A 121,896-nucleotide genomic window follows, 5' to 3' on the forward strand; every position below is an offset into this window, starting at 1 on the left:
ATTCCAAAGGGACCCTGGTTTTTTAAAGAAAAAAAGTTTACACAGAAACACTGTACCCATATGGATTCACTTTTGTTTGTTTTTTAAATGTGTTTTATGACAACGTTTTGGGATTTTTATATTGTACTGCTATGACAATTATTCACCTTTGACGTGTGAATTTTCACTTAATCTAGGGTCAGGCACAGGGGATGTTGACATGTACCATTGCCTTTGTTGTCACAAAGCAAGCAAGCACATGGCAGTGAATCATCCTGGATTAAAGGGTGGGGATTGTTTTGTAAAAGATCGTGTTAGAAAGGTCTTTTTTTAAATGATAAATGTTTTTTTGTATAGGAACATACTTTACCTAGGGTGTACATAGACATACCTCTTCCTCATTGTGCCAGCAGCACAAATCATTACAAGTTTGCACGTTGATATTCCATACTGGACTGGACTGTACTGGACTGTACTGGACTGTACTTGAGGTAAAACTGTTTTTTTAAATGTTGTAATAAGCAGCCAAATGAATCGGGTCCCTGAGTACTGCAGGTTCTGCACACTCGCAGTGTGTCTCAGCCCCTCCGGAGTTAATAACCACACACCGTTTGTTATGGAGCATCTTAGCTGTTCTATGAGGTACTAATCAGAATCATATTACCCCTGGGCACCATCTTTGTCATGCAAGTGTTATACTACAGCATGTAGCATACAGCATGTTTGAGCTTGTTCCTGTCATATACACCACACATATTATTATGATCTGGTATAATATGATCAAAGTACAGATAAGTCCTGGCTCTCACTTCTTGGCGTCCGTATGTGATCATCAATAGCAAGGCTGTGATTAGGTACTATAGTTCTAGAAAACAGTGTACTGTGACTGATTTGAGTAAGTGCTTCCAAATACTAGGTGTACTATTTTGTACAGTTTTCCCAATAATCTGTTGATTATTCTTCCCATCACTAAAGATTCTTCCCAGAACCCAATATCTTTTTGTTTAGTTTAGTTATACAGGGGGAACCTGTGTTCTGCTCCTCTGTCAGCTAGCAGGACCGGCACCCACACCCTCATGTACAGGTCATTCCATTCTGGGTCATCACTGGTCATCACACCAACGCCCTAGCAGCTATTACTGTCAAACTATAAACCAGAGACTGTAGCAGAAGGCTACAGTGGTTACCGGGCAGAGGCCGGGCTTGTAAATAACACGCACGTTGATATACTGTAGTTTTGAGAAAACAGCAGAGGGTGCTATATCATTGTACAATATATGAGTGCAACAATCAACCAAGTCTTGAACAGACAATAATAGAACTGGGATAACATTCTCATGTGTCTTGGTGTTTTTGTAATTTAAATTGTGACTTTCTGTTTTCTCTGCAAAGCCCTTTATTATTGACAACGCATACTGTACCAAACTCTTTCATATCGGCTCAACCTAGAGTAATTATATTGACATGGATATTAAGAAAAACAGTGATATTGCACTGTATGTCAGAGAATTGAACTTGCAACTTCTTCTTATTCCTGTGAATATTTATTTTATTCAGTAAGAAAGAAACCTTGACTAATATCTGAACATTTCAAGTATCTTAACTTGTTTTTATACTGTACCATGACCAGGGAGCCTGTGTGAAGAACAAACCTTGAGTTCAGGTGCAGGTATAGATAGTCTAGACAGTTGAATAACCAGAATACCATGTGTTTTTGCTGCTGTCAACTTCTCAACTTCTCAGAAGTCAATCTTCTCTGTGTGGGTGCCATTTTAAACAGATAAAACCAAAATGGATGCTCTCAAAATGTGACCTCAAGTCCACATTGCTGTGCCCTCTCTCTATATACGGTATACAAGCACATTTGCTTTGATTTTTGTTTTTTTTGTTTTGATGTGTAAAATAACGTCATCCTTCTAATAAACTAATATCCTTCCGTATGTTGGTCCTCATGCTGGTCTGTATATTTGTCCCATGTTAGAACTGCACTATTGCTCACCTCTTTATATTAAGACAGTATTCTGTCCACAGTCTCTCACTCTCACTGATATCTGTTCAAACACACTAGTTCTCACACACTCCTCTGCTCCATCCCTACCACTGTGAACGCTTTTAGCTATGTTTCTGCATAAATGTACAAAATTACTGTATCCCTGTGAATGATGTTACATTTTGATTATTTGTAATACTGTTATTGGTCTATTTTGTAAAATAAATAAAAAATTAAAAAGCACAAAAGAAAGAAAAATAATATCTAGCCTACAAGGCACGTAGTGACTGTCTTCAATAAAATAATTGGTTTAAATTCTGTCTCTGAGCCATTTTGTCACACCAAATGTTAGGCTAACACAGACGGTTTTCAGACTAAATACCTAGATTAAAATGATTCACTCTAATCTTCACTCACTTCTTCTCATTGTGGGAAATTTGTCTCAGACTGTCATGTCAACATTAAACACAGGGGGGAAATAGAGACCACCTCAAGAAAGTTGTCAGCTGTGACTTGACAAGTTGAATGTTTTCAAAAGATAAATGTAAGCTTCATCAATATTCAACAGTCATACACTTGCACTTCTGTTCAACCCACTGGGATGTATGAGGGGGTTGACTCTGGCTCTGGAGGTAGAGCAGGTCGTCCAATGATTGTAGGGTTGGCGGTGAATCCGAGCTCCTCCTGTCCACATGTTGAAGTGTCCTTGGGCAAAGACACTGAATCCCAAATTGCTCCCAACGAGCAGGCTAGCGCCTTGCATGTCAACTGTCACCATTGGTGTGTGAATATGTGTGTGTGAAAGGGTGAATGAGAGCCCATTTGAATGATCATTCAATTCATTTGAAAGAGATATTTAGACACATTTAGATGCAAAATGTAGATCAATATTTTGATACTGATAGATGCAAAATGTCTTGAAAACTGGTATTTGTTTTCACACATAGGTGCGGCTAGTCTAAATAAACAATACTGTGTGAGCATATCCTGAGATACAGATCCTGTAATGTAACAGCTGTCAGTATAATCTTTCTCTACTAGATTACTGTCCTTCCCCATTTTCCCTCCCTGGTGAACGAGCAGGCAGTTATTCATGCTGTGTAATCTGGATCAGAGTGGTGAGTTTGATTTCTCAGAGCTGCACCAGGTCTTCCACATCCTAATGTCAAATTCACCAACACCACACCTTTCTCATCACTCCTTCATTGCTGTGTCTTCATCCATTTACTAATCTGCCTGTTTGTCATTTATCCAGCAGCGTGTGTGTGTGTGTGTGTGTGTGTGTGTGTGTGTGTGTATGTGTGTGTGTGTGTGTGTGTGTGTGCGTGTGTGTGTATGTGTGTGTCTGTGTGTGTGTGTGTGTGTGTGTATGTGTGTGTTTGTGTGTGTTTATGTGTGTGTGTGTGTGTATGTGTGTGACTGTGTGTGTGTGTGTGTGTATGTGTGTGTGTGTGTGTGTGTGACTGTGTGTGTGTGTGTGTGTGTGTGTGTGTGTGTGTGTGTTTGTGTGTGTGTGTGTTCGTGCGTGCATGCGTGCGTGCGTGTGTGCAATTGTGTGTGTGTGCGCGTGCCTGCATGCGTGGGTATGTGTATGTGTGTCTGTGTGCCGTAGCTGTCACATTGTGATTAGATGGTTGGGGAGAAGGAGCAAGGGCAGACCTGTCTATATCCACCTCTGTTTCAACCACAGAATGAGTTTCACTACGGACCTCTGATGTAGCATTACTGCACATGTTCCACTGAAGCTGGATGTACCTGACACGTTTGAAATGTGGAATTACAAAATGTTTAATACGCTCGAACGCTAGGTTTTCAAATAAGATTGTATTTAACAACAGTCATACAATGTTGACTTTGGTCTGGTATCATGTGAGGGTGACTGACATGCCAGCCAGCCATGTTCCAGTTCTGCAATTAGCAGGTGTGGAGTTTGTGGACTCTGGCAATTCATGGAAGCGCACACATACACGCACACACACACACACACAAACACACACACACATACACGCACACACGCACACACACACACACACACACACACACACACACACACACACACACACACACACCCAAACAAACACACACACAAACACATTTTATCTCAGGTTTCCCTCACCTGTCAACCCCTTTAAGAGAGAGTCAGTGTGTGTGTTGTGTGTGTGTGTGTGTGTGTGTGTGTGTGTGTGTTGTGTGTGTGTGTGTGTGTGTGTGTGTGTGTGTGTGTGTGTGTGTGTGTGTAACCTTGCATAGTGGCACGCCACTATCCCCCCAGCTCCTGTCCTTGACTGGCACCCTGACCTGGCGCAGTGCCAGCGGGCTGCCAGGCCGACTCACACAACAGCTGAGCCCCACTTTCTTGAATGCTTGCGACACTACACTACTAGTAGGAAACTGGCAGAAAAGTGAGATGGCATTTGTGCAAAGTGGGGTGACATTCGAGGCATTTGTTCCTGTGCCCGTTGCTCTCTCCGCGTCACCAGTTGTCTGTTTACCTGGGATGTCAAACACCAGGCAGCGATTGACATTCATAATTTATTTACATATGAACTTCAACCGGTGGGATTTAACATTTGTCTCTTCCATCTCACTGTCAGTTGTCCCCACAGGGAATCAATGAAAAACAACAAGACTGATGACATTTACTTCAGTTACAGCTAATATTTTATAATGCAAGGAAACATTGAGAATGTAAATGCAGTACATTTTGTACATAAACATTGCTGATATGTATGTACATACAGCATATATACATAATCATATTAATATAAACCTGTACCTATACACACATACAAGACATATATTCCCAGTATGTGAATACTAACAGCATATGATATTCAGTCATTTGGATAATACTCTCAATAGCTTAATATCCCTTCACTATATGCAGCCTAATCTAGGAGAAACCTGTCATTCAGTCTCTTGATTGGGTCGCCCTTCTACCGTGGCAAGCTGTCAAGAGGAGGGTTTTTCTTAACATGACACTTCCAGGACATTCGTCTGTGCCCGGGCAAGCCACACGTTCACAGTAGATGTTTAGAGCCTGTTGTCATGGCGACAGAGCTGGGATAACAACGCCCCTCCCCACCACGTTTCCCCGTCCGTCGAATATGGAACCCGGGAGAGGGGGTAGAGCAGACGGAGGAGACGCTTGTGATTCCCGGGGACTCGCGGACAACGCTTTCTCCCAGGATCCGGTGACGTCATCGCATCGCACGTGCGTGGGGAATCTAATGTGTGCTTTGATAACCGAGACAGAGGCACCCACCGTCTCCTCTGACGCCCTTCAGAGGAGAGCGAGACGAATGCCTACGCTGCTGTCAGTGCTGCTTTCAGCTGGAAAACTCTGCGTGCTTCTCTTCTAGGTCACGCATGCAGGCGCAGACGGCCAGCCAGCCTCATTAACTGTCTAACACAGGGTTAATGAGGCAGAGAGCAATGACTCTGTAAGACTACAACCTCCCCCTGCCTCCTGGCACGTTACCTACCTCTGCCCTCTTCCCTGTGTCTGGTTCACTAGCTTCTATTTACCTCTATGTTAATCCTCTGCCCCCCCCCCACCCCCCGCCTCCCCCCAGCCCCGTCTCTCTCTCTCTTCTCTCTCTCTCTCTCTCTCACTCCCTCTCTCAGTTACTCCTCCCCTTATTCCCTCAAAGCCAGCAGGCTGCTATTCGATCCAGACCGCTTGCTACATGATCTCCTGGAAAACGCCGTTCCGTGTGTCTGTCGCTTCTCGACGGACGGCCTTTCGTAGATCACATTCCGCGAGAAGGAAAGATGCCAGCGCCGGGACATTGACAGCTCCTCTGCTTCTTCCTCTCCTCCCCCCTCCCATTCCTAGACCCCCGCCCACCCCTTGACCCCCACCCCCCATTCCCGCCTCTCCCCGGGACCTGCTGACCGGTCTTCTTACCCCCTCTCCCCCAACCTAAACATCCCTGCTCTCCCTCTCACATCTCCTCCTCTTGACAATGTTACCATGCATTAACTGGCTCCAGCCTTTTCTTGCCTTGCTGTCCTCCACCTTGCTCGCGTGCGGCCAGAGCTGCCCACCCAGCTGCCTGTGTCCGGACCACCACACGGTGGACTGCACCGGTCAGGGTCTCACCCGCCTCCCGGGCTCCATCCCGCTGGACGTCCGGCGCCTCCTGCTCTCCGACAACTGGATCCCCTGGATCCCCTCCGACTTCCTGGTTCTGTACAGCGACCTGGTCTACCTGGACCTGAGGAACAACACCCTGAGCGGCCTGGAGCCCGGCACTCTCAGCACCTCCTCCAGACTGGTCTTCCTGGACCTGAGCAGCAACAACCTGACTGAGATCCCCTCTGGGACCTTCGGGGAGTCCCGGAGCCTCATCAAACTGCGCCTGGGCGACAACCCCTACCTGAGCATGGTGGGCACGGACGCCTTCCAGGGCCTGACCTCCCTCAGGGAGCTGGAGCTGGAGCGGAGCGGCCTGACCGGCCTGGACGTGGGGGTGCTGAGGCACCTGCCCTCCCTGAGGGTGCTGCGCCTGGAGGGAAACCCCTGGGTCTGCAACTGTCACTTTGGCAAACTCTTTGTGTGGCTGACAGAGAACCAGCACAAGCTTCCGACAGGTAAGCTATAAACAGCTTAAATTGCATCATTTGCAATCTTTCTGCCATGCCACGACACAGAAAAACATCTCTTTTGTAATAATAGCCAGCAAGTCGCTGGTTTCTGATTTGAAGTCTCAAAACTGTTAAACCATTTATTCCAAGAGGTTGTAGAACTGAAGTCTGAAAGTCGTATCAAACATACATTTCTAATCGATTGTCGGAATGAAACGACAATGTCATTTATTTACCAAAAGAGTAAACCGCCATCATAGAGAAATTCATATGCAGCTTGTTGCTCTTGGGAACAGGAGAACTCTAATGTTGACACTGATTGGAGGAAACCACCCTAAGGCATCTTAATCCAGTAGGTCTGTATTTTGCAGAAGGAGACAAGGAGGATTATGATTGTGTTCTGAACACTTCCAACACCCATTTGCCCCCCATTTGCTTGTGCCTCTGAATAATGAATGAAACGTCTGGTTTGAGAATGGACTCTGATGGTTAATGTGTTCGTCATCACTATAGATACAGTACTGTTAATGAGGCCTGATGTTTGCTGCCTCACAATATCCATAATTGCATTACTAGAATGAAGGAGCATTTTGAAGTGCATTGCATTTTGAATATTTCATTCCGATGTGTATTTATTGTACACAAACACAACATGCCTATATTGAATATTTGCTTACGAATCAAAGCATGCAAACAGTACAGGGTTCTTCAGTGGGGATATTGCAACAAAGATACCAGGGTAAAATCAAAGTCGTGACACATGCATTGGTGACAAAATTACAGGTGCCATCACACAGTCATTCTGGTTCTAATCGCACCGCATAACAGTGAAATAAGCACTGCTGTACTCTGTCAGCGTTACCTTCCAGTGCTCGCTGTTTGCAGAGCAGACAGGTCAGTAAATATTCTCCAGAGCTCATGTGTCACATTGAATCTAAGTGGTGTCACAATGGTGAGTGCCAGGAACAAGGGTGAATGCCTCGGTTTAGCTGCACAGAAGTCTCCCAAGGACCATTTCTACGCCTTCCTACAGAAATATGACAAATATAATTAAATTGAAAATGTTATCTTTGCATAAGAACCTATTTTTGTGTAAATGATTAGACAGAGTGGAAACTGCCCTGAAGGAGCAATGTCACTTGAACAAATGAAAACAAATGATGATGATGATGATGATGATGATGATGATGATGATGATTATTATTATTATTATTATAATTATTGTTTTGCATTTTACTCCTACCATCTATTACCTCTATGATTCTCTATACAATATATAATATCACCATATCGTACTAAAATATTGCACTTATTAAAGCAACAATTTTACTCTACAGATCTGGCAAGTCAGTTTTTGCACCGGATTTGAATATCTGCTCTGTTCACTCAATCACACATGAGCATTCACAGGGAAGTTAAGTTACTGTGGAAACAGGGTTAGAGCAAAAGCCCTACTTGTATCACACCAACACCTCACCCTCGGCGTGCACGCCGCACACACCCATCCTTGGGTTCTTCCAAATGTAAGAGGTGGAAAAAAAAAAAATCCTCAAATGCCAGGAAACAGACCTAATATCATAAACTGTGGACGTCCAATTATGTGTTACATTACAATATTATATGTCTGCTTACCTTCTAATACGGTATGTGCTGCAGGTCCCTGCAATGTGGATCAGTAATATACCTTACCTACAGTTTGTCTATAGCAGATCCTTGTGCCCTTTCCAGGCGATTGTTTTCTAGGCTAGCCATGTGAACGGCACACGGATCCGTTAAAGCTTTCTGACATGCAGGAGTCTCCAGGCAGACGTACTGGTCCCCAACACCCTGGGGAACAACTGGTTGCACACTATGATAATCTTATCATTTTCTCTTGGTGACTGACTGAAGCTAGATTGTATTATGGGCTACACACTGGAGGGAAAATGGAGATTTGATGGACTCCAATTCCAGTTTGATTGCTCCATTAATACTCCCATAGGAGAATCAGAACTGATAGCTATTAGTTACCGGATTGGATAAGAGCCATGTTTTTTCAGCAGACTGAGGCGAAAACAATGCAGCTCCCAGCATGGGCTTCAAAGACAGCACTTAGACTGGCTTCTAGGGTTTCCTCATATAATGTCGGTCTGAAACTATCCCTTTTCATTTCAGAGATTAAATTACTAGCGATGATCAGATCAATTGACTGAATTTGATTATTGAAGCTATACCCATGATACTGTAACTAGTATAGTAGCTCTTTTTGATCCCCCTACTGTACTGCCTGATTGCTTGGGTGTAGTATAGAATGAGAAACCAGAAATTGATATTCAAGTCCAAACAGTCTCTCTGTGGGTGTTTGTGGATGTTGTTGGGTTGACCTACTGTACACTGCGTATCTCAAGAATAGAGACAAATTCAAGCAAACCAAGTCAGGACTCCAGCTACTGTACACCAGCCATAATGTTTACACAGTGTCTTTGTTTCAAATACTGTTTTTAACTGCTACAGACTGTGCAAACAGCTCTGATAATCCTGTGAGGGACCTCTGTTGTAGTATAGTAGTAGTGTTTTAGTACAAATCCTTTCTCTCGTTTTACTTCAACTTTAGGCCAAACGGGGAAGATCAATTCTTCTTACTTCAACTTTACTTTGTAAATAAATAGTAGTTTCTGATGATATTTCAGCATGGTGTTTTAGATAAACGTGTGAATGACTGAAAGAGATAGCTGCACACTGTAAACACGTCTGTGCTGTCTGCGGTGGTGTTGATTCAGGAATGTACAACAGGCTTCTTCTGTATTATTTATGTCTACAGCAGGAAACATGACAGAATGTCAGTGACACTTGTCTACCCCCACAGACAGCCAGACACCATATCCCTTGACTGAAACAGACACGTTCACACATACACACACACATACAAACGCACAAATTGTTACAAAACGCGGCATATTTTTTAGACCATTTTAAGACTGACAATCAGACATCTGACAAAACCCCTTGTGTGCTGATATTTCCCTCTGCATTTTGGTATTCTGGGTCCCTACACACACTCAGATGCTGGCTGGTAGAAAGAGGAACGAGAGAGAGAGAGAGAGAGAGAGAGAGAGACAGTGTGTGTGTATCTGGATGAGCTTGTCATGGAGCAAGGAAATCCATGTGACTGTCCCTTCACATGCGGAAAACCCCTTCTGGACTGACAGTGACTCAGTGCACACACACACACACACACACACAAACACAGACACGCACACACACACACACACACACACACACGCACACGTACACACACACACACACACACACGCACATGTACACACAGATACTGTACAGTATACAAAGTTGATAGTGATGCTTACTGACTGCTGGCCACAGCAAAGCTACAAAACAGTCAGGATGGAACATCAGCTCCTGAAACTGCCTTTTAATTTGCTTTTTTGCAGGATGAGGAGGATGTGCTGTCTATCTTTAATTGTGGTTAGCAACTAAAAGATTATTTGTTGTTGAAAATGGAAAATGTCATGTCACAATAAACAATTTGACCATAACATTTCCTCCTCATGATAATTGCTACAATACAGACTGCATGCTCTGTGCACACGTGTTCACTTTGCAAATTAAAACAATAAGTCAGCAACATAACACCACCATTTCCAAATAAAGACAACAAAAATACTATAATGCTACAGTTCCTAAACTTCCTGAAAGCTTTCAAAACCCAAAAGTGTTTCACATAATGTAATTTCTGTCAGCAAATACATACGCTAACAACTGTATATGTGATTTGTTTGAGGGAAAGCTGTGGTAGCAGCATGTCTGTGTGGTAGTATGGTACAGTAGTATGGAAGTATGGTAGTATGGTAGCTAGCAGAGGGAGAGCTGGTAGGAGCAGCATGTCTGTGTGGTAGTATTGTAGTGTGGTAGTATGGTAGTGTGGTAGTATGGTAGTGTGGTAGTATGGTAGTGTGGTAGTATGGTAGTATGGTACAGTAGCTACTGTTACCAGAGGGAGAGCTGGTAGGAGCAGCATCAATCAATCAATCAAAGCTGTATTTGTATAACGCATTTCATACCCAGAGGCAACACAATGTGCTTTACAGAGAACAAGGAAGGTGGGCATAGGTCTCACCCCTACATATTCCAGAGGGAAACAAAAAAACAGTATCACCCGGGGGGCAGATAAGTGAGCTGTAAAAATTCTTCCCTGGCCCCTCTCAACAAGGCGATCGAGCAAGCTCCTGGAGTATGTTTGTCTACCGGCTAAGAACATTTATAAAGCAATAAATTACATTAAATTACATTTTCAGAGTAAGAGAGGCTAAAAACATCATAGGAGAGACATGGCAAATACTGGTGTGTGTTTGCCTTGGCCCAGGCCTAAAGCCGGAAGTGGGCTGGTGTATGTCTGTGTGTACGTGTGTGTGTGTTAACTAAATGCTACGACATCCACAGCAGACACAGGGGTATCTATCGGACTCAGGGTAGTCTGCTGGTGACAGTGGGGCATCCACTGGAGTCATAAAAGCAAAACAGGCAACCTGGAGCAAGGTCCTGGAATATATTTGTCTAACGGCTAAGAACATTTATAGAGCAATAAATTACATTAAAAACATTTTCAGAGCAAGAAAGGCTAAGAGCATCAGGTCCAGGCCTAAGCCGGATGTGGACTGATGTGTGTCTGTGTGTACGTGTGTACACACAGCATGTCTGTGTGGTAGTATTGTAGTGTGGTAGTATGGTAGTATGGTAGCTACTATTACCAGTGGGAGAGCTGGTAGGAGCTGCATGTCTGTGTGGTAGTATGGTAGTATGGTAAAGTGGTGGTATGTTTGTATGGTAAGGCAAGGCAAGGCAAGTTTATTTGTATAGCACATTTCAGCAACAAGGCAATTCAAAGTGCTTTACATGAGGCATTAAAAGCATCAAGACAAAGTGCAACACATAAAAGGTCATATGAAACGAAAAGCAAAAAAGGACATTTACAACTAAATTCAGGAAAAATAAAATACAGAAATAAAAGTTACAGTGCAGTGTATGAATGAATAATTATTTGATTTAATAAAAAGCAGCGGCAAAAAGAAAAGTCTTCTGTCTTGATTTAAAAGAACTGAGAGTTGCAGCAGACCTGCAGTTTTCTGGAAGTTTGTTCCAGATATGTGGAGCATAACAACTGAACGCTGCTTCTCCATGTTTTGTTTTAACTCTGGGGACAGAGAGCAGGTCTGTGCCAGACGACCTGAGAGGTCAGATGGTTCATAACGTAACAGCAGATCAGAAATATATTTTGGCCCTAAACCATTCAGTGCTTTATAAGCCAACAGCAGTATTTTAAAGTCAATTCTTTGACAGACAGGAAGCCAGTGTAAGGACCTCAGAACTGGAGTGATGTGATCCACTTTCTTGGTCTTAGTGAGGACTCGAGCAGCAGCGTTCTGAATCCGCTGCAGCTGTCTGATAGATTTTTTAGAGAGACCTGTAAACACACCGTTAGAGTAGTTGAGTCTACTGAAGATAAACGCACGGACAAGTTTTTCCAGATCCTGTTGAGACATAAATCCTTTAATCCTTTATATATTTTTCAGGTGATAGTAGGCTGTAATTGTCTTAATGTGACTGTTGAAATTCAGCTCTGAGTCCATGACTACACCGAGATTTATGGCTTCATTTGTGGTTTTTAGCATTACTGATTGGAGCTGAGCGATGACTTTTAATCGTTCTTCTTTGGCTCCAAAGACAATTACTTTAGTTTTATTTTTGTTTAGTTGAAGAAAGTTCTGGCACATCCAAACGTTGATTTGTTCAATGCACTTACTCAGCGCTTGTATGTGTATCGATTATAGTCCCCTGGAGATATGGTGATATAAATTTGTGTGTCGTCTGCATAGCTATGGTAGCATATTTTGTTTTCCATAATTTGAGCTAGTGGGAGCATGTAAATGTTGAACAGAAGAGGCCCCAGAATGGAACCTTGGGGAATTCCACAGGTCATTTTTGTCTTCTCAGATTTGTAATTGCCTATAGACACAAAGTAGCCACTGTCCTTCAAGTAAGATTCAAACCAGTCTAGCACTGTGCCAGAAATTCCCAGCCAGTTTTCCAGCCGGCCTAGTAATATGTTGTGGTCAACCATGTCGAATGCAGTGCTGAGAGCCAGTAATGCTAAGACTGAAATTCTGCCATTGTCTGTGTCATTGAAGACCTTGGTAGTATGGTAGTATGGGAGTGTGGTAGTATAGTAGTACAGTATGGTACCAGAGGGAGAGCTGGAAGGAGCAGCATGTCTGTGTGGTAGTATGGCAGTATGGTAGTGTGGTGGTATGGTTGTATGGTAGTATGGTAGTATGGGAGTGTGGTAGTATAGTAGTACAGTATGGTAGCTACTATTACCAGTGGGAGAGCAGGTAGGAGCAGCATTTCTGTGTGGTAGTATGGTAGTATGGTACAGTAGTATGGTATGGTAGTACTTTATGGTGCAGAAGTACTACCACAATCCTCCCTCTTAAGCATGTATTATATATTTAGTTTGCTATTCTTGCACTTTGCATTCAGCACTACTAGAAATGTAGCAGGCAGGACGTTCCTATTGTGTATTCACACTTCAGAAGAGAAAAAAGGGTCTGCTCTATTTGTGCATGTGCAGAGAAAAGCTGATTAGCATAAGTGGCCCCAGATAATTTAAATACTTACATTTATGAAAAGTAAATTTCACAAGAAATTAAAAAGATTAATGTTCTCCCTGCTCATGTCCTGCTACATTCGTACAATATATATATATATATATATATATATATATATATATATAGATAGATTTAGGCCCATCATATTTTTCTTTGGTCTAAAAAGTAAGCATTTATTTGAAAGTATGTAATGAATTGAAATATAAAATATCAGTGATTAAAATTGTTAATATGAAAAGAAGTGACAAAGTGACACAAAGCAAAAATGAATTATGGCAACCGCACCCCGGTGGGGATCTTGTACATGTGTGCCAGAAGCACATAAAACGTACAGGGGTCAATCTAAAGTCCCCCCCCCCCTCCTCCCTCAGCACTGCCGGGTGGAGGACAATGACACCAGACATTACTGACATCATAACCTGTTTTGTTTTCTGTCAGGTATGGAGGGGATGGAGTGCTCGCTCCCGTTGGACGGACAGCGAGTGTCGCTGAGCCTGCTCTCAGAGGAGAGTTTCCAGGAGTGCCGGGGCGTCCTGACCCTCAGGGACTACCTCATCGTCATCTTTTCCGGCATCGCCGTCTCGGTGGTGGCCATCGTGGCCAGCTTCTTCCTGGCTTCCACGGTCCACTGCTTCCAGCGCCTCAGCAAGGGCGGGAAGGCGGACGAGGAGGAGGGGAACGACTGAGAGAGAGGGAGGGAGAATGTGATTGGACAAAGTTGTGTGTCACAGCAGACCACTCCCCCGATAGGCCACTCCTACTGTAGGAGGGCCGGTGTGAGGGCAGTGAACAGAGCAAGGCAGAGAGAGAGGGAGACTGGGAGAACAAGAGATTAGAATTTATTTTAAAAATAAATAAATAAATAAATAAATAAATAAATAAATAAATAAATAAATAAATAAATAAATAAATAAATAAATAAATAAATAAATGAATGAATGAATGAATGAATGAATGAATAAATAAATAAATAAATAAATAAATAAATAAATAAATAAATAAATAAATAAATAAATAAATAAATAAATAAATAAATAAATAAATAAATAAATAAATAAATAAATAAATAAATAAATAAATAAATAAATAAGAATAATAAGAATAAGAATAAGAATAAGAATAATAAATAAATAAAAGGAGAGCCAGAGCCAAAAATCTCTTCCCATGTAAAATCCCCACAATGGTGGCAGCTTCCAGCAGGCCAGGAAGGAGGGTTTGGCTGTGGCTGAAGTCATGTTAGGAACATTCATTTTAAATGAGACTAATGAATGATGCAAAGGTGTTGTGACCACTGAAAGTGTAGATTTCATTTTCAAACTGTCTCCTAAACTTTTGAGTTTCCTCTGCATTGTTCTTAATGGTAGTTTTACCTACAATAGTTTGGGCTTGATTCAAGTGTAACATGAGATATCACCATACCATACTCCATACTGTGTAACCTACTTACGAAAGAACTGGACAATTTAAGCACAGCTTGCTGAGAAATATGACTGTATCACTGTATTTAAGTTCATTTTTTGCTGAAAATGTGTAGCTGCTAAAATATACCACAGATTATGACCCACAGGTGCAGAAGTTAGATATCAATCTATGTATTTTATGTGGACCAATGCCTTCCACAGTTTCATATTTATCTTTTTTACATACAGCATTTTGTCATCTTTTTCAAGAAATGACATGGTCACTCTTAGTTTGGGGATAGTAACAGCTATGGAACATCGTATGCGAGCATCTTATGTGGTAACAAGGCTACGTTACAACATGGTTATCACTCTCAGATGATTGGGCCTCACAGGTCTCTGATGACTGGAATCATTGATGACTGATCCTGCTAATGATTTGGTACGGGACAGCTGATTAGCTGATTAGCTGATTCCAGATCAGTTCATTGGGGACACTTCACCTCAGTGCTCACAATGTAGGAACTACAGTAGGTGATGGCAGATCTAGGTCAATTATGGATGTTGTTTGGTTCAGTGAAGCATTGGTTATGAGACCATAAGAGCAGAACCTTCATATTACAGCTGTTTGAAGACATGGACTCCAAAAGGTTGTGTAATTCTTGTTAATAAGTAAAAGTCAGTGACATTTGGGAACCAATTCATCTCGAGACCCAAACATATTTTAAAGGGCGTTATCTTTGTCATGATGCAGCTTACCATGGCTGAGCATTAAACCATGTGTAAGAGGAGTAGGAGGAAATATCAAGAGGTACAATAAGCAAACGCTGCTCTGACAAAAATGCTAATAGTTTCATTTCATTTCAAATGACATCTAAATGTATATTTTCCTTTAAATGCATATGTTGGGCTAAAGCAAATCAGAGGTCATACCATTTTGAAAAGACCATCATTATTACTATGAGAATTACTCAAAATTACATCTCTTTTGGTAATATTTTTAATACACATGCCATTCTTTAACATTCCTGTGGCATCATAATAGAAACGTATAGTAGTTTCTCCATTGATCTGTAGATAACAGATTCTGCTTTTATTCTGTCTCTATTTCCATCGGGCCCCATACAGTATGTGACCAAAACAGTGCCCTTTACGCTTGATCCACAATGTCTGTTTCTTTGGTCTAGTAATCACAGCCCCCCCTACAGCTGGCATTCCTATCACATGCTAGGGTGCTGCAAGGTTTTTCAGGACTATCTATTATTCAGCACATGGTCACTGGGTTTGCTTGCCAGTATACAGGATATAAACTTGCCAGGATACAGGATATAAACTGATCAAATAAATAAGAATGAAGATTAACACAAAACTTTCTTCTGTAACACCAAAATTAATGTTTAACACTGAAAGAGTTGAACCACTTATTGGAAGATGTCTGGAATAACAGTAGTGGGCTTAATTCTTTTCATTAAGTTGTACTCCAAAAAGTGCTTTATACCTTGCAACATTTCCTAACAACGGCGGGTCAGAGGTTGACAGTACAGAGCGGTGGAGCAATGATTAGAGTTGTGTTATGGTTGGTTTTAACGCTAGCGTGTGGTAGTTGATCACAGCTGTGTGATGAATGAATCCGTGTGCCTGAGACCTGAGGATGTACGTTCCAAGGGCTCCTCAGGAGGCTAACGTTTCAGCAGCCATGGGAACCTGTGTGGTGGAGAGACAGGAATGTAATGTGGACTCAGAAGGGCTGGCTCTAATGAGCCCCGGAGGAGGATGTGAGCTGAGGAAGGGTAGGCCCTCGTCCTGCCACCTCATCCTGTGTGAGCCAGAAAACAGTATGGAGGGATGAGAGCAGGGAGAAAAGTAGGGTGGGTGTTGGAAGCAGACACAGTCACTAAGAGCTCTCAGATTTGCCACTGGTCTCTCTGTATATATTTGTTCTTCTTCCCCTCCATCCTTCACAGCCTCTTTCTCCCCTACCTCTCTCTTCCGTTCTCCCTTTTATTTAGGTATGGCCCTCTCAATGCCCCCCTCTCTAACTCTGACGGCCCTCTCAATGCCCCCCTCTCTAACTCTGACGGCCCTCTCAATGCCCCCCTCTCTAACTCTGACGGCCCTCTCAATACCCCCCTCACTAACTCTGACGGCCCTCTCAATGCCCCCCTCTCTAACTCTGACGGCCCTCTCAATGCCCCCCTCTCTAACTCTCGATGGCCCTCTCAATGCCCCCCTCTCTAACTCTGTCTCCCACACGTTTTCTACCCCTCTGTCTCTCTGCAATTGAGTCCTTCACATTGCCTCCAAAGTGATCTCCTTTATCATATACAGGAAGCTGCTGAATCACACAAAAACACCTTTTTAAGGTATCCAATTATTCCAGTTGAAGCCTTATTTAATGTTGGAACACTTCTTTATTGTAACATACATTTTCATTTAGTTTCAGTGTGCAGTCAGTAACAATAGTCTCTTGTTATTTACCGAGCATAGCTTGTGCACTTTATATGTTCTTTCTGTAATGCTGTAAATATGTCTAAAATATTATTGTATTTGTGTAATTAAAGATGCTTAATCCAATTACATATTGATTAGAAAGCAATTACCCATAATGTAATTACTTGCTGATGCAATGTTTTTTCCCCACAGCATTACCATACTGTAGGAGCATCTTATTAAAAAAAAAAGAGCAAACTTTCTCATAGAAAAACAAGACCATGAACAATCTAGTGTGTGACAGTACTGACTTTCCTTGCAGGTGTAGCCTAATCAAAGGCCTGGGTACATTTGAAGAGAGAATATAATTATACGCAATCACGGAGTAGCACAATATAAATTATTTCTTTGCGGTCGACATTGGGGACTGGGGTGACATGAGGTTCAGGACACCGTGTAACATATACCTTGACAAGGTTGAGTGTCCGAACATAGATTGATCAGCAGTAGGCCAACATTCCGGCGTGCCAGCTTCTACCTAAAGGAACTCTGTTCCCTTGGTGCCCAACCTACATGACCTTCTTTCCTATACCTGGCTCTTGTTTCAGTAATTGATGCTCCTCAGTGTCATTTTACCCCACTTAAAACACTGTGATTAGCCAGCAACATGTTATATAAATGTATGTTGTGTTGAGAAGGAGCTGTTATCAACTGTAAGAGATGGGAACCCCCAAGGCTGTAGGCGTCTGTCGCACTGAGCTACAGTACTGTAAGTGGGTCAAGTGCCAAACTAGTCCCAGCCCCTAGTCCCATCCCAGCCCCTAGTCCCAGCCCTTAGTCCCATCCCAGCCCCTAGTCCCAGCCCAGCCTCTAGTCCCAGCCCAGCCCCTAGTCCCAGCCCCTAGTCCCATCCCAGCCCCTAGTCCCAGCCCCTAGTCCCATCCCAGCCCCTAGTCCCAGCTCAGCCCCTAGTCCCAGCCCAGCCCCTAGTCCCAGCCCCTAGTCCCAGCCCAGTCCCTAGTCCCAGCCCCTAGTCCCATCTCAGCCCCTAGTCCCATCTCAGCCCCTAGTCCTAGCCCCTAGTCCCAGCCCCTAGTCCCAGCCCAGCCCCTAGTCCAAGCCCCTAGTCCTAGCCAAGCCCCTAGTCCCAGCCCAGCCCCTAGTCCCAGCCCAGCCCCTAGTCCCAGCCCCTAGTCCTAGCCAAGCCCCTAGTCCCAGTCCAGCCCCTAGTCCCAGCCCAGCCCCTAGTCCCAGCCCAGTCTCTAGACCCAGCCCAGCCCCTAGTCCCAGCCCAGCCCCTAGTCCCATCCCCTAGTCCCAGCACAGCCCCTAGTCCAAGCCCATAGTCCAAGCCCAGACCCTAGTCCCATCCCCTAGTCCCAGCACAGCCCCTAGTCCCAGCCCAGTCTCTAGTCCCAGCCCAGCCCCTAGTCCCAGCCCCTAGTCCCAGCCCAGCCCCTAGTCCCAGCCCCTAGTCTCAGCCCAGCCCCTAGTCCCAGCCAAGCCCCTAGTCCCAGCCCCTAGTCCCAGCCCCTAGTGCCAGCCCAGTACTGTGTCCAGATGTTGCTGGTAGTGGATCTGGATTCTGGAACAGATGGCCATCTTCGTCACCGTGGGTCTGCCTTGGATTATGTGTGCGGGTGGCACGACATGACCAGGCTATGGGTGGGGGTGGGGGTGATGGTAGTGTGGTTGGAGATTTACATCTGTCGGGATTATTGTTACTGTGGGGGTAGGAAGGAGGGTGGGACTAGGGGTGTAGGAATAGTTACACTGTGTGTACTATAACCGGTTCTGAAATGTGTGCAGGAGCAAGGAGAAGTGTGTTTGTGTGAGTGTGGGAAATGTGCGCAGCATTGTACAGTACACATGTGTGTGTGTGTGTGTGTGTGTGTATGTGTGTGTGTGTATGCGTAGTACGCGAGAGTGAGCCCTCCCCACACCCAGATTTTGTCTGGCCGATTAGATCTGTGAGGTCTGGATGTATTATAATCTGAGTTACCAAGTGTTCTCAGTAAATTTAGTAGATCTGATGAACCCTCTGGATCATCCCAGTCCAGTAATTACACAGGGGGCTTTGAAAACACACTGTCACCGGAAAGGCTGTCATTAATAGATGGTGGAGAAGATATAAACGGATTAAGAGGATAGAGAGTGTTATCAAGGGAATGTAATGGTAGGTATTAGTCCCCACTTAAAAGATGAATGACTCTTATGGGTGCTGAGGGATTAGTTGTCCCACCTGGTCATAGAGCTTTGCATGTAGATACACAGATATATGCAGATGTATACATAGATAGATGTATAGATAGATAGATAGATAGATAGATAGATAGATAGATAGATAGATAGATAGATAGATAGATAGATAGATAGATAGATAGATAGATAGATAGATAGATAGATAGATAGATAGATAGATAGATAGATAGATAGATAGATAGATAGATAGATAGATAGATAGATAGATAGATAGATAGATAGATAGATAGATAGATAGATAGATAGATAGATGGATGGATGGATGGATGGATGGATGGATAGATGTCAAAGTCAACTTTATTTACTAGTGTTCACACAAGTAAATGTAGCACACAGTGCTGTACTGAATAAATAGAAACAGTTAAAATAGTAGATAAAAATAAGAATGAGATAAGAAATGAAAATAGGACGGATCATATCTGGTAAAAGAGAGGAGACAGTAAAAGTGCCAGTGGATCTCAGGGACCTACAGTACTTGGTGTATACTCTACTGTAAAAGCATGCCTGACATGTATTCAGGTATATACTGTAAAAGCATGCCTGACATGTATTCAGGTGCATGACTATGGAGAGCTTTATAAACTAATAAAAGAATCTTAATCCAGGTGAAACTGTTTTTTTTGCTTCCCTCTGGAATATGTAGGGGTGGGACCTATGAATGTGTATGAAATGCACTATATAAATAAAGTTTGATTTGATTTGATTTAAAATCTATTGTAAAACTGAGTGATAACCAATGTAGCGATTGTAAGACAGGTGTGGCTTGTCCCCTCCTTCTGGTCTTAGAGAGGACACATGCTGCAGCATTTTGTATAATTTGGAGTTGACTAATAGCTTTCTTTGGTAGACCAGATAGGACAGCGTTACAGTAATCCAACCTGCTACTGATAAAAGCATGTATTTTCTTTCAGTGTCGGCCTGGGAGAGAAAAGGTTTCACCTTAGCAATGTTTCTCAGGTGATAAAAAGATATCCTTTTCAGATTCTTAATATAGGCCTCAAAATTAAGATTTAAATCCATTATGACACCTACAGTAGGTCCCTGACTTGGTATTTGGTGTTCAGTGTCATTGTTTTTAAGTGCCCAGGTAGTCTCTCCCTTTCAACATTATCACCAATGATCAACACATCTGTTTTGTCCTGGTTTAACTGAAGGAAATTCTGTGACATCCATGAACAGCCACCATAGCTACAGATGCTCTTAGCTGCAGGACCATCTCCTTTGATGATTTTACCTGCTTTGAATACCACGCTATTGTCCTAAAATGCCAGGCCCCAGTTCTGGCAGTAACCGTGTATAGGCCTCCCAAACAATGCCCTGCCTTCTCTACAGAATTTTCTAAACTCCTGTCCATCATCCATACAAATTATGATAAGATTATTATCATTGGAGATTTCAACTTACACGTGGATACTGAGGCGGACTCGAAAGCCAGGGACTTTATCAACCTCCTGAACTGCATGGATTTTACCCAACATATCACCGAGCCAACCCACAACCCTTGATCTAGTGATTACTAAGGGCCTGACTATCACTGTCTCCTCTATTAGTGACCTCGCTCTCTCTGACCATTTCTGTATCTTCTTCATTGCATTGCAAGTCAAAAGTAGTACTGAGCACTTTATCAAGAAACGTTATCTTACCTCTGCAGTAGCCGATAGTTTTAGAGAAATAATGATCCCAAACAATTTATCAACTCCAGAAGTGGGACCGTCAGGCACTATTGAAGACTTAGCAATCACCTTTAACACCAGAGTAAGGGCAGCCTTGGATTCTGTAGCACCTATTATACTGAAAAGGATCACAGCCAACCATAAAGCTCCATTGCGAAATGAGAAAACAAATTAACTAAAGAGAACCTGCAGAAGATCTGAGCGTATATGGAGAAAGACCAAGCTACAGGTCCACCATGATATTCTCAAAGAACATCTTCTGCCTTTAATAAGTCAATAAGAAATGCAAGGAAAGACCACTACTCAAAATTGATATCTATCAACCGATATAATTCAAGAGTGCTATTCTCAACAATTGATAGCCTAATAAATCCTGCTGTAAAAACACCAGATAACCTGCTCTCTACCTCCAAATGTGAGGAATTTGCAGCTTACTTCAGAGATAAGATTATGAATATTAGGAGGAATATCACCCAGGAAAGGCCATGCGTCCTGTTCACAGATCCTCTTCCTCCATGTAATGGACATATGAGCTTGTTTACACTGGTGGACACAGAAATGTTGAGAAAAGTAGTATCGAAACTCAAATCCTCCACATGCCTGCTGGATCCCATCCCCACTGATTTTTTCTAAACTATTTTTGACTCTGTGTCCTATGACATTTTATCCATTGTTAATGACTCCCTATCTACAGGTGTCTTCCCACTAATACTTAAAACTGCTTTGGTGAGACGTGTGCTGTAGAAAAACAACTTAGGCACTTCAGTTCTTAGCAATATCCAACTTTCCCTGTTTGAGTAAAATTCTGGAAAAGATTGTTTTCAAACAGATTAATGATTTCCACAAGTTCTACCCTTGACCTTTTCCAGTTCGGCTTTCACGTCCATCATAGCACAGAGACAGCATTAGTCAAAGTTGTAAATGACCTCAGAACTAATGCTGACTCCAAAGAGCTCTCTGTTCTCGTCCTCCTGGACTTGAGTGCAGCCTTTGATACTGTAGATCATGCGATCCTCATCAAAAGACTGGAGAAGTGGGTTGGCCTCTCCAGTCCGGTCCTTAATTGGCTTAGGACCTATCTAGCCGGTCGTGATTTCTTCATTGCCCTCGGTGACCATAGCTCAGGAAAGATCCCTATGACCTGTGGGGTGCCCCAAGGATCAATCCTAGGACCTCTACTCTTCAGCCTGTACATGCTGCCCCTTGGCGGTGTCATCAGGAGGCACAACATTAGCTACCATAGCTACTGTACGCAGATGATACCTAACTCTATATTTCTGTAACAGTAACTACAGCTTGATTGACTGCCTTGTTAAGTGTATTATGTATATAAATGTATGTATGTCACATAATTTCCTCCAGCTACATCAAGACAAAACAGAAGTACTGATCATTGGTGAAAAAGCTGAAAGAGAGAAACTATTTGCACATTTAAAAACTCTGGCAATTGACACCAAATGCCAGGCTAAAAACCTAGGTGTCATACTTGACTCAGATCTTAATTTCGAAAACCGCATCAAGAATAGTACAAAGACATCTTTTTACCACTTAAGAAACATTGCCATGGTGCAACCGTTTCTCTCTCAGGCTGACACTGAAAGACTAATGCATGCTTTCATCACAAGCAGGCTGGACTACTGCAATGCTTTACTATCAGGCCTACCAAAGAAAGCAATCTCTAAACTACAAATGATACAGAATGCTGCAGCACGAGTCCTCACTAAGACTAGATGGAGGGCACACATCACACCAGCCTTAAAATGACTACACTGGTTACCTGTCAATTCTAGAATAGACTTTAAAATACTATTATACAGATCCACCACCAACCTAACTCGGCTCACAAGAGCCGTTGCAAATAGGGACTTTGTGATTATACCTTTAGAAAAACCTCTTTCAGTCAAAATGTTTTATCTTAAGGGGTAATCAATCTGGAACAGCCCCCCCTTAATCATAAGGCTCAGGGATTGCTCCACTCTTGCCACCTTTAAGGGGCATCTAAAGGTGTGGCTTAGAGCCAACCAAAAATGTGAACACTTCTAACTGCATGCCATTTTTCTATGTTCTATATATTGTACTGTGTCTGTGTTTTATATATGTTTAACTGCCTCTGTACCTCTTGTAACTTGTTTTGTAACATCAACCTGCCTAATGGACTCCAGATGGAAACTAGCCTCCGGGCTACAATCTGGCATATTTACATGTATTGTACATGTTCATCAATATGCACTGTCCTGATTGAAATAAACTAAACTAAACTAAACTATTATTAGTCTATAAATCTCTCCACAGTCACGCACCTGAATACATTTCAGACATGCTTGTTAGGTACATGCCCAACAGACCACTCAGGTCCTCAAGTACTGAACTCCTTACAGTTCCAAAAGCCAGGACCAAGAAACACGGAGAGGCAGCTTTCAGTTTCTATGCCCTCAACCTCTGAAACACATTGCCAGAGTACCTAAGGAGGGCCGAAACAATGGAAATCTTCAAGCGAGATCTCAAGACGCATCTTTTCAGCCTAGCCTACAATCACTAGCCAGGACCTAGAGACACAGAAAGGCAGCCTTCAACCTCCCTGTGAATCCTCTGTATACATTGGTGTATATCCTATTATGCACTGTATGTATATATAGATGTGTATACAGAAGCTGGTTGCCCTGAAACAGGCATTGTTGACTTTGGTTGTATTTTATTATTGTCCTTATTAAGCTCTGCGTTGTGTTTTGATTTCAATAAAAGACGACCCCAAATCTCACAGAATACCACACATTCCAGTGTCTCCTTTCTCAGGTGTGTTGAATGAATCGCTCCAACACGGGATTTGTGCCTCAAGCAAAAGCGGTTTATTCCAGAATGTTTAACATACAAAAGATGATGGCATATAGTCTAATGCACAGATGACCTGTCTGTATGCTGTCTGAACTCAAATCAAAGCACATGCAAACTGAACAGTGGTTTTGACCCTTAGAGAGGGGGGGGGGGTGCCACACTTCCTTCTAGACAAAACTGTCTCTCCCTTCTCGAAATACGGCCTTGCAACAAAGATAGGCTGAAACGCCGGGCGCCCCAGTATCTAAACAGTTGGTGTTTTTCCACCAGATAAGAGAATGTCACCCTTGGACTAGGTAGCATGTAAATCTGTCGAGATGGAGACATGTCCCTTGCCTAGAACCCCCCCTGGGTATCATAGTGCCCCCCCTGGAGTGACCTCCTGTTCCAGGAACCCTCGGACGGTCACACAGGAGCCACATACACAAATTTAGAACCAGCTTACACAGTGTTAAGATTGACATTTCTTGATAACGGCCAGTTTCATCCATTTTCATCAGCATGTTCTGTTCAAATATCTGTGTTGCTTTTATGGCTCTATGTGCTACTAACCCTGTTCTGCCTTCCCTCTCCCTAGTGCCTCTCTCTCTCCCTCCTACCTTCTAACCTGGTCCAGTGGATGCCCCACTGTCACCAGCAGACCACCCTGAGTCCGATAGATACCCCCATGTCAGCTGTGGATGTTGTAGCATTTAGTTAACACACACACACGTACACACAGACATACATACACCAGTCCACTTCCACACACACACACACACACACACACACACACACACACACACACACACACACACACACACATACACACAGACATACACCAGTCCACTTCTGGCTTAGGCTTGGACCTGGGCCCACTCCCCCTTCCCCTCACCCTAACCTGGGTCCGTATCCTTTTCCTACCCCCACCCTACCCCCGACCCCTCCTCTACCTGGCCCCAGGCACACTCACACACACACAGACATACACCAGTCCTGGGCTCAGATCCCCTCACCCTAACCCGGATCCGTATGCTTTTCCTACCCCCTCCCTACCCTAACCCCTGCCTCTATCTGGGCCCAGGCACATTCACACTCACACACAGACATACACCAGTGTTTGCCATGTCTCTCCTATGATGTTTTTAGCCCTTCTTACTCTGGAAAATGTAATTGAATGTAATTTATTGCTTTATAAATGTTCTTAGCCGTTAGACAAACATACTCCAGGAGCTTGCTCGATCGCCTCTTTGAGAAGGGTCAAAGAAGAATTTTTACAGCTCACTTTTCTGGCCCCTGGGTGATACTGTTTTTTTGCTTCCCTCTGGAATATGTAGGGGTGGGTCGTATGCCCACCTCCCTTGTTGTCTGTAAAGTGCATTGTGTTGCCTCTGGGTATGAAATGCTCTATACAAATAAAGCTTTGATTTGATTTGATGCATTTATATCAGCAATGCATTCTATCAAGTGATCAACTGAGCTGTAGTGAACAGGTGTCACAGTCAGAAATATAGAGCTGGGTATCATCTGCATAGCTACAGTACAGTATGGTAGCTAATATTGTGCCTCCTAATGATGTCCTGTAGGGGTAGCATACAGACTGAAAAGTAAGTGCCCTAGATAGATAGATAGATAGATAGATAGATAGATAGATAGATAGATAGATAGATAGATAGATAGATAGATAGATAGATAGAAATTCCTGTGTTGCAGCTATACAGTGTTAAGGTTGGGTGGTGGAGATAGGACCCCAACGCAGACGGAAGGCAGGCAAAGACAGGTTCAAAAAGTTTAATTCAAAAATACAAAAGAAAAACCGAGGAATAATAAGAGCAACACTCTAGCATAGACAATGAAGTGACAGAGAACAAAGTAAACAGCAGGGCAGATATACTGTGTGAGAACAATCAAGGAACAACGTACAGGTGTGCAACAAGACATAATGAGACACATGGAGGGATTCCAACAAGACACCAACACAAGGACAGAAGGAACTAGGACACAAGGGAAGGGAACAGGGAACAAGGCTGGGACTGGGAATGGGACTGGGCAGGAAACTAGGGGAAACTAGAGGGTGGAGCTAGAGGGGACTAGATAACTAAGAGGGGACTGAGGGCACTAGAACTAGGGACTGAGAACTAGAGAGGGGAGTTTAGAAACACAAGAAGGGGGCTAGAAGGGAAGAGCTAGAGGGACAGGAGTGGAGAGGGACTGGAGTGACGTGGGACTCGTGAGGGACAGGTGTCTAGAGCTGGGGCTGGGAGGACACAAACCAACATAGAAGACAAGACAACGAACACAAGACCAAACACACAAGGAGGCAAAGCAAAACCTAGTGACAATGTGATCAAAGTGTACAAAGGTCTCTGGGGGGAGTGCAGGGGCAGTCACTGGGAGGGGAGGTGCTCAGGGTTCAGGAGGGCACAGGAGCACAGGGTCAAGTGTCTAAGCCGGAAAAAGGGGCTCAGGGCAAACCGGGGTTCCGGGACAGGGGCAAGGGTCTGGACCGGGACCAGGGGGTGAGCTGGGGGGAAAAAGGGCTTAAAGAGTTCAGGGGCAGGGATGAGCGTCCGGGGGCACTGGAGCTCAGGGTCCAGGGGTAAGGGTCCAGGCCGTGAGCAGGGGGAAATGGCCAGGACCATAACACATAAGCACAGTAAAATGTAGTAATCACATATAATTTAATAAGCACTGTACATCTATGGCTAGTATAATCTACTTCCTAGCCCTATAAATACCCACAACTCCCTGTCATGTTCACTCTGTTTGCCATGCTGACTAATTAGAAGGCAACAGTGCAGGTAAACACCCACCCACTCCAAATTCTTCTTTGGACATGTCCAAGTCCTCTTACATTAACATCACACCACACAAACACGTCTGTTCATAGCAATAGTTTGCAAGGCATTTGAGTATTCTGACCTCCATCTCATGCATGTTCTGTCTCAGCATGCAACAAGGCCACATTTTAAATACATTTGAATACCTAATCATAATTTGATTTGGTGGTTAGGATGAGGAGGTGGAATCTTCCTTTCATAATGTCCAGCAGTGTGGTAGCCTACAGTAGGCCTAGCTGACTGTAAGACATTGGTAGACTACTTGACAATAATATTATGTAACCCATACTTTCACTATGCCCAGGTGGCATTAACCCGGGAGTTTCACCAGCTACTGCACATTTCACTTGGTTACACATACACCTTTTCCCCCAGTTCCCATGAACTATCGTAGTACGTTTGCCTCTTGTCTAGTGGTCTGATGTGCCGTGACTCCAGAACCCCTCATATGACACAACATAACATATAACATATAACTTGCTGGAACTGGACAACAGCAATGTAGGGAAGGGTACATATGTACCCTTCCCTACATTGCTGTTGTCCAGTTCCAGCAAGTTACTGGACGAATGCGCCTCCCTGTGGTACAACAAGGCCATGGCTCTAGCTCCATTGTGGAACTTGTGCAAAACACTGCTGCGGTGACTGCTTCTTGGTGGTGTTAGAGTCCAGTCACGATTGTAACACTCTTTGTATCACCCTCCACGGTGGTAAACAAAGAAGGAGAACAAAACCAGAGGTTACCGTCAAAAGAACCTCATGTACAGTATCGTGCTGCATGGCTTCCGAACAGTAGATGTCCCCATCGGCTCGCGGATGATTGTTTGTTTTGTTTTTGTCACGTGACAGGAAGGTACTGTTGGAAGTTCTGCGGTTCCAGGAAGTAGCGTTAGTGCGTTACACACATTTGTTTTGTTTTTTTCACGTCCGCGATACTGACTTGTAACTATGGATGCAGTCTGGGGAACAAATTAACAACATGTATATCGGCCCATCTACCTTACTTTACTGAGAAACATTTTGGTTGAAAGTTTTCTTCAAGTCAGCACCGTTGACATACTCTAGGTAAGTAAAGAGCCTGGGTAAGGACTACAGACGCTCGCGTGACTTCTGCTGTCAGATCGAATGTTATTGCTGTGTTTGGTAACGTTACTACGTCGTTAGCTATCTACGTAGCGTTAGCTTGCTAGTTTGCAAACTAGTTAGGCTAGTCGGCAACACGACTGTGGGCTCCTTGCGTTGTAGCTAGCTAACTATCGTGACAGTGTTGTGGTGTGTGTATTATGTCAGGTGAGTTGTCACTTCTTTGTGTTCCTTGATGTTGGGGATTGTCCCAGTTTAGTTGCTAGCTAGCTGGCTAGGTAGGAGAACTGTCATTGTCTGTCTGTCCTCCCAGTCACATGCCTGCCATTGACATTGTCGACTGCAAACGACGTGCTCGCAGCTTGCTAGTGCTACTACTGTAGCTATAGCCACCTATATACGTTGATTGAAAAAACGGATACCGTCTACGTTAGCTAGCTTGTATATGTAACGTTAGGACTTTGTTATTTTAGTTGGCAAGGTAAGGTAGCTAGCTAACGTTACGCTTACACGCAAATTTTTGTGCTAGCCTGTATATATACTAGCTAACCGAATCAACATCATAACATTGGCCTTGGTGGTGCCTGCCTATAGGTGTAAAAGTTAGCTGTGAGAATTAGTACCTAACTGTTAATGTAAAACAGCGAACGATGAAAGGCTATAGTATGTTCTACTAGCTAGCTAGTAAACCCTATGAATGGGAGTGCACGACAAATGAAATATCACTGTATCCTGATTCACTTGATTGACACATTGCTGTAAAAGCATCTGCTCTTTTCACTAGATGTTGTGTGTTTGTTTCTTTTTTTAGACCCTCATTATCTATCTGAGGCTGTCACAACACAACAGCAGAAGAAGTTTTCATCCAAGATTCGCTCCCACACCTTCCCAAAACTCCTCCCTACTCCCCATCCCTCCTGATCCCTCAGCATGTTGGAAGGACTTGTCGCCTGGGTACTCAACACATACCTAGGAAAATATGTGAGCAATCTCAATACAGACCAGCTGTCCATCGCCCTGTTGAAAGGTACTGTGTGCTTTTGTCTTTGTTTCTGTCTTTGTTGTGTGCCTAACTTCCATGTCTGTCTAAAATGGTTTTATCTTTCTCAACTTTTGTGTGGAGTTCCACCTGTAATTCCTATCCCTGCTTTGCAGTGAGTTCACATTCTTTCTCTGTGTTCCCTAGGGGCAGTGGAGTTGGAGAACCTCCCACTGAGGAAGGATGCCCTCCGGGAGTTTGATCTGCCCTTTGAGGTTAAAGCTGGTGAGGAATTTGTTCTATTCATGTTTTCAAGACTACTCTCTACGTTCTTTCCCAAGAGGAATGTCAGCCTGAATCAGGATTTTCTTGTTTGGTGACTGTACTAATGTACACTCGATCACTTGAACCAACGCCTGACAACACTTGAACAATTCAACACTGTGCCTATACAATAGTCAATATGACTCTTGCTTATACAATACAACAACAACTGACTCTGCACAACTGTATACGTGAATGTTATTTAATTGCACTGCCTATATCATGGACACAGACAGTCATCCATGATTAGATGGGATAAGTAGATGAGGATGATACTGATAGACTGCTAGACTGCGAATAGTCAATTCCCAGTTTGGGAACCTTTGTCTAGCTGCGTACCTAGGACTGGGATGAGGAACTGATTAGTGCTGATAAGATACTGTAAGGATCAAGCAATGACAAGAATTCCAGATTCACATTCAGATTTATTTCACTCTAGACCACAATTGTGGTGTGGAGTACAATTACATCAATCAGAAACATCAATGCAGTGGTATACAACCAGCAAAATGAATATACAACATAAGAACAAGAAAAACATAATTTGAAGAGGGGTAATACTGTACATCAATACTGAGAAAAGTGCCAAGATTATGTATTAACCTTTGATTGTTTGTTTGCAATAAAAGTATACATTTGACCATAGATGGATGGTTAACATAGAATTTGGGCAAATACTTTTTCCTGTTTGCAACAATGGTTGAGTTTTTACATTCAAAAAGTATGTGGAATCTCTTAAGAAGTCACCAGTACACAGGTCACAAAACCTTTTGTTCCTCTCTAGTCCTTTGTATCTTCCTATTATCTTTGGTATTCTATTGTTAGAGAGTCTAAGATTACATATAGCTTGACGAAACTTCACATTTTCACCAACTAAATACTTTTCAAACTTGAGGTCCTCCTTAATTTCACGGTGAAAATCACATGAAGACATACTCTGTAGCTCCCAGTGCTAATTCTGAAGGAATTGGTCTTTTAGCTTCTGCTCGACTATCATCTTAAGCCACTTAATATTGTACCAATGTACCTGCACAAGGTTATATATAGCAAATAAACTTTCTATTCTATTTTATTCTTTTATATTCTATTATATTCTAAGCATGCACCAAGATTTTTACCTACAGCATGTCATATTTGTCATATTGTTGTGGACTATTTAATTTAATTGATTCGTGGATTAAACTAAACCTTAAAGTCTAAACCCATTATTTTCCTCCAATAGGCTTCATTGGGAAGATCACACTCCAGATCCCCTTCTACCGACCCCACAGCGACCCCTGGGTTATCTCTATGTCCCAGCTCAACCTGATCATTGGTCCTGCGCAACCCCAGGAGTACGATGAAGAGAAGCAGATGGAGGGGGAGAGGGAGCGGAAGAAGCTGTTGCTCAAGGCTCTAGAAGCCAAGTGGAAGGTTGGGAAGAGTGTCTGACTGATTCTGTTGGAGTGATGGACTGTAATGTTGCTTGTTTGACAGTGTGCTGATGCCTGCTTTATGTTTGTCCACGATAGAGTGAGTGTGAACAGAGAGGAGAGTCCTACTGGTACTCAGTCACTGCCTCTATGGTCACTAGGATAGTGGAAAACATTGAGGTAAACAATCAATTTCCTCAGCAACACTCCATCACGCTATGCTTGTATTACACATATATAGTTGTATATTATGTATAGTTGTAGAATTAGACTGACATTTTCTGCCTGTGTTGTCTCTTTTAGCTTAAGATACAAGGCGTCCACTTAAGATTTGAGGATAACTTCTCCAACCCAGAGAAGCCGTTTTGCTTTGGTGTTTGTATAAACAATGTATCCGCTCAAAACTCATCCAAAGAACCAGTAAGTCGCCATGCCTGACACATTCCTAGCTGTCTCATGTATTGACTGCTGAAGCTTATGTACGTACCCCCTTGTTCCCAGACTCAGAAATTGTTACGTCAGAAGCAGCTGGAGATTGAAGAATTCAGTGTGTACTGGGACACAGAGTGCAGTATGCTGGGAGACCTCCCTACTAGTGAAATTCAGGTAACAGGCTCAGACACCAAAGCAGTCTCATTGGCTCGATTCGTGGATAGACCATGAAATTGCACGGTGACAAAATAAAAGCAAAAAAACCTCACTGCCCTTTGAACGTGCACCGTCTAGGAGGCCATGACCAAATGCATGCAGAGCCGTGAGCATCAGTACGTGTTCGAGCCGGTGTGCGCCTCTGTGCTGCTGAGGAGGAACGCCTCCAAGGAGCCTCTGAGGTCACGCCACACGCCCCGCATCGAGGGCCAGGTCCAGCTGGAGCCCATGTCCCTACGCCTGTCCCAGGTAACACCTCAGTCTGCCCCATGCTCACCCTGTCCTCACAGGTGTTGGTGAGTACTCTTCTAGTCTGTCACTGACCAGTCCAATAAAGCATTAATCCAGTCATTTAGTGTTAAATGGTAACCTGTGTGGGTTCTCTCAGGTCCAGTATCAGCAGATCATGGCCTTCCTCAAAGAGCTGGACCGCAGGGAGAGGGAGATGCTCTTTCGCAAGTGGAGGCCCAAAGTCCCAGTCCCTGGGAAGTAAGTCAGCATTTAACATCTATCTTTATTCCAAGTTATACAGCATACCCGGGCAGCACGGTGTTTCAGTGTTAGCACTGTCACCTCACAGCAAGAAGGTCCCGGGTTCGAATCCCGGTCGTTCCAGGTCCTTTCTGTGTGGAGTTTGCATGTTCTCCTGCGTGGGTTCCCTCCGGGTACTACGGCTTCCCCCACCATCATAAAGACATGCAATGTATACATGTGAATGAATGAATGATTGTTGGTGGTGGTCAGAGGGGCCGTAGGCGCTGATTGTCTGGCTGCTGTCAGTCTGCCCCAGGGCAGCTGTGGCTACAGATGTAGCTTACCACCACCGGTATGACTGTGTCTGAAGGAATACTGGACTCTGTAAACCGCTCTGGGTATCATGAAAGGCGCTATATAAATCCAATTCATAATCATAATACCTATGGTCATGGAAATAATGGAAAAGTAATGGAATTTGAAATGGAATTTTCCAGGCGTGTGAATGTTCTGAAACAGGATAAAATATCCCAAATGTTCTGGAAAAGTCATGGAAATTCTAAATGATCATGGTTCTAGCCCTTCATTTTGTTTCTAAGCTCATCATTTGTAATTCTTGTTTTAGTTGTAGCCTAGTCCACTTTATGCTCTCAATTCAACAAACATCAAGTTTACATTATTATAGTACCCATTACAATGTTATGAAAAAAATATTTTAGTTTTGTAAATCTATTGGTAAAAATGACTGGAAACCTATGGATACAGTAAATGGTAAAAGGACTGCACTTATATAGCGCTTTTCCACCTTAGCGGCACTCAAAGCGCTTTACAATGGCCTCTCATTCACCCATTCACACACACATTAACACACCAATGGTGGCAGCTGCCATGCAAGGCGCTAACCTGCTCATTGCTCGCTAACCTGCGCAATTTGGGGTTAGGTGTCTTGCTCAAGGACACTTTGACATGTGGACAGCTGGGATTCGAACCACTGACCCTTCGATTATTGAACGACCCGCTCTACAAACTGAGCTACAGCCGCCCCTAGTACATTATGCTTATGTGTATCTTTGTCTCTTTATCTATACTCTGTATACTGTGTGTGTGTGTGTGTGTGTGTGTGTGTGTGTGTGCGTGTGCGTGTGCGTGCATGTGTGCGCGCGCGCGCATGTGTCTGTGTGTGTGCGTGTGTGTTTGTATGTTTGTAGCTGCAGGCGGTGGTGGATGTTTGCAATCCAAGCCAACCTGAGTGAGATCAGAGAGCAGAGGCGAAGAAGGAACTGGGATTTTGCCCTGCGGCGGGCGCGGGATGCCCAGGTCTACACCAGCCTCTACTTCCAGAGGCTCAAGGGAGCGCCACTCACCCCACACGAAGAGGTACACATTGGGGGCACCTTGTTTTATGTTTCTCAACTGGTTGTAAATTGTCTGAACTTTTTTTGTGCTTTTGTCTAATGCTAACACACTACATTTAACTATGTGAAGTCCTTGGCTTACACTGTAGCCTATTGAATACTTAACTGTATGTTATTTCCTTTTGATCCAGTGTGAGTTGGATAGAGTGGAGGACGAACAGACATTGGAGGAGTTGCAGAGTCTAAGAGGAATTGTGCACGACTGCTTCCGCAAGCAGGAAGAGATCGCAGAGGCAAGCTAAGATGACTTACTCACTGTTGGAGATTAACAGGGCATTTGATTAACTACCATGAAGGTCTTTGTGGGTAGAAAATCCCTGCTTCATCCAGGACAAATGGACACAATACCTGACTGGACTTAAGCCTCAGGTCACCATTACAAATATATCATGTACTGTTGTCAATATAATGTACTGTGGTCAATAATGTCTTATATTGTAATTTTTAAAAATGCATTCCAGACCAACTTGAAAGGTGGACTCAGAGATGAAGGACAAGATATAATTAATTTAAAAAATCAAGTTTTAACCCTCCTCTCTTCCCAACCAGAGTGTGCGAGAGCCTATCTCTGACCCGCCACCCTGCTCCCCCGCCAGCTCCATCCCCAAGAGCGGGAGCTCAGGGATGATCCAGTACCTGCAGTCGTGGTTCCCTGGCTGGGGAGGCTGGTACGGAGACACCCAGGACCCAGCGAGGGGCGCTGATGAGCTACTACCAGACCCGGACACATGGGACATCCTTGGTGAGGGCCTCAGTCCAATAGCCTGCTTTAAAGTTTGTGTCTGAGCTTTGTACTGTATATACCTGTAATATTTTAATCAATAACAGAATAATCTAAATGTATCACCCTAACTATACATTACCACAAATTGTGCATGGTAAAAATGTGGTAAAAACATAGTGATGAAGGATCTGTGAGGTTTACCAACACTAAACAGCATGTCCCTCTGTTACCTTCACCAGCTGAGACAGAGGACCTGTTTGACCCCCTGGAGGACACTCAGACCCTGAACTGCTTCACCAGGAGAGACCATCTGTTTGCCAGGCTGGAGTTCTTACTGGAGAAAGGTGCAATCACCCTGTTCCACCAGGACAAGAGAGGAGGCACGCTCCAGGAGAGTGGGGTCATCCAGCTGGAGTTCTCAGGTAACAGTGGGGTAATTTTCATTCATTCAAACCTTTATTTAAACTCGAAAGGACACTGAGGTGCATGCACCTCATTTACAGCGTCACCGAGTGAACAATGCACACATCAAATAAGCATCACATCACACATCAAATAAAACAATTAAAACTCAAATCACCAAAGACAGAGATCATGTTTTTAAACTCTGTTGTGATTGAAGGGAGAACCTCCATCTTCAACCGAGTCTGAATGTCATTCCAAGACTTTGGAGCAGCATACGAGAACGCTGTCCTGCCAAGCTCTGTATTAGCTCGAGGGACCTTAAAAACAAGCCAGTTACTGGAACGAGTCTGATAGGAAAGAACATTCCAGTCCAGTAGGGCGGCAATATAAGGGGGTAGTCTACCAATAACTGCCTTAAAGATATACAGATACCAGTGATGGTCACGCCGAGCTGCTAGGGATGACCAACCAACTTTACTATACAGAATACAATGAGGAGTATCATACTTGTCTTCTGTAATAAATCTAAGTGCAGAGTGGTACACAGAGTCCAGATGTTTCAATGTAGAGGCTGCGGCGTGCTGATAAATTACGTCACCATAATCAAGAACAGATAAAAATATTGATTCAATAACCCTTTTTCTACAGAGCCGAGGGAAGTTAGATCGATTTCTATACAGAAAGCCAACCTTCTGGCGCAGCTTAGAGGCAAGATTCTCAACATGGTATTTAAAAGATAATTTTTCATCAATCCACAGGCCTAGATATTTATACTTTGACTCTCTCTATTTGAATACCATTTTTATCTGTAATTTATCATAATCAATATTTTTAGCCCTTGAAAATAACATAAACTTGGTTTTGCTAGCGTTGAGAACGAGTTTAAGATTAAAAAAGACCTCTTGCAATGCAATAAAGGAAAGCTGCAGCTTTTCAGTGGCTGACTGCACAGAATCTGCAGAACAACTGTATTGTCAGCATAAAGATGTGCTTGACATGACCCATTCAATGCAGATACAATATTGTTTATGTAGATTGTAAAAAGGACAGGACCCAGCACTGAACCCTGAGGGACTCCTTTGGTTAAGGACAGGAACTCAGACCGGGCATGACCAACTCTCACACATTGGCGCCTAGTTGATAGATAGTCCTGGAACCAGCTGAGGGCACCTTCATCTAGACCAATGCTAGCTAGTCTATTCAGTAGTAGTGAATGATCAACTGTGTCAAACGCTTTCGAAAGGTCTATAAATAGGGCTGCACACTGTTTTTTCTTATCTAAGGCCGAAGTAATATCATTCACAACCAAGGTAATCGCTGAGGTTGTACTATGCTGGGCTCTAAAGCCAGACTGATGAGGACTGAGCACTGAATTGATAGAGAGAAAGGATTTAAGTTGATTATTTACTAAAGTCTCAAGTACTTTTGCCAGGCAGGGTAACCTGGAGATAGGTCTATAATTATCCAACTTATCCTTATCACCTCCCTTATGTAGCGGAATCACCCTAGCAGATTTCCACTCAAGAAGGAACTTACCAGAGGCGACGGAGAGGTTGAAGATGTCAGTCAGTTGTTCAAAGATAACCGGAGCAGCTAACTTGATAAAGTAGGCCTCCAGATTATCTTCACCTGTGGAGCACTTAGGATCTATTGATTGTAGAGCATCATAAACCTCTTCAGGGGTAAATGGGAGAAAGGAGAAGTATGAGCGGGGTTTTGCACTGCAGACCAATAGAAAGTGCTTTAAGCACTTGTGAAAGCAGTTTTCTTTAATGTAATGCCCTAACAATGTATTTAAGTCTTTTGTTTTTATATACCAGGGTTTTTCCTGCATAGAGGATTTTTTGGCGCCCCCCAAAGAGATTTTAGCCAGAGCCAAAGGAAAATCACCAGTGCCAAAATGCTAAAAATTGAGAATAAAATAAAAAATAAAAATTGGGGGAAAAAATAGCAATTCAAATCCTTTCCAAATGTGTTTAATAGCTTGTTTCAAGCTCAGCCCATCCCTCTTTCTTGCATTGTCCATGGTTTGGACCACTAGTGTTCAAGATAATTAATAGACAGGCTATCAGTATCATAAACATTTTGTCTTCATATCCATTTTGTGTCATGTTGGGAGATTTCCTGTGATTGTGAAAAGTGAGCTCAGTCAGAACGACAGCAAAGAATATAGGCCTATATATGCTGGTAGGCTACTTGGCATAAAACTGAGGTGTCCCCAAAAAATTGCGCAAAAGCCCCCAAAGACCCATTCTGAGCCAGGAAAAACCCTGTATACTGTACAATGCAGCAGTAGTTTATTGTAACTGTTCTTTGTCAGGGGTGAAGGTTGGAGTGGAATCTCTCCCTCGTTCCGAGTCCTCCCTGCTGTCGGTCAAGCTGGGCGGGCTGTTCCTGAGAGACCTCACCACCCAGGGCTCCATCTTCCCTGTCCTGGTGTCCTCCAAACCGGTAACCAACAACAGGCCAGCTAGATGTAGATCCTGTACTGTAGATCCCACTACTGGGTCCAATGAGTAAAATACTGTGGTGTACATGTTGTACTATACCATTGATAGGATATACTGTATCAAAATGAAGCTTCAAGAGTAGTCATGCTGAAGCTAAATTGCTAAAAGCTGATCGATTAACTCCTCTTGCAGGACAAACTTGTTGTGGCTATAAATCAGCCTGTTGGGCATCCCAGCAGCACTGAAACAAACAGCTCTGGTGAGTCTCGCTCTACATGATTTCATGCAGTACCGCTGATATTTAAAACATTTTAGACACGATGAGACCTTTCAACATAAGTGAATTGGATATGGAGTTGTGAATTGAGCTGCAATTTACGGTGATGCTTGCTGTTTATTTGCCAGCCCCCAATCCTGAATCATCGGCACCACCTGTGTTTGAGATGATCTATGAGCGCAACCCTGTGAGGTGTAAGTTTGAGAGGAAACTGGAGGTACACACCAGCCCTCTCAACATCATCTACAACCCCCAAGCCATCAAGAAGGTGGCTGATTTCTTCTACAAAGGAAGAGTCCATACTTCGGGTGAGATTCGTCTAGAGTCATGCAGCAGTATACTGTCATGGTGTTTAGTTGATCAGTAGTCGTAAACTCAATTTCCTGGAAGCCTGGTGACTGTTCACTGTTGTGTGTTTTTTTTTAGCCAAGCAGCTGAATGACTCTCTAATGATGTTTGTTTCTCAGGCTTTGGGTATCAGTCTGAGCTGGAGTTGAAGGTGGCAGAAGCTGCCAGGAGGCAATACAACAAGCTAAAGATGCAGACAAAGGCGGAGATAAGGCAAACTATTGACCAGCTACTAGTTGGAGAGTTCATTGTAAGAGACATTAAATAGTTTTGGTGATCAAATATGAGGAAAATGCACTGATAATATATTTTATTTGTACTTGTATGATCTTTGACTGTTGTATTCATGGCATGGTAGGAGAACAGTAAGCGCTGGACCATGAAACTGGACATCTGTGCACCCCAGGTGATTTTCCCTGACGACTTCCAGTCCACGAACCCCATGTTAGTTGTGGTTGATCTGGGCCGGATTCTCCTCACTAACTCTCAAGGTAAATTACCTCATCTTGCTCAAAACCTTTGTCTGATATTACTTTTAAAAGATTTTCTGAGTATCCACTTCTAAACATGTAACCTGTTCTCTTTCTGAAGAGGACACAAAAGCCAAGTCCAAGACCGCTCAGCCGGAAGGAGAGGAGTTGAGCGACGATGAGTATCAGACTCCGCATGGCACGCCCCCCGAGTCCCCGTCCCCTGAAATGGAGACGATGTCCAAAGACCAGACCAAGAGCCCCGAACTACCCAGCCTCAAGTCCCCAGAGGTCGCCCAGGCCTACAGCAAAAACCTGTACGAAAAGTACTCCCTATCCTTCAAAGACCTGCAGATAATGGTAGGCCGCTACAAGGACAACTGGAAGCACCTACAGGAAAGTGAGGTGGGGCCTACGCATGTGGTAGAGAAGTTCAACGTGCTTCTGCAGCTGGAGCAGAGGCTGCGCTACACGTCAGATCCCCAGCTCCCCGGCGCTGTGCTCTCAGGCACACTACCAGACCTGAAGGTGCACATCAACCTGGAGAAGATGACCGCCCTCAAGAGCTGTCTGGCTAGGCTTAGCAGTCCTGCTGGTGGAGAGGAGGATGACGGTAAAGGCCAGAGCCTCAAATCCCCCGACCCCTTGACATTGCGCCATGAGAAGATCTTCCAAAGGGAAGACAGCCAGTGGAAGCTCCAGGGCTCGGCCAGGAACTTGACCCAGAGCGTGATGACCCTGGAGCAGCACACACGGGAGGTCCTGGTGGAGTCGCGTCTCCTCCTTGCCGAGTTCAACATTAACTACATGCAGCTGGGCGTGGAGAGCGACGGACGCTACATCTCTGTCCTCAAGGTCTTTGGCACCAATGCCCACTTTGTGAAGCGGCCATACGACGCCGAGGTTTCTTTAACCGTCCATGGCCTCTTGCTGGTGGACACGTTACAGACTTACGGCTCGGACTTTGACCTCCTGGTGGCGTCTCACAAACACCTCAGTTTTGACGTGCCTACAGGCAGCCTTCGTGAAAGCCAGCCCTCCTCTCCCACCTCACCCGAGGCAAGGTCACCCGAACACCCATCCTTCCATCGAGGGTCTCCCTCTGGGATGGTCTTTGACAGACTCTCTCCCTTCAGCTCCTTCCTCAGGGACCAGGAAGCGCTCATCAAGCTGGAGTACCAGTTTGTCAGCTCTGACTGCCCCTCCATGAACTTGGACAGCTCCCTTCAGGTCACTACCATGCAGGTCAACAACCTGGACATCATCGTCAACCCTGAGACCATGGTGGAACTCCTCAAGTTCCTACAGAAGTCTTTCCCCAAAGAAGAAACCACCTGCACCCCATCGACCCAGAAGCCCTCGCCATTGCCTACAGGTGCGGGTCAGGAGGAGAGCTACCAGTCCACCTATGATCAGAACAAAGAGCTGACGGTGGAGATCCATCGGCTCAACCTGCTGCTCCTCCGTACCGTGGCCACAGGGACCATTCTTGGCGGGGAGAAGAAAGGCATGAAGATCGCTACGGCCAGCATCAACAGCACCAAGGTCAATGTGTCCATGGGAAGCCGGCTGGACATCAACGGTTCGCTCGGGTCCATACAGTTGGTGGACCTTACTCAGGAAGGAGGGAGGAGTCAGTTTGTGGTCAGCATCGGGAATGTGGAGGAAGACTCTTCAGCGGGAGGAGTGGCCTTCTTCGCAGATGCTGGAAGCGCCCCTTCAGAGGCGCTGAACTTCCGCCTACTAGAGAGGTCCCACGGAGAATGCTCCTTACAGCTTCAAATGGCATCCTTACACTACAACCACTCGGCCAAGTTCCTGAAGGAGCTCAGTCTGTCGGCGAACGAGGTGGAGGATAACTTCCGCTACATGCTGAAAACGGCTGCCACCAAAGTGTCAACAGTGCTGGCCACCAAGACCGCAGAGTACAGCGGGATGGTTTCTTTGTTTGAGACGCCCTCCAGGAGAACCCGAAATCAGAGCCAAAGTAACTGGAACTATCCATTTGATGACGAAGAAGATCTCACTGTAGAAGAGGAACAGCCCTCCGTAGACTCCTTCATGGTGAAACTTATACTGAATGTCAGCATCGAGTCACCTGTAGTGTCCATTCCTCGCAAACCCGGTCACCCCGAACTTCTGGTTGGGCATCTGGGAAGCATAACAATCCAGAACTTTGTTACCGGGCAGGATTCGAAAGGAGAGAGGTTACAGGTGTTGGTGAAGGATATCCGGTTTTACTCGCTTAATACAAGTCAACTTGTGTTACGGAAGGCACCCAGAAGTGACGGCGTTCCCATGTCACCTGCTCATAATGGCAGCATTAATCAGGATGAGCCACAGTTTACTCGTCATGACTTCTTTGAATCTCTGAGCCGTGGAAAAGGTGAGTGTTAATGTTTAGAGAAATTAGTTGAATTGTCTTTTAAAGTTTGTACAATTAATAATATGATGACTCACATTCTCTCCACAGCCTTTCACATTCTCAAAGACACCACCATTCAGTTCACCATGGAGAAAGTCTCCATTGATGAGGACACTGAGTTCTCCTTTCTTACCACGGACGAGCCCTATCAAAGCACAGGATTACTCAGAGTAGAGGGAAAATTTGTTAATCCTGTCCAGGTATACTCATACTTTTCTGTACCTCATGTTCTGACCAGCAAAAGCTCTGGCTAGCTCTAGCTTTTCTTGGATTGATATCCTTGTCGAGAGAAGCCGTTAAGCCTTATCAATAAGATTACAGATGCTGTATGATAGTGAATGGAAATGCTACTAGTATGAGTATGTTGATATTTCACTTTTGTTATCCACAGGTCTGCCTGGCCAAGCCTGTGTATGAGCAGGTCTTACAGACATTGGACAACCTCTCTCTCATCGAGGACCAGCGAGTGACCCCCGACCAGCCTCCAACTCCCCCGCCCCCCACACCGTCCTCCACCAAACCCCACCGCTTCCCAGACCCCCAGGGGGGACTCTTCGCCCGGGACCCACCCCACATTAACCTATCCTACGCCTCACTGTCCAGTTCCCTCGCATCCCCCAAGCCCCTCCTAGCCCACAGCCCCCCACTCCAGCCACCCTCGTTCACCCAGGTTCGAGCCATCTTCCGTATGGCGGAGCTCCAGGTTCAGCTCAGCGCCGACCTCACCCAGGGCTCCCAGGGGCTGGTCAGCTTGCGTTTTCAAGACCTGGAGGGTGACTTCACCAAAGATCACCCCCACTCCCTGTCTGTCCGGCTGACGCTGCGCTCCCTGCTGATGGAGGATCTCCTCGAGCAGAACCCGGAGTCCAAGTACAAACACCTGATGGTGTCTCGCGGTGCCCCCAAACCCTCCACCTTCAGCCCCAAGGAGTATCTGTCGCAGAGCTGCCCGTCCTCCTCCAACGCCGTGTACCCCGACATGCCCCGCTCTCTGCCCGCTCACATGGAGGAGGCCCAGAATGTCTTCCAGCTGTACCAGAGGCACCCTAGCACTCCGTCCAGCCGCAAGAGCAAGAAAGACCCGGCCTGCCCGAGCACCCCTCCGCCCTCCCCCAACCGCCATACCCCCTCCCCGCAGCCCGCCCCGGACTTTGACGACTCGCTGGTGCACATTAACGTGCTGCTGGTGGACCGGCGCCACCCGGAGTTCAATACCCGCTACGGCAGCATAGGGCGAAGCGTGGACGTGGACTTCAACTGCCTGGACGTGCTGATCACGCTGCAGACCTGGGTGGTCATCCTGGACTTCTTTGGCATCGGCTCCACTGCCAACAACCACGCGGTCAGGGTGCCCACCATGTTGCCCCCGGTCATGCCCGGGCATCCTCTATACAAACCTGGACCTCATGACCTGGGAGCCATGTACCCAGATATGGTGGAGGAGGAGGAGGAGGTGGCTGATGTGGTCAACACCAAGCTGGATCTGAAGGTACTGTACTTGCGACAGCACTGAATGATTTTAGGTTCTGTATTAAGTCGATCAGTGGACCAGAAAATGCTGATGCATGCACTAAATTCAGAAATGTAAATAAACAAAATTGGAGTCAGTGTCATATAAAATATATTCAATTTATATGTATGTATAAACTAACTCCATTGTTTCATCCTCAGGTCCATGCCCTGTCTCTTGTGCTGAACAAGAAGACCAACGAACTTGCTAAAGCTAGTGTGTCCAAACTGTCTGCTCACCTTGAAATGCTTGGTTAGTATCAACTCGAAGGTCTGTGTGCTTTAATACCTACAGGAATTGACTCTTTTGTCTGCTAAAGACACGTGTGCAAAAATGATTCTTTCAGACGGTGACCTGGCGTTGCAAGGCAGTCTGGGTAGCTTGTCCCTGAGTGACCTGACCCCGCATGGCGACCTCTACAGGGAGCGCTTCACCACACGCGGCGGAGAGGCTCTCGTTTTCAACATCCACAAGTATGTCACCATGGGAACACGACACAAAAATTGGCTGTTTCAATGTGTTGATGTATTAGATGAATGAATATAATTAGACCTTCATCTTTCAGCTGCTGTTTGACCTCCTCTGCCAGTCTGTTGACAGTACTATTTTCTGTCCAGGTACGGAGAACCTGATCCTTGCCTGGAGCGGGAGTGCGACATCAAGGTGTCCTTACAGATGGCCTCAGTGCAGTATGTCCACACGCAGCGCTTCCAGGCCGAGGTGGTGGCCTTCATCCAACACTTCACCCAGCTCCAAGATGTCCTAGGCAGGCAGAGGGCTGCAATGGAGGGCCAGGCTGTAAGTTTGGCCTACTCTCATTCTTTTTAGCACAGCCCTTTGGTTTATGACCTCTTCTGTCCCTCTGTCCAGTGCCTCTTTACTAAGAGGTGGGTGTCCAGCGCGGGTGTCCCAGCCAGAGACCTGTCACCTCCCGTCTCCCTCACGGTGGCCTAGGGGTTGGTGGCCATCTTTGTTGTGCCATGGCTGGACACTGGGCCCTGTGGCTGGCCCGCCTTTAAAGCCCAGCTCACGTGGTCTACACAGGGTACTGAGAGGGATCTCTCCTTCAATCTGCTCTCAGGCCCTGTTCCCTTCCTTGGTTGGCAGGGTGGGGGTTAATGGTAATTCAATCCATGACCTGAAATAACCACTCAGAGACGTGGGGAATATTTTGGGGTTATTCCTGGCCCTCTTTTAAAAGAGAAAGAAGTGCTTGTCTTTTATTCAACCCTTATCCAACCTTTATCTTCTGCTCTGTTGTCTCTTTGTTGTATTGTTTTCATAAAATGTTTGAGACCAAGGACCACAATGGAAACAAGTCTATGACTTTGTTGTGTTTTATCCTTGACATTTCTTTGATATGCATGTCTGTGTCTTTTTTGACTCTTACTTTCTTTTTGACTCTTATTTTCTTTTGTGTCTTTTTTACCCCATGTATTTTAATCAAATGTCAAATAAATCAAATCAAAATCTAACCTTTATCGCTGTTGCAAAACACCAGCTTGCTTTAATTTGATTTAGAGTAAAGCTAAATAAAGGCAACCATCCCCCCTCTCTCCCTCATCTCCTCCCCGATGTCCTTCACACTCCTCCCCCTCTCCTTGTCCTCTGTCCGCTCTGACTCCCTTCCTCCCCATCTCTCCCTCTCCCCGTCTCTGGCCGCAGGTGCGCGAGCGGCCCCAGAGGGCCTCCCGGGTGCTCCTGGACATCGAGGCGGGTGCCCCTGTGCTCCTCATCCCCGAGAGCTCCCGCTCGCCGCGCCTCATCGTGGCCAACCTGGGCCAGCTGCGCGTACGCAACTCCTTCCTGCCCGCAGGCAGCCATGGTACCTTCTCGCTCAGAGATAAGGTAGAGAAACTTACCATGGCACATGCCTTTTTCCCCTCTCTGGTGAGTTCTGCTGATGTATGGCCGGCGCTGCCTTGTCTTTTGAAGTCCCCCCCGCCGCCCGTACACTAACCTCATATGGTCGTATTTGTGAAGCATTTTATATTTTATATTTTTTAAAGCGCATTGTGTTGCCTCTGGGTATGAAATGCGCTATATAAATAAAGCTTTGATTGATTGATTGATTTATCAGCATTTGTTTTTATGTTCTTTTTATTGTGCGATGTTGTGATGTGTGAAGATTATGGATGCAAAAATACTTCTAATAGGTAGAATTCTAGATGAATGGTGGAATAAGCAGTGGTGCTCTTAGTGGTGCTGTCTGCCCTTATGCTTACTCATACATCAAATGAAGAATGCTTGACAGTATGAATACAGGCTGTCCTGAGTTGAACTTGAGCATGAGTTGGCTATTATATAATTTAACAGTTTTTGTTGAATGTTTTATTTGTTAGCCTGTACCCGATGCCCAAATTATAATGGCAATATACGTATGCCCGTCTATAAACAATTCATCATGTTGTATTGTGTCTGTTAAGAATTTGATATTGCATGCAAATTCATACAAGGACACCTCCCATTACAAGGTACTCAGGCATGTTTAAGGTTTGAGGCTTGGTTTGGAGTGTGAACTGTTATTGAACAGTTGTGTACTGTATTTTCTCTTGATAAACTGTTAACTTAGAAACAGAGGCCTAGTTTTATAAAAGTAAAGTAGGTAAGATATGTGTTTCCCTGATCAATCCTCTATATGGGCCTATTGATGAAGCCAGTGATATTGTGCTGAGTCACATACAGTAAAGACTGGGCAGGATACTGTAGCTGCTCCAGCCATCTGTAGAGCGATGAGGGAAACATAGACCATTGCTGTGCTTTGTATGCTTATTGCTTTGTCAACTCTTAGGTTTAATAAAATACCAGGAGGTTACTTGAAGTGATATTCACTGATTGTATGTTATTCCTTCATTGCCATTGATTAAAAATATCACTAATGCTTGTGCATTTTTTAACAAAGGACCGCGTGAGGAGCGAGCCACTGCCAAGCGCAGCGGGGAAGAGCTGTGAGGAGGAGTCTGCTGAGAAGCCTAAAGCCGCCTCCTCCACCTCCTCCTCCTCCTCCTCAGGCTTCACCCTGGGCCGGCCACTGCCCCCCGCCGCAGGGAGGGTCCCTGAGGAGGACACGCCCCTCGGCCTTGGTGAGCGATGTGCCATTGAAGATTTTGTCAGAATTGTACCACATTAGTAGCCTGGGTCCAGACCTTTGAATCCTTTGAATCTCTCCACCGAGTCGACTGGTTCTTGGTCTGTTGCTGCATGAAACCGCGCTTCCTCGGATTTAAAAAAGGATCGGTCCGCTGAGTGCTACGATTAGCCAATCAGCGCCACGGGCGGGACTAACACTGTTGCTGCTGTTGTCAAGCAGTGCGCCGGAACTAAATAGGAGTAATAACAATCAGCTGTTCAATGGTGATTAAAAGTAATAATAACTTTTAAATCTGAGAGCACTCTGCTTTGAAGGCATTTATTCAAAGAGGAGATGTTTTTTGCACTCTCGTTTCAGTCTAAAATTAGATTCAGTTGGATACGTTGGTCTCTAGTGATTGGTTAGGGAAAATCAAATCTCCCTCTCCCATGGAAATCAGTTAGAGTGGAGGCAACGTCAGACTGAAGATCTCAACTGGCGGAGTGTAATGAGTTAACAATTCTGTCTGATATCAGGCTACCATCTGAGCCCCAGGCAGTTACATTTACTGCACTGCTAAGTCTGCTTTGTGGGCAAGACTGAAACCTCTAAAATATGCTGTCTAACCTGACTGTGTTTCTACTAGAATCTCAAGGAATTACTTGGCTAAATAAAGGCTAAATAAGATTGGATTGCTTTCCCCTTGTGTAACTGCAGAGGAGAACCATGTGTGCCTATTGGACTGCATAGCCTTGGACCTCCAGGAGATGGACATCTTTGCAGCGGAGCGCCTGCCCTGCCCGTCATGGGACAGCGCTGGGAAGCAGCCTGACTCCGACCTGGTCTTCCCCTCCTACTCTGTACGGCGTACCGGAGACAACCTACTCAGGGAGCGCTGTCGCCTCAAACTTAAAGTGGAGCGCAACCTGGACAAGTAAGGAGCACGAAGAATGTACACATTCATGAATCATATAGTTCATGAATGACCTCCACTTATTTGAATATATTCACAATAAATATTGAATTAATTCTGCAGCGAAGTAAAAAAAAAAAAAAGGTGCCTGAAAGACTGCATTGATAAAGAGTCACTTCATCTCTTTAGTCTCGTGTAGCCAGACCTATCTGGACACTTTGTTTCGCTGTGCCAGCGCTGGAGAAAGTTCTGACTGGACTCATTACCATCCGGAGATAAGGGGGGGGGGCAGTATTTCTTTAAATCAATCACAATCGTCTTGGGCGGAGCGGTTGCTAGGTCTGTGGTTTCATGCAGTCTGTATCAAATCTGATTTTGCTGGGATATAGATCTGTCGCCACAGATTGGGGCAGTAATAAACTAACGACAAGGCTCATCCCCAAAACCTCCATCCGTTGAGTCAGACCACTTGCTCTTTATCCTCGACGTTTTGTGAATGTCACCGCCAGGGAGCTGAGCCACGCGGTGCCAGACATGTCCATTCACGGCAGCCTGTCGTCCGTCCACTGCTCCCTTGACCTGGAGCGCTACCAGCTGATCCGGGGGCTCCTGGACAACAACCTGGGCGAACCCATAGAGGAGTTCCTCCGCCCATACAACCTTCAGGACCCAAGCAGCTATGTGAGAACACAGGCGCTCACACACTCATTCAGAAAGACACATAGCCACACATGCTATCCTCCGCGGCGCTATGGCTGCCTTCCACGGCCACTTAAAATGCTCAGGCCTTAAGCTGAACCAAGTCTGGATATTACAGTCTTCTGTTTACAGCTCCTCTCCAAAGGGGATAAGTTCTGAAAGAATCTGGCCTTCGCTTTCTTTCAGACTGTGTTGAGTGGAGATGTATACACCAGCCTATCCTTCCTGGTGGACATGATGAACGTGAGCCTGGAGCTGCTGGACAACCCCAACGACACCGGACAGAAACGCTCACTAGCCAGGTGGTGCTCCCTCCTAGTCTTGAGTCACTAGAGCTCTGCGCGTTTGTCATTAGTGAAATTGTCTTTGCCACTTGGCTCGGTTCATCTGGTAATTTGTTTGAACTTGTATTCCTCCTCCTCCTCCAAAAGGTTTGATTTCATGAAATCCAAGCTGCTGTTTGAGAGTTTCTCAAACGGATCCAAGTCTGTCAACTTGGTGTCTCATTCCCTCTTGGCGTATGACACACGCTACACCGGGCCTGGCAAGGAAATGGGCTCCGGCGCCAAGCACAACGTCTTCGACTGCATCCTCCAGCCCTCCAAGACGGGCACCAACCGTGCGTCGCTGCAACTGGAGCTGCATTACAGGTCAGTTAACAGAGAAATGTGTCAGTTAGTCAGGCATAGTCAGACCTCGCTGTGTTTACACTGAGCCAGCGCTGCAGAAAGGTCTGGCTGGACTCATCACCACTCAAGGATTGGGGGGAGTAAAACGCTGTATTTCTTTAAACAATCTCAATCGTTGTGAGCGTACCGTTTGCTAGGTAGTTGTTGTTTCACGTAGTCTGGATTGAATCTGATTGGGCCAGGAATCAGATCCGTAGCTACTGTTTGGGCAGTACTGTAAAATGACAAGGCTTATCCCCAAAATCTACATCCATTGAGTCAGACTATGTGTCAGTTTAGCACCGTAGAAATTGTTGGCAGGAATCTGCCTTAAACTGACACTTGACACACCACTGCCTCGTTTCCCCGTCAGGTCCACGCGGGACTCCTCCTGTTTCACCGTGGTGCTCAACAACCTGAGGCTCTTCCTCATCTTCGATTGGCTCCAGCTGGTGCGTGACTTCCTGCGCATGCCTGCGGCGGAGAAGGGGGCGGCGGGCGGCGGCGCGCCTCGCCAACGCTGGCCCAGCGGCAGCAGTGACCCCGGCACCACCACCGGCGCGGTCATGCCCAAGACGGTTAAGAGCGGTGTGGTCACGAAGAGGTCCACGGTGCCAGTCACTCAGGACCGCTACCTGGAGGTCAAGATCAATGTGACGGGTGAGCAAAGACATGAGATATACTTTAATAATCCATGTGAGGGACATTTGGGGTTTCAGCAGTGGGAAAGGTACAGCAGCAGTGGGAAAGGTACAAGGAAAAATTACAAGAGAAATTACAAGAAGCAAAAAGATCTATACAGTATGCCTAGAGATTGGATATATACTGTACATACATACATACAGTACATGCATACATACAGTCTGTATAGCCATATGTATAATAATACTCATTTGAGTATAATAATACTCAAACATACAGTATATAGATACATATGTACGTACATACATAAATATACATGCATCCATACTCAAATATACATACAATACAGTACATACATACACACACATACATACATACATACATTACATAATACACCTTGAAATATTTCACTACATGTGTAATGAATCTATAATATATGAAAGTTTCACTTTTTGAATTAAATTGCAGAAAATATTGAACTTTCCACAATATTCTAATTTTCTGAGATGCACCTGTACAGTACATGCATACGTACAACCATACACACATAAATGCATGCACACATTCACAGCACTCAGGAACTGTACTGGTTTAAGACGCTCACGCATAGATAATATGAACTGAAATCCTGAGTTTGCTGTGACAATATTGTTTTTCTCAGGCACAGAGTTTGTGGTGGTGGAGGACTCGTCCTGTCTGGACACCAGCGCCATCATTCTGAAGGGAACCACCGTTCTCACCTACAAACCTCGCCTGCTGGACAGACCCTTCTCCGGAAGCCTGGCCGGCATCGAGGTAACCGCTCTGACAATGATCATGATAACGAGGATGGTAAACAGTCTACTGAGGCTGCTCAGTCCTTCCTGGTAACACAAGGCTGTTTCTAACATGCCCCCCTCCCCCCCTTTGCCAGGTGTTCTCCTGTTGTCTGGGCAGCGAGCAGGAGACGGCCCTGTCCATCATCGATCCCGTTAACATCCAGGTGGAGCTGTGTGGGAGCCCCACGTACCAGAGCAGCTCTGGCCTGCTGGACGCCTTCAACATCGAAGATTTCCCCCCACTGCTGGAGGTCAGTAGCCTGGCTTCGTAAAAATGCAAAGGGTCTGGAAATCGATTTCTAAGGGGTCTTTATCAACGGTCGCAGACCAAAATGCCTCTGGACGCACTCTACAACCAATCAAAGCAACGAAACATGGGTTAGTCCTCGTATCAAGTGGGTACGGTCGCTGTATCAAACCTGCCCCATATTAGATAAACGGTTGTGATTGGCCCGACCAATATCTGGTCAATTGGAAATCAATTTGAAAGAGTGGATGTCCAGTCTGATATGTGGAGTGAAACAGAATGTGAGCTCACATGATCAGGATAGCTATGCCAGGCTAAGAGGTCTGAGCTCACAAAGGGCTTTTCTAGATATGACCTGTTTCTAGAACATAGTTCTATGTCTTTTTATGTTTCCCTCACAGATCCAGTTCCCTGCTTTGGATATCCGGCTGTCCTACAATGACGTACAGCTCTTCCTGGCTATCGCCAAATCCATCCCCACGTCGGGCTCTTCTGGGTCCAGCGATGCTGCAGATGGCGGTAGCCTGTCAGGCACCTCCGTGGCCAGCCGTGAGCCTTCCACCAGCCAGAAGGACAACTTCAGGCACAAGTCTGAGGCCCTGCTAGGTAGGTTCACAGTTGAGTTTTTGGACCACCAAACATTGAGTTTGATGTCTATAATTGGGGGATCAAACCAACTAAAAAATTAGGAACCCCCTTTTTTTTTTTTTTTTTTCTTGGAAACATGGCTACAGTCAGATGGAGCATCCCTCTTTACTGTATCAGATCACTGCTGTTTATTTTTTTTTATGTTATCCCAGGGCTAGAAAGGAATGTCATGAAGTTCACTAGCTAGACACCACCAGGCTATATGACACCATTCGACTACAAACAATAAAAGCTAGATTCTGTAGGCCGAGGGAAATCCAATGATGTTCATTTCTTAACATTTGATCATTTTCATTGACTGCTCCATGAATTTCTTGCAGTTTCATTCCATTAACGTTACTCTAACATATGAGATGGGCATCCGGGTTGAGGCAAAAGGGGAGTTTGTTCATGTTAGCTAGCTAGCGTTAGTACTATATGCAAACAAACCCACAGCATAATTACTTACAGTTTCTGCATAATTTCCATGGACAGTTGGTATTGCGTGATCATTCAGAAAGAGTTTATCTGAAAATCCTGCATTGTACTGACCCAGGTTGGAAAAGAAATCGGGCAAAAAATGGCTAGCACACACTGCCAGTGTTTTGCCAGTTTCACAGGAATGTTGCCATCAAAAATAAAATGTATCCACTAGGCTCTGCTGTCCTTTGAGCTTGGGAGACGATCTGTGCTGCTTAGTACATCCAAGAACAGAGCATTTTCTGTGTGAAGACATTATGCTAGCTAGCGGGGTCCTTGACTGTGCGTAGAGTGACACGGGAGATGTGAATGGCTTGCAGGGACTGTTTTTTTCTACTTACTTCATACTTTGTGTGTTAGTACAGTAGGGCCATCAGAGACTCAAATGTATGCAAAAACAATGAAAAAGTTAGATTTGCAAACGTGGACCCCTTTAAGAAAATTAGCGAAGGGGAACTCGAATTCGAATTATTTCTGAACTGAAATCCTCCACCTTCTCCCTTGATGCTATCCCCACTTTCTTTTTTTAAAGAGGTAATAGACTGTCTTACCCCTGACTCCTACCGGATATTGTAAACTACTCTCTAGAATCTGGTTTCTTTCCAGACTCTCTTAAAACTGCTCTAGTCAGGCCTTTACTATAAAAAAAACAGCACTAGATTCCTCTGTTTTTTGAGTAACCAATATCCAACAGGCATTTTTACATGACTAATATTGATGAGAAATTCCAGTCTGGTTTCAGAGTTGGACATAGCACTCACTAAAGTCATAAACAATCTTAAAATGAGCGCAGATGAAAAGATAGATTCTTTATTGTTCTTTATGGAAATTCATTTTCATATCTGTACAGTGCTACACATACAAAATAAAGTTTCTATCCTTGTTCATCTCAACCTGAGTGCTGCGTTTGACACTATCAATCATGGAATACTTCTGAACAGACTTGAAACCTAGATTGGTCTCTCAGGGACTACACTGAGCTGGTTCTACACCTACCTCACAGACAGAAATTACTGTGTGAGTCTTGGTGACTATGTTTTGGAGAAGCAAGGCTTCCTCTTTGGCGTTCCTCAGGGCTTGATCCTTGGTCCACTGTTGTTCTCCCTATATATGCTCCCATCTGGATAAATTCATCCTGACCATGGGTCTCCTTTTCACTGTTATGCTGACAAAACCCAGTTGTACAGTATCTCTCTGTAGCACCAGACAACAAAGATGCCTTACATCCTCTGCTAAACTGCCTTACCAGTATTGTGCAGTGGATGAATGGCAATTCAACTAAACCAAGAAAAAACAGTCATTATTGATGGCACAGACACCCAAAGAAATGAAATAATAAGTAGACTTGAAATATGGCCCCACAGGTAAAACCAAAAGTGAAAAACCTGGGTGTTATCCTTGACCATAACCTTAATTTTGAAAATCAGATCTGCAACGTTACTAAGATACCCTTTTATCATCTAAGAAACATTGCAGTGTCAAACCCTACCTCTCCTTAGAGGATGCTAAGAAACTGACTCAAGCGTTGGTGTTCTCACTATTACATTATTGCAATGCACTTTATACTGGTCTCCCCCAAAAAACTTGCTTGGCTGCAACTTATTCAAAATTTAGCAGCAAGAATTCTAACTAAAACCAGGAAAAGAGATCATATTACTACTATTTTGCACTGGTTCCCTGTAAAGTTGAGGATAGATTTTTTCTTTTGTACTTGTGTTTAAAGCTTTGAATGGTCTAGCACCTTCTTACCTGTCAGACTGCCTGTCAGAGTATGTTCCAAATCGCTCCCTCAGATCGCTTGGTGCTGATCTACTGAGGGGGCCTCGGTCAAACAGCAAGAGGCACGGTGATGCTGCTAGATATGGAGCATCAACGATTTGGAACATGCTCCCCCTCACATTAGACAAGCAGCCTCGGTTGACCGTTTTTAAGAGGCAGCTTAAAACATACTTTTATGACCTTGCTTTTAATTGATTTATTTTTTTCTCACTTTTTTCAAATTTTAGTGTATTTTACTAAGCCTATAACATTCTATTTGATCTTACTTCTTTTATGGTCTTCTATTTTTATTATGTCTAAATTGATATTTATGTTTCTGCTTTTTATGTCTCCTTTGTAAAGCACTTTAAACTGCATTTTATCTCACGAAAGGTGCTCTATAAATAACGTTTTTTATTATTGTCTTGATCGTAACTTTTAAACTGGACTGGTACATTCTGATGTGTGGTGTTTTTCTGGCTTCAGAGGGCCAGCTGACGCGGTTACAAGATCTCGGTTTCAGGAAGGAGGACTGCAGGAGAGCCCTCATCCACTCCAAAGGTTAGACAAGTCTGACATTTCATCCTATTTCAGCCAGTACCGATACCACTCCCCCAACATACTATGGATGTGTAATATAACTAAAGGAAAGCGTGTTTGTGTGGCATCATCAGGCCAGCTAGACCAGGCTGCCACCTGGCTGCTGGAGAATGCAGAGACCATGGCGGGTCACCTCAGGGCGGACGCAGACTCCGCCAGCCACTCGGCCCCGCCTCTGTCTGGGGTGGAGGTCAAGGCCGAGAGCGTGTGCATCTGCTTCATCGACGACTGTCTGGACTGTGACATCCCGCTGGCTGAGCTCACCTTCTCAAGTCAGTCTTGATTCCTTGTGCGATTTATATCTGTTAAATTTGTCCTCATACTGTAGGAGTTTACTAAACCTAGTGACCTACAAAAACTGGGAGGTCAAAGGGCGTGCTCCGTCTTTGTGGGGCGGCTGCGGCTATGGCTCAGCAGGTAAGGCGCATTGTCCAATGGCTGCATGGTCAGTGGTTCGAATCCCAGCTCCTCCTGTCTCCACATGTCGAAGTGTCCTTGGGCAAAGACACTGAACGGCAAACTGCTCCCAATGAGCAGGCTAGCACCTTGCATGTAAGCTACTGCTATTGCTGTGTGAATGTGTGTGTGAATGGGTGAATGAGAGGCCATTGTGAAGCGTTTTGGATAAAAGCGCTATTAAAGTGCCTTCCATTTACCATGTACCATTCTGCCGTGCCAGGGCTGTACATGCTGCAGCGGATCGGCTCCACACAGGAGGGCAACGCCAGCTTCTCTCTGTCAGGAGACTACTACAACAGAGAGCTCTCAGGTGAGACAGGCTCCTACAAACTGTTTTTTGCTGTGTGGTAGTGATGCACGGTCGTGATCAAGCGTCAGGTTGGTACAGTAACAATGGGTGGTGTTGTGGTTCTCATGTCAGGTTGGGACAGTAACACTGGGTGGTGTTGTGGTTCTCATGTCAGGTTGGGAGCCCTTCATCGAGCCGTGGCCGTGTTTCCTCACCTGGCAGCAGCAGGCGGCGGGCCGCCTCCACCCGCCGCGCCTCAAGATGGGTGTTCGCGCCAAGCAGAGGCTGGACGTCAACATCACCTCAGTCCTCTTGGGTACGTAGACCCAAAATAAGACAACCCCCCCTCTACACACACAAAAAAAGTATGATTGTTTTCAAAAATACCTTAATGTCTGTGCTGTCCGACCCCTGACCTGCTGCTGCCCTCTCCTGGTGGGTACAGAGCAGTACAGCACCACCAAGAGCTCCTGGTTGGCTGACTACTGTAAAGAGGCGGAGCCGGCCCCCCAGAGCTCCGCAGCCCCTCCCTCCTGGATGGGCTCCTCCGTCGACCCCCCCTGCTTCGGGCAGAGTGAGTCCCGGCCACAGGCAACGTTGCACTACACACATTTATGTGCACATACAAGTACACACACACACACACACACATAGTAGACTAAAGTGTGTGTACTGTATATGCATACAGTATGAAACTACGTGTGAGCTTGTGATATGAAAACTGTTGCACGTTGAAGTTAATGTGGGGCTGAACCAAACATGCCATTGCACTGTAGGGTACACTCACTAACGTATTTATTGGTTAATGATGTTTTAGGAAGCATTTTGGAGCATTTGAGTGTGTTGGCCCTACTTGTTTCTATAATGTATGGATTTCTTTGCTACCAAGGTATGATATCACAAATGTAGCCTAACTTGCACTTGCGCTCTTACTAAATTAGTTGACATGACACTTTACATGATTCCTCCATCTAAAAGACAGCAAGTCATACTAGGATGATAGAGGGTTCAAGTAAAAAATCACAAATCACTCTTCCCATCTCTTACTATCAAGACTATATTAGCCCATATTGTGTCTCTGCTAATCTGATTGTAAATCCAATCACTGGTCATGATCATAAAGACTACAAATCCCACAATCCTTAACCCTCTTGTCTGAGCCCTTGCATGTGTCTCTCCTGTGGTAACTGTCTCTTTCTGCTGTCAGGTGTCCCTCTTGCCTACCTTAGAACTAGGAGCACTGCCAGCTTGACCTGCCTCGAGCAGCAGATTCACTGCAGATACAGTGCAGGTACAGTTCAGAGGTCAGACAGGCCAGCAGAGCCGCCGCCCACACCGGCTAGATGGAACAAGAGTCATCATGCTTGGTGTCGGGGGATACAATCCAATTAAACCTGCTGTACAACATGAATGCAGTGTCAGGTCAACTATTGATTAGGTGTGTGACGGAAATATCGTGACACAAAATTTCAAGATATAAAAACCTGACTATTTATTTAATTATTACTTATGTAAAGCGGCTTTGGGTACCCAGAAAAGCTCTATACAGATTTGATGTATTATTATTGTTATTATTATTATTATTATTATTATTATTATTATTATTACTATTATAGGACAGGCTGCAAATGAGCCATTATCACCTACTAACTCGCACACTCGTCTGTATGCAGATCAGTGCTTGTATTGGATCAATTATGTCCTGATATCGCGAGTTATAAAACATTACAAAATGGAACTACACGGCAAACAACAACATTGTTTTGCATTTTGTGTCTTTTGAACAAAATATTTTTTTTTCATAGATTCATCATTCTTGTTTTGTTAGACATATTGTTTTAATATCGTAGCGATAGCGTGAACCCAGCATGGTGTATCTTATGGTCTGAGCTCACAGGATCGTTAAACCCCTACTATTGATGGCACACACCGACTGAGCCCTACTGTACCCAACCACATACTGTAGTACTGCATTGCAGGTTTGATTGCATTCGGACCTCAGTATTGGACAGACTTGTGACAGACTTTCCCTTTTTGCTTTCTCTCTTATCTTCGCTTCTGCTTTTTCACCTTTTCCTTTAACACATCTTTAGTTTAATTTTGCCTGAGAATGGCTTGTGCATGTCATTCTTGCCACCAGTACATGAACCCTCACCTGGATGTGTAAATCTATTGTTCACCCTTTCTGTTTTTGTGGTGGCCAGCTTGGAGGTAGGTTGGCTACTAGCCTGTTGTACACTAGCCTATTGTACATCCATGTTGGCTAAGTAATATACAGTACCCTCATTGCACCATTAGCTTTTACATTCTTATATTTATTATTTTTATGTAGCTTATTTATTAATAATACACTTTCACAAGGTCCAATATTATTAGAATCTCACTGATACATCTAGAGATGTATTATTTAATGTTAGATGTTATGTGTGCTGCTGCAATATAACATTTTGGACATCTTATGAATGCCCTTCAGTGCATAATATAATTATGTATATAAATGGCCAGAATGTTGTATGTTTACATTTTAAAATATGATTTCACAGAATCATGTCAGTTCTTGTTTTTCCTCTGCTCGTCATGATTTCTGTCTAATGGTGCGGACGGGAAGCTGACGTTGTTGCCCGTCCCTCCCTGCCCTCTAGCGGACGTGAAGCTGTCCAAGCGCCGGCAGCCCTTCGTGCCCTACGCCCTGCGGAACCACACGGGGTGCACCATGTGGTTCGCCACCCTCACCACCACCCCCACCAGGTGACAGAACCCTCTGATATGCGGACCGGAACAGATATGGACACACACTTCATAAAGAGACTGTAAAGAAGAGTATTGTGGGGGCACTTTCCTGGATCACCTACATGTGTCTAACCTGAGTGGTCCCCCCCCCCCCCACAGGGTGGCGCTCTCTCACAGCGGCAGTGCGGACTCTATATCTGACGTGCACGGACCGGGAACAGACGACACCCACAACGTCAGCCAATGGCGTGAGGTGCTGCCTGGAGAGGAGATTCCGTTTGAGTTTGAGGCTCGTGAGAAACTCAGGCACAGGTATGGGGTTAGCGCTGGGCTGGGGTGGCCATAGTTTTCATACAGGGATCTGTTGCCATGTGTGTGTGTGTGTGTATGCGTGCGTGTGTGCACGCTAAGTGTGTGTGTGTGTGTCTAAGCAGCTTTTATCCTGCCTCTGCAGACACACTCACGAGCTGAAGCTGCATCAGTTGCTGGTGCGCGTGGGCGGCTGGGAGCAGGTCAAGCCCGTGTCTGTGGACAAAGTGGGCGTGTTCTTCCGCTACGCGGTGCCAGACCGCAACAACCCCTCCAACACCGTGAGTCAGATTCCCCCACCACAGTCCCACCACAGCTGTCAGATCCGTGTGTGTGTTCGTTCGTTCGTTCGTTCGTTCGTTCGTTCGGCTAACTCTTCTGTCAAGGGCCAAAATAGCAAGTTCAAGGAAAAGTTAGGAAGTCACTTTTGTTTTGTTTTGTATGATATTGCATGGCCACATCTACGTGATGGAAATTGTCTTGCTCCTGTCTCCTTTTCTAGGTTGGCAGTCCTATCAGCAGGACCAATATCATACACCCACACGTCTATGTAAGTCTAAACCTTCCTTGTGTACCACACTGAGAGAACATGACTTTAGCTTGATGCCGATGTGTTAATCCTCTCTCTCTAGTTTTCGGCTCTGCCCCCGGTCCGGGTGGTGTTCTCCATCACCATGGAGGGCAGTGCCAGGAAGGTCATCACCGTGCGCTCCGCCCTCATGGTGAAAAACCGTCTGGAGGTGCCCATGGAGGTCAGGCTGGACAGCCCGTCCGCGCCGGACAGTAAGTCAGACATTTTTTTTTTGCGCACGGACCACACAGTACATGTCGTTGCTTTAAAGGGGCACAGTCACGCTTGTTTAAGTTAATATTATTTTGATGAAATGCTTACATTTTGTGTCTTTTAAAATTACTGTCAAGAGTAGCCGTTTCAGTACACGGAAGACAGAATTGCGGAAATGCTTCCAAAGGTTTGCCCTTTGATTTTTTTCTGCAATTTGGTCTTCCATGTAGGGAAGCGGCTACACTGATGATGATTTTAAAAAGGCCTACACAGAGAATTAAAAGCCCCACTATGTTGTTGATTTCATCTTAAAATATCAGTTTCAAAGTCGATCTATTGGTGTGCTGGATTATTATAGCGAGAACAGCATCTCTTCCATTCCCACAGAGGGGTCCGGCGGCCTGTATTTGCACTATGTAACTTTTGACCGCAAGCCGCGGTTATTCTCGCATGAACGTTCTGCTTTACCTTTAGCTCTCCTCTTCGAATTTGCCAGCAGACTCCGTTTTCCTCAGCTTGTCAGTTGTCAACAAATGCATGTGAGAGGCGTAACAGGCATCTCTCAGCGTTTTACGACAATGGTACTGTGGTTGTAATGGCTCTAGTGGCCTTTAGGAGCCGCTAAAGTGCACAAAACTGGACCGCTACATAATGGGGCTTTAAAGGACAATGCTCGTTTTTGACAACCTGGACCTTATTTACGACATATTATAAGACGTTTGACTCACCGAGATCACTTTGGTGTAGTTCGGAGGCATGTAGAAGAAATTTAAAATCCAGCGCAAGCCAGTATATCCATGTAATGGCGGTGGTTGGGGCACTTAGAATGCAGTTTCTAAAAATCTATTTTCTGCCGCGAAACGGTTGTTTTCATCAATCTGTCTTGATGAATCGCTAGTTGTGCTTACATAGAGCATAGGCCTGTTGTGGTATTTCACATGCCTCTGTAATATGATCTTTAGAAACGTCTTTAGACACGAAATAGCTTCCTCACTTGCTCCAGCACGCATGCGCACAGCGTGCTTGAGCAACGATTGCGCGCTGTGCGCATTAGTGCTGGAGCAAGTGAGGAAGCTATTTCGTTTCGAAAGACGTTTCTAAAGATCATGGCATGTGAAAACCACAACAGGCCTATGCTCTACAGTATGTAAGCACAACTAGCGATTCATCAAGACAGATTGATGAAAACAACCGTTTCGCGGCAGAAAATAGATTTTTAGAAACTGCATTCTAAGTGCCCCGACCACCGCCATTACATGGATATACTGGCTAGCGCTGGATTTAAAATTTCTTCTACATGCCTCCGAACTACACCAAAGTGATCTCGGTGAGTCAAAAGTCTTATAATATGTCGTAAATAAGGTCCAGGTTGTCAAAAACGAGCATTGTCCTTTAAGTATTTAATACCAATAATATGAACTTAAACAAGCATCCACTGATACTTCAATACCATCAATAATCATCATATATCAGTCACTGTGCCCCTTTAAAGGAGGAATGAACCCAAGCCAGAGCGTTCCTCTCTGTTCTCAGAGCCGGTAGTTCTGCCGCCCATCCTGCCTGGCGAGGCCTTGGCAGTGCCCCTCCACCTCACCTCCTGGCGGCTACAGGCCCGGCCCAAAGGCCTGGGCCTGTTCTTCTGCAAGGTGCCCATCCACTGGACCAGCGTGGAGAGGCCCGGAACGATCAGCAGCAGCAAGAGGGAGTGCCAGTCTGCGGACTTTGAAGACCACCTCAAACGCAGCTTCAGGTAAGTAAATAGCCCTTTTAGTATAAAGAAACCAGGGGTGCAGTCATATTCCCTGGTTTTTCCTCTCCCCTGTCTTCTTGTCTTTTTCACCTGCGTGCTCTTCTCCTCTCCCATTCATCACCAGGTTTTGTGTGGTGATCAAGAAGGAGAACTACCCGGACCAGCAGCCCGCCAAGACGGTGTCGGGCGGCGCCCAGCAGATCTACCGCCAGCCCGGCCACACCATCTACCTGCTGCCCACGCTGGTGCTAGCCAACCTGCTGCCCTGCGACATCAACTACTACATCAAGGGCACGTCCATCAAGGGCTCCCTGAAGCCCGGCAAAGAGGCCGTGCTGCATGCCGCCGATACCTCCCAGAACGTGGAGCTAGGTCAGAACTGACTCCTCTGACTGGAATACTGACCTGTACTATGATAGGCCCCTTGGGAATAGTATCTGCTTTTTACTAAGACATTACATTATACTCTATACACAAACATCGCATACACATTACACTTCGTACACTTACTGTACACTGACCACACTCCATTTTGTATACTTTTTATACTGCTCTTTTGCACTGTCCTGTCTTTGCACTGTCCTGTCTTGTCCCTGCACCCTGTCCAATGTTGTCTCCATGTTACGCACCATTGACCGAAACAAATTCCTGGTATGTTGAAAAACTACAATGGCAATAAACAAATTCCCAGTATGTTTTAAACGACATGGCAATAAACAGATTCCTAGTATGTTGAAAAAACTACATGACAATAAAACAAATTCATAGTATGTTGTAAACTACATGGCAATAAACAAATTCCTAACTTTAACATGGCAAAAAACATTTCTGATTGTGTTTCTTTGCTGTTCCTTCAGGGGTTCTGCTGGAGAACTTCCCGGTGTGTAAGGAGCTGCTGATCCCTCCCGGGACGCAGAACTACGTGGTGCGCATGCGGCTGTACGACGCCAACAAGCGCCTCCTCTGCCTCACCATCCGCATCGTGCTGCGGGCGCAGGGGGCGCTCAAGATCCTCATCTCCTCCCCCTACTGGCTCATTAACAAGACCGGTAAACCCTCTTCCCTCACGTCTTAAGCTCACCTTCACCTTAAGCTTACTTCCCTTGTAGAGTATCCATAGGAGTCTAATAGAGTTTTGTTTATATTTAAAGAATGATTATAATTTCAAGACTTCCCATATTTTAGTTCTAGTTCTGATTTGTGTGAGATCAAATTCCACATCATAACGTGTGTTTTTCTCCTCAGGTTTGCCGTTGATATTCCGCCAGGACAACGGGAAAACGGACGCAGCCGGCCAGTTTGAGGAGCACGAGTTAGCCAGGAGTCTCAGCCCGCTGCTCTTCTGCTACACTGACAAGGAGCAGCCGGCCATGTGAGTGGACTGGACTAGCCTTGTGAGACCATCCTGATCTCTGCAGATCAGTCTGGACATCCCCCTATCACCAAACGGGCCAATCAGGGACTGTTTTCTGACTGCTGTTCTGCTCCCTAGTAGAAGCCCCTGAATGGTTCCCGTGGCAAAACAGTCTCCCGACAGTCTCCTGAAGCAACGAGCAGTAACATTAACATTAGTAGAATAAACAGCCAAGTACAGTTATTGCAGAAATAGACTGAATAATAACAATTAAACAAGAACAGGAGCAGGCTATGCACAGTTTCTCGGAGGAAAAGACGTTATCGCGGTTCTTCCGACTGGATTTGCCAAATGTTTTATTATGCTGAAGGAGTTAGTCTGTCACGGCAAGTACTCCTGCCCACAGTAGTCATTGTAGATAGGGGGAAGGCCAGACCGAACGTGAGCTCGCTAGTACCTATCTCTAATTCCCTCTTTTAGAATCTCAGCTTTCCAATAGGGTTGAGTTGATGACGTAATGATGAATATTTATTGGACCTTCCACGGTTGTGAACTCATACTTCTGCCATGAACACCGTCACCCTCGTCCTCTCGCTCCGGTCATGAATACTGTCACCCTCGTCCTCTATGAACACCGTCACCCTCGTCCTCTATGAACACCGTCACCCTCGTCCTCTCGCTCCGGTCATGAATACCGTCACCCTCGTCCTCTATGAACACCGTCACCCTCGTCCTCTATAAACACCGTCACCCTCGTCCTCTCGCTCCGGTCATTGACACCTGGTTGATCTCCCTCCCTGTCCTCCCAGGTGTACGATGCGGATCGGGAAGGGCATCCATCCGGACGGCGTTCCTGGCTGGTGCCAGGGCTTCTCCCTGGACGGAGGCAGCGGCGTCCGAGCAGTGAAGGTCATCCAGCATGGGAACAGGCCGGGTCTGATCTACAACATCGGTAAAGAGAGGCTCGAATACAACTGAATTCCACTGAACACCAGAACACCTCTCTCACTTACTGTGTCTTTACAGTGCTTTAGCATCGTCCCCAATCTGTTGTTTGCACACCGCAGGCATCAACGTCAGGAAAGGCAAGGGCCGCTATACAGACACCCACATCGTGACCTTCGCACCCCGCTACCTGCTAGACAACCGCTCCTCTCACAAGCTGGCCTTCTCCCAGAGGGAGTTCGCCAGGGGCAAGGTGAGGCCAGAGGAATCTGAGAGCTCAAGATTCAAGATTGCTTTATTAGTCACATGTAATGTACGGTGTACAGTCACAGTGAAATGTTGCTGTCGACTCCAAGATTATGCTCTGTACAGATTAACTCCAATACTCAATTTACAAATTACACAATAAGTAAAATTTCTATTCAGTATAAATATAAGGTAAGATAAGATAGATACCGGTCTGGATGGATTATGTAATGCTGTATATGGATATAAATAAATAAATAACCCGGGGTGTTATGTACATGCTATAGTTATGGGGGGTTATGTGCTTGCGTTATGTACACTACTGTAGATATAGATTCTATAGATTCTGATCCTCTGTGTAGTATATGATATACTCACGTTTGGTTCTGACTCTTGGTTTGACCTGGCGCTGTGTGGTCGCGCTCGTCAGGGCACAGCCAACCCAGAGGGTTACATCTCCACACTGCCGGGCTCCAGCGTGGTGTTCCACTGGCCCAGGAACGACTACGACCAGCTGCTGTGCGTCCGCCTCATGGACACGCCCAACTGCACCTGGTCCGGAGGCTTCGAGGTCAACAAGCCCAAGTCTTTCCACATCAATATGAGGTGAGCTAAAAATCCCGCTTCCCACACCAACACACATATTTTTTGACACCACACACAGAAAACTTGATATAGGTCTAACACTTGAAGTGCGGTCGAGTGAGGTGGTATGGGTGGGTTTTTTTTCACAAAAGGGACACGCTGAGGAACTGTTTCTTCCTGCGTGCTGAGATCACGCTGAAGGGCGCCACTTACCAGATCACCTTCAGCGACACCGACCAACTGCCGCCGCCGTTCCGGATCGACAACATCTCAGAGGTTAGAAACACGCCGACGCTCCGCCAATCTGTCGACCGCTCTGTGCTTTTGTAGCCCACGAGCTGCGGAAAGAATCGACCCCCGAGAGGTCACTACCAAACATGATTCCGTTCTCTCGCAGGTGCCTCTCCAGTTCTGGCAGCACGGGGTGGCTGACCTCCGGCTGCACACGGAGGTGAAGGAGGGCTCGGTGCTGGACTTTGCGTGTGACGAGCCCACCCTGCCCCCCTACCTCACCCTCATCGTCAAGGGAGCGGGCTCCTCGGAGGTCACCGCTGACATGAACTTCTTCCGGGAGTACAACAAGCTCTACTACGAGAACTTCATCTACATCGCCGCCACACACACCTTCTCTCAGTACGTACGCTAGCCTCTCCCGGACCCTCTGCTCTTGGCGAAGGCCTGTATTGGTAGTAGGTAGCCTGGCTGCTGCGCTGTGGTAAGGAGCTGTGGTTCCCGCAGGGATGCTGGGAAGAGGCCCGTGGGGAAGAAGCGCCTGGTGAGCTGTGCTGAACTGGTGCTGGACGTGGAACCCAAGACCCAGAGAGTCATCCTCAAGAAAAAGGTACAACTGCTCTCTCTAAATGTACCCTGAAATTCCCTAGGCCCAACACTCCAACCAAGAACCCGTGAATGCTAAGTAACAACTCAGTTCTGCTTCAGATGACATGCATGCAGCTTATTAATGCTTCGTTAAAGGAGTAATAAAGGGAAAATGCATGTTTAGCCCTGTTTTAAGGTTACTTATGATCATATACAATGGTTCATATCAAAACGTTGACAAAACTAGCATTTTCGAGAAAGTTGATAATTGCTCTACCACCGTTTTGGTCATACAATGGATGTGGATGGGCATCTTGAAAAATCATTCAAAAACATGTTAAACTCTCGATTTCAAAGATGAGAAGCTCACCGAGGGTGTAATTGGTGTCCGTTGGTGTTCTGACATGAAAGTATGAATCCTGTAGGGTTTTATTGATCATTTTATGAAATCCATTGACTTGTATTGACGCGACCGTTGTAGATGTGTAGATCAATCCACAGAGGGGATTCAGGAAGCGGAACTACTTACGGTAGCTATTGTTTATGTTAGCTAGGCTAGCTAATTTGCTCACTGCTCACGCTACTCTTTCGCTCACAGACAAGGAAGCCCTAGGCTACAGTTCAGAAAACAGCCACAAAAATAGTCACCTTTGAATTGCGACTGTAGGCTAGAACATTAATGTTTATTTCAATTGCATGAATCGGATTTGAGGACGTAGGCTAATTGGTTTGGGATTCGCGAAAGTAATATGTGTTTACTAATTTCTCTTTCCAGTTTTAGCTTACCCTTTTTTATCAATAAAGCAGTGTCATTATATCCACGGACATCGCAGTAGGCTATGAGGATGAGGAGGACATAACTGTTGAGAAACAACTGATAGGCGGGCTGGGCTAAATAAAGAAATGCCACAATGCATGACTAGATATATAACATTTTTATTTAAAAGTGCAAGAGGTTAGGCAACATGTAGGCTTCTCATAACATTTTAATTTAAGGCCTACGGCTGCGCTGATTGGAATTCATAGGCTAGGCCTATAGTCTAATTTCGGCCTTTTATCAGATAGGCTAAAATAGAACAAAACTCTGAAAATAAATATAGCCTACTTAAATAAAGTGTAAGAACTTACAAAGTGGCTAATTTCCATTCGATATAGGCTTTTCCATTTTCGCCTCAAGCTCCGTACCTCGATCGGGCTCGCTTGCTATGGTTGCCCGCTAGCCTAGGCTATAGGCAGGTTTATCTTACGGCTGTTTTTTCATCACATAGGCCTACTAGCCAATAGCCTACACATTAACGGAACAAAATAAATTGGCCTATTCGTTTTTTTATATTCAAAAGGAATCATAATATATGGAAATTTAATTTTAGCCTATTGTAGACCTAATACAATTAGGCGGAATTATTTTGTCCGGACATTATCACCGGAGAGATTTTAATATATCGGACTTCAACGGATTTTTCCGGACAAAAAACGGTAATTACCGGCTAACGGAAACCCTGCGAGTGGGACCTGTTGCTAACAGCTGACATGGCAAACCTTTCGGTCCATGAGTCTGACTCCTTGCCTGTTGAAAGTGAGTCCTGCTTGTACCACTAGTATTTATGTCCGAGCGAATAAATCTACAGTTTTGATAATTTCATGCTGTAAGACCACTTCTTACAATTCTATTTTTCTAAAGTTAGTCTTAGCAAAGGGATTATTATTATTATGCTTCAACACACACACACACACACAGGCGCACACACACACACACAGCTGGCAATAAGAACTTACCCCAAATTCTTCCACTCGTTCGTCTTCTGTCGTTCCTCTATGTAAAGTCGGAACAGCATCACGTTTGAGGAAGACCCTTTTGGGAGATTTCTTTGAGAATAGCCTAGGCTTATAACATTTGTCCTCAAAATGCAAAGTGCACACACGGTGATCTAAGACCCGAAGAATATCCACGGGTGTGTTTACGTCCAAGTAATGAAATTCTAGCCACAACTTCAATCTTGCTGGATCGTTGTAGGGAAGTCTATGACAAGTTACAAATGAACGGATTTTGCCACAATTGGCAACGGCACAATAGTGTGTCATTGTTGAGATCCCAAACAAATGCTTCGCACGAGCCTGTCTTGTTGTTACGGCTAGCTTTTCAAGGAAGGAAGCTGAGCCGGAATCCACGGACGTCGCCTACCGCGAGATCAAGGCATTGCGCGTGATTGGAATCAGTTAAAGCGGAAGTTTACACACGTATGTGCTGCGACTAAATAGTTTGATGCTAAATATTTTTAAAAAGCCTTTCCAGATGAACTAGAATCTTACTTTATGGCGAATTATATGTCAGAACGCCAACTAACACCTAGGTGAGTTTCCCGTCTTTGAAATCAAGAGTTTAACATGTTTTTGAATGATTTTTCAAGATGCCCATCCACATCCATTGTATGACCAAAACGGTGGTAGAGCAATTATCAACTTTCTCGAAAATGCTAGTTTTGTCAACGTTTTGATATGAACCATTGTATATGATCATAAGTAACCTTAAAACAGGGCTAAACATGCATTTTCCCTTTACTACTCCTTTAAGCCTTTGTAAAGCCTCTATAAGCACTACATTGATGTTTCACAAACCGTCTATAACTATGTCAACTATGTCAACCATCATGCTTTAAAAAGGGTTCACAGGTCGATGTCATATTCGACATTGGTGGTTAAGTCACACAGTTATGCCACCATTTATGAACCTTTTATAAAGCATAGCATACAGTTATAGATGCTTTGAGAAACATTTATGTAGTGCTTATAGAGGCTTTATGAAGGCGTAAATTAATGGAATGAGTGGCGTTTATAAGCTGCCCTTCATTTAAAACGGGCCCAACTATTGTAATAATATTGCGATGTTGTTGCTGTGGTCTGTCTCAGGAGCCAGGTAAGCGTTCGCAGCTGTGGAGGATGACGGGTACGGGGATGCTGTGCCACGAAGGCTCCTCCCCTCCCCAGAACAAGCCGGCCCAGCCACGCCCCTTGGACTCCTCCCTGGTGCTTGACATCGCTGGACTGGCGGCCGTCACAGACAACAGGTCGGTCTGCCTTCCTAGACTGTACGATGCATTTCCATAATAAAAATAATTATATTACATTTTATTTGAGACGCCTTTCAGGACACCCAAGTTCGCCAACATTAGTTCCTTCACTGCACCCTGACTGTCCCTGTCCCCCCAGCTTTGAGCCGCTGATGCTGAGGAGGCCGGACTCCCGCCGCAGCACCACCCAGACCTGGCACTTCAGCTGCAGCATGCTGACCTGCGGCTTGCCTCGCCTGGTGGTACAGGTGGGTCCCTTCCGAGTCCCTCTCTGACACACAGGAGAGACCCTCCTCTAATCATGAACGGGCCAATCAAATGCACCGGATGTTTTTCCATCACACGGCTTTGTCAGAGAGAAATCGAAACGGTATTCTTCTACTGGTGAAATCTCAGTCTCTCTTTGCAACTCGAAGTTACTGAATTGAGCTGGGCGTTTTCTTCCGTCTTTGTTCTCTCGCTGTTGGGAAGGCCAAGGGCGGTGTAGCGGGACTATATGACGGGGCGGAGGTGGTGCTGGGGCCTGACTCAGGGCTCATGCAGCCAGGATCCGAGCAGCAGTTCATCAACCAGAAGATGCGGCCCGGCTCCGGGGTGCTGTCTGTCCAGGTGCTGCCTGACGGACCCACCAGAGTGCTGCAGGTCAGGGGCTCCTCCAGCGTCCAGCTCCAGCAGCCGCACAGCCACACACACGGCCACACACACGGCCACACACACTCACCACATTTTACTAGTAGAGATCATCAGAATCATCGTGCATTATGATTTAGTCGACTTCTTAATGCAAGATCTCAATCTAATGATTGAACCGAACCACTAATAGTTGAACTAGCGCAGTGTGTATACATTTTATGCCGGAATTTTGTGTAGACTTGGCAGAAATGGAATATAATATAATATTCATAAGTATGTATTTAATTTGTGTATAATCCCATGCAAATAGGAATCCTTATTTTTTCGTTACCTTAGAAGGAGCACTTTATATCTACATAGGGAGCGGTCCTTTCATGGAGGCAGCCATGTTGCAACATGTAATTGTATTCAGTCACCACGAGATGCTGCCAAAAATCACACACTGCACCTTTTAATCTGTTGCTTTGCTGATGATGTGGTTCTGTTTCTAGATCAGCGACTTCAACCAGCGGCGCATGAACCGAACGGCCCCAAGTACCGAGGAAGACCAGAGCAAGGACAGCGTCCAGAAGAAGGAGCCTGAGCAGGAACTAGAGGTGCAGTTCATGGACATATTATTACAACACACTCACAGCAGTGTGGAGCTGGTGAGATCAGAGAGTAAAAAACCGTTTCATTAACCGTCTCACTGACCGTCTGACTGGTGTCCAGGTGTTGGTGAACTTGGAGGAGGGCGTTGGTCTCTCCCTGGTCAACAAGCTGCCAGAGGAGCTGGTGTTCACCACCCTGTCAGGCATCAACGTCCACTTCACCCGCACCGCCGCCAACGAGGTGCTGGAGCTCAGTGTTCAGAACATCCAGGTGAACACTCGCCTGCCTTTCACATCATCCAAGTTATCAACCTCTCTCTCAGCATCAGGAAACTCCCCGTGCACCATTGTCATTTGTCAGGACGGAGCCTCTCCCCCTGTCTCTGTCAGGTGGATAACCAGCTCCTGGGCACCACTCAGCCTGTGATGCTCTGTGTGACCCCTGGCACCAGCGAGAACAGCATAGTGGACACTGGTGCCGCCCTGCAGGTCAACTCTGTCAAGGTGCCCAGCAGTCTCATGCTCACCGACCTCTTCAAGGTAAATGCCCTGCCACCTGCAAATCCAAAACTTGAAATAAGAGCAGGCAACACAAGGCTACTGTTGTGGGGAGGGGTGGGAGGATGACGCGAGCGAGACTGAGGTACAGTAACACTCTCCCTCTGCCCTGGAATCTCCACAGCACCTGATGGTCACAGCTCGCCGCTTCACCGTCATCATCGAGGAGAAGCTCCTGCTCAAGCTACTCAGCTTCTTTGGTTACGGACAGACTGTAGCAGGTGGGTGGTCTGCCTCTGCGCCTGACACCATGGCAGTGTCCCTAGGGTCAGGACTAGGGCTAGGACTGTAGCAGGTGGGCGGTCTGTCACCATGGCAGTGTCCCTAGGGTCAGGGCTAGGGCTAGGACTGTTGCAGGTGGGTGGTCTGTCACCATGGCAGTGTCCCTAGGGTCAGGGCTAGGGCTAGGACTGTAGCAGGTGGGCGGTCTGTCACCATGGCAGTGTCCCTAGGGTCAGGGCTAGGGCTAGGACTGTTGCAGGTGGGCGGTCTGTCACCATAGCAGTGTCCCTAGGGTCAGGGCTAGGGCTAGGACTGTAGCAGGTGGGCGGTCAGTCACCATGGCAGTGTCCCTGGTCCTAAACAGAGTGGACCAGGCTGGGTGAGTCTGATCTAGATTCAAACGGTGCTTGTTGTGTGTTGACTTGTGTCTTGACAGAGCTGGAGAAGCTGGATGAGAACCTGTACGAGAGGCCCAGCGAGGAGGCGGGGCCTCCGAAGCGCTACTACTTTGAGAACTTGAAGATCACCCTTCCGCAGGTCAAACTGAGCGTGTTCACCTCACACAAGCTTCCCCCAGATCTCAAGGTAACATACCTCTAGTTTATTGGATAATATTGGGGTTAGTTCGGGGGCCCAAACAGATTAAAGTTTTCATAACCTTTTTCTATCTACAGTCATCCTTTTTGCTTGGCTGTCTGTTCATTCTCTGCCATTGTGACTACTGAAGAGAGATAGAATGTAACAATTTGAGGCAAATTACTTGCACTACTCCTTCTTTACACATGGTGGTGCCATTGACCTCCTCTCTCTCACGTTGTGTTGTTGTAGTGTGGAAACCTGCACAGTATAACAAACAGAAGAGAAGCTGCAGCTGACATCACTGCCCTGTTGTGTTCAGATACTCAAACCAGCGATCCATATTTCCATAGTGTGTTCTGAGACCCGTGGGGCGGCTGTGGCTCAGGAGGTAGAGCGGGTCGTCCAATGACCGTAGGGTGGGCGGTTCGAATCCCGCCTCCTCCTGTCCACATGTCCACTGAACCCCAAATTGCTCCCAATGAGCACCTTGCATGGCAGCTGCCACCACTGGTGTGTGAATGTGTGTGTGAATGGGTGAATGCGAGGCCATTGTAAAGAATTTTGGATAAAAGTGCTATATAAGTGCAGTCCATTTAGCATTTACCCTGGATGCACATGAACATATCCAGTGAGGTAATGTGTTTGTGTCCTCCACACAGGCTCTGAAAGGCACCCTGGGAATCCCGCTCATCCGGTTCGAGGACGCCGTGATCAACATGTACTCCTTCACACGCGTGCACCCCTACGAGACGCAGGAAATCATCATCAACGACATCCTCAAGCACTTCAGAGAGGTGACGGGCCCACGCATAAAACCTACTGTCAGCTCCAGTCGTTCTAAAGTTTGCCAGGTTTGCTTCATATCAACCCCCCCCCCCCCACTCCCGTCACATCTTTAGGAGCTGATCAGTCAGGCCGCCCAGATCCTGGGCTCGGTGGACTTCCTCGGCAACCCCATGGGGCTCCTTAACGACGTCAGCGAGGGCGTGTCTGAACTCATCAAGTATGGCAACGTGGGCGGGCTTATCCGCAACGTCACTCACGGAGTGTCCAACTCTGCAGCCAAGGTACGGTGATGGACATAACTTCCCTTCAGTGAGTTCAACCCTCAGCTCTGACCATTGGTTTGTTTATGACCCTCCTTGTCATCATGGGTCTGACCTCTGACCCCTTGCTCTGACCCCGTGTTGTTCGCTTATCGCCCTTTGGCTTGATTTTCACAATTATGCAAGCAAATGTTGTGTTTGTCGATGTTTGAAATGTCTGTGATTCAAATTAAAGTTGAAGTAGTTTCAGTACCAAATCTTATCGCTCTCACCCAATCCAATTGCCATGGACTTGAAGGAAGGACTTTATTCATACATTTGCATGAAGGCTGAGTGCTGAATTGTGCTTCTCCCATGAGGTCACATCATTATATCTACATTTGACTTGCTGCCCTCGTCATCACCCATGTAGCCCAGCCAAACCGTGTCCTCCCTCTCTCTGAACCCTCAGCTCCCAGCACGCTGTGTCCTCCCATGCCACAACGCCCAGCCTTTCTGTGGCAGCCAGATTAGTGTCATGCTCTCTTTCTTTCTCTTTTTCTCTAACTCTCTTCTTTCTCCTTTCCTTCTCTCTGTTTGGGGCTTGTTCTCCCTCTCTCTCTCTCTATCTCTATCTATCTCTCTTTCTCGCTTTTCTTTCACTCTCATCTTTCACATCTTGTTTCGCTCTCTTAAACGATCTCTCTTCTTATTCTTTATCTCTCTAATTGCTCTCTCTCTCTCTCTCTCTCTCTCTCTGTCTGTGCTCTCTTTGTACTCTCCTGCCACACGGCAATTTACTCGCATTTGTGCGTTGGCATTGATGTCATGGAAGTGAGACAGCTGGCTGGCCCGGTCACACAGCCCCAGCCCTGGCTCCTGACCCCGCACCCAGTACTGACCGGGCCGGGTTTCAGCTGCGCCTGCTGCCCGCCTGCTGTCTGCCATGGCAAACCCAGTCCTTTAGTATAGGTATTCTCCAGCCAGCCTCCAGCAAAACAACAGTACCCTGCAACTTTCACAGTATTCTTCAGCAACATTTAGGAATTCTGAATCCCTTTTCGCAAGGAAAACAAAATGTCATAACTGAGGTACCTTCATGTTTTTTGGAAGTCTGTTCAGTCAGCGTTGTTTTTCCTTCATAAACCGTCGGCTCAGCTTGGCGGGCATAAAAAAAAACGACGAGCCTCTCTTAACACACGCGCATCCCTGCCAAGACAACAGTCTGCCTCATAAAAATTCCATTCCACAGTATCCAATGGAAAAAGTTTCTCACAAAAATGCATCAAAGCAGTTTTGATTGAATTGAGAACCAATGCTAACATCCAGCAATTCTATTTAAAGGTTAAAAGTTATTTTCATGTGTCTCTGTTGCCAGTAAAATGGATTTGGCTAAATACCAGAGCAGGGTTACATTTGTTTTCATAGCCAGGCGCTGTGTGCCATTGGCTTTGCTTCTTCATCTGCGTTTCCAGTTGATGTTTATTATCTTTTCACAAGCCTTCTGGGAGCTGGAGTCTTTTTTTATGGCCTGGTCTGCTCAACTCATTCCCTGGCACAGGTTGAGACCCACTGTTGAGGGAGAGCACTGCGTTTGACTCTAAACTCTATGACCGACTGAACTGTGTCTGTAGGCACACACATGTACACTGTATATTTGGATTGAGGAAGATGGGCCAGGATTTCTCAACGTTTGTTTTCTCTCTTACTGGGAGTGTTGAGTAGTCCGTGCTTTTGGACTCCATATCATTTTCACTCCCTATAGGTGTCTCTATGCAGACTTGGAGGAGTGATAGAGAGATTTGTTGTTGTTTTTATGACATTTTTTAAATAATTCCGATAAGATAAGCAACATTTACGAAGGACAAAGACCTTAGAGCCTGTATGGTACTCAGCTAGGGTCATTCCAGGTGTTTTGACTTTGTGTATCCGTGCTGGTGTGTATCATGTTACAGCTGGCTTAGGACACGCTACGTTTAAATCACTTTTGAATCGTTGCCTTGTTCATGGCTGGATTTAATTTCACCTGGTGCACCTTCGCCCATTTCATGATTGACAACTCTATGGTTTCATTTTCTCATAGACTGACCTACACAACCTGTTTGTGTGCGTGTGTGCTTGTGTGTGTGCGTGTGTGTATGTGGTGCGTGTGTTGGCAGGGGAGACATAAACTTGAAAGCATTCTCATCTCTCCACCCTTGGGAGAGGCCTGGTAAGTGTGTTGGTTTAGTTTCACAAAGGGCGGAGAAAGAGAGAGAGAGAGGGGGGGGGGGAGTGGGAGGACGAGAACGCTGCGCTGGCCTTCCGATGAACTCGCCTGGGACTTCGCTAGGCAGGGTCATCCCAAGTTTATGCCTGGCGCTGGCTCGCAAAAGTGAGTGAGCGAGCGTGGCGGAGGGCCTGAGTGTGTTTACACAGAGCGCAGCCTCCCGCTGCCTGTAACACAAACCCACTTCCCGCAGGCACCTGCAGGGGGGGGGGGGGCGTCAGAGCAGAGGAGAGGAATCGGAGCGAGAGAGAGAGAGCCATCTCTCTGGGAATTTAGGAGTCTTTGACTGAGACAAATGAGCCAGAACACCCTGTTGGGGTCTATCTGGTCAAATTGGATCCTCGCTGTGTGGAATAGGATACAGATATATCCGTGTGGGTTACGCTCAATCCTATATCCATCTTTGCCATTCCATGAATGTGATTGTACTGTACTGTATGTCAGCTCTGTCAAGTTATAAATAAACTGTTTTGTTTTTTCATTGTCGTTTTAAATGTTTCAATGACAACAACCTCAGAATGCTTAGTCATTTGACATGCTGGAATGATCCCCTCGTCTCTCAAGTTTGCAGGAACCCTGTCGGACGGGCTGGGCAAGACCATGGACAACCGGCACCAGAGCGAGCGGGAGTACATCCGCTACCACGGGGCCACCAGCGGGGAGCACCTTGTGGCCGGGATCCACGGCTTGGCTCACGGTAAGAGCTGAACCAGAGACAAAAAAACTCACGTCTCTGCACAAACATTCTTTAAACCGAGTACATGATTTTGGAATTTGGAACGCACTAATGTTCATTTTGATTGAGCCCCAAACCTCAGAATGTTAGCCCTTAGCAAGCTAGACTCAGATCGATTGAAATCGAGAGTTTAACATGTTTTTGAAAGATTTTCAAGGTGCCCACCCACATCCATTGTAGGTAGAGCAATTATCAGACTTTCTCAAAAGTGCTAGATTTGTCAACGTTTTGATCTGCACCATTGTATATGATCATAAGTAACCTTAAAACAGGGCTAAACATGCATTTTCCCTTTACTACTACTTTAACTCCTGAGCCACACTTACATTAGAACCATTGCAGTCATGTTATTGAGCCTATACTGCATAGTCCCTGTGCAAGTTATGGATTTACCATCCGTTCAGATGGAACATGAAGATCTAAAATCGAACACCACATAACATTACTGCTCTTCAGTCCTAGTCTGCGGGGGCTACATGCCCCTCACCCCCAGTTTGTACCCAGCTGTTGTGTTGTTTTGGGGGGCAGGTATCATCGGTTTGTACCCAGCTGTTGTGTTGTTTTGGGGGGCAGGTATCATCGGTTTGTACCCAGCTGCTATGTTGTTTTGGGGGGCAGGTATCATCGGTTTGTACCCAGCTGCTGTGTTGTTTTGGGGGGCAGGTATCATCGGCGGCCTGACCAGTGTCATCACCTCCACGGTGGAGGGCGTGAAGACGGAGGGAGGGGTCAGCGGCTTCTTCTCGGGCCTGGGCAAAGGGCTGGTCGGCACAGTAACCAAACCGGTGGCCGGAGCGCTGGACTTCGCCTCGGAGACGGCGCAGACGGTCAGGGACATGGCGAGCCTCAGCAACCACAGGTACTGTATGTGTGGCCCCGCTGGAGACCAGTTACCACTAGCCCGGCGTCGCCATCCTGCCCACGTGAGCTCTTTCTATTTCATTCCGTGGATCAGTCTGGTCATCCAGCCGCTCAAACTGAGTCCCACCCGACCCAATATTGGTCGGGCCAATCACAACCATTCGTCTAATATGAGGCAGGTTTGATACAACAACTGTACCCACTAGATGCGATGATACAATGACTCACCCACGTTCGGTGCTCTGAATGGTTGTAGGTCTATCCAATTGCGTCCAGAGCCATTTTTGTCTGACCGTTGATAACTCCCCTTGGAAATTGAAAATAAACGCAGGGTTTCCAGACCCTTCGCATTTTTGCGAATTGGGTCTGGCGAAGCCAAGCTAAGTTACCACACCTGCAGAGCTGAAATCCTTACAGTACCATTCACTCTAATGAGAGTGCTTTTAGCTTGGTTCAAGAAGTCACTTGTTTAGAGAGGATAGCTCAATAAACTGAGTGATTGTTGCTCGCTTGCGCTGTAGTGGGGCCATCGATTTGTCCAGGAACGTCAGCCTATAACGTGACTTGTGCTCAGGAGGGCTGTGTAACGAGCCTGTCACACTCCCGCGTAACCCATACGTTTTGGCATGCCTAGGGGCGGGATTCGAACCCACATTCGACAAGCTTTCACGCTTGCAAGGCGGACACGCTGACAGTTGTGCCGGTAGGGGCGTCCCTCTTGGAGGGACCGTCAGTGCTCCTTTGAGGAGTGAGTCTCACCAGCTACTCTAACGTTTCACTTGGTTACACACACATACCACGATGCACACACGCAGTAAACAGAGGTCCAGGAACAAACAAATGCGGTTTTCCCTCCCTTTCTGCTCACCTAACATTTACACACAAGTGTCTTAACAAATGGACGTCAATCCCGGACAGCCTGTGTAATATGAGCAACTGATAATAAAATTCCTGCCGGTTGAGCTGAGAGCCGCCACCCACAGTGAGGTGGCTGAATAAAAGAGCACTCTGGAAACCTTACTGGGCTGAACCTGAGGAGTCCGGCTTTAAGGGCTGGAGCCCCCAGCTTATTGCTTATTGTTTATTAAGATCCCCATGAGCTGCCGTGCGTTTTATGCTAGCCAACGTAAAACTGCAACCCTGCAACCCCCCACCATCTTACCCATAGCCACCCACAACCCCCACAAGCCGGCTGCTGGCATAGATACCTGGCCCAGTCCATTCAGAAAGGTAGGGGGATATTTACAACCACGGTGGGTCGCCCTGGCGGACACACACACACACACATGCACGCATGCCATCGCGCCCGCTAACCTAAACACAAGCTCAAAGCTCAGTCCTGTCCGGGGCTCGGCACGTGCGTGTGAACATTTCTGCATCGGTATGCGCAGCGCTAGAATGTGGGAGGGTGTTTGAGGAACTGTGCTTTTAAGTAATGTGCGTGTCTCCCTGCGTCTTCCGTGTGTGTGTGTGCACCTGGGTGCTGGGAGAGGGGAATGGCCCGATGAAGTGTTTCCCTGTGAGAGAGGCCTGTGGAGGGAGAGATGGGGGGAGTGGAGGGGAGTACGGGGCAGAGGAGGTGGAAGCGTGCCTGTCTCAGTGTGTCCACCGGTTCAGCCAGAGTTCACCCCAGAGAATACGGCAGAATCAGCCAACACTGTCTAACCATGCAGTCACACCCACTCGATAACACACTCCCAGGCAGACAAGACGGACACACACACACCTATGTGTTTGTAAATATAGTCAGTTAACCATCGTACGCGGTGAGGGATTGATGTCCTCTGCGGTAGGGGAGGAGGCCATTCCCGTTCCTTTGTGTACTTGGTTACTTCCTCTGTTGCGTAATAGTACGATCACACAGATCACGATGTCTTCAAAGATCAACACACAAACAACAGACCAATGGTGCAGCCCATCCTTACCCCCCCCCCCCCCCCCACACACACACACACCGCTGTCCTGCCCTGCCGGTGAACCCTCCCTCCCTTCTTTCACCCAGCCCATTCAGCCGCGCACACACACACACACACACACACACACACAAACACACACACACACACACACACACACACCTCCTGCTCCCTGAGCTCTGGCACTCAAACGCCAGCTCAGTTACAATCCCCAAACAAAGGGGGAGTAAAGCCTCACCCCCCTTCACACACACACACACCCCAATCCCCCCCTACACACACCACATCTTTGTGAGAGGGGCGTGTGCAGCGGGGACAGCGTGGGTAGCTGCTAGTGGAGGCGGCAAGCGGGGCCACGGCAGGCAGGGTGGGTACGAGGGAGCCTGTTTGTGCCGCGCTGCCGACAGCGGTCTGGCCCGGCTCCAGGCCCCCGAGCCCGACCGAGGGATGAACCCTGCAGACGAGCGCAGGGTCAGGGCGTCGCTCGCTCCCCTCCACTGGTCGACGGCAACCCCCGCCCCCCACAACATTCCACATGCTGGACTTCGTCAGCAGTCTTGTGGATTATTTTGACACTTATTCACCGCTGGCTTTCACAGACACCCCCCGCCCACCACCACCATGTCTGCTAGACTGGCCATACCCACCTAGCCTCCACTGCTCCGAGCCCAGCCCCCTGCTTGACCCCGGCCCACCTGGGAGTGGAATTCACACCGCTGTTTGGATGGGGTGGACAGTGGCGCCTGCCCACCCCCGTCTCCCGCTCTCACACCTTCCTCCCTCCTCGCCCGGCCCTGCCAGCCAGTCGCAAAATCTAGCCCCTCTGCCGGCGTCCCCCGTCCGCCCCGTCCACCCACCGCTTCCCCCGACCGGCCGGCGCATGGCTCCCAGCCTACCCACACACACTCTCCTTCCAGCCTGCCTCCGTCCGCAGACAGCCTGGAACCTGTCTCCCCCGTTGGAAAAGTAAACCCCGGCGGCAGCAGCAGAGCAGAGCTTCATCCGGGCCCAGCGGCGGCTGCGCATAGAGATGCCTTTGTCAGCCAGTCACACACCGACCGTCGGGCCTCAGTCAGTCAGACAGACGGACGGCAGCGGCGCCCCCGGGCCAGATCAGAGCCAGATGTGGGAATTCCACCCGGGGTAGCAAGCCCCATGCTAGCGTCAGGGGGAGAGAGAGGGAGGGAGGGAGGGTCGGGGTTGGAGGTTGGAGAGAGAAGGAGAGAGGGGGAGATGAAAGAGAAGGCGAGAATTGGGGGCAGATGGAGAGGGAGGGAGGTAAGGTTTGCAAGAGGGGTGTGGGACAGAGAGGTGAGGGGTATAGGTGTGTATAGGGGTGTGGGACAGAGGTGAGGGGTATAGGGGTGGGGGACTTGGAGATGAGGGGTATAGGGGTGTATAGGGGTGGGGGACTGGGAGGTGAGGGATATAGGGGTGGGGGACTGAGAGGTGAGGGGTATAGGGGTGTATAGGGGTGGGGGACAGGGAGGTGAGGGATATAGGGGTGTATAGGGGTGGGGGACAGGGAGGTGAGGGATATAGGGGTGTATAGGGGTGGGGGACTGGGAGGTGGGGTGTATAGGGGTGGGGGACAGGGAGGTGAGGGATATAGGGGTGTATAGGGGTGGGGGACTGGGAGGTGAGGGGTATAGGGGTGGGGGACAGGGAGGTGAGGGATATAGGGGTGTATAGGGGTGGGGGACTGGGAGGTGAGGGGTATAGGGGTGTATAGGGGTGGGGGACAGGGAGGTGAGGGATATAGGGGTGTATAGGGGTGGGGGACTGGGAGGTGGGGTGTATAGGGGTGGGGGACAGGGAGGTGAGGGATATAGGGGTGTATAGGGGTGGGGGACTGGGAGGTGAGGGGTATAGGGGTGGGGGACAGGGAGGTGAGGGATATAGGGGTGTATAGGGGTGGGGGACTGGGAGGTGAGGGGTATAGGGGTGTATAGGGGTGGGGGACAGGGAGGTGAGGGGTATAGGGGTGTGGGGCAGGGAGGTGAGGGATATAGGGGTGTATAGGGGTGGGGGACTGGGAGGTGAGGGATATAGGGGTGTGGGACAGGGAGGTGAGGGATATAGGGGTGTTGGACAGGGAGGGGAGGGATATAGGGGTGGGGGACTGGGAGGTGAGGGATATAGGGGTTTATAGGGGTGGGGGACAGGGAGGTGAGGGGTATAGGGGAGGGGGACAGGGAGGTGAGGGATACAGGGGTGTGGGACAGGGAGGTGAGGGATATAGGAGTGGGGGACAGGGAGGTGAGGGGTATAGGTGTGTATCGGAGGTTGTCTGGTGGGAAACCTTGGCTAAGTTGGGCCTGGCTGGCACCACCACCGCTAAAGCAAGCCGCCTTCAATGCGCTGGCACAGGGCACTGAGACCTCCAGCTCAACTCCCTACCCACCATCCTAGCACATACACACTCCCTGGCACACACACACCAGTGTTACTGTGCCCGGGTTTGTGTCTGTCTACGCTGTGTCTGGGCTCTTGGTTTTTTCGCTGTCTTCTTGTGATGAATTTGACAGGCCGTCTAGAACGTGGCCACTGTGTTCCGTGGCATTGGGTGTGATGCCCTCACAATGTTTAAGCTGATGTGTATGTGTACCAGTTTTAAAGGACTAGTTTGGTATTTTGCATTATAAGCCCTGTTATAAGGTTATTTACACGATCATATACAACAGTCCATAACCGTGCACTCTTTAGATATTAGTGCTTATTGCTCAGGTGCTTATGTATACAATGAAGCAACTGAGCAGTGAGCACTAATATCTCACGAGTGCACAGTTTGTCAAAATGTTGATATGGACCGTTGTATATGATCGTAAATAACCTTACAACATATAACATATATAAGGTTATGTATAAGTTATATATATATTATGGCTGTCAATTTAAAGTGTTAATTATATTAAGTAATTATGCAAACATTATGTATGAATAAAAAATAATGCTTATTAATTGCATTCATCTATTCCGTGCCGCGTCATTGCCTGATTCAACATTATTGAAGTTACAAACTTAATTTGGACCTGAATGACCCCGTAGGCTAAGTATATCATGCAACAGCATTTCCTTCAAACAATCTCGTGGAGGCAGATAATCAGACTTTGCTTGGGCCTCTAAATGGAAAATGTACTTTAAAAAACTAACTCTCAGATGGGACAGTTAATAAGAGCATGGTCATGTGCAATATCTGCAAGAAAGAATTTGCATACCATCAGAGCAGTTCTATCCTAACTTATCCAACCCATGCTCACTGAGAACAGGTTCCGAATGAACAAGTCTACCTCTGGAAAATGTACATACTCCATCGCGAAGTGGGTTGCTGTGGACGGCAGGCAAATTTCAAAGGTAGAGGATAAGGGCTAAATGGATGCATTTCATGCTTCCTCCGATGCAACTTAGAAGCTGCCTTCAAGAGGCACCGTAGTAACAAAAATCCACCAGCTGGATTGGAAAATACAAGAATGGAAGTAGCCTATAGGCGCGTATACTGTATTATGTACAGTCATGGCCAAAAATATTGACACCCCTTGCACTTCTGTCAAATAATGCACCACTTCTCCCAGAAAATTGATGCAATTACAAATGCTTTGGTATTCACATGTTTATTTCTTTTGTTTGCATTGGAACAACACAAAAAAGCAGAGAGAAAAAGCCAAATCTGATATCATTCTATACATAAATATTTTTATTTTTATGGGCTGGACGAAATTATTGGCACCTTTTCAAAATTTTCAAAATATATTTCAAGCATGTGGTGCTCCTTTCATTTGTAATTCAACCCACCTGTGGCAAGTAGCAGGTGCTGGCAATATAGAAATCACACTTGCAGACAGTTAAAATGGAGAAATTTTAACTCAACCTTTGTGTTGTGTCTGTGTGTACTAGGGCTGGGATAAATGATTATTTTGGTAATCGACTAATCTAACGATTATTTTTTCGATTAGTCACGATTAGTCATTTGTTCTGGTCATGCCTTGAATCTCTGCTTTCTGTAGGCACTGCTCCTCTTCCGGCCTCTAGCTAGAGTATTCCTTCAATAATTCACTTAATTGGTTATCTTATCTAAAATCTACACCATCCATTAATAATGTTTTTAACTTTTAAACATTAAATGCAATATAAATGATCCCTTTTTACTATTTTCAGTCATGATATTTGATATTTATCATGATACTTATTGAATCCTAATCATTTATTGTGCACTGAGAACCTGTGCTACAATCTGCTTTTGTTTACTTGGACTAAAAATAGGGAAAGATAAAAACAGAAAAATGTATTAAATATCTAAGGTATGCTAGAGTATTCCTTCTATAATTCACTGTGCTGCACTGTACTCTTCTACAATTACTTATCATAGAGAGTCTACCTACATATTTTCATCGTATGTACATATTTAGTTATATAAAAACGACCACAAAAAATCACTATGAATTCTGTGAAGTGTCGCCCTGTAATATTGCATAGCGATGCCTCGTCATTGTATGAGAATTCCATATTACTGTACCAACGTTACTGTGGCGGAATGGGAGTTAACGCAGCCCCCCTCCAGGATTCAGTCTCAGCGCTATCGTCAAAATTAGCAACCCAGTATAAAACTGACACCACTCCGCTAGATTTGAAAACCGGAATTGTTTAGAGGACACTTTGAGCTACAAAGTAAGCTAAATTGTTATCACCAAACGTTGTCTGGTTGTATACATTTACAGTTTTTGTGACGGTTTCGCCTCAGAGTGGGTGTTAACGTAGCCCCTTCCACTAGCGTTCTCTAGGAGGCACCACGAGACGTTTGTTTTGCAAGCTTTAATATAGGCTACACTTCACTAACGTAGCCTAAATGGCTGTCTACCGGCATTCAAACCATAATTGACTTTCAAGGAGTGTAACTAGTCTGTATGATATCTGGCTAAATAAAATGAATACACCAGACTAGACCAAAATAATATACAACTAAAAGGCCTATGTATGTATGCGTTACGTTACGATACGTTAGCTAGTTAGTTACCCGTCTATGCTGCTGTAACGTTACTCTCTGCAGCTGGCTTGGAATGGACGCTCAGCTGCAGAGCGACATAACAACGTAGCCTACTACCTGCAGCCTGTATTACAGGACATAAACTAAGCTAGTAATGTTTGAAAGATAAAGAGGCATAATATAACTAAACTCACCCGTCCTCCGAAGAAATAGTATGTTTCCTGTTCAAGTGCTCCCGCATTGTGGTGGTGCTGATATCCAACTGGTTTTTACATAGTTTGCATCGCACCGTCTCTTGTTTTTACTGAAGTACTCCCACACTTTTGATACCTTACTGTAGGTCGCACCTTTTTCTCCACGTCTTCACCCTCATCTTCTGTCTGTTCGGCATTTACGTTAGTCGTTTTGTCACCACCAGCGCTCATCATTAATGTTAGGTACCTATTTCGCACCAGGATCTTGCTCTGCTCGGTGCGATGCAAACTAGACAAAAACGAGTGAGCATTGTGTAGCATCAGTTAGCATCGTGTACTTTTGAACTTGTCACATTAGAACCGACTTCATCGCCGCATAAATTTCACGTCAACAAATTTGCATAATCGATGACGTCAACAACGTCGACGATTCGTCCCAGCCCTAGTGTGTACCACACTGAGCATGGAGAAAAGAAAGAAGATCAAAGAATTGTCTGAGGATTTGAGAACCAAAATTGTGGGAAAAGCATGGACAATCGCAAGGCTACAACTCCATCTCCAGAGATCTTAATGTTCCTGTGTCCACTGTGCGCAATATCATCAAAAAGTTTACAGCCAATGGCACTGTAGCTAACCTCCCTGGACGTGGACGGAAGAGAAAAATGAATGAATGTCTTTATTGTCATTGTACAAGTACAACTAAATTAGAAGAGCAAACCTTTAAGGTGCAGAACAATAAAAGTATCTTAAGTATAAAAATATAAAAGACTAGTCATAATAAATATACACTAAGGGTAGAAACACATACATACAAGAATGCACAACATTCACAATTAACATTCACATTCTGCTGATCAAACATTGCACAACTTCGTCATATTGCACAGTAAATAATTGCACAGTAGATAAGTGATGAGTGTTCAAGACTTGGTTGTGTTTAGTGCAATTATGGCTCTGGGGTAAAGACTGTTCTTTAGTCTATTAGTCCTTGATTTCAATGTTCTGTAATGTCTGCCCGAGGGCAGTATTTCAAAATTAGTGTGTCCGGGGTGAGATGGGTCTCCGAGGATGTTATGTGCCTTTCGTTGGAAGATTGCAATGAAGGATTGTTCGAATGGTGGATAAAGAACCTCGATCAACTTCAAGACAAATTCAAGCTGAGCTGCAGACACAGGGTACAACAGTGTCAGATCGCACTATCCGTCGCCATCTGAATGAAATGGGTCGCTATGGTAGGAGACCCAGAAGGACCCCACTGCTGACACAGAGACATAAAAAGCCAGACTGGAGTTTGCCAAAACTTATCTGAGGAAGCCGAAATCCTTCTGGGAGAACGTCCTGTGGGCAGATGAGACCAAATTAGAGCTTTTTGGTAAAGCACATCATTGTACTGTGTACAGAAAATGAAATTAGGCTTTCAAAGAAAAGAACACGGTCCCTACAGTCAAACATGGTGGAGGTTCACAGATATTTTGGGGTTTCTTTGCTGCTTCTGGCACCGGATGCCTTGACTGCGTGCATGGCATCATGAAATCTGAAGACTACCAAAGAATTTCGGAGCACAATGTAGGGCCCAGTGTCAGAAAGCTGGGTCTCCGTCAGAGGTCATGGCTCTTTCAGCAGGACAATGACCCAAAGCATACTTCAAAAAGCACCCAGAAATGGTTTAAGACAAAGCGCTGGAAAGTTCTGAAGTGGCCAGCAATGAGTCCAGATCTAAATCCTATAGAGCACCTGTGGAGAGATCTCAAAACAGCAGTTGGGAGAAGGCACCCTTCAAAACTGAGAGACCTGTAGCAGTTGGCAAAAGCAGAGTGGTCCAAAATTCCAATAGAGAGGTGTAAGAAGCTCATGGATGGTTAAAGGAAGCGATTTATTTCAGTTATTTTTTCCAAAGGGTGTGCTACCAAATATTAAGGTGAGGTTGCCAATAATTTTGTCCGGCCCATTTTTTACTTTTTCTTGGAATTATGTATAGAACTGGAGAGTACATTTGCTGGATAAAATGTGAGGTGGGCTAGCTGCTGCAGCTTTATGTAACAGCAACTGCTAGTACTACTACAGACCAGGCAATCTCTATGCACCCACCGGCGAAGATCGTGTGTCTCGAGCCCACTCAGGGGCTGAATTGTGGGGTCCATGGCGTGGACAGTGGCATGGTGGTGAGACTCCGCCCCCTCAGGTCAGAGCCGGTCGTGGACAGTGTACCCCTCTCCGGGACACCTACCCGCCCCCACCGGTGAAGACCGTGTGTCTCTAGTCCACTCAGGGGCTGAGTTGTGGGGCCCGTGGCGTGGATAGTAGCGTGGTGGTGAGACTCCGCCCCCTCAGGTCAGAGCCAGTCGGGGACAGTGTCCTCCTCTCCGGGCCACCAACCTGACTCCACCGGTGAAGACCGTGTGTCTCTAGCCCACTCAGGGGCTGAGTTGTGGGGCCCGTGGCGTGGATAGTAGCGTGGTGGTGAGACTCCGCCCCCTCAGGTCAGAGCCAGTCGGGGACAGTGTACTCCTCTCCGGGCCACCTACCTGACTCCACCGGTGAAGACCGTGTGTCTCTAGCCCACTCAGGAGCTGAGTTGTTGGGCCCGTGGCGTGGGTAGTGGCGTTCTGGTTAGGCTCCGGCCCCTTGGGTCACAGCTAGTCGGGGACAGTACAGTGACCTCCGGGCAATTTCCATGCATCCACCATTGAAGACTGTGTGTCTCTAGCCCACTAAGGGGCTGAAAAGTGGGTTCTGTGGCGTGAATAGTGGCGTGGTGGCGAGGCTCCGCCCCTTTTGGTCATAGCCAGTCAGGGACGGTGTATTCCTCTCCGGGCTACCCACAAGCCCCCACCAGTAAAGATCATGTGTCTCTATTCCACTTTGGCTGAGTTCTGTGCTACCACATTAGTTATTAACGGGTGCCTGTACCTTTAAGAGAGGCTGCACATGCACACAAATTCAAAAAAAGCAACAGCTGCCACCACTCTGATCCCAACTGACACTCTGATCCTAAACATGGTCCGCTTAAGACAGCTCTATCACGAAAACTATAAATGTTACAGCTTATATATTGACACCATAGGAATCCTGAGAACGTGCAGAACATTTCTATGTATAATATGTCCATATAGCTTAAACACTGTAGGCATGGCGACAAGTTAGAAAAAGGGTAAAAATGCTAAATTAGCAGCTCAAAGGTTATTGCGGCACTATATGTTTCAATGGGAAGCGCAGCTGCTCAACAAATCGCCACACAGCGAAAACTGTCACACAGCTTAGATACTCACATTGTATGAATCAGCACAGTTGTGTGAACATTTCAATATATAATATGTGTATGAGCTGTTAAAACTGAAGGTATAGCGACAAGTAAGAAAAAGAGTAAAAATGTAAAATTAACAGCTCAAAAGTTAGTGCGTTGCCATATGTTTCAATGGGGAGCACAGTTGCCGAACAAATCGTCATACAGCGAAAACTGTAAGTCACACAGCTTAGTTACGTACATTGTATGAATCAGCACAGTTGTGTGAACATTATGATATATAATGTGTGTGTGAGCTGTCAAAACTGTAGGAGTGCCAGCAGTTTACAAAATGTGTGAATATTTTCAAAGCAACTGCTGCCACCACTCTAAAAACATAGTTACTGAACATTCCAAAAGCAGTTTCAAGCAGTTTCAATGGGACAAAAAATAGTTTTAAAAGTTAAATTTCAAAAAAAAAATCTAAAATCTGAATGGATCTGTTAAAGGACAATGCTCGTTTTTGACAACCTGGACCTTATTTACGACATATCAGCTTGCAAAACTAATGTCGCCAACCAGTCATCACCCAGCTGGCAGGCCGAGGTGCAAGAGGACGGAGGGACATCGAACGTCCACCTCAGGACGGGCTGCCATCCCGACCATCGAGCACCAGGTCCTGTCAGTGCTCCAGCTTAATGTAGAGGGCCTCACCACCGCCAAACTGGAAGTCATCCACCACCTCGCCGACTCCCACAAAGTAGCAGCCGTCCTCCTCCAGGAGACACACTGTGACAGTGACAACATCCTCAAACTGCCCGGATTCCAGCTTGCCGGATCCTTTCACAGCAAACAACATGGACTTGCGACCTTTGTCAGGGACGACCTTAGCTGGACAGCCACTGGCCAATCCCCACCAGGCTCGAGTATCGAATGGCTGTCCACTAAAGTGCAGATCACATCGGTTGTCAATGTCTACAAGCCCCCGCCATCAATGCTGACCATGGCATCTCTCCCGCTAGCACCTGCAACCGCCATCTATGCAGGGGACTTCAACTGCCAAAACACAGACTGGGGTTACAGCCACACAACACCAAACGGAGAGACACTAAGCCAATGGGCCTCCAGCGCCAATGCGTTGCTGTTGTTTGATCCAAAAGAACCTCCCAGCTTCTTTTCCGCACGCTGGAATACCCACACCAACCCGGACCTGGCCTTCGCTGTGTGCCACACGGCCCAAAAGCCAGAGAGACGCGTCCTGGAAAGGTTCCCCCGCTCACACCACCGACCGTCCATCATAAAGGTCCCATCCCTGGTGCAGCCAGTAGCAGGGAAACCCGTCAGGAGATGGAACTTTCGAAAGGCAAACTGGCAGTCATTCACTGAGGAGACAGAAAGAAAATCAGTCTGCCTCCCAGACCCAGACAATGCCGACGTGGACGTCGGGTATGCAGCATACTGCAAAGTACTCCTTGGGGCAGCAAGGAAAACCATCCCCCGTGGCTTTAACGCAAAGTACATCCCGGGCTGGGATGAAGAGTGCAGCCACCTCCTGCATTTCCACCAGCAGGCAAGCTCCAGGGAAGAAGTGGATGAATCCGCAACGGCACTCCTGCAGAAGCTGGACACCACCTGAAGGTCAAGGTGGACCGAAGTTGTGGAGTCAATCGACTTCACCCACTCTAGCCGCAGGGCACCATCGGCCCCCAGGTGCCCAGTAACGGCAAACTCCATCGCCTCACAGCTCCTCAAGAACGGCTGCTTCCCGGGTGCAGATAAAAACTTTGCCCGCACAACATCACACGAGGTGTCCTCCTTATGTAGGGCGGCCAGTGTGGATGCTAACCTGTCAGGAGACTTCACAACCGCTGAGCTCCAGACAGCCATGAGCAAAATCAAACAAGGGAAGGCACCAGGGCCTGATTACATCCACCCTGAGTTTGCAATCCACCAGAGCGCAAGAACATCTGCATGGCTCTGTTCGTTCTACTCAGCATGCTTTCGGAGGCCCAAGCTCCCGAAGATCTGGCGCCGTGCTGCTGTCATAGCACTTCCAAAGCCAAACAAACCTGCTGAAGACCCTAAGTCCTACAGACCAATATCACTGCTCTGCGTCCCATTCAAGATCTTGGAGAGGATGATCCATAGCCGCATCGAGCCAGTAGTGGACCCACAACTTCCACGGGAACAAGCCTGTTTCCGCTGCGGACGGTCAACGGTCGACCAGGTGACACTGCTCACTCAAGACATTGAGGACAGCTTCCAGCAAAAACAGAAGGCTGGAGTAGTGTTGCTTGACCTTACAGCTGCCTACGACACCGTCTGGCACCGTGGACTCCACCTAAAGCTGCTAAAGACCATCCCCAACCGGCACATGGTGAAGTTCATCATGGAGATGCTGACGAACCGCAGCTTCACCTTAAAGACCAGTGACGGACAATGCAGCAGGCTCAGGAGGCTGAGGAATGGCATCCCGCAGGGGTCTGTCCTCGCACCAATGCTGTTCAACATCTATATCCACGACCTACCGGAAACAACATCCCGGAAATATGGCTACGCTGATGACCTGGCCATCATGATGCGACGACCAACATGGGAGGCGATGGAAGTCGGCCTAAACCACGACATGGACACCCTAGCAGCCTATCTGCGCATGTGGCGCCTCCAGCTCAGCATTGGCAAGACAGTGTCAGCAGCTTACCACCTCAACAACAGCGAGGCAAGAAGGGAACTGGAAGTTTTCGTAAACAACAAGCGCCTGGAGTGCCAGCAAGCCCCGCGGTACCTCGGTGTACGCCTGGATAGGACACTCTCCTATTGTGGTTTTTCACATGCCTCTGTAATATGATCTTTAGAAACATCTTTAGACACGAAATAGCTTCCTCACTTGCTCCAGCGCATGCGCACAGCGTGCTGGAGCAACGATTGCACGCTGTGCGCATGCGTGCTGGAGCAAGTGAGGAAGCTATTTCGTTTCGAAAGACGTTTCGAAAGATCATATTACAGAGGCATGTGAACAACCACAACAGGCCTACGCTCTATGTAAGCACAACTAGCGATTCATAAAGACAGATTGATGAAAACAACCGTTTCGCGGCAGAAAATAGATTTTTAGAAACGGCATTCTCGGTGCCCCGACCACCACCATTACATGGATATACTGGCTCGCGCTGGATTTTACATTTCTTCTGCATGCCTCCGAACTACACCAAAGTGATCTCGGTGAGTCAAACGTCTTATAATATGTTGTAAATAAGGTCCTGGGGCCTCATTTATAAACGTTGCGTAAGTACAAAAGCGTGCGTAACCCATGCTGAGCAACTTTCTACGCAACTTTCGGTATTTATAAAAAACGAGCTGAGCGATAGGTTGGCGGAAGGTGTGCGTAACTCTACGCACACTTCGACCCTCCTTTAACTACGATAAGCACGTTTCTGGAGAAAGGGGAAAACGCGACTCCGATGGCAGAGGGATGAAACTCGGGAAAGTCTGCGAAACACATGACATTGAATAATAAATACATCGGTCGCTGCAAGAAACCCTCCAATGTGTCACACAGTTTAAATGTAATCAATCGCCACCGTAGCCTAATCATGAAATAATGTCGGCATTGCTTGGGATGTGTCTGTGAATTGACCCATTTGTGTCATAATATAATGTTATGTTGTAGGCCTATTGATTTATAGTACAGATGTGGGAACATAAGAATGTAACTTGACCCGCGGTATTCTAACAGGCGCTTTACGTCATTCCGCACCACCGCTCGCCTGCCCATAGGGGCGCAGTAATACCACTCATTGACCCATTGCTGGCTCGCACATTAGATTAGCCTACCGTTCTCAAACTCCTTGTTGTCTGTCTGGTTGTAATTTAATTATTACGAACAAAGCCTATCTATTTATAGTTTCTATCTCTGTAACTGTCGCCGGGTCTATATCTGTTAACTGTCGGGACAAGTAGAAGTTTAATACATTAGGTTAACTGAGTGTTCTCATATGGAACATGGCATCAGGACGAGTAAGATGGCTAACGGAGATGACCAGAGATGTGTTTGAAATGGTTCACTCACTCCCTCCCTATTACCATGGATGTATTGAGTGCGACTCATAGTGAACTACATGGGGAATGATTTAACAGTTTTGGGACACTACATGGAATATAACTGCGTAAGATATTCATGACTCAAACAAGCAGACGCGCCGATCACAGATGGCAGCAGGTTGAAATATCAGGTAGTATTCAGGTTCCATGTTTAGTTGAATGATAAATCCCATATAAATGGTTGGAATTCTAATGATGTGCAAGTGTGATTTTGTCAACTTTGCTGTCTGCTAATAGCAGGCTGTGAAGCTGCACGATGAGACCGTGATAGCACGTTAGCTCACGACAGCAGCTTCCATAATATTAACGGTAGCTGTCGGTGGCTAAAAAGCAGATAGCTAACTTTACAACGATGATTCCTGTAGCTATTTTGATGCTATAAGTTCAACTTCTGTTTCTCGGGCAGGAACGGAGACGAACTCGCATTAGCAGCAAAGCAGCTAGAGGAATGATCGCGCGGTCTCTTTAGCCCTGAGACCATCAGGCAGGCAGCAGGAGGTCGTTGAAGGCTTTATATATTATTATGATATTATGTCTAATAATACATTCGTTGAAAGTACACAGGCTGATCTACTATACGGAATTGGACCGAGGAGTGTTCTCATATGGAACTAGGCTGCGCGCCCGCCCGCGACAAGAGCTGAATTGTAGTCAGCTTGCCCCGTTGCGCGCAGGACGCGTGCGTCCCCCGCTCCGAGCAGAACGCAGGCGGAATGTCGCTCCCCGTCTGAAACGGCCTTGACTCCTGGAATCCCAAGGTCTTTCATATTGAAATTCTCTTGATGGTCTGGGAAGAGACGTGTTAAGGGAGTGCATCAGTCGTGATCCTTGACAGTAGATACCAGCCTGCGCTGCGCTCAGAACAAAGTTGGATGAATGGATGGACTTTTTGGAATCCTGGAAAATGTTTATTGCGCTCTAAAATCATGAAAGCATAAATGTAAAAATGCAGCAACAGAAGTAGTCTAGATGAATCCGTGTATCGTTCGTTCTTTGGTTTTTCTGTTTCAAAACGAAATTGGAAAAACCAAAAAACGAGTGAATTTTCGTTTTTCCGTTTTGGTTTTAAAACGAAAAAAGAGAAAAACCAAACCGAGAAAAACCGAGATGATTTGGTTTGGTTTTTCAAAACGGAAAAACCAAAAATCAGAAAAACTAACTCTGTGTGGTTTGTTTTGGTTTGCGTTCGGTGTACGCTCGGCGCATATACCGGCTGCTGCCGGGTGGGCGTCATCTGCCTGTCATCCATGGACTGACTATGAAACGTGCCTAACCCCCGAGTCGCTCTGGCTCCTTCAGACCGTAACACATCTAGAAATCACCAGGGGGGTGGTTATTCTACCTACGGCTCTGGGAACAAAGGGTGCTGTTCCTAAATAAACTAGGTTGATGCAAACTTTTGGCTTCTTCGATCAGTCCATTTTGAGGCAGCATTCCAGGGTGCTGAACAGATCGACACATGCGTAGCCTACAGCATTCATAATTGGCTACATTGTTGATGGAAAATACTCTTTTACATTCTAAGTGCCTTATATATATTTCATATATTTTCATTTATGAATCACCAGTGACAGGCCTACTTGTGTTCCCCACAAAAGTGCCGTTGCGCACGCAGTAGAATGTCTGACTCTGAAAACATCAACTGACGCAAATAATGTCCAATAAATAATGTCCTTAAATAATTAAGCTGTCGGACGGCGGTACACCTGGACCAAGGTAGACCTTGTAGTGCATATTTTTCGGTGTTGTCCCCACTGGACCCGCCCGCGAGATGGAACAGGTTTGACCATGATTATTCTGCAACCATCCCTTATTTGAATGGACATACAGTATAAGATACAGTAGTTCATCCCCATCAAATGTGTGTAACTACCCCCGGATCATTATATACAATAGTCTGCATTAACCAATAGCCCTAGCTGTGCGTAATTGGATGTGATTGCCATTTGGATAGCTGTTGGATAGTCTGTCATCACACACACGAGCAACGGGGAGTTGGTGCATTGGGTATCAGGCCACCACGGTTGGCCATGTATTCATACTCTATCATATGGGCCATTTTTGTTGCCTATACATGTTGTTTGTTGTGCCATCTTGAATGTGTCCTTTGCTATTATTTCTAGCCTACCTGTCACATTGTCCCGTGCATCTGTGAGCTGTTGATATTTGGTGGGCATGGCTTCGACTCCTGCTCTCCATGCATATCTCAGCGTTTTCCCCATTATGTTTGTTGGGGTCACGGCATCATGTAATGTTATTTCTTTTTTTTTCCATTTAATTTATTTTCCGATTTTTTATCAGGGTTATTGTAGGACTACATTATTTGCGTCAGTTGATGTTTTCAGAGTCAGACATTCTACTGCGTGCGCAATGGCACTTTTGTGGGGAACACAAGTAGGCCTGTCACTGGTGATTCATAAATGAAAATATATGAAATATATATAAGGCACTTAGAATGTAAAAGAGTATTTTCCATCAACAACGTAGCCAATTATGAATGCTGTAGGCTACGCATGTGTCGATCGGTTCAGCACCCTGGAATGCTGCCTCAAAATGGACTGATCGAAGAAGCCAAAAGTTTGCATCAACCTAGTTTATTTAGGAACAGCACCCTTTGTTCCCAGAGCCGTAGGTAGAATAACCACCCCCCTGGTGATTTCTAGATGTGTTACGGTCTGAAGGAGCCAGAGCGACTCGGGGGTTAGGCACGTTTCATAGTCAGTCCATGGATGACAGGCAGATGACGCCCACCCGGCAGCAGCCGGTATATGCGCCGAGCGTACACCGAACGCAAACCAAAACAAACCACACAGAGTTAGTTTTTCTGATTTTTGGTTTTTCCGTTTTGAAAAACCAAACCAAATCATCTCGGTTTTTCTCGGTTTGGTTTTTCTCTTTTTTCGTTTTAAAACCAAAACGGAAAAACGAAAATTCACTCGTTTTTTGTTTTTTCCAATTTCGTTTTGAAACAGAAAAACCAAAGAACGAACCATACACGGATTTAGATGAGATGGTGGTTTAAATGAATGGCAACACATAAATTCAATGGCCGGTCATGGCAAAGCACCCGCTAACGCAGGCTACCCCCCTCCCACGATCCAGGGCTAGGAACCGGTTCATCCAGTTTATTTGAATATAAAAGAATTTGGGGGGGGGGGGGGGGGGTTACAATAGTCTAGTCCAGGTTCGCTGGAGGACCTGTATTTTCAGTGTTTGCTGGTAGCGGACTGCATCGATCAATGCAATGACTCTTCAGTTTTACCCTTTTCATCAATAAAACATCATTTTTACAACCATGTCTCATTGATTGGGAAGGCATTTAGAGCTGCCGGTCTATTAGCCTACATTCGGACTCAGAGGATGACTTAGGCTAACTGTTTATTGAGAAACAATTGGCTATATAAAGAAATACCACAATGCATGTAGTCTAGATATATTACATTATGGTTATACACTTTATGGTAGACTGCCCTCTCGCTCGCTAAGCAGGCTACATTGTGGCTTTTTTGTTCATCGCCTTTAGGCTACACATTAGAAAAATGTTTTTTTTTATATAGACCTAGAAGGAATCATTTCCTATTTTAATACAATTCAAATTCTGCTTAGAGGGAATTATTTTCAACGGACATTATGACCTGAGCATAATTAATAATTATCTAAGTTAATATAGGCCTATGAGAACGCAACGCTTTTTACGATAGGCTAGGCCTATGCGTCTTGTGATTGTACTGTAGCCTAGGCTACAACTTAAGGCTTGCCCTATTGAATTCATTTTATAGCCTACTAGGCTACTCATTATTATCGAATTATCTAGTTGATATATGAATAAAACAATAAGCCGTTTTAATGGCTATGGGCTACTAGTTGTAGCTATATGATGCGCTCTGCTCTTATACGCACGGTTGAGACGGCAGCTCAAATACACAGCCAACTGGAGATGTCGCGTCTGGGGAGGCTCTGCGTCTCTCCACCATTCCCCAGCGAGTCCAAGCTCCCTCAATGAATAATACTTAGGCCTATTTATAATAGCCTACATAGCGCGAAACTGTGCATATAATAGGCTGTAGCCAGCGCGAAACTGCGCATTCCCTATAGCCCTATAGCCGTTCATTGAACAGCTGGCGGCCGGTATACATAAATAAAAACATACACGATATTTTGTTATTTGAATGATCTTGAATATATATATTCAAGATCATTCAAATAACAACATATTGTGTATGTTTTTTTCATTTATAATTTAACAATAGGGGGTGCAACAGAACACAATTTTAGGGAAAGTCATTGACAGGCGGACTTCAATGTTTTATTAAAATATAGTTATGTGCAAATGAAAACCCACAATCGTCCTATGGACCTTACCCCGATTTTGGAAATCAGATAAAGGCGTTCACAAGACCATTTCAATAATCGCATTATTACAATTATCGGTTGATGTCTCACTGTCAAACCTGCCGCTATGCACAAGATAGTTAATGTCCGGATATGATTGGCAATGAGTGATCTTTACTCATGGCGACTATTTCAATTTTGTATGGATCCACACCTCCGATCAAGCTTATTTTGTCTTTGTATCGTGCTGAAGCCATATAGCCTACTGCGCTCAGACTTGGCTACATTAGCTGGTGCCCTGGCTTCAAATTTACTTCCGGGGTTTACGAGTAGCCTAACAGTTGAATGCGTTCCAGAAACAAAACGCAAAACCCTCACGTTCACCATATCTTTACTAACAAATATATTTACAATACTGTTATTTTGCGCATTTGACTTAACAGACACCACGTCTTGACCCGACGTCAGTTGCCGAGATAGATAGGCTACTGTAGGCCTAGATATATTATAGGTGTTCGTAATAATTAAATTACATCGAGGTGGATAAAACATGTGTTTGAGAACAAGGTAATAATAACAATTAAACGTTATTTGTATAGCCCCTTTCATACAGATACCTTCAGCTCAAAGTGCTTTACAACAGAGCATTTAAATTAAAGAATGTGAAATTTAATGATGCTTCATTCGTAGACTATAGGAGAAAAACACAGAGCCCAGCCTGCTAAATCTACTCAAAGACGCCACCTGGCGGTGGTGCATCACTAAAACGAAATAACACCCGTCTGAAATCCCACGAGATTTCCAACGGGATTTCCCTGCCAAATACCGCGACGTGAAATGCTGCAGCAAGTTACATTCTTATGTTCCCACATCTGTATATCCCGAGAAGCATCACGGGCAGTAGCCTATGAATAAAAGCCACATTACGTTGATAACACAACACGACACGAGCCTATAAGCTTATCATAGTAATGATTCCGTATGACGATAGCCTACAACTATATGGCCTATACCGCACCAAACAAATGTTGCATTCGGCGTTGAAGTAGCCTATATTTATTCAGTTAATCATTCATTTAGTTAATTATTCGTACGTTTAATTATCCACCTATTCATTCGTTAATGTTTTTATGTATTTGTAGCCTATATTTGATTAGGCTTTTATGTAAACCCGAATGACCACTGAGGCAAGCCGCAATTACAATGATGTTGAGCGGTGAATGGAAATGTCCTACTTGAGGCAACTGTAGGCTACATTAGGCTATATTGTACATCATCATATATCCTCATATTGTCTTATGATTGTCATGTAGCAGGCATACGAGGAATGTGGGCCTAAAAACGCATGTCATCCCAATGCTCACATGCCGCTTTGGTAGAATTAGCTGTGCGCAAAACAGCGCATGGAGGTGATGCGTCTCCAAGTTGTAAGAATACAAGGGAGCAAGTTTGATTATTAATTTGCCGAATCGTCATGTGTGTAGCTATAATTACGCTTTATAGAATCACATGAAACTCATCCATGGACCCCATATATTTACAAGACCTCGATACAGACACTGATATAGCTGGATTATAGTAGGCCATGACGCACGGGGCCTTGGATATGCCAGGACTTGGCACAGATGTTCTAATATGTGCTTGGCTATCCCGCAACATCCATTAGAACACGCAGCTTCTATATGCCTACAGAATGTTTTGAGAAAGTATGTGAAATGCACGATATCCCGGAAAATACACAAATTGGCTGCTGCAAAGAACCCTCAGATCTGTCGTACAGTTAAATTGGGGATACTTGCCTTAAGTAGTCACTATAGGCCTACATGTTTGCATTGTTATGGATGTCATTGTAAATTGACCCGTTTATACGTTGATAAGTTAGGCATTTTATTCATGGGCCACCCTGTGAAGCATTAGATTACGTGCAATATAGATCCAAACCCCATTACTCATGCAACAACACAATAGGCTTATAATGATTAGCAGTTTGGATATAAGCAGCCACCTAATAAGGCCTACCGCACTAAACGAATGCCAATATAGCCTGCATGATAGATAATTCATTATAATCTAAATGGGACCACTCAGGCCTAACAGGTTCTCTTATCAGTCGTGCACATGTGAAATCATCGTTCCGAAAAGATCCTTTTGCGGCGTCTCTACCTCGTTGACCAATACCTCCACCTCGCATCGGTAAAATGTATCTTTCTCTTTCTGCCTTTTGCACTCGGCTCCTTTGTCGTTGCATATGTATAGGCGTATCACTGACCATTTATAGGCAATTGTGGGCGTTAATTGGGGTGTGATCAGAACGCGCGTTGACGTGCGCCAAGTTAAGTGTTGATTGTGATTTATAAAGGGCAGCTGGCGTGCCTGAGTGAACATGGGTTGTGATACGCAGCGTTTTATAAATCGGAGAATTTTTGTGCGTATGTTTTAGTAATCACTTAGCTAAGCTAACTTCGTTACGTGGATTCTACGCAATGTTTATAAATGAGGCCCCTGGTTGTCAAAAACGAGCATTGTCCTTTAAAGAGCTAAACATTGTGAACATTTTAAAGTTTGAATAAAGTTTCTAGCACAAAGTATGAAGAAGTAGTTGAGGAGACAAACTGGGGAGAACTAGAATAATAAAGAAAGAAAGAAATAGTGGGAATATCACAAGTTGGGCTAGCTTCTGCAAGCTAGCCCACCTAATAAAGAAAGAAAGAAAGAAATAGTGGGAATATCACAAGTTGGGCTAGCTTCTACAATGATATCAGATTTATATATTTTTTCTCTGTTTTTTTGTGCTGTTCCAATTCAAACAAAAGAAATAAACATGTGAATACCAAAGCATTTGTAATTGCAACAATTTTCTGGGAGAAGTGGTGCATTATTTGACAGAAGTGTGAGGGGTGCCAAAGTTTTGGGCCATGACTGTATTATAATTACAGTGTTTCCCCTAGGATTTTCTTTCAGAGGGATGGTAGGGCATGTCACGGATACATGGTGTCAACAGTGCATTTCTCTACACTGAGTTGAAATTAAACAAGTGCACATAACTTAGGTAAATAAATATCAACAATATTTATTTACAACACACAAAAACATTACCAGAAAACCAGGCCAGGTCCAGCCTGGCTTATGTGCGTTGGCTGGCTTGTTTCTGTGCAGGACTGGTAGGACGGTAATGATTTGATTTCATTAGGATCTTTTTTAGCCATTGGCTAGTCTTCCAAGAGTCCTCAATTAAAACATAAAGTACAATACAATGATGCAGAAGATACTATAATTCATAAATAGAATAACTCGCGAAAAAAGAAGAAAAGAAATAAACATGATAATACAGTAATAACAGTAAAATACAATAGTTCAAGACACAGCTACTTACGAAATCACACATCACACTTGTATCACACATACATACAGGCACACACATACAACCTTACATATTATACACTAATTAACCTTCAACCTTAAAACTTCCAATCACAATCCAACTGCCGCCTTTTTTGAGTGGATTGTTGTAATGCGTTCCATAATTTAACACTTCTAAAAATAAATGTCCGTCTTCCCATTTTAGTTTTTATTTTTGGTAGAACATAATGATTCTTATTTCTTGTTCTTGTGCTGACCTCATGTTTGTCACATACTGATAACAGTTTGTCCTTAATACAAACTGGATTTCTACACTTTAAAACTTTTGAAATGATTGTGACAGAATGTTGTCTCACTCGCTCTACTACTGTGGGCCATCCCATTATATTATGTTATGTTATAGTAATGATTCACTCACTCCTTTATCAAAACCACACCGTATGATCATTCTTGCTGGCTTATTTAGTGTGATCTGTAGTCTCCCCATATCTCTGTGAGTGGCATTTCCCCACACTGCACAGCAATAGTTGATATGACTGTAGATTAGACTTTTAGATACAAGCTTAAGAATGTCTTCAGATAAAAACTTAGCAATTCCTGCCCAGGGCTGAAAATTTACTTTTCCGCTCACCTGCCAAGGGGAGTGGTAGATGAAAAAATCCACCGGCCAAGTATATTTTTTACCGGCCAAAATAATAAATTGCCTTTTTTGTCACATTATACATCTGTTTCAGTACTTTTCATTCAGATAATAGTATTATGTTGAATACATGCTTAAGGAAGAGGCCAAAGTAAATTTTCAAATAAATTAGATTTAAAATTTCTAATTTAATTCGATGCCTAGAAACATTGCAATTCATAGAAATTCAATTATTAATTTCCATTCACTTCCACCGTGTAGAATTATCCATAACTACCTAACCCTACACAAATATGAGATATAAATTATCCAAGCCTTAACCTCATGGTCTTTATGTATTTATGAACAAAATACATATACTGTAACATATTCACAGCCTGTCATCATGTAAAGTTAAACCTGAGCTGGATGACCAGTGAAGTCAGTCAAGGAGGAACCAGTACCGTCTTAAGAGCTTATAAGCTACATGACAAGCGATCAAAGACATCCCTTCTGAGAAACAGTGGCTTGGTATGCTATGGAAGCCCAGAGACAGGATGGTACACATCAACTGTAGGTGTCGACTGAAGTAGCGCGCGTCCTCTGAGGTAAATGGGAACGATTTTCTGTGCGCGAGTAGCCTCGCGTCACCAGTCTCTCCTAGTGCGCGAGGCCCCACAACAGTCATGTGACTGAAAACTTTATTTGGTGCAGCGGGGGAGCTATTTAAGTGCAACACACAACAAACAGAACGCCGGTCTATTGCATGAATGTGGCGACATCGCACACATAATTGGAAATTTTATCCACCATTGGCGGGTGGCGGGTGTTAATTTTCAGCCCTGTACCTGCCATTTTCATCACTTTTTGATCAGATCTGTGATATGGGCTGTCCATGAGAGATTGTTTTGTATCTCAATTCCCAACAATTTGACTGTGGTAACTTCTTTGATTTGAACACTGCCATATGTTAAGTACCATGGCTTCAGTTTCTTTCTCTTTCTAGCAGTACATATAATCATATTTTTGTTTTACAGGTATTTGCATTTAGTACCAATTTGTTGTTTTCTACGCATTTAATGACTCATTTGATAAATGTTCATGCAACTGAGTTAGCGAATCTGCTACTGCAGTGATTGTTGTATCATCTGCAAACATGTGCAGTTGAGTTGACCAGCACTTGTGGCAGATCATTTGTATATATAATAAACAACAATGGTCCAAGGTAACTCCCTTGTGGAATGCCACAATCAGTCATACGTGAGAAGGAAAAGGAGCCATTGACATAGACAGATTGTTTTCAACCATTTAAAAAAGATTTCATCCAATTGATAGCATTTTTACTGAAACCATAATGAATTCATTTTTCTAAGAGAATTGCATGATCTATCAGATCAAATGCTGCAGTGAAGTCAATAAAAAGTGGGGACACAAGTTTACCTTGATCAAGGGCACCTAGCCACTCATCTGTCATATGTATCAAGGCAGTTTCAGTAGTGATTTTTACGATATGCATGTTGAGCCTGGGTTAAGAGATTATTGTTTTCCATGTACTTCCAAATATGATAACTAACTACTCTTTCCAATATCTTGCTTAAGGATGAGAGTAAGCTAACTGGGCGACTGTTGGATGCAGTGAAAACTGCTTTGGCATCCTTAGGAATAGGACAGATTTCCGCATGTTTCCATTCTGTGGGAAACTTTCCTTGTTGCAAAGAAAGATCAAATAAGTACATTACAGGTCTGGCGATATATGAAGCAGCACATTTCAGCAGTTGTCAATAAGATCATAACCTGGAGATTTATTATCAGGAAGTGAGGTAAGGATATTCTTATTGTCCTCTATTGAAATATTTGATAATACAAAAGTGCAGGTTTTCCCCTTCATAATCTTTTTGTCTTTCACCTACCAGTAATTCATTTGAAGTATTATTGTTCATGCTGGACCTGAGATCATTTACCTTTGATTCAAAGTGATCAGCAAAGTGATAATATATCAATAATATCTACTGGTTTACTGGCAATATCTACTGGTTTAGTTTTAACCATTCCATCTATCTCCACACTGACAGGACTTGCTTTAGTTGATCTGCCAAGCAAACCATTCACCGTATCCCATATCTGTTTTGTATTGTTTCTACATCCCTCAAAGGTTGTTTTATAGCAGTGTTTCCCACAGAATTTTGGGCAGCTATGGGGGGTGGACCCCCGACCCTCTAGGGGTGCCGGGGGCATGGCCCCCCTGGAGAACATTTTTAACATTGTTAATTTAAATGCATCAATTTGGTGCACTTTGAGAGCAAAATCAAGAAACCATAGCAATTTAATCACCAGATCACATTTGGTTATGAAAGAGGATGGAAAAGAAGTAGTCATACACAAATCATGGTAAACGAGACAGGACTTTAAATAAAAATCAATATTAAATAACATCCAGTGTTGTGCCCAGACTTTTTTTAATGAAAATACAGGTAACACCCTGACAAACAACTCAATGTGCCAAAGACCACATTTCCATCTACTGTACAAAAGACTATTTAATGCAACATACTGCGGGACATGAGCCCTTAAAAAATGTCAGTTCTGAAAAAGATAAATCTGGGGGGAAATGTGCCAGTGGAAGTTGAAATGACTGCAGTTGCTAAAAAGAGCCAGCTGACCATCATCTAATAGAGAAGACTCAGAGATGGCAACCAACCATGCAGTCTGAACGAGGCTTCCCCTCTGACACTAACAGCTGCCACACACCAGAGCAGAGAGCCTGGACGTCTCACTGGTCTAATATATCTAATATATCTAATATATCTCCCACCCTCTCTCCCTCCTTCCTACTATCTAATGAGCCTCTGACACTAACAGAGTGTGAGTGTGTGTGTGTGTGTGTGAGAGAGAGAGACAGTGTGTGTGAGAGAATGATGAGTGAAGGAGCTACCTGCCCTGCTGCCTCTACCTGCCCTCCCGCCATCAGAGTCAGTCCCTCTATCTCTCTGTCCCTCTCCCGCCACTGGCTCTGCTGGTTGAGGCTGCTGGATGGAGAGGAGGCTCTCCTGCCTGGAGAAGCCATCTCTCCTGTTGTAAATAAAAATTTCACTGTAAGTAAATCCATTTTGTTTTTTTGACAAAAGCTTATGAATAATAATTATTCATAGGCAATATTGCCAATATGTTTGGCTATTGACTTGGCATCTATTGCTACGTTATCCTAGCTAGCAAGGCAACATTACCTCAGGCTGGCAGCGGTTTCTTCATCTGCTTCTACTCTCACTTTCTTCTTGAAGAATGTATATATTGGTCTGGTACTCATGACCTGAACATCAAGAGTACAAACATATTAGCTAAGCTTAAGACAATCCAGTTTTGACATTGGCCTGACTAACGTTACATGCAAACCTACCTAGCTAACGTTAGCTAGTGCTAGCCTAACTTTATCTAGGTAACTTTGCTGGTAGCTAATTAACAGACTAGCTTGCTAGCCTGGAAAATTTGCGTTACATACTGTAGACTGGAAAATGAACATTGCACCCAAATTATGTTTGGACAAGTAGACAACTACAGTGGATATTCAATATGGATTGTATTGTATATATTGTAAGTAGCTAGCGTTAATTTACCTAACAACAAACAAACGTGTCTCAACTCCGTGTGGAATTCCAGCGTGAATCAAAGTAGCTGTCTGCAATTCACACTTGAGCGTGATTGGCACGCGACCTATTTCAATCCACGCGATTTGCGGGGGAGGGGGAGTAGCCCAGCAGAGTAGGCTACCATGAGCACAGCGCAAAACACAACAGCGTTCAAGTTTTTTCTAATTTATTTATGAGAAGTCAAAACTTTTGATAACCTAAATTTTGCAGCTATGGCGGTACAAATTCATCCATGGCGGGCCGCCATGGATGAATTAACGTATGGGAAACACTGTTATAGTATAGTGTCTTTTTCTGGCGATTCAAATTTACAACAAAGTTTCTGCATTTTCTATATAGCATGATATCTGAGTCTAATCCTGATTTAGATGATGCAGCTTTAGCCTCGTCCCTCTGAATTATTGCGTCCCTTAATTGTTGGTCAATCCAGGGGGATGGCTTGGCTTTAATTCTACTTTTCCTTATAGGGGCATGCTGCTGAACAACCTCAGTAAACAATTTTGTATAACAATCGACCGCACAGTCCACATCATCCTCAAGATATACAAGGTCCCATGGAACAGCAGCCAAATCTCTTTGATAGTAATCTAAGTTAAAACGTTTAAAGCTCTGTTTAATAGTCACTCTAGGAGGTATTTTTGGCACTCTGGTGTATTTAGTAATGCACACTATTATGATCTGTCCAAGATAACAGGGCAGATTTAGCCTTTGAGCATTTATTCGGCACATTACAGACTGTGAGATCAATAATACTTTCAGTTCTATGCCCAAGTTTGTTCCCAGAGGACCTTGTGATTTCCTGTACCATTTGGGATAAATTTAGACTCTCTCTATAGAGTAAACTTAGTCTTATTCCCATCCGAGTGACTACTTTTCCAGTCAATATTATAGTCCCCAAGCATAAATAATTCTCTCTTTTCATCCAGAGCAAGGTCAATGCTTTCACACATTTTATCCAGGTATATTGTGTTTGATTTTGGGGGCCTATAAACACATCCAATTAACGTTGGTTGTTGGAAAGGAAGGTGAATTTGAATCCACAGGACCTCTAGTCCATTCACACATAAATCATCCCATACTTTAAACAATATATGCTCTTGGATGTATAGGGCAACACCTCCTCCTCTCCTGTTCCTGTCGTTCCTTATAACATTGTATCCCTTCAGCTAAATTTGTCCATTAGTTATGGTTTGGTCAAGATGAGTCTCAGTAATAGCAAGCACATGCAGATTATTCTCATTTACAACATTTAGTACATCGTCCACTTTATTTACTAAACTGTTCACATTCACATGAGCAATATGTAAAGCTTTCTTTGACAAATGTAAATTAATAGAGTCAGTATGACTAGATCGCATTGGAATCGATTGCCTGGTATGTAGGCCTACCATTCCTTCCTAAGGTAGCCTAAGGCATAAGCTATGGGCAGGGCAGTGAAACTTCAAAACAGCCATGGAGTGATCTTAGAGTCTCTATACAGCTGCCCATCTATGTATAATTTGTCCACCACTAAAGCAACTCTGTGGTTTTCGATCCTGAATTCCCTGAGGATGGGAGTTAGTTTACGCCGCCTCTCGTTGATCTCCGTTGGGAATTGATCATTCATCCAAATGTTTGTACCCTTGAGAGCCTTGCCTCTGGTCTTCACTAACTCCTTTTGTTTAAAATGCTCAAAACGAGCGATGATCGGGCAAGATTTTCTATTCTCCTTTTTTCCCAGCCTGTGGACCCTTGAGAAGGAAATCTCTTTTACTGATTCCGCTGATAATTTTAATTGCTGGCACATAAAATCCCGTATGGTCTGTTCTGTGTCGTCATTGTCTCTCTCAGGAATCCCAGAGAAAATCAGATTTTCCCGCATCGTTCTACTCTGGACATCAAGCATCATTTCCGTAACCCTTTTATTGTCTTTGGTGACATTCTCCATTGTACTCTGAATAGTAGCCACAGTACCTTTCAATGAGTTGTTTTCCTTCCTCAGATCGTCAATTTGCGCTCGGCTGTATTCAAAACTTAGCCTCAGGTCTCGGAGGTCTTTCTGCAATTCGACCAGTATATCCAACTTGCCAAGTTTCTCGTTTATTGATTGCATCAGGGATATTTCTATTTCCATAGTTAATTCTCCCACACTCTCGGAAGATCCCGACCGATTTCGTGACTTCTTGGCTCGGGGAGCCTTCTGACTCATTGTCCTCGTAGCTTGGTATTGTTTGTCAATGAAACTTTCCAAAGCCTCGATAGACTCGTCGGGTGAATCTGATAAATCCGATGGATCCAGTTTAATAAGTATCTTGATCAGACCTTTTAAAATTTTCCAATTTGCGGAGAGTGTTGGTAAATACCACAAACAAACTGAAGGTGTCTCTGGTGGTGATCACTCTCTCTCACTCGTATCTCTCTCTCTCACGGGGTTGACACCTGTCTGATAAATAAAGATGGGTCTTGTCACCTGGACACATCAGTTCCAATGCTTCCAATGCTAATCCAGCACAATGAGAGTGGGATAGCCAGTTAGCTCATGGGCTCACAACAACTAGCAGCAGCTTCCATAACATTAATGGTAGCGGTCAGTGGCTAAAGCAGTTACACTGATGATAACATAAAGTCATCCCCACCGGGAACCCCGGTCTCCTGGGTGGGAGTCCAATGCTCTCACCACTACTCTACTTGTGCAGTGAAGATCGGCGGGTGGGTTTTGGTGTCCTTCTTCCAGTCCCTAGTGTGGGTTGGGGTTATAATATGTGTTGGGGTTGGGACAGGATCTGATCTATAAGGCAAGGGGTAAAGGTTGGAGTGAAAGGATGAAGATGCGGAGGTTTGGGGTATAGTCCCATAACGTCATCCCCACCGGGTCTTCAACCCCAGTCTCCAGAGTCCAATGCTCTCACCACTACTCTACTTGTGCAGTGGAGATCGGCGAGTTGGTTTTGGTGTCCTTCTTGATTTTGGTGTGCTGGGACTACTGCCTCTTGTGGTGCCAACAGAGAAATGCAGGCCAACATTGTCTGCAGTAACGGAGGGAGTGATAACCGGACGAACACTATACTAGATGCGCTGGCTTACAGCCACGCACAAAAAAGCATCAATACTCATTTCTCCATCACCTAAAGCTGTGCCAGTCAACAATCAGTCTAATCACCGAAAATAAACCACATGTAGGCGTAGAGCGACTGGTGCATCGCATCCCATACAAAAATGAATTACTATAGGATTTGAAGTGTCCTACTCACTCCTATTGTAATGAGGACTGTCTGCCTACTGTATAATGCAGAAGCGTACCGTGGGGTCTTGCACAGGGTCTTCTCCGACATTGTTATTACTCCCAATGCCCCCCAACCCCCCCTGCACACCCCGTACACACACACGCAGATAGGGAGAGAAACTACGCACGTAGGGGTCGGTGGCATCTGGTGGGAACCAGATTCCTAGAACCGGCTAAGCCAGGACCAACGAAGCACGCATGCGCAGCACGCACGTTTTTTGGGGGGGTGCGCTTTCAAAGCATGCCTTGTTGGGTTTCACAGCACCAGAAAGGCGCTGAGCATTGGCATTTATATGTAAAAACATACAGGAAAACTATAGTAGCCTAGGCTACTGATGTTTTTTTTAACACATCAACAAAGGCCAATAATTTGAGAGCAAGCGAATAAGAGGGCAATATTTAGGCCGAAACAACCAAGCTTTTAGGGACACACTAAATAAACTACAGAGCCATTATATGACAACAATGGCCAAGCACCTCGAAGAGGAATGACAGGACAATAAAATACACCCCCTTAGGGCACAGCACTCTAGCCTACTTCACTAATCAGTGTTTAGGCTACTAGCCTACTAGGCTACTAGGCGTATTAGCCCACCGCTCCAGGTCTTGATTTGGTCTTGACTTCCGTAAGCTAGAATCATTTTACCTGGCCTAAAATGTTAAGTGAATAATGCGCTAGTAAGACTGGTGTCAACGGACCGTAACGTGGACTGTATTTTCATGAGGACTGTAGGGGGTGACGGAGCACTACCAAAATGCTAAACACAGATGAAAATTAAGCTATGGCAGAATACAAGACGCATTCAAGTCAAAAACAGTCTGAAAGTCGATTTCCGTTCCCTCTTTCACTGAAAGAAGGCTCAAAAATCAAGTTTTATTTGGATTTATGGGTAAGCCAGGCTTACCCTGGCTTATAGGAGCAATCGCCACTGGTAAGGGGTATCAATAATTTGCAACACTTGGGACAATTTAATTGTTCCTACCAAAACGTAAACAACTAATTTCACACCAAAACGAAGTCCATCACAAGAGTACGACAACTCGTGCTCAAACACCACAACGCCTTTCATCAAACTAAAAATAGCCCTGCCAGTGCTAACCATCTCTGGGCTACTGTATAACATCGCATTCATAAGCCAAAATTCTGACACTACGGGGAAGCTTTTGTCAACGACATGCAACAACAGGTCCTTATCTCTCACATAGCAGTAAATTCACACACATTGCCAACATGATCAATCTGAAATGCATAAAGCTGCAAAGCAGGACTCACCATTTCATTAGGTTTTGCTAGCCGTTAGCCATCTCCGACTCCCCGGGCCTTGAGTTAGCTAGCTAACATTAGCTAGCGTGTTAGCTAGCACTAGCTAACATTAGCTAGCTATCATTAGGCTTAATTTCCTGAACCTAGCTTTAGCTTAGTGTGCAGCCAGGTTATGGGTTACTGTTTACTTCAGCTATTACTCTACATTTCAACCAGACATTCCAGTGAAACCAGGTAGTCAAAATAACTTACCTGATATAAAATGGGCACCGCAAACGCTTAATGGCTTGTAGCCACAGGCGACTCCAGTTCTGAAAAGGCCGGTTTCCTTTTGAAACGAATAAAGTTTGCCACTAGAGCGCCGATATGTACACCCGTAGACGCAACAGCCAGACATCTTGATGGTATATAAAATACTAGTCTTTTTCACAATCTTCGCGGTGCTAGGCAGAGCACTATCCACTCGGCCACCGCTGACCTGGGAAATCTGTGGAGTCTTTTTGTTTTGATGTTCTGGGATCACTGCCTCTTGTGGTAGCGACATAGAACTGCAGGTTAACAATGCCAGGACATACTTACAACCCGACATCGGCTCTTCTAGGTGCTTACAGCCAACGCACACAAATACAGAAAATGCAAGTATATGCAAGTATATGCAAGTACAGTATGATGCTAAATACCGAACTAGTCCTTTAACCCATGTGTCTACTCTTTGTGTGTGTGCATGTGTGTGTGCGTGCACGTGCGTCTGTGTTTGTGTGTGTTTGTCTCCACCCCCAGGCTAGGCGTCCAGCGGGCCAGGAAGCCACGCTGCTGTAAGGGGCCGCAGGGTCTCCTGCCACGCTTCTCCTCCACACAGGCTGACGGCCAGGAACAGCTCTTCCACCTCACTGACAACATCCACTCAGAGTTGTGAGTTGCACCTCTCTCTCTCTGTCCTAGCTTCACTTTCTCCTGTTCTTAACCAGCCTACAAGTTAAGCTCCCGCTCCAATAAATCCAGGCATGCTAGACCCCCTCCTCCCCCAGCTTTGACCTTTGACCCTAGAGGTGACAATTCCTCAGCCCGCCCCCCTGCCCCCCAGCCAGGCCCCCAGGATTCGAGATCTAAAGTGAAGCCCTATTGAACCGCGCCATCTTGGCAAATTTGTAGTCATTTGACTATTTCCGTTGCCTTTTGTACTTGCGCAGTTGTGCTTTTCTGGCCTACGCACGTCCACGAACAGGTTCACTTGAAATGTAGACGCACGTTCCCGGCTCTCCCCGCTTTGAGTTAGCAATGAAAACCGGCTTGCATATTAACCTGTTTTTGTCAAATATATCCATTGGAGACATTATTTTTTTTATCCACGCATCTTAGTTTTAATAAGTTAATTATAGCTGAACATGTTTTGTTTGCTAGTAGATGATATTCATTCAGTTCGCGATAACGTTACTGCAGCCAGGCTAAATTCCTCCAGGGAGCCAGTGACAGGCGAGTTGAAAAGCTTCACTCCCCGCCAGCAGGAGCTTTGGCCGCTGCTACCGCATCTCGGATAACCCGCTGAGTTCGTGGCTGCCATTTCACATTCGCCCTTGATCAATCCCAATACCGATCCATGGTAATAATGAATCAATCGTTCAGATCGGCAGTGCTGCATGCATTTTACAACATCATTGTTAGCTTTATTAACATAACCATAGTCTACATTTATCTCTCTAACATTAGGCTATCCATATTACACCAGTCGGCCATTTCATATCAAGCTAGAAGCGGTCAATGCCAACGTTGACTGAAATCACCCAAATGTAAAATGCATGCAGCACTGCCGAGATGAACGATTGATTCATTATTACCATGGATCGGTATTGGGATTGATCAAGGGCGAATGTGAAATAGCAGCCACGAACTTAGCGGTTTATCCGAGATGCGGTAGCAGCGGCCAAAGCTCCTGCTGGCGGGGAGTGAAGCTTTTCAACTCGCCTGTCACTGGCTCCCTGGAGGAATTTAGCCTGGCTGCAATAACGTTATCGCGAACGGAATGAATACCATCTACTAGCAAACAAAACATGTTCAGCTATAATTAACCTATTAAAACTAAGATGCGTGGATAAAAAAAGAATGTCTCCAATGGATATATTTGACAAAAACAGGTTAATATGCAAGCCGGTTTTCATTGCTAACTCAAAGCAGGGAGAGCCGGGAACGTGCGTCTACATTTCAAGTGAACCTTTTCGTGGACGCGCGTAGGCCAGAAAAAAAAAAAGTACAAAAGGCACCGGAAGGCCAGAAAAGCACAACTGCGCAAGTACAAAAGGCACCGGAAATAGTCAAATGACTACAAATTTGCCAAGATGGCTCGGTTCAATAGGGCTTCACGTTTGATAGCGGTCAGTGAATGGAGTGGCTGTATCCAGTTCTATTAATACATCCATGCCCCCAGCCTACGCATGAAAGCGATGGTGTGTTGCATTGTGGGTGTGAGTGAGGCGCCAGGTGTTGCCTGAGAGTGAGTAATGATTATTATGCATTAGCAGGCCTTTCTTGTTTGGGATATTGTTTAACTTTTAACGCCCCTCTTGTCTCATCATAAGTGGGCGCTTTTCAAAAAGGTGTCCTGCGTACCAGTAAGAGAGGGAGGATTCTTGGTTCAATTCCTCTCTTGTTTTTTTTTTTTTTTAACCCCTAACCCCCCCCCCCCCAGCTTCATCGCGGTGGAGCCCATAGACACATACTGCGTGCTCATCTCCTCCAAGGTGGTATACTTCCTGAAACCCGGCGAGTTCGTGGACCGCGAGGCCATCTTCCTGGAGGTCAAATACGATGACCTCTACCACTGCCTGGTCTCCAAGGACCACGGGAAGGTGTACGTGCAGCTCACCAAGAAGGCGGAGAGCACCAGCAGCGGCGTGGCCATGCCAGGCCCCTCCCACCAGAAGCCCATGGTAAGATCGTCCCCTCCCACTGGCACTATTTATGTCATAGCACCACGTTTGCTTGTAGAGGGTTAGTATAGGTGTTAAAGTCTATGACCATAATACAGGTGAGCATGTATAAGACTATATACAGATAAAGTCTAATCGGGGTTTATAAGCCACTATAATGATCTTGTGACAAGATCTTGTCATGTTGTGTTCAAGATTTCAGATTTCTTTATTGTTACATCCAGGTACTGTATAAGGGAGTAACACACTAGGGTTCTGGCTTCCACACTAATCTTGCAACAACAACAGAATAATAATTTACAAACCCATGTTCCCCCTCAGGTTCATGTGAAAAGTGAGAATCTTGCCGTGAAAATCTCTCAAGAAGTCAACTATGCTAAGAGCCTTTACTACGAGCAGCAGCTCATGCTGCCGCCCAATGAGAACGAAGACTGCCTGCTATTGGACTCTTAACGCTCTGCTCAGCGGACTAACATTGTGTTTCATTGAAAGTGGACTTGTCTCTCTTTTAATCTTGATATTGTATGAGGATATCTCTCTGAACTCACTAGAAGGTCCTAACGTTTCATACCCTACAGAGGTAGGCATTATTACCCAGTCCTGGTCCTTGATGGCCACAATAAAAAGTTGTCCACCACCTCTTGCAAGACAAACTAATTGAGTTTAAAGTAGATTGGGTGATCGAACAGACCCTTTGTAAGGGGAAGTATAAGTGCTTTGGGGGGTGATGCAGCTTTCTGTGAGAAACGCTTGGGGTCAGGATAGAGCATCCATTTACTTGGCGTAGTAATATAGTTTAGAGGGTCTGATATTCCAAGAAGCACATTGAAATGACTTAATGTATGCAAACAAGTGTTTTTATCAAGTTCTGTATATTTAGAACTCCATAAGATGACAAAGATTATTTTATTTTACAAAAATGTTCATAAGATGATCGATTTATATCGATGTAGATGTACACATCCTAAATATATGTTTGTTTATAGACACTTATGTACATATATAGCTACATACCAATTTATCCAGCTATGTACATATCAATTGTGAAGTAAACAAAAAAGGAATTATGAAGGGTTGCTATGATGTGAAAGCTGTACAAAACTGCCTTTAAAATGTCTTTATTTTGTGTATAAAAGTATTTTTTGTGGTTGGAAATTCTGAATTAATTGCACTGACACTAGGGTGGGCTATGCAGGTAGCCCCACCTACCCACCTCACAGGGAAGCAGTCGCTGAAGCTGCCATTCTTGTCTCTAAACTCTTACAATCATGGGCCTCACTCTAGATTGATTCAATCTTTTTATTTAATTACCTCTTTTTTTTTTTTTTTTTTACCAGTGTCCTTTTTAACTCATTTTCACCATAGAGCTATTGTATAACAGTATGTGGTTGGAATGTTTCCCTTGAACCAGATGTGGTTTCAAATAACATTTGATTTCTTTCACCTCAGGTGGGTTTGATTTGCGGTAGCTTGGACCATTCCATTGTCCCAAACCAAGTGTTTAATTAAAGTCTGTCTTGACCTGGGGATTTGAGTCTGTGCAGAGGCTTTCACCCAAAGCTCGAGTGAAAGGTGAAATACTTGAGCATTGACCCTGTGAAAGAAGAGTACATTAATACATTCTTGCTAAAAAGAAATAATAAAATAAAGCACCACAACTGCAATACTATAATGAACTTGGGGCTTGTGTTTCTCTATTCCTCTGTCTGTCTCTGTCATGGCTGTCATGACTCTCCAGCAGTCCTCATCCGTCATGGAGATGTTGCGTCTCCCCCCTGCTGGAGGGCTGCTCCCATCTCATCACATGCTCTGCTTGCTGATGGATGAGTTGCCATGCCGACAGGTCCATTAACTTTTTTGTAACACTTAAGAACAACTATTCCTTATTAATAGTTAATGGGCCTTTTTCAATACCAAGTACGCCCAAGTTCGGACTTGCGTCCTTGCTAATCCGGACTTGGGAAGTTCGCATCAGAGTATGAACTTCCAAGGACGGGAGGACGCAACTTCAGTCATTCAGCAATTGGAACAGCAGCGTCCTTGATGACATCACCTTCTTGGCTTGTTTTGTGTGGACACCGGCAGCCGCCATTGCTAGGATTTTGAAAGCGTTTGAAAACTGTTTTAAAGTAAATATCGTTACGTTTTCATTGCTTTTCATGCGGATAATTACTACAATTGAAACCAATTATGTGGCCATTTTATCCAAATAACGTCTGTTTGTACTACTTTAGATAGATTATTTAGATAGGCATTTTCAATGGTGGTAACAACCGTTAGCAAAGCCGCTTGATGCGAAATGATTTCTGGGATATCTGGCTGTCTCAAGTCCACACAAGTCTGCTCTGATGCATCCTCGATAAAATGGGCGGAGCAAGAACACATCCTGGCATTTGATGCGGACTTGGGACTTGCATACCTTTGAATTGGAACAGTACTTGGGCTCCGGCTGATGACGTTTCACAAGGACGCAAGTACGGACAAGTACGCATATTGGAAAAGGCCCAATAGATCATTCACAAATGGTTAGTTAATGAGTTATTAATTATGTCTTAAACGGTTGTTAATAATTAATTATTTACAAATCCCTCATAAATAGCCAATAGATCATCCACAAACTGTTAATGAGTTATTAATGACTTGTTAAATGTTTGTTAAAAATTGGTTGATATAAAACTACAGTACACTAAATGGTTAATAGATCATGAACAAGCAATTAGTAAACTACTAACTAATGACTTAAGTATTTGTTAATACCACCTACAGTTGGCCCCATCTAGCTTTCTAAACACAAATTAATAAATGTTTAAAAGTGAATAACAAATCATTATTAAAGGTTACTTAATATATTTGATAATACCATGTGCATGAGTTATAGACGTTATTCTAAAGTTGCATCTATTCCTCATTAACTAACACTAGTGCATGGATGTAAGAGAACAACCACGATGGCTCCATGGGCACTGTGTACCCTGTACACTGTGTACTGTGTTAGTAAATGAGGAATAGTTGCAACTTCAGAATGATGTCCCAAAACGGTCTATAACTATTGACATGGTCTTAATAAATATATTTGCCAACCTTTAATAATGATTTGTTACTCACTTCCAAACATTTATTAATTTGGGTTTAGATGGGTCCCCTGATGGAAGGCCAGATGGGGTCAACTCTAGGTGGATCAACTATTAACAAAAAGTGAAGAGAAAGTCTGATAATTGCTCTACCACCGTTTTGGTCATACAATGGATGTGGATGGGCACCGTGAAAAATCATTCAAAAAACATGTTAAACTCTCAATTTCAAAGACAAGAAACTCACAGAGGCGTTAGTTGGTGTTCTGACATATAATTCGCCATAAAGTAAGATTCTGGTTCATCTGGAAAGGCTTTTTTAAATATTTAGCATAGAACTATTTAGTCGCAGCACATACATGTGTAAACTTCTGCTTGAACTGATTCCGATCTCGCGCAATGCCTTGAAGTACTTCCGCTTCCTGGCTCCCCTCTGCGGATTGATCTACACATCTACAACAGTTGTGTCAATACAAGTCAATGGATTTCATAAAATGATCAATAAAACCCTACAGGATTAATACTTTGCGGCAAATTTGATGTCAGAACACCAACGGACACCAATTACCCCCTCGGTGAGCTTCTTGTCTTTGAAATCGAGAGTTTAACATGTTTTTGAATGATTTTTCACGGTGCCCGCCCACATCTATTGTATGACCTAAACAGTGGTAGAGCAATTATCAGACTTTCTCCAAAGTGCTAATTTTGTCAACTGTTTTATCTGAACGATTGTATATGATCATAAGTAACCTTAAAACAGGGCTAAATATGATTTCCCTTTTACTACTCCTTTAACTAGTCTCGCGGGCCAGACGAGTCGACTTCCGGTCCGGATTGTCTACTACGTCTGGTATTCAGGCGCTGAAATTTTGTTGAAGGAAGTTGGGGAAAACACGGGCGGATATTCCGTCAACATTCCATAGAGAGTAGTAGACTGTCCGGACTGTCCGTAGAGAGTCTGGCTCCGAGACTAACTATTAACAAATATTTAATATGTTATTAAAAACTCATTAACAGTTTGTGGATGATCTATTAACTATTTATAAGGGATAGTTATTCTTAAGTTTTACCTTGAAAACATGCCATCTTACCTGTAGGAGGTAGGGACGAACTGTAGGAAGGCCCACATTAGGATTTTTTGTGATCTCGTCCTCTCAATGTTGGCTTAAAAGCTCTTACCGTGTGAAAAAAATACTTTTAAAGGGGTTAGTTTAGTTTCATAAGTGGCTTTGCACTTTTGACTGCAAAACCCGAGTGAGCCCTCATTAAAGATGTCATGATCCTACAGCCTGCATATTTGACATAGAAATATGCCCTGGATCTGCAAAAGATCATGCCTGATTTCCCCTGCAATAATCACAAGCCAGCCTAATCTAATTATTTGACAGGGGTTTCTGAAGGGCTTTGATGAGTAACTGGACACCGGCTCTGATGTGAGTCAGAAGGTGAGTGATTGAGACAGAGAGCTAAAACGCAAATTTCACTGATTATTTTTTATTCCATGTTCCTCTTAAAATAACATCTCTGAGCTTGATACCTCACTGTTTCTCTGGGGCTGGAATGGAACATTGAAAAAGAGAGCTTGCTCTCAATTGTCTCCCCTGAATAAATAAATGTTTCAATCAATCAAAGATCTGGTTTTAAATAGTGGTATGTGAATTGAAATGTGAAACTGTATATGAAACGGCAGGAAAGAAATGGCAGCATGTGGCACAGTGGTGTAGTGGAGGGTACAGAGGTATACGTAGTATACCTACTTCTTTATCCATGGACCCACAGTATACCCACATCTTTAAACACCACTAATGTAGAAACTGTAACATTTCTGTAGAAACTAACATTTCTGCTACAGCATACCCACTTATGTAGTCAGAGTACCTACTTCTTTAGTCACCACTACACCCTGGTATATCACATGGGTGCGTAGCGTGTCCCACACAGCTTACAGGCATCCTTGTCTCCTCCACCTGAGTCTCCAGCCAGGGAGCGGCAGGCTAGCCAGGCCCCAGGGTGAAGAGTTCAGCTCTGGGGGAACCATCAGTCCAGCCACCTCTGCAAACCCAGCTGCTATTTGGCTAACCTTGCTCTGAACTCACCCCCTGAGATCTGTGCCGTCTTCTCCAACACACACTCTCGCTTTCTCTCTCTCTCGCAGTCTTTAACATCTTCACAACAGAGGAGGTACCGTCCACACGTTAGATTTCCTTCTGTGTCTGTCCTCTGAATGTCACAATGTTTGCACAGTATGTGATCATAAAACCATTGCTCGCTCTAAGGTATCCAGTGGTGGCATGTCTCTGGTATGGTCTGTTATGACAACCTTAACAGAAGCAACAACAATGATCTCAGTATTGGCAGGGCAGCAGGGATGGAATGTTGACTGGGAGCATTGGCAAAGGCATGAACAAGCACAGATTCCAGGGTGCCCCTTTCAGCTTCCAAACACAACTCAAAAACAAGTATTTAAAGCAGTAGGCCTACTTTATTTCATACAGTATCAACACTCGTGCCATTTAGAATGCTATTTCTAAGTCTGGGGTTTGCCACAGTGGTCAACTTTGAGCTGCCCTGATAACCATTTCAATTTCCTGTATATATGGTCATAGAGCCCAATTGTGTGAAGACACCATTCCAGGCACACTGTCAGTCCACCTTGCAACCAGAGAGGAGTATTCAATTCCAGATTTGGCAACATCATGTTGATGGAGACACAACTGGCTCCAACCTATAGTTGCCTGGTGCTTACTTGCCTTAGCAATGCTCCGACTCCTACAGTATGCAGCAGTATTGTTGCTATTAGTCGTCGAGGAGCATCCTGTTGTGGTGTGCTTACACAAGCCTCATTTGCCAGGCCTCTCTGTCTATTCAAATAGAATATATATTGAAATTCAGTCTAACTTTATTAGAGTGCGGTGAGTTCTATGTTCGTCCCTTGAAGGTGTCCATACAGGTGTAGCAGCCTGAGAAGCGCTGGATCTCCTCCAGGGCCGTCTGAGGCAGGAAGCTGAGGCAGGGGAGAAAGGCCAGTGTCCGTCATAAGACTTTGTACTGAGATCTGAGATCATATAAAAAGTAGAAAGAACACATGACTATGGTTTTTGGGAACAAATTGTATATTATGCCGTTTAATCTGGTTTAAAAACCTCTTGAGGATGACGAGCGCCCGCATGGTCCAGGGTAGGTAGACGAAGGCTGTGTTTGTCCTGACGGCGTCCACGGTCCTCTGGGCCACCAGCTCAGGGCTCAAGGGGGGAAAGAGATGAGGAAACCTGAAGAAGAAAAAAGTCTCAACCTGCATCCTATACGCCTTTCAGAACCAGCGACTGCCTATAATGACTCCTGTATTCTTTATTAAGGAGAAACTAGCAAGGAGAGCCCTCGGGGTCTGTGCCTGTCGATGGACATGACAGACGTGGGCTGGTTAGGTCTGGGGAGGGTGGGATGCTCACCGTACACGCATGCCCTGAAACATGTCTGTGTTGGTGTGGAAGGGCAGCACAGTGGTGCAGGATACCCCAGGACAGTCCAGCAGGCCCAGGGTCAGACTCTCCATGTAGGCCAGGGCCGAGGCCTTTGAGGTGCAGTAGTCTATGGCTCCTGGGATGGAGGCCAGGGACAGGATGGAGTTGATACAGACCACGTGGCCATGGCACAGCTCCAGCATGCGGGGCAGGAAGGCCTTGGTGGTCTAGAGAAGGAGAGAGGCGGAGAAAGTGAGACAGGAGACAGAGAAAGAGAACAGACAACTTGGTGCAAAATCAATATACTGTATCAATACACTAGCCTATCAATCATCTGCTACTGACCCTTATGTAAAGAGACATGAAATAACCCCTGTGTTGCCACTGTCTGTTTGGATGCCCCTTACCCAGAACTGGCCCAGTGTGTTGATGTGCTGGCTTTTCATCAAGGCGTCATCGTCACTGTCCATCAGACTCTTCCCATGAACCACCGCAGCATTGTTCACCAGGATGGTGACATCACCCACCTGATGTGACATGAGACAGAGTGTGCAGAGTTCATCTCTGGGACTTGGGCCTCTTGCTAATGAGTGTGCTAAACAGGGCCAAGAAGATCAGGGAGCTGTGCTGTACAGCAGCACTGGTCTACTGTCTCTTCTAGAGTTGTGAATCAGGTTTCGCATTAATCATCTGTTTCCTCTTAGGAAATTCTAATATGTAAGCTATGTTGTTCTCCCTGTACAAACCTGACCTTAGTTTTGTTTTGGAAATAGAGGGTTAGGCTTATCACCATCTATGGTATGTCTTATCTGAACGGATAAATTAAGTTGACAGTGTTATGAGCATTGCAAGTTGGGATACCAGATAATCGGAGATCTCCAATCGTCTGGGGATTCCATATTGAATAGTTGATAGAATAGCTGAGAACTAATGCTAACAAACCTACACCCTACTGCTTTGGATCGGTTCAAACCTGAACAAATCTATGCCCTAAAGACTTTGGATTGGTTGAAATGCAGTTTTTTTTGTGTCCGTTTTAGCAACAAAAGCTGGGAGAATATCCTCAGTCTCTAGTTGAGTGAAGTGTTTTGTGAGTCAATTGAATGTTCAATTGTGTGAGGAACCTTTAAGAGCTTCCATCTGTTAATTATCTAAATTGAGTGATACAGAGCTGTTCCTTTAGACAGGTTTATCTGAAAAGTGATATCAGGATGTTCTTATGTACCTTCTCTCGGATCACCTTGGCCTGCTTGTATACCTCCTCACGATTGGCTACATCACACAGGAAGTAGTGACACTCAGTTCCTGTGTGTGTGATCTCCTGGCAGGTCTCCTTCAGACACCTCTCAGTGCGGCCCCATAGGATCACCTGACCATAAGAATAGAGTTTAAAGGTCATGTACAGTTTGTTGAACACAGACTGTATTCCAGCACTCTTCAAGTGCATATACTTTTCAGCAGCCCATCGAGCCATGTCATGTTAATGTGTGTGTGTGTGTGTGTGCACGCTTGTTTGTCTGGCCAGTAGCCAACCATCCAGGGTTATCAGTACACAGGGGCATCTCACGAGACTCTGGATCCAATGCTCTGGATTTCCCCCCTTAATTTCAAATCAAAGAGCCCCTATCTGAAGCAGATCAAATCTGAAATCTCCAAAGCCTCCTCCTTGTGTAACTCATCATACAGCTCACCACGCCGTCAGCGAACCTCAAACAGATGGGACAATGTTAACGTAACAGAATTAATACACATTAACTTTTTTCCTAGGTGATGTATACGAGCTCTGTTGTGATTACTTCCTGCTCTCTGGAAGCTTGAATCCCCATCCCAAAGAGATGCATTACAAAAATCACAAATAGGGAAACATAGAGAAAAAAAGATAGACACATAAATAAAGAGAAGAGAGAGAAAGCGATAGAATGAGGGAGAGAGGGGAGAGAAAGTGCATGCTAGATAGAGAGTGAAGGAGAGAAAGAGGGGGATCACTTGAGCAGTTCTCTAGAGTACTCAGAACCACTTATGAGATCATCACTGCAGAAAAAGCTGGCTGACCTGCTTCTGAACTATGCTCTAACAACTGATCTGCAAGGTGTGTGTGTGTGTGGTGTGTTTGCATGGTGTGCTCTGTGTGTGTGTGAGAGAGAGAGAGAGAGAGAGAGAGAGAGAGAATGAGTGTGTGTGTGTGTGTGTGAGAGAGAGAGAAAGAGGCGCTATTATGTAAAAGAGCTATTATGTACATTGAGTTAATTTTTTATGCAACTGTAAAAAAATAAAAAACATCCTGTCACTATCCTCCATATGAACTTTCTTAAATGTACCGATGAGAGCAGAGCAAGAGTCTGGAGGTTGAGAAGTTACACATTGTAGCGGTCAGAGCCACCCGGCACCCGCCCAGCCTGTCAGCACCGTGTTGTTGGTCTTTGTCAAAGCGCAGAGACGGGGGAAACACCTGTGCTGCGCATGTGTGCGTAAGCAGCACGCCAGGCAGGGGCGAGTAGAGTTCAGCATGCTCTGTCTAACAGCAAATTTCTGTGGATTAGCCTATTAACAGTTTGCTATGTATCTTTGGTTCACCCGATGTGCTTGATACATTGCACAAAGCATAATAGCACAATAGTTTCGCGTATAGGCTCCGAGTTCCCCGACTCCAATAGGCATATGGAACAAGTAGCCTAGCCTACTGTACCAATTTTGTTATTATAGCACCATCAGCTACGAATGTTATAGCGTAGTGCAATGTGATAGCCAGCGTTATCTGGTGTTAATGAATCAATTACGCACAGGTATGCCTACCTTTTTACAACCCTGCCTTGCAAACTCCTTGGCCAGATGCTGTCCAATGCCCTTTCCACCTCCAGTGATCAGCACCACATCCTCACCGAGATCTTTCCGTCTGGTCGGGAACAACAATCCAAAACTCGCCTTTACTATGCACAATATCATTTGTAAAGGAAAAAGAACCGCGCGTGCCAAATTATTTAAATCCATTTGTGGCAACCTGTTTAGTGAACGGGTCGGTTTCCAAGGTATAGAAGATGCTTTCGAACAGCCCCGCGCTCACATAGGGGAGTGAGTGCAGCCCAGACCGACTGAAGGCGATGGACATATAGCGTCTGTCACCGGATCATGGGCTGTGTACCCGGGGACAGCAGGCGAGCAGAGGAGCGGGGCTTCTTTCAAATAAATATGCTGCTGCTACTACGAGTCTTCAAAATAACCGAACGTCCTTGAATATGAATGATTCATAGAGATCGACTAAGCTAATTTAATATCGCTAATAGCCTAAGCCGATGCCTATCTCTGGCGAAAACGCGGACAATTAAGCGACTGCAGCGCTGAGTGGCATCACTACGGAGTCAACGATGCATCCGACCAGCCTTTTAAGCGCTTCTATTTGATTCTGAATGTGGGAGGGGGCGGGGGGTTATAGCTCATTCCTGTTGAGTGACAATTTCAATATTGGGGGATTAGTTGGCCGCCTGGACTGGCCGTGGAGTCGACTGACGGGCTGCGTTCCGAATCGCATATCCTTCTACTCTTTACTAGCCTACCAGTAGCCTACAGCATACTACAGCTGCCCCTAGAAAGTACGAAGGCATACTTTGCACGCAGCAGGCTATCCAACTTGACCACAGGATTATCTGGCCCTCGGGTGATTACTGTTTTTTTGCTTCCCTCTGGAATATGTAGGGGTGGGATGTCTGCCCACCTCCCTTGTTCTCTGTAAAGCGCATTGTGTTGCCTCTGGGTATGAAATGCGCTATATAAATAAAGCTTTGATTGATTGATTGAATAGCCAGAAGAAGCGTGCTGGCTTTGCAAAATACTACCGAATGTAGTGGACTTTCTGGTATTTTTGCCTGGTATATTGGGACATAGGCTACTACATACATTTTTGGCATAGCCTAGGCTACTATAAAGTATAGAAGTAGCCAATGCGATGGACGTATGCGAGCCGCGTTCCGAATTGCATACTTCTACTTTTTACCACGAGGCTACACCGGCCCGAAAGTTATGGAGGACCAAACCTGTCAAAATTAAAAAATAAATAAATAAATGACCAATAAATAAATGAATGAATACATATGCACAAAAATAAATAAATGAATGAATAAATGCATGCAGTAATGTGTAAATAAAGACATTAAATTTGATATAAATGTATACAATTATATATTTATTTATTGTTTGATTCATTATTTCTTGCATTTATTTCCATATTAATTTATGCATTTCCACATTCCTTTCCACATTTATTCTTTGTTTGCTCACTCCTTATATGCTAAATAGGGGGGCGTGGTTTTCATATCCAGGCATTAGTAGCCAAGCCTAGGCATGGTAGATTAAGTCGGTCCTACCCAACCAGAGTTAAGATCTTTGCCTAACCTGGGCCCTGTACTATGAAACAGGATTACGGGGTTAGCGTGATAACTTCAGGTTCAAGCCTACTTTATCCTACCCTTTAACTACGAAGGTGGTTCACTTTTCACCGTGCTGGTAATTTATGCTGCCGACCTGCTCCGGGGCTCCAGATTATGGATCAAAACGTATGAAGCACTGCCCGCTGACTGATCAATTACCTTGGAAAAAGGCATATGGACGGATGGATTCTATATGGAACTTCAGTGTGCCAATTAAACAATAATCTGCTGTGCGCGAACAGTGAGAGGTTCTTAAAGGAGAATGTTTGTGTAACCCTAAGGGCCCGGGTTGGAACCGCCACAGTAAACTTAGAGAACACGTCTGTCAGAACCAAAACATTTTCCCTCCCGTCTGACGAGGGCTCCAGGACCGTAAAATCCATCGCCACTACTTCCAGCGGCCTAGACGCCACCAAACTCCCCATCGCTGTCACTACTCTTGGCTGTGGAGCCTTAGACACAATGCACCTCTCACAGGACTTACAAAACTCCTCTACATCCCGATATAATCTGGGCCAATAACAACGTGCGCTCACTATCTTAAAAGTCCATTCGATGCCCTGGTGGCCATGCCCCCCATGCATTTGAACCAACACCTCCCCCCGCAAAGCTCTGGGCACAATCACCTGCTCCTGCTGACCCTCCTTCGTGCTTTCCCTCCTCCGATACAACACTCCACCATGCTCCACCACCCTGTCCCACTGCCGCAGCAACTCTTAACGTCCCTCTCTCCCTGCCTTTCCTCCCGACTAGGCCTCTCTGCCTTCTGCCAATACCTAAGAAAAGCCGCAATCTCAGGATCTGCTTGCTGCAACCTGGACAGAGACTCTACACTATAGGATGGGAAGGTAATGGTGGCACCATGTTCCAGGGGGAACCCCAACGTCTGCTCCTCACTACTTGCTAACTGCCAGACCCCAGCCAAAGTACAGTGGCCGTCTGGCTGTGGACCAGGAGCGAGCGGTTCAGGGGCTGGGTCCGAGTACTGCCTTGACAATGCATCTGCAGCTGCATTCTGCCGACCTGGTCGATATACAATCTCACAGTCAAACCGGGCTAACTGACACCCACCGCTGTTCGATGGCCCCTAACTTCGCGGTCTGCAGGTGACTCAGCGGGTTGTTATCGGTCAATACTGTGAACTTGTTACCTATCAGGTACTCCCGAAATGTGTCTGTTACTGCCCATTTAAGGCCCAGCAACTCCAGCTTCATAGCACTATAGTTTTCCATGTTCCGCTCCGAGGCCCGCAGCCCCCTGCTTGCATAAGCAACAGGCCTCCTCCGCCCCCCTACCTCCTGGGACAAAATGGCTCCCAGCCCCTGATGGTTGGCATCAATTTCCAGAGTAAATGGTTTAGTAAAATCAGCATACGCTAACACTGGAGCTGAAACTAGCCTCTTTTTCAAAGTCTGGAACGCCTCCTCGCATGCCTGGCTCCAATGCTGCCGAAACAGCTTTGCAGGGAGCGGACACCTATCCCTCTTTGATGGCCCCAATGCAGCGAGAGCATGAAGAGGCGCAGCCAAGCTTGCAAAATTCTTAACAAATCTTCTATAAAAACTTGCAAAGCCCAGAAAGGACTGTAACTCTGCCCCACTCTGGGGACTTCTCCACTCTGCCACAGCCCGAATCTTTGCTGGATCAGTCGACATCCCCCGAGAAGAAATAACGTGCCCAAGATACGACACTTCTGACTTAAAAAATGAGCACTTACTGAGGTTCACCTTCAGATTACACTGCTCAAACCGCAACAAAACTACCTCTAACCGGTGCAGATGTTGTTCAAACGAGGGGGAAAAGATAACCACATCGTCCAAGTACAGCAACAGGGATTGGAACCGCTGATCCCCCAGAATGCGCTCCATAAGCCGCTGGAACGTCCCTGGTGCATTGCACAAACCGAACGGCATTCTGTTGAACTCATACAGTCCGAACGGCGTACAAAATGCGGTCTTCTGTCTATCTTTCTCCACCACCTCCACCTGATTGTATCCACTTGCTAAATCCAGGGTGGAGAACCACCTTGCACCACTCAAGGAGTCCAACGACTCCTCAATACGTGGAAGTGGGTAAGCATCTTTACGGGTCTTAGCATTCAAGCTCCTATAATCCACACACAAACGGATCGAGCCATCCTTCTTCCTAACAATCACCAGAGGGGAAGAATATGGACTACTGCTCTCCCTAATCACTTTCTGCTCTAACAACTTCCTAATGTGACTTTTCACCTCCTCATACTGACTGGGTGGAATCCGTCGGTACCTCTGACTTAAAGGGACGTCATCAACCACTGGGATCTCATGGTAAATGAGGTTAGTGCATCCCAAATCACTGTCTGAAAATGCAAACACATGCGAATATTTGCACAGCAATTGTCTAGCCTGTTCTTCAGTAAGACCTGGAAAGCACAGCTGAGCTATCTCCGGGGGCACCTCCCTGTCTCCTACAGATATACGCTGCTCCCTAAGCATAACCTGCTCTTCTTGTGGGCCCACTCGCTCAAAACACACCGCAGCCCCCCCGCCCCCAGCCACTACCTCTGCTGAATGCAGTGATGCGAGGCGTGTCTGGGGTCTCAACCTAACCTCTGTAGAACCAACATTGATTACAGGAACAGCTAAGTGACCATTGCTAACTTCCACATATGTACTAGAAACCACCAACCCTCCAGGTAAGTCCCCCTCACCTAACCCCAAAGGCTCAACTAGCACAGAAGTCCTAGCCAAACACAACCTGTTAGGCCCAGACGCCGGAAAAAAGCACATCGTACCAGCAGGGACTGTGAATGGAGAGACAGCAGAAGCAAACATTCTAGTGTCCAACGTGACAGTCTGCTCACTCTGACATGCCGCAAAAGCATTTTGCCAGCCTGGAGCATCTATGGGGGATGGTGGTGGCCTAGGACCAATAACAGGGAATGAAAGCTGATAGCATTTTTTAATAATATTCATACCCAGCAACCCCGGCACCGCTCGCTTGCGTTCTTTTGCCGCTTGGCCCATCGGGTCCTTCACCACTAATATGCCCCTCTGCGGTATGGTCCTGCCCAACGGCACCGCCTCCACATCTGTTGTAAAATAACCCAAATATGGGATGTCTAAACCATGAGCCCCACTCAATGTCAACCAACCACAGTCAGCCAAACCCCCACCCCATCTTGGCAACAAATGGTCAAAGAAAAAACTTTAGGTGACAGTAGACACATTTGACCCTGAGTCAATTAGACATTGAAACTTCACCCCTCGCATCGAAACTTCTACAGTGTCACATTCCCCCACCAGACATTCATACACCTGAGGGTCGATATGGGGTACTATTCCTGAGCCGGACTGCCCCCCTCCTGTGGTTTGGCTCCTCACCGCAGGGGGATATAGTTTCCCTGCTGCTCTGATGTTTGGGCCGCCCCGCCACCCTCTAAGGGCAACACAGGGGACAAGTTGTCTTGGCTATGGCTAGTCCGTACAGTTAAGCAAAACCGTGCAATGTGCCCCGCTTGTTGACACTTAAAGCAAATGGGCTGTCCCAATGCATCATATCGGGGTTCCCATTTACGGTTACCCACTCGCCTAGGCCCTAATGCCTGCATACTAGTTGAAAGTTTTTGTGATAAATCATCAAAGCCTGCTGTTTTTGTAACATATCAAAAACTGTAGCAAGCATAAGTTCGGACTTTGCTTCTACAGCGGAGGCAACTACAGCGGAGGTAACTACACTTGCCTCCGCTGTTGCGGCCTCCATCTTCTCACATGAGCCCACCACTCGCTTCCTGCGTTCCATCCCAAACTCAGCATCCTCCCCCCACTGGAGAGCTTCCTTACGGAGATCAAAAAAGGAAATAGTTGGTTGTTGCCTAATTGTTTTCTTGAGCTCTCTACGGAGGCTACCATCACACACACTCAGCAAATTGGTCACGCAGAGCAAAATCTCCGCACCAAGCCTCCCTCACCTCACAATGATTAATTTCCTCCAAAATAGCCATTAGCGCATGAGAATATTCACGCACCGACTCCCCCTCTCTCTGTCTTCTATCGAAGAATTGTTTCTGCAACTTAGTGAGTGACTGGGGCTGCCCATATATCTCTCTAAGAATCTCCAACACACGTTTTGGATCAGATCGTTCCAACTGGGGACGATACTTTATTTCCTGTCTTGCCTCTCCTCCCAAGTGCTCATATATGTAAACTGCTTTTTCTGCACCAGTATAGGAAC

The 121,896-nt window shown here is 45.3% G+C and overlaps 3 protein-coding genes across 3 annotated transcripts; 2 read left to right on the forward strand and 1 right to left on the reverse strand.

The window, feature by feature from the left end:
• Positions 1-5,937: 5,937 nt before the first annotated feature.
• On the forward strand, positions 5,938-13,907 carry lrrc38a (leucine rich repeat containing 38a; the record flags this gene model as incomplete). Its single annotated transcript, XM_084436254.1, has 2 exons — positions 5,938-6,565; positions 13,660-13,907. 2 exons carry the CDS (start codon positions 5,938-5,940, stop codon positions 13,905-13,907), a joined length of 876 nt encoding a protein of 291 aa, XP_084292380.1.
• A 14,743-nt stretch (positions 13,908-28,650) lies between these two features.
• On the forward strand, positions 28,651-108,143 carry vps13d (vacuolar protein sorting 13 homolog D; the record flags this gene model as incomplete). Its single annotated transcript, XM_084436354.1, has 69 exons — positions 28,651-28,747; positions 28,907-28,984; positions 30,246-30,436; positions 30,535-30,615; positions 30,739-30,855; positions 30,937-31,041; positions 31,162-31,332; positions 31,472-31,572; positions 32,766-32,934; positions 33,104-33,205; positions 33,522-33,714; positions 33,936-34,118; positions 36,422-36,552; positions 36,744-36,810; positions 36,957-37,136; positions 37,296-37,426; positions 37,535-37,667; positions 37,768-40,032; positions 40,120-40,271; positions 40,463-41,560; positions 41,743-41,833; positions 41,928-42,054; positions 42,199-42,379; positions 43,247-43,429; positions 44,484-44,664; positions 45,369-45,585; positions 46,074-46,245; positions 46,450-46,565; positions 46,695-46,913; positions 47,305-47,591; positions 48,235-48,368; positions 48,487-48,642; positions 49,040-49,244; positions 51,990-52,064; positions 52,178-52,375; positions 52,783-52,872; positions 53,027-53,167; positions 53,297-53,425; positions 54,059-54,136; positions 55,494-55,599; positions 55,741-55,893; positions 56,036-56,171; positions 56,393-56,440; positions 56,523-56,673; positions 58,208-58,424; positions 58,549-58,796; positions 59,282-59,473; positions 59,670-59,796; positions 60,588-60,730; positions 60,846-60,976; positions 61,400-61,575; positions 61,707-61,830; positions 61,952-62,187; positions 62,293-62,395; positions 65,281-65,438; positions 65,581-65,689; positions 65,913-66,083; positions 66,566-66,670; positions 66,786-66,935; positions 67,055-67,204; positions 67,347-67,443; positions 67,881-68,029; positions 68,683-68,817; positions 68,923-69,090; positions 71,882-72,014; positions 72,717-72,917; positions 104,593-104,719; positions 106,491-106,731; positions 107,053-108,143. The coding sequence occupies 69 exons, from the start codon at positions 28,651-28,653 to the stop codon at positions 107,182-107,184; spliced, it is 13,242 nt and encodes a 4,413-aa protein (XP_084292480.1). The 3' UTR covers positions 107,185-108,143.
• A 4,172-nt stretch (positions 108,144-112,315) lies between these two features.
• On the reverse strand, positions 112,316-116,556 carry LOC311329722 (short-chain dehydrogenase/reductase 3-like). Its single transcript, XM_084461625.1, has 6 exons — positions 116,057-116,556; positions 114,489-114,632; positions 113,671-113,790; positions 113,252-113,490; positions 112,946-113,071; positions 112,316-112,806 (listed from the first exon to the last, which is right to left on the reverse strand). Exons 1-6 carry the CDS (start codon positions 116,249-116,251, stop codon positions 112,722-112,724), a joined length of 909 nt encoding a protein of 302 aa, XP_084317751.1. The 5' UTR covers positions 116,252-116,556; the 3' UTR covers positions 112,316-112,721.
• Between the last annotated feature and the right edge of the window lie 5,340 nt (positions 116,557-121,896).

This window comes from Borostomias antarcticus (genome assembly GCF_949987555.1).
Source record: "Borostomias antarcticus genome assembly, chromosome: 3".
In the NCBI taxonomy this organism is placed as follows: Eukaryota; Metazoa; Chordata; class Actinopteri; order Stomiiformes; family Stomiidae; genus Borostomias; species Borostomias antarcticus.

Excerpts from the sequence above, each read along its gene's own strand:
- LOC311329722 (XM_084461625.1), bottom strand. The coding sequence starts at position 116,251 with ATGGATTTAAATAATTTGGCACGCGCGGTTCTTTTTCCTTTACAAATG. Across the intron at positions 113,491-113,670 it reads ACACACTGGGCCAGTTCTGG|ACCACCAAGGCCTTCCTGCC; the intron begins GTAAGGGGCATC and ends CTCCTTCTCTAG. Across the intron at positions 112,807-112,945 it reads GCGCTCGTCATCCTCAAGAG|CTTCCTGCCTCAGACGGCCC; the intron begins GTTTTTAAACCA and ends CCCCTGCCTCAG.